Source organism: Pteronotus mesoamericanus, unplaced genomic scaffold (genome assembly GCF_021234165.1).
Source record: "Pteronotus mesoamericanus isolate MK-2021 breed Mesoamerican mustached bat unplaced genomic scaffold, CSHL_Meso_final contig_180, whole genome shotgun sequence".
NCBI lineage: Eukaryota > Metazoa > Chordata > Mammalia > Chiroptera > Mormoopidae > Pteronotus > Pteronotus mesoamericanus.
This window is the reverse complement of record NW_026555076.1, coordinates 9,010,756-9,154,934: the sequence shown is the minus strand read 5'-3', so window position 1 is coordinate 9,154,934 and position 144,179 is coordinate 9,010,756. Positions and strand designations below refer to the sequence as shown.

Below are 144,179 nucleotides of genomic sequence, written 5' to 3'. Positions count from 1 at the left end.
ATGATTGTATTTTCTTTTTAAAACCATCAAAAGATTCTTTGCTTTCTACTATAGCCTTTGAAACTATTTATGTATATTGATATAATTTTTATGTTTGGTATAACTTTTGTCATCTTTCTTTTTACCATTTGTTTCTTGTGTTTTCTTGCTAAATTCTTAATTATCTATTCAGGGGCCAGAAGTAGGTTTACAGTTGTGAGTATGCAAAACAAATTTTATTCTTGCATTATTATTTATTAACTATTGTATTATTTTCCTTACAAACACCTGTATACCTACTTTTGCCCAACCCTGTGTTTTATTCCCAAACACACACCCATCCCCCAGAGCAGCAGAGGGCTTCGTAAATATTTCTAGGTCCTTCCCCCCCTTGCTGGGAAGTTTTCTACATCTTTTTCATAATGGTCTAATCACTCTGTTTTAAATATATATAGGTTGTTTCTTTTCAATCGCCTAAAAATAAAAGGGAAAAAAGAAGTTTTTAATGCCGATACTTAATGTAATTTTATTTCCTACAACACTGTTACTTGTCCCTCCTCTCCAGGGAAACCCTTCTGTGCCAGAGGCCTGGCCTGTGCTCCTGCAGGAAGTCATGATGATTCCCAATATTAAAGAGAACACTCACCATGCTGATAATATAATATCCATAATTTAATGAGTGCTAATTATAACACTGCATAGCTTTAGGTGTATATATATTTTAATTACTACTTCAAAAATATTACTATGTATTCAAGTCAATAGATGATAAAGGCATTGTCTCTAACTTTAAGATTTTAATTAAAGTCCTTTTATCATCTTTGCTATCTTTCATGACATGAATTGATGTTAGAAAGAATCTTTTAAATAATACTTTCCTATGATTAAGAACCCTGTCCAAATTCTTGTGAGATTTTTATACTGTCTTTGATGCAAACTTAATATCATTTTTAAATACAAATGCATGGTCTTATTACTGCTAAAGAATATTGTTAAGATGAAAAGAGAGATACAAGAGATATGACACTGGGAAAAACCCCACATCACAGTCCAATTACACTTAGTCATAACCAGAAAAGAACATAGCTTATAAGAAAAAGAAACAACAAAAAAAACCAACCTGTCACTTCTCTGAATTTTGTCTCTGCATGTCAAGTAAGTGAAAATACATTGCAGGTTGTATTGCCTAACATTCTCACTCCACTTCCAAATGAGTAGGACAATATAAGATATTTTGAATGACTTGTAATAATCACAATGAAAGCAGTTATTAAATAAGTTTCTCCAGAAAAAAAAAATTCTATTCTTGATTACAAGGAATCTACCCAGTTACAACATTTACAACAACCTGAATAGTGACTGCTGGCTACTGCTCTCTGGGTAGGTAAGAAAAACTCAGACCCAGAATAAATGGTTACCCCTATGAGAAAAAAATGGCTGGTCCTTCCAGGATGGAAAAGGCTCAAAGTAGCTGACTTGCCACCAGGTGGCCACTTGGTCTTCTTGAGAAATAGTGCCATCCTGTGGGTTCAGTGTTTGTCTCTGTTAATAATAGATTGGACATTCAGAAAAGGAGTTAGTGAGATTGGTGGTGGTCAGTGAGAGTTCATGCTGTTGGGCCCATTCAGGCCACCCATCTCTCCCACCGTGGCCTTGTCATTTATGTGCCCATTTTACCATCATTTAGTGATTCTGGCTTAGAGTGACCAGCTGTGCAGTCTGTCTAGGATTGAGGAGGCTCCCAGAACACTCCGGACTTTCTATTACTAGCACATTTTTGATGGCCTCAGTGAATGGTATATAATCCAGACCCTTCCATGAACATAATATTCTGATGGGTCTTCTGGCTTCACATAATACATCCATTCCATTGTGCCCACTTCTCTGAACTTTTTAATCCCTTGACCTCCACTGTCTCCCACAAAAATTCTGGCATGTCAATGTTGCTTAGCATTATCTAGGAGCCACTCCAGCACTGAGTTTACACTATGCTTCCTGGGCATCTTATCAGGTGTTATGCCTTGAATACAGAATGACTGCTCCCAAGTCAATAAACCCTTTTTAATCCAGCCTTGTGTTCTGGCCCCTTTGATCAAGCACCCTCAGAATCTACTCCCACAGAAAGGACTTCTATAGCATCTGTTGGTACCTGCTGGCTTATTTTTGCAGCTCTTTTGGTATATATACATTCTTTCTTCTCTCTCTTCAGGCCTGATTATGTTTTTACTTAACCTTGGTAATAGGCTCAACAGGCAGGAGAAGAGATGGTTACGGCTTCTGGAGAGAACAACTATTGCCTTGTGGGAAAGAGGCCTCTGCAGTGTCTCTGCAGAATCCTGGCTCTCAAAGAAGAGAGAGAACCCAGTTCTAGAGACTCAAGGCTCAGAAGAAGCCTTTGCAGGCAAAAGCTTCAGGGGTATCTGGCCAGGTATCCACATCTCATGTGTGAGGTCCCAGCACATGACTTTGACTTTGGAAAGATGTACGTACCTCTTTCTGTTGACCATTCAAACATCAGTGGCGTTCAGCCACGTAGTCCAATCCTATACTTGTTATTGCCGCTCACCCACTGCATGAGATGAGGGCTTCCTAATAACCTACCAGGGAGACTCTCTGGATCTCATATTCAGCTTTAAATGTTAATTGCCTTCAACCTTTTTATCCACCTTCGGGTATTCAGGTAACCCAGTAACATCCATGTAATTCCACTGTCCCTATGTTTGCCATCCCTCTCCCCCAGACCTTTCAAATACATGAATCATTGCACTAACCTGTGCTTTCAGCTCTACTAGCATGCTGGGCCAGCCTGCTACTAGTGAGAATTTTAACAAGCAGATCACCACCTTGTGCTAGAGGCCATTGGCATGCCACCCACCCACCACCAAGTCCTCATTGACAGCTTAGGGGAGAGTGATCCAGCCCCCAAATCTTGTTTGAACTCCTGTTTTCCTGGAGCTCTCTCAGCACTAACTAATACAATTTGGATTTTTGAATAGCAGACATTTAAAGTACAAAGGTTTATTGAAAGGTAGCACCTGTTGAAGAAAAAGGAAGGAAGCAGGTATGGGTAGAGGGAGCTATCAAACAAGAATATCTATCTGACAAACTTCTACCATGCCAACTGAGAACTGAGGAGTAAATGTCACATGTTAGAGAAATCTGCATAGGGTGAAAATAGCTAGATCCTTGTACCACCACCTTGCTCAGTCACTGGCCGAGGTCTACCCAGAGAAGATCATACCCTTGGCTAGAAAATTAAGGTAGACACTGACAAAGCTAACAGTTGTATCAGGTTGTCTTAAGTATGTCTTTTTATTCTGATGCTTTGATATTTAGGGCCTTGCTGACCCAAAGGGCTACACCTCCTAGGGATACCTAATTCCTAGAAACAGTAAATGTGCAAACCAAACAATCCAGATCCCATACCACAACCACCTCCTTTACTGAGCTTTTACTCTGCAGGCCATTATTACTCTTCCCTAATCATCCCAGGGCGAGATACCAGACAATTAGGGATAGTCACTATACCCCATAGCCCACTGAGCTTATTCAAACTAACCAATCCTAAACCTGCTTACCCTGCTTCGCCTGCCTCTTCCCAGGGAAAGCACATAAAGACTCTTGTGCATAGTTCTCTGCCCTCTGCATCCTGGCTCTGCTTGTTGTTGCCTGCCTCTTCCTCTTGGGAATGGTGAATAACAAACTCTTTTCAATGGCAATCATTTCCTGATCCATTGGCCTCCCACACCTAAAGAAAAATAAAATCCACATTTTAAAACACAAGCACTCATACTCTTCCTAGCAGTTGTCTTATGGGGTTATCTGAAGGGTATCTTCTTGTCTCCTACAAGAATGAGTCTTTTAAACAGCTCAAAAAGAGCAGCAAAAACAATGAATTTTTATTCACTATTTCATTCAGTAATTCAAAAATTGAATGAGTGCTCAACCACATGCCAGGTAGGGATGACAGGCTCTGAGAACACAGAGTTCTTTCCCTTATGGCCGTAGGGTGCACCATGGAATAATTGCAAGAAGTGTGCTGAATGCTATGATGAGCCTGATGGTAAAAGCCAACTGGTGGAGTGTCACATTGAAGGGGAAACCAACCTGCCTCAGAGTTAAGAAGCCCTCATGGAGGAAGAAGCATATAGTTAAACCTAAAAGCTTATTCAGATTTGGAAACTAAAAAGAGATTTATTAAAAGAGGCAGGAAAATATGATGCAAGCTGAAGAAACAGACCTAGAAGAGAAAGAGAGGGCAGTATATTCAAGTAAGTAAAGTAAATTCAACAGATAGGGTGCAGAGTGTGAGAAGCAGAGAGGAAAAGGAAGGCAAAGAAGGCAAGATCCAGATGTCGCAGAGCTTTGCTACACATGGTAAGGAGAATGAACTCTATCTTAATGTAAGGGAAGCTAAAGAGTTTTTGAAAGGAAAGATTCAAAACAATTTGTAATAATCATTATTGTAGTTGTAAAGAATGCAGTAGAGTAGAAAAAGATGAGAGGAAGAGAAGTGCAAAGACTGTGGCAGAAATCCAGCTGAGAAACTATAATGGCCTGAAGTCATGTGGTGGCAGTGGGAATAAGGATGAGAAAATAAATGGGATTAATAAATATCTATGCACATAAGACATTGAGGAAAGAGAGCGAGGCAAGGGGGATAGGAAGATTTCTGAGAAACTGGGTGAATGGGGGGTGATTTATGGAGATAGGATAGGAACACTAGAGAAGCAGGTTTAGAATGAAGGAAGAAAATGGAATACAAAAAAAAGATTAGCCTTCAAGAAAAGGAAGAAAACACTCACTGTAACAGAAGCATATGAGCAGATGTGTAAGATTTATATGTATGACGATGGGAAATTAGGAGAGTGTCCATCTAAGGATATTCTTTTTCTTTCTCCAATAGTAGAACTGTAAGTAATCTGTTGAAAGCAAGGACAGGGAATAGGGATAGAAAATAAACACCAGGGAAGGATAAAGAAGATTTGAAATGGTTTTTGTAAACACTAAACTAGACACTGACCAGAGAAACCAATCTGCATTTTTGGGCAGTATGGAAGAGTCAGCTAAGACCAACAGATATAACTTTATCATGGGATCATTAAAATATATATGACTTATAACAGTTGTATATATTCATGCTGTTCTTGCTAATAACCAAATAAAAGGTCACTTAAAGGCTTTTTGTGGATATATTGGATAATTTTAATTGAGTTTATCAGCCAGACCCTTCAGTTTGTGACATGACTTATGGGATTGTGAATAAGTTTGTATCATATGTATTTGCCCTCATCTCTTCTCTGAACGTGGAGGAAAAGTTCAGGAATCAAATGTGTGTATGTATACAGGAAGATAGAAATGACCCTCTGTAGAAGAAAATACCTAATGTGGTGCTAAGGAGATGGATGTGGAGAACTTAGGAGACGGGTGAAGAATACATACTTCTTCCTTTAACAAGACAAAAAGTAACCCATGACAAGATGCTTTTTAGTAGTAGACTCTGGTTAAAAAAAAAAAAATCATGTAGAAAGCACAAGAAAATAACTGTCAGTCAACATGAAAGTAATCACAGGTTGTGATGAGCTGTGGATTTCTTAAACCATGTATGAGCAAATGGTTTAGGAATAAGATTGGTTTGGAGAAGCCAAATCACATGTATGAATCTAGGGAAGAGGGTATTTTAGCAATATGCAAGGTTATTCTCAAATTGGACATGCTCTCCACCTTTCAGCATTGTGACTCTTACACATACATACACACAAACTGGTTGGAGAATTAGTGCTGAAGGTATGGTGACGTTACATTTGTTGTACATGCCACATGCTTTAAACTCATTAGTTGGTTTGATTGAATTTAATTTTCACAAAGTGAGAATGTTATTTTAACTTCATATGTACACACAGGAAAACTGAGGCTTTCAGAAATAAACAACTTTTCTAAACCCTGCTGAATAGTAAATAGAAGAGCCAAGATTTTATTATAGGTATGTTTAACTCCAAAGAGCATACTGTTCCCACTACAACATGCCTTCAGAATAGACAAAAGCCTTTGAAATACAGTGGTATATACTTATTCGCTTATGTCCAACTACATACATATATATATATATATATACACACACAAAATTAAACTTGACTACACTTACAAAATTCAATCATCACCCAATTTTTAAGTGTATATTTACAATAAAAGTAAAACTCGTATGCAAATAACATTTTATATTAAATGGTGAACACATCCATTATCTTTGTTTTTCTACCTTTATAATTACCCTGTGAGAGAGGTCATGACAAATGCATCACCAATCACAGCCATATGACTGTACTGCCCTGAATTTGAGTAATCAAACTCCAGATTCAAAGAAATCACTACTGGCCCACGCCCTCTTAGATCATCTGCTTTTTCATTGTTTGTTTTTTTTTTTTTTGCTGCTTATATTGTCATGATGGACACCATTGAGTAATTCATATTTCTTTCAAAGCTCAGTCTGTTAACAGATAATAGCCTATTTGGAGATATTGTCTTCACTGTGATATCTCCGCATCAATCTAGGCAGACAAAAGAATCATTTTCAATAGCTCATACAATGTACAATTTATCCTTCATCAAAATTGATTTTCTCTTTTCTGTTCCATGAAAACTGTTCCTGTCAGCCCTCCTAGCAATGGTTGCCTTGGTTTTGTGAATATACAACTGGAAGAATAAAATCAAGCCTATGAGAGGAAGGAAGACAATTCTGATATTTTTTGTATATCATTCTATGTTCCTTATTCCTGCAATGGCTGTCCCCTAATGAAAAGAAAAGGTCATGGATTATCCTGCCACTTTCTGAGAATCTTAAGATTAAGAGTCAATATCTGTTGTTGCTGGTAAGGATGCAAAGAGAATGGAATTCTTCTCCACTTGGTGGAATTATAAATTGGTGCAGCCACTATGGAAACAGTATGGAAGTTTCTCAAGCAATTTCACTCTGGGTATTTATCCAAAGACATAAAAACCATTAATTTGAAAGATACATGCATCCCTATGTTTATTGCAGTATTATTTATGATAGCCAAGATATGGAAGCAACCTAGGTCTCCATAGATAGGCAACTGTATAAAGAAGACATGGTACATATGATACGATGGGTTTGCTCAATCATAAAAAAGAATGAAAACTTGCCATTTGCAACAACCTGACTAAAGAGGGTATAATGCTAAGTGAAGTAAGTCAGAGAGAGAAAGGCAAATACCAAGTGATTCCACTTATACATGTAATTTAAAAACAAAATAAATTAACAAACCAAAAAGAAACAAACTCATAGATAACACAGAAAAAATTTATGGTTGTCAGGTGGGAGGGGGTTGGGTGGGTAGTAAAGAAGGTAAAGTGATTACAAGAAGTAAAGAAGTACATATTGGCAGTCATAGAAGTAGTTACAGGACTGTAAAGTACAGCATAGAGAATATAGTCAGTAATATTTTAATAATTATGTGTGGTGTCAGGTGGATACTAGACTTATCAGGGTAATCACTTCTTAAGTTATATAATGTCTAATCACTGTGTTTGTACACCTGAAACTAATAAATATTCTATGCCAACTGTAACTGGAAAGAGAAAAAAAACTTTTTTAAAAGAGTCAACATCTTTTGAACTAGTCCCTGTTAAGAGCAAATCCTTGCCTCACAAACCATAATTTCATGCCCCAGCTCTCTTTCTGTGTTGAGCTTATTACAGGCAAGCAGGAAGTCACTTTCAGACTGAATACCTGCCACTCCCCCATATCACTCCCCTGACTCATTCCCAAGTTCTGTTGTGAATAGTGATCGGGCACTAATACATTCAGGTTTCAGACACAGTATGTTTTGACCTAGACCCTACTCATTAAAAAGGCCTTTGCTGAGCACTCCAGGAAACACAAAGAGGAAAAAGAACACACATACTTGGGGGCAATTGCTGTCAGCAAAAACCAGAAGACAATACCTCACATCCTTGAAAGGATAATTAAAACAAATGTAAATTTTTTAAAGCCATTAATATATTTAAATAATTGGCCAAAAATTATTTTTATTTCATTTATTTAAAATAAAAATCGAGTATACTTGTGAAGGCGGCCATTGAAAGAAATCATCAACAATAAAAAAATATCTAAACTTCATATTAGGAGATGGTTTCAGTATTTTATGATGAATTTATTCAGTGAATATGATTCACCCTTGAAAATGTAGCCATTAAAATTGTTAATAATTGGTGAATCTATATACTATATTTGCAAGTTTTCTGTAAGTTTGAAATATATCAAAATAAAAAGTTATACTTTTTATGCAGCTCTTGGATTCAAATATAGCTACTAGAAATTATACAGCTACTAGAAATAAAAATTAGTAAATAGGGATGTGCTTATGAAATAACAAATACAAACACATAATACAAAGTTATACATTATGACATAACTATGTGAAAAAGATGTGTACATGTGAAAAGTACTTAAAGTTTAAAATGTGTTTAGTTAACTTTGTTCAAGAGTTTTAAAAATGATGTTTCTTTTTACTAGAAAAAAAAAGAGAAAAAGCAACAGAATATCAGGCATGAGATACAGGGTCTGATGAAAATATATATTGGGAAAGCAAGGGAAGAACCCACTCATTCCTATCCCTATTGTTTGGTTTGTACATTACATAAAAAATGTATAATTGAACACTTCTCAGGTTGTAGCCTGGAGTGAATTGATTATTAGTTATCAGAGAATTACAAGAAAAAGTTATAGAATTTTAGAGTTGAGAGCATCCTCTGATGCCCCCTGATTCAGCTTGTTGTTTCTCAGTAGATAAATGAGGCTCTAAGAAGAATAAGTGGGTTTTTTCCCCCACTTAGGCTACCAAATTAGCTGGTGAAAAAGCTGAGACTAGAATTCAGAATTTAACACCCAATATAATTCTATTATACATTTCTATTCTTTATCATTCATTATTGCTCACAAAGTAGTCCCAGCATAACCTTCGAAATTTATCTCCTACTTCTTTCCAACACACTAGGTGGGAGTTGTTTTTCCCTCACATCCACATTTTTCTAGCTGCTATGTTTTCTTGGGCTCAGCCCCTGCCTGCTAACACCCACGCTTACCCTAACCCCACACATCTCTTAATAGTGATTAGTGAGAATACTTTTTTCAAAAGATATACTTGGAAAAAGACAAAGTGATTTTCAGTTTCAACTATTCCTATTGCTTATCTTACAGCTTTGTATATCTATTCAATTCTCTGTATCTCTTCATATGCTATTGGGAAAAATAGTATTTTGTCTCAAAAAAGTGGAGAATTCAAAGGTAGTACTACCCATTAAAATAAGAAGATAATTTTCTGATAGTTCTTGGCTTACTGTGCCAAAGAATGAGGTCTGAGACAATATGATAACACAGGCAAGAGCATCCCAACTTCTTTAAATGAAGGATAAATACCCTACAGTATGTAGTATAGCTGTAGGCTTTCACAAGATACCTGTCACCTGTTATGGTATTGAACCACAATTTACCATAAAAGAAATTCTTCCTGTTTTTGTGAAATTCCCTGTTTCTGATTCTGTTCCACAAGTCACACTATTGGTTCAAGTTGATTCCTTCAGACCTGTTTAACAAGTTAGGTATTATAATCATGTGGGATTTCCTCCTTTGACTTCAGCTCTTTCAAAGATCACATATAATACATGACAGTCATTCATTTGAGTGAAAATCTCAGAGGAGCAGAAAACAAGGACCTTGTCATTATTTAGGATTAAAATGTATAGGTAAGTCCTCTCTTTGCCTCTATAGTTTTAGAAGTTTTATTATATCTTATAGCATATGAGAAATATACAGCAGCTTAAGAAATTTTGGCTGTGTCTAGCAATCTTCTAGTTACTTTTCTGGAAACTTCATTAACACTCTTAGGTACTTTTAGATAATATGCTTGATATTGTTTAAATAAGATTCTTGTCTGCTTGACTGATTTTTTTTTTTTTTTTTTTTTTTTGCAAAATGAAATGACCTAAAAGGATGGCTTGATGTTATGACATATTTTTAAATAAGAAAGTGTTTTTGTTTTCATATGTTTTACCTTTCAAAAAATGATATGTGAATATTAAAAAATAAAATCAGTAGAAAAATTCTTCCATGGTTTCAAAATTTTTTGAGGATTCTGTATTTTTGTTCCTGCTTCAGTATCATTACCAGATATTAAATATGCAATGAATCTTGAAGTTTTCTTTAAGAAAGCAAAGGTGTTACTTTTCTACTTTGTATATACTTATGGTATTGTTTTCAGGTAAATTATTGTTGATACTTAAGAAGGGAAAAGTATTTGTCATTTTTTAGGTAAAAAGTGCTTATTTTTATATACTCACATAAAAAAATAGCATAATCTAGAGTCAGATAATACAGTCTCAAAATATTTATACAATATAATTTGATGTGCTCATGTGTGTATCTATGAGTGCACATACTATTCCTTTTTATTTTCATGACAGAAAAATATGAGACTGATGTGATTTAAAAGAGAGATAAATAAAAGCATGAACAATGTGTTGGTTATGTTACATGTAGTTGAGTTTATTTTAAATGTCCCAAACTTTAGAAAACTCAATCAAAATTCAAATTATTTTAATAATAAACTATATGTACAGGGGATTAAGATAGACAAATTACCACTCAAAGAAGTATTCATAGAAATGTAAAGTACAGCATAGAGAATATAGTCAATAATATTGTAATAACTATATATGGTGCCAGGTGGGTACTAAAATTATCAGGGGGAATGCTTTGTAAATTATGTAAATGTCTAACCAGTATATTGCGTACCTGAAACTAATATTGTACATCAACTATAATTTAAAAATTAATATTAAAAAATACAATAAACTGAATGTAAAATACTGTAGGTTTGAATATATATGAACAAATAACAAAATTTAATAAACAAAAATTAACAATTACCAATACCAATATATATAGAAAATAATAACTATTATTTCATATTCATGCAATGGATATAACAAATACATTAAAATAATTAAAAATCTATGAAGAAACTTATACATTGTGTCTATTCTCATTTTATGTGAAAAACAAATTACAAATTGTATTTACTTATCAACTCTCACTTTGTAAAGCTATGTCTGCTAAAAAGTCTATTGAGGACTAGGCTATAAAACAACAGTCATGTTTGTTGTATTACAGTGATGAGCTTATGAATTATATTTTTTCCTCTATTCACAAACTTTTTATAACGATGTAATACATTTTGATGATCATGATAGAATTTGAAATATTTTGCATTTTGCTGAATATTTTTAATTTTGCAAAGGAATTTCTGATTTTTTAAAAATTGGCCCTCATAAGCAGCTAAATATATATCAAAAGTCATCCAAAAGAAGAAGACATGTAAGTAATGCAAATAAGAAAAATATATATGGTTTCAGAATTCCTTGAATCATTCTAATTTCTAAATTGATCATCTTTGCAGTCAATATGACGCTCAATCAGAACCAAACTCTCCAACTACAAAGAGCTTTCCTTGGAATTTTGATTTCTATGGACCACAATTCAAAATATATTATCTCTTAAAGAGGTTGCATCTATTAACAGTCAATTTACTTTTTCTTTTTATTAACCTAGAATAACATAACTTCCAATTTATGTTATTTGTTGGCTGGTTTTTATCAGAATGAAATGGATGTATACTAAACTGACGAAATTTTGAAAATAACTTATGGATCCTCATTCATCACTGAAAACCCATGACTGGGAAACAATTCCTTCTGCCAACATGAATAAAGAGCAGAATTTTCAGTGGGAAGGGAAGACCACATTCAAATAGCCTAAGGTGTTTAAAAAAAAAAAAAAGAGACACATTTTTGTTCTGACGCTCTTACTTCTAAGCCAAGACATCTGTGCGAGTTTAATATTGCAAGGAATGAATTAATAATACATAAATTTTTCTTCTCTGCTAGAATATTCCCATCAGCAAAAAGAAATGCAATTTAAAAAATCTCTCAAACTTCACTATTTCCCAACTCCTCCACGTGCTCTGAGGGAGCAGGGTATTCAAATGGGGTAGGAGAAATGATATATTTATTTTAGGTAATTCTAGATCATTTTTAAGTAATTTTAGATAAATGTCCAGGTAATTCTGAGATATTTTTGGTTCAGAATGGGCTTTCTTGGATTGTTTGATTACTTTTTATATATAAATTAAACTCCCCGACCTCTAAAAAAGGAAGTTCTATCACAGGGCCCAGGAACTTGGGTGATGGTGTTATCGTGATATAGTCATTATTCCTTTCAAATCTTTGGACATTCCAGATGTCTTCAGGTCCACTAAGAGAGTGTCTCTATTCACTGAATTACATTAAAATATGAGTTGAACCCAGGCCGTGTGGTTCAGTTGGTTGGAGCATCATCCCATACACCAGAGGTTTGATCCCTACAAACTTTGAAAGTCAATTTCAAAACATTTTCAGCTCAATACATACAAAAATTAATTTAAAGTATTTGTTTTCCAAAAAGCATTTTGACAATAAAATATCAAATATCATATTTATACTAAATATTTATTTGTAATTTGCAGAAAGCTAGCAAAATAATCTTAATGCCAGTAAAGGATAAAAATCCCCTTTAGTTAAAAGTAAAGAAATAAAGGAAAGTAAATAAGGGGAAAGAATAAAGGGAAAAGAGAAAGAAAAATTAGTTTTTAAAACTACGTACATAAAGGAAAAAGTGCTATTTAGAGAGAAATGGACAAGGAAGCAAACCCCACACTGAACAGTGTCTTGCTTAGGAGCTACTTTGCACTCAAGGCTCTGTCAATAGTTACCCTTTTTTACAGTAGGACTCAGACCGAAACTAACACTGCCCTCTAGAATACATGCTGCCCACCCCCAACCTTAATCAGCAAGGAGATTGGTAACCTGTGTCAGGACTTTCTCTGTTATGGGTATTGTTATTGAAATACTAGATCCACAGACTTCAACAATGATCGAGTCAACAAAGTATTGATTTTATCACTTGGTGAATTTGGTTAGTCCTAGAGAAATGTACTTAAGATATCAGCATCATGAAGTTCCAGAAGAAATATTTCCATCTGTTGTGTTGTTTTCAAATCACCTAGCTAGGCTCACATTTGTAAGTGATGGCATCATCTACCATAATGCCACTATGCTCATTTGCACACTAAAAAGACTCCATAATCTCAATTATGGAAACCTGAACCCACCTTTTGGACAGCTGTAGTTCCAGCAAAGATAGCTTTCCTTCTAAAAACAAGTGTACCTTTAGTTTATAGAGCAGTAGCCAAAATATACCCTCTAAGTCTTTAAGTGACTCTTTGTAAGTTAGCAGTCTTTAGACATCTTCTATTAATAACTACTCAAGACTGATTCTACAACATAAATTTCCTAACTCCAGTTCTCTTTCCACATCCCCTTAAATATCTTTTACAATGTAAGAATTAAACACTATGCTTAATTTAAAGTCAATTAACCAAATTTTGTTAAATATCAGACCCTTCATTTCAAAAACATGACTGATATTAGAACAAAGGAAATATCAAAAAAGAAATGATCATTATAATTGAAAAAACTTAGCATCTGCCTTATATTTTTGCACAAATATAAAATCAACATTATTAACAAAGAATGTATTACAAAACTGGAGCTATGTTTTCAGTTGAGTAGGGGCCAAATGAATTAAGAGTTGGTACCCTAAAATGACACATAATCCACAATATCTTCCTTCTTTAATAATTGTTCAGTACACTCTTCACTACTAGAACTCAATGAAATCTTTTAAAATCAGGTAATAATTGCTATAAATCAGTTTGAAATAGACTTCAATGCCATACTAACAATGAACTAGAGGAAAAATGCCCATGTGCTTCCATGTATGAAAATGATTTCTTCACGTTTAGAACCAATTAAGCAAAGTGTGAGTAGAGCATCACCAGGGGAGGCATTAATTTTTCTCCCAGCAGTAAAGGGAGATTTGCCCAACTGTGACCACACCCTCTCATGAGGTTGACTATATGACTTAAACCTGTTAAAAAGAGCCTGAGTCCCAGGAAAGGAAAAACTTGACTAGCCTGTGAAACAATTGAGTGTATACTCTTAGCTTCACTGGCAGCAGGTTCTCATCAACCTGCTTCAGCTCCCAACTTAACCATTATATACATATACACATATTGTACATATTATTCATTTGTTCATATTGCTTACAAAATTTGTGAGAATTTGAATCCTTGATTGGCTTTCCCTACAAGTAGCAGATTTCAAAATGTTAACACATCATTACAGGTCTGCTATATGCAGTCATGTAGTTTGTGCAATACACAACAATGGGTAGCTCAGGGGAAGGCTGGAAGCAGATATGGAGCCTATGCTCTGTGCCAAGTTGCCTGTCCCAGAGTGGAGCTAGATGCCACCCAAGGAGCACTCTTTTATAACTGTCTCTGTCTCCCAAAGAAGTTTACTTTTCCTAACCCTCACAAAAGTATTATACAGGCAAGTGTGGGTCCCTCACCACTTGCCCAGCATCTGTATCCTCAGGAAGTATGAAGTAATTTATATCCTCAGGGAAGATACAATTACTTAAATGCTATCCAGGATTAAAAAAATGAACTGGAAAGTTAAGCATTGAATTTTTAAAAATTCATGCAGTGCATTCCAAAGATAAATACACATAAAGTGGTGCATATTTGTAATTCTCTTTTTTGTCCAACTACAGTTGACATACAGTATTATATCAGTTGCAGGTGTACAACATAGTGTTTAGACATTTATATAACTTACAAAATGATCGCCCTGGTAAGTCTGGACCCACCTATCACCATACAGAGTTAACACAATATGATTTAGCATACTTCCTATGCTGTACTTTACAAAGGGTAGGATTCTTATCTTTAATATAAGCCCAGAGTTTTCAGAACACATGATTTAATTAAACAAATATATTCAAGAAGTCTTACAGCTGTGGCACTAATTCTGCCACCATCAAGTCCTATGATCTTAATCCTCTGTGTGTCTTTTCATTTACAATGTATCCCACCAAGTTAATAAACTGAGTTGATATCAACTAAGTTGACATCAAGTTTATCAGCAAAAAAACTTTAGAAATAAATTAAGTACTAGACTGAACCAGTGATTTGCAGAAAATAGATCATTTTCTCCCATCTAAAATTCAAACAGAAAAGCTACTCCATTTTCATCTGATTTCTATTATTGAGCTTCCAAATAAGACCTTATTTGAAGTGCTCTTCAACTTCTAAAAATATTAAACCATTGACTTGGATAGTCTCCACTACTTGCCCAGTGGTAACAATTTAGAGTTAATGAAACTGACAAAAATAGTGTAAGTCCCTTCACTTTGGAACTATTCTCATATTCTTCATAACTCCAATACTCCAATATAAAATCTAGACACACACATATTCAAATATATGTGTTTGTACATTCTGTAGTATAAGATCTGTACAAATATTCTTGAACTTCCCATCTCTTAGTATCAACAGTAATGTAGTAAGTGTGATAGAGATTAATAACAATGACATGAGAATTAACAGAAAATCTTCTCCCATCTGATGGGACATTTGCAGTTTGAGCTTGAGAGACCTGCATTCACATGCCAGCCGTGTCATTTCTAGCTGAGTCACTGAGCCTATATTTCATCATCTGTAAACCCCTCTAATGTATTTTCTCTACTCCCCAACCTGCTCGTTCCACTTCAGGCCAGCTGCTCCCTGCTGTTCCCTCTCCCTGGACTATTCCTGGTATCCTCAAGGTTTGTTCACTCACCTGCTTCTGGTCTTTATTTAAATGTCACCTTCTCTGCATAGCATTTCTTGTCCACTCAGTCTAAATTTTCTGTACCCCATATACTCTCTTTCCCACCTCCCTTCTTTTTTTCTTATTTTTTTGGTCTTATCCCTTTCTGTCTTCTCAATGTACTTTCAAATTAAAATAACATCACCATTAATACTGTTATATTTATCTGTTTCTTTCCATTGTACTCTCAGCACCTATAATATTGCAGGCACCCACCAAATGTCTCTTGAATTAACTGATTTGTTAATGGAAGAAAGGAGACCAGTTCAGAGGCATTTCAAGTAATGTAAGTAAAGTAGTAACTGCCAGAACTAAGAAAGAAATAAAAGGTTTAGAGAAAAAGATTTCAGTGGTAAGATGAGTACTCTTTAGTGACCTCTTGAATGTGGAATTGACCAAGAGAGAGCAGGTGCAGATCATTGCTGGATCTCTGACTTAGGGTACCAGGTAGATGATAGTGACATTCACCATTAGAAGCAGTCCGGGGAAAAAAGAGTGAGAAACATTGATGTGAGGTAGAAACATCAATCAGTTCCCTCTTGTACAAGCTCTAAAGGGGATTGAACCCATACCCTAAGTATATGCCCTGACCAGGAATTGAACCCACAACCATTTGATGTATGGGATGAGACTCCAACCAACTTAGCCACCCAGCCAGGGATGAATTGTGATATTTAAAGAGGTTGTAGAGCATCCATAAGATGCCAATGAATAATTTAAAACGATGTTGTGGAGCTTAAAGACAATGGTCTAGGCTGAAAATCTATCTTAGGAGGTACTATTCTACTGAGTACTTGCTGAAACCATGGCATAGGATGGATTTACCAAAGAAAAACACATAGCAGAAAATGACCGTGGAATAAGTCTTCATTACTATGATACCTAAAATCTTACTTAAATGGGCACAAAATTTCTAAAAGTCTCATATATAGATACTATGTATGTCTCAATTTACAATTACCCTGTCACTGTTTTCCTCAAATTACCAAATGCCTCTATTAATCCACAGCTGTATATTAATTATAACTATGTGCCAGTGACAAAGATTAATAAGTATTCTTACACAAATTGGATACAGTAATATTATGTGTCTTTCAAATTTAAAATTAAATCAACAATTATTTTATTGTACACTTACTATATGGAAGACAAAATCTTAACACTTAATGGATGTTGATTCTCTTGACTTCCCCTAAGGGAGATCAAGAGAGACAGGAGTCCCAAACCTTTCCCATCTCTGTAGTGTAAGGGAAGGAGTACATGTTCTTTGGTCCAAACCAACTGGGTTTCTGTTTCCAGCTCTGTTATTCCTGAGTAATTATGAATTATTTACTCTCTGAGCCTCAGTTTCCCTATATTCCAAACAAGGATCCTAGCACCAACTTTATAAAATGATCATGAAGACTGGCAATATACATGTACGATTCCTTACACTTTAGGTTTCAAGTACAGAATAAGTTTTCCAATCCTCATGTAACTATTCCAAGTCAAAGAAAGAGAGAAAAAGAGAGGAAAGCTGATAAAACATGTCACAACTGAATATTTGTTTTACTGTTTAAATGTAAGCACTAAAAAGCTCACTAATCAGGACCCTGCTTTAACAACAAAGTCTTTTTTAAAAAAGATTTTATTTATATATTTCTAGAAAGAGGAGAAGGAAGTCTTTTTTTAAAAGATTTTATTTATATATTTCTAGAAAGAGGAGAATGGAGGGAGCAAAAAAGGGAGAGAAACATCAATGTGAGAGATAAACGTCCAGTTGCCTCTTGTACGCACCTCCACTGGAGACCAAACACCACAACCCAGGCATGCACCCTGGCAGGGAATGGAACCCACCACCCTTCGCTTTGCAGAATGATGTCCAACCAACCAAACCACATCAGGCAGGGAAGCAAAGTCTTTCCTTGCACAGCTTCTCATTGCATTACAAGTCAAAATTCAGACAGTGTTTGGAAGTATATTTTCTCTAATAGTGTCCAAAGTAAATATTGTCCACAATTGAGTTGGTGTTAGCATAAGCTTTATAATCTGCCACATCGATTCCAACGCAAGTTGCACTAGAAAGAGCAGACATTTCTTCAGCAGTTTCTATAGGGTGGAACAATCCATTCTTATGCAATTAACTATGGCTTGTGAGATTATGATAATTTGGGCTCCACACCCTTTGCTGACTGAGTCATATATCTCATGATGCTTTTCAGTCATTGAGTTTAAGATGTTGTCTATGAACTGAAGCAAAGTTGGCATTAAAGTCAATCCCAGGGGAGGTTCATCCAAGCTAAAGCATATGATGACACTAGCCTTTAGTTTTTGTTTTCTGGGGTTTGGAGCTCCAACTTAATCTTGTTTTTCAGAGTGTCTCTGTCCACATTCATAAATCTTGACATATCCGTTCACCTCTGGAAATATAGTCAATCCCTGGTTGAGAAGGAGGCTCAATCAATTTGAAACTTACTTAAGGTTTTATGTTTAGCCTTGCCTCAAAATTTGTCTCCTTCTGGCTCTCCCACTGCTGGACAGCCACAAACATTCACTGAACTCACATATGCCTAACACCGTGCATTTGAGGTCGCATGTCATTGGCACAGCAACCCCATGAAGTGCCAGATGAGTAAACAGGATCAAAAGTCAACAAATGTCAAAGTGCCAATTTTCTCCAACTTGAAAATTACCACTAGTGGTTCCTAAACACTGACACTAGTGGACCAGTGTCAGTGAACATCAGTTTTCACTAGCATAGCAAAACGAACATATAACGGCAATGGAGTAAAAAGACATCATAAAGCTAAAGCTAAATTATTCATCACCTTTTTTTGTTATCTGAGATTATGTCCTGTCTACTTTCACATATTTAAATGTCTTATTAAATGATAATGTTTGAGCATGGTCCATTTTTAATGTGTTTACTTAACAAAATTGAAAGTTAGCAGTTCTATGCCTACTTCTAGTAACTTTCTGACTTGTTACTGGTTCCAGAGCCACAACATACGACATGCTTTGGGTGCCCTTCTAAAACTGTGTGAGTTGGGTAGAGGCCAGACAGCACCTGGCAACTATGCTGCGAAACCTAAATGTCTGGGAATCGCCGACCTCAGAGCGTTCCCTTCCCGCTTACACCAGAACGTTGAGAAAACAAATGTAACTGTTTATCAGCTCTATTAAGGCATTAAAATCTGAAACATGGCCAGGAATCAACACATGCAGCAAATATTTATAAATATCACAAATACTTATGAACCACTTATATATGCCAGGCTCCCTACAAAGTGTCAAAAACATAAGCATTAATACCGCCTTTCCTCTCAAAATGTTCACAGCCTAGTGGATAACCTATTTAACTAGAAATAGATACTTCACAGCACCTAACATAACCTCATTGATCTTCAAAACAGCCTTGTGAGGCAGGTATTATTATTCTAATACTTAAGAAAACGAAAGTCTCAGGTAAATGACAATAAGATCTCCAAAAAAACAAGGAAGAAAACAGGAATTCATACTCAGCTCTTCTGATTGCCTCCCCAGTAGGAGTGTGTGTGGTGGCAGAGGGGCACTGTAAAAGATAGCATCTGGGCTACATGCTTCATGCAATGGCAGCTACTGGACTGTTATAAATCTATTGGCTTACACTGTAACTGACAAATTCACAAGAAAAAGCTCCCTTCTCCTTCTCAAACAGGGATTGACTATATTTCCAGAGATGAACGGATATGTCAAATTCAAACCCTCTGCTGGCGGTGCAGTTCTCATTTATTTCAAGGGTCTGCTACTCTCCTGCTACTCTACTCTCAGCTCTCAGCTTCTGGCCACATCCCCATTTTTATAATATGGATAATATTACAATGAAAAAATGTTTCTGTTCTGATTCTCTTCACCCCTCTCCTCACTCAAAATGATCTGTCTTCTGTACAGTCCTGGGGATGGTGCCCAGGTGAGGGAGCTTGCTACGGTAAGTGTCCAACATAGGGTCCTGGAAGATGTTATAACAAAACAGAAAAACTGGTTATTATTCTTGAGAATTTCATCAAGTGGCAGAAGGGAAAATAATTGCAAACCAAAGGTCAGATTTCCTTATTTTTCTATCAAACTACCTAAATGTCAACAAAGAACTGAAAAAATTGAAAGAAAAACCGTTAAAGAGAATGTTGTCCAGGTCAGGTTTATGTCCAAAACTAAATTCCTATCAAGAATCACTTGGAAATGGAGACAACTGTACTTGAACAATAAAAAAAAAAAAAAAATTTTTTTTTAAATCACTTGGTTTCCACTAAATAGAACCGGTTCAAGATAAGAGACTTAGTGAGGCAGAAAATGATCATGAGCACTGAAATAATGGCTTCTCTGAGTGAAGTGAGTAGGCTTTGATGTTTTTCTCTTGTTCAAAGGCCAGCACGAGCAACAGTGACCTCAAGATTTCTGAATCCATATGTGGTGTTCTTTGCTGTTGTCGCAGTGGTGATAATCCTGGCAGTGACAGTAGCTCTACTGATCCACTTTTTAGCTTTTGGTAAGTTCCAGAAGATTAAAAGTGCCACTTTTCACTCTAAATAACTAAATATACGTTCAGGCCAAAAGTTTGGTATTCCTTGAAATCTTACCATTTGTGACAAAATGGATGGGCCTGGAAGGTATTACACTAAGTGAAATAAGTTAAAGACAAATACCATATCATTTCCCTCATACTTAGAACCTAAAGAACAAAATAAATAAACAAACAATACAGAAACAGAATCATAGATACAGAGAACAATTTGATAGTCTCCAGATAGGAGGGGGTTGGGGGTCTGAGGAAAAAAAGATAAAGGGATTAAGTACAAATTGGTAGTTACAAAATAGTCATGGGGATGTATGGTGCAGCATAAGGTATACAGTCAATATATTATATAACTATGTGTAGTGCCAGGTGGGTACTTGAAGTATCAGGGAGATCACTTTGTAAATTATATAATGGTCTAACCACTATGCTGTATACCTGAAACTAATGTAAATAAAAAGTTTGCCATTTTTAGTCATCATTTTTATTTCTTAATATAATTATATTTCTTATATATTCCTAAATATAGGTTTCTAAAATACACGTACTCCTAAATACATTTTCCCTCAATCTATATGTTTTCTCTTCTCTCTTTTGGCCTTTTTAGTGTAATAAACATTATTACCCAAGGGAGGAGCATTCTAGCCAAAGGAAAAAATCTCTGTAGTTTTCTGATACTAGAATTTGCCTATTTTGTTTTTCATTAATACTACAATTTCCTTTTCCATGTAATAATCTGATCAGATTATAAAAAGTAAATATTTTTAAAGAACCTTAAGTTTCAACCCTAAAATTTGGATATACCTGAGTACTTGCTAATTCATAATCTGTCTCCTGAAATCGCAGTTTTAGTAGCAGAAGTTATAATAGGAGACGAATTTGCAATTGAGTAAAAGAAAGAGATAAAAGCAAACTTTAAAAAGAAATCTGTTTTTTTAATTTTTTTCCTTATTTTGTTTAACTTTTCATTAGTACATTACAAAAATATAGCAAACATGGACAAGAAACAAATAATATAAAGAATACATATACCCTGCTCATTCATAAATAAGTTTTCTTAGTATCTCAGTGAATATTCTTTCAGATGTTTTAATGTAGAGAAATGTGTCAAATTTCACTGGATAATATATGCTATCATCCACTCTTTTACTTAAAAATACACTTTGAGGTTATTTTTTAATTTCAGCTATAATTCTGTTAAACCCTTTAAAACATGTATGGGGATCTGTGTGTAGGTGTGGGGGGATGCATGAGTGAGGAGAGTGAGTGAGAACATACTTTATTGGATGTACTATTGCAAATGGGCAAAAACGCTTAACTATATGAAGGCTGAAAAACTCCAAATGGTTCAATACAATTACCAATATTAGAAAAAACAAGTAACTAGGATTTTCAGCCAATATAATTAAAAGTTGTGGCTAAATTTTGCTTTTGATTACATTTTGCTATCAAGTCTCCTGGGGTCAAATATGTTTAAGGTGAATTATGGAGGTAGGCAAAAAAACAAAATTTCAGATTGAATTAATGTATTTTCACCCTTAAGGGCACTGTATTGTCAAACTTAAACACAAAGGCAGGAACCTAGGTAACTCCTCTTCAAAGTGTATCCCAGTGACCACTTATGGCCCTAGTGAGACTTGCTCTTCTGCCACAAAAGACTACACTATCCTTCCCCCAGGCTCTCCAACTTCTTCCTGCCATTGAGTGATTTCTCTGCAAAAATTATACATAAATGATCAACAGGAAGTAGAGAGATTTTTTTCCTGAGACAGATTAGGTTCTGTTCACATTCACAATGTCTCTAAGATGTGTAGAGAATGTTTTAGGGATTTTTATTTCCTTCAGACAGCCAAATATGTCATCTGGAAGACACTTTTTGGTGGAAATAATTCACATTGGACCACCCAATTAGATGTTATTAGAAGACTTATTTTCTAGCTTAGTCCAGAAAATTAATGGCAAGTCACTAATTCCTCTAAAAGGAAAATTATTTGAAATAATTTTTAAAACTATTTATAATTACTTTAGGTTATTCCTTGATAACTAATAGCATATTATAGATATTCATTAATATTTTAATATAAAAACCTGCAATTATCAATCTTTCCAAAATATAGAATGAAAAGTATATTTCTGAACAATTTCTCAAGTAATGCTGTTCTAATTTTCATACGTCTTTCACAGTCTTAGTTTTGCCAATCTTTTTTAAAACTGAAAGAGAATAATTTTATTATAGAGACATTTATATTCAATTTAGAGTATTTTTTTTCTTTTAAGGGAAGAATATTTAATCTTATATAATAGCCTCCCATAATCCTGGGAGGATTTAGTTTATCCATAATAAACTAAAGGTTAAAGTACTTAGTAATGCAACACTGATTCTGCTTTTTCTTTGTTTTACAGATAAAAAATCTTACTTTTACCATAGCAGCTTTCAAATCCTAAATGTTAACTATACTGATCAGTTAAATTCACCAGGTACACAGCAATATAGGACTTTGAGTGGAAGAATTGAATCTGTGGTAAGTCAGTATTTGTCTTTGTTCTGTATTCTATCATAAAAAAGATAATAAACCTAATATTTTTGAAAAATTTGCAATTGCTAGATGTTCTGCATATTTTGCTACTGTGAATGGTGAAAGATGTGTTTGCTTGTGCTCCAAGTTAATCTACTAGTATACTGTTCTTATTCTCATTTTCTTAAGTCATGAATGAAAAGCATTAGAAGGGTCATAACTAAATACATATTTCATGTGATTATGACTTTAAAACTGGAAGTCTAAGGTTTGTGCAAATTGGGCATTTATTGTGCTCTCCTTGAGATTGTCTTTTAATATCCTTTTCATTTGGTTTAGTTCTTTTTTCCTTATCCAACTAAACGCACAGGTGGTTGGTGTTTAAAGACATGTTTGCCTTTCAATAATAACATAGTTTGGTCAACATCACACTTTGGCTCAATGATAGACATAGAAACTATGCAAAGCAAGCCTGGACTTTCAACTGAAAGAGGCCCACAGGCTGCCCACCAAAAACCTCACAAGCGGACCCTCAGCATTTGTTTATCACCACTAACCAGGGTCTCGCCTTCAGCCCTGCAGAGTCAGAGTTGACCAGTTTCCAGGTTGCTTACTTACCCTTACCTTTCTTAAGAATCCTAAGAATATATGCCCTGTCTGTCCAGGTGGTTCAGCTGGTTGGAGCATCATCATGTATATCAAGAGGCTGCACTTTTGATCTTTGGTCAGGGCAGAAACTGAGCGGCAGGTTAGATCTCCCAGTCACAGTACATATGGGAGGCAACCAATTGAGGCTCCTCTCTTCTCTCTCTCTCTTGCTCTGAAATCAATTTAAAAAAACCATATGCTTGGGTGAGGAGCATATACTCAGGTGAGGATTTTTAAAAATTATTAAGTATAAAAATTATTAAATATTTCCTAATTCTAGTTTGTTATTCTTATCAAAAATGTTCTTTAAAGTAAATAACAATGCATGTATAAACCTTGTTATCAAAATAAACAAGGTTTATTTTGTTTGTTGTACTGTGTCTTATACTATACAAGAGATAGTTGTACTGTCTCTTGTTATAAAGATAATATACAAATGTAGTAAATTTGGTGTATTTAAGAAATATAAGGAAGGAAGAAATATGCACAAAATCTCAACGCTCATATATCCACTATTAACATTTTGATGTGCCAGGTACCTTTTTATGCAAACTGCATATATCATACATGCCCAGACACATACAATTATCTGTCAATGAAATCAGACTATATATGCTAGTTTGTCTACTTTTCTCCCAAAAATGTTGAGTTAAATATCAATAAATTTAGAAATATACCATTTTAAATAATTAAGCAGTATTATAATATATAGATGTATAATATTTTATATAACCAGTCCTATATTGAGAGAGTTTTAAATTGTCCCCAGCTTTTCACTATTATATTCACTACTCTGATGACCACCCTATTGTTTTGTTTGTTTATATATCATTGTACATTTGCATGATTATATGTTTGGGACATTTTCTCAGAAGCAGAGTTATCAGAGTATGAGATCTATGCTTTCTTCCCCCCTCCTAGAGATTTTTAAATGTTTTCTTTGTTTTTATTGAAGATTTTATTTTAGAACCATTTCAGCTTTATAGAAAAGTTGTAAAGATAATATGGACATGTCTTATACATCACAACCAGCTTCCTCTATTAACATCTTCCATACAATAGTGTATTTGTTAAAATTAATGAACCAGTATTGATACATTATTATTAATCAAATGCTTTATCTTATTCAATTTCCATTGTTTATTTATTTAAAGTACTTTTCTGTTCCTTGATCCCATCCAGGATATCACATTCCATTTATTTGTCTCGTCTCCTCAGGCTCTTGTAAATGATGACAATTCCTGAGATTTTCCTTGCTTTTCATAACTTTGACAGCTTTGAGAAGTACTGACTGGGTGTTTGATAGACTGTCCCATCATCAGGGTTTTTCTGCTGTTTTTCTCATAGTTAGAGCAGGGCTATGAGTTTGGGAGCAGAAGACCACAGAGGAGCAGTGTCATTTTCATTATGTCATATGAAGGGGGTACATATTATTAATATGACTTATCACTGTTGACCTCGATCACCTGGCTGTCAGGTCTCTACCCTAAAGTTACTCTGTCCCTCTTCCACACCATACTCTTCAGAAGAAAGGCACTATGAGTGGCCACACATTAAGAATAAGGGATTAGAGAGTTATGTTTTGAATGTTTGAAAAATATTTAAAATTTACCTCGGCTAGTGTGGCTCAGTGGATTGAGTGCTGGCCTGTGAACCAAAGGGTTGCTGGTTTGATTCCCACTCAGGGCACATGCCTGGGTTGCAGGTCAGGTCCCTGGTGGGTAGGCACACAAGAGGCAACCACACATTGATATTTCTCTCCCTCTCTTCCTCCCTCTCTTCCCCTCTGTCTAAAAATAAATAAATAAAAATCTTTAAAAAAGAAAAAAGAAAAATATTTAAAATTCTTCTCTTGTCTATTTCTATATGTATTTGCTTATTCAAGCACTTTCTTATACCAATATAGTGGATCTGTGGATTCTAAACTTTTATCTTAATATCTAGCTTGCACTCCAGAGGTTCCCCAGTTTACATTCTCACCAGTAGTATACAGTATACATAAGTGTGCTTATTTCTCCACAGCATTAACACTAGGCTTGTGGATGTTTTAATTGTTGCCAATAAGTAAAAAATAATATCTCATCATTTTGATTTGCATTTCTTTGATTGTTAGTAAGATTTAATCAGCCTTCATATCTTAATAGGTCATTTTCATGACTTTATTTTTTTAATTTCTTGGTCATGACTTTGACCATTTTCTTACTGCATGGAGCATTTGTCTTTTTTATATAATTTTTGGGAAAAAGACTTTATTTGAATATTAAAATTTACCTGTCATCCATGTTATATATATATATCCCTAATATGTAATTTAACTTTCAACTTTGTATATAATGTAGGGTTTTTTTATGCCCAATAGATTTAATATTTTTATGTAGCTATAATTATTGATACTTTATGATTTCTTACTTTTGTGCCAATTAAAAATGTCTTTCTGCTCTCCAAATATTCTAACATGTTCACTCACATTTTCTTTTTGTATTTGTATCACTTCAGTTTTTATAATTTTATCTATGGTTCATCTGGAACTTATTTTACAGTAAGGTAGGGATCCAGCTTTTTCCCAGGAAATAACTAGGTGGGGGTACCAAAACTATATGCTAAATAGTGCAATTGATTTATTTGTCATGCTACCTTTATCATATGCTAAATTCTTCCTTTTCTATTTTCTGTACTCTACTTTCTTTGAATGGTTAATCTTGCCTGCATCGGTATCAAACTGTTTAGAGTATTGAGGCTTTAAAATATATTTAAACACCTGGCAGAGCAAGATCTCCCTTGAAATTCTTCTGATCTGTGACTTTCCTAATCTTATTTATCCTTCTGTAAATACACTTTAAACATTTAAAATATTATATGAGTAATACCTGAATATGGTGCTTTATAGTTTATACAGAACTTTCACATATATTATTTAACCTTCAACTCACAACAGCCATTTGAATTAATAAATCATATTTACAGCCAGGTAAACAAAGGTTATGCAATGTCAAAGGCCACTCAACTGGAAAGTGGTAGAACCAGAATTCAAACCCAGGTGTCCTGTCCACAAATCCAAGAATCACACCACTTCCCAATGGTAACATGTGTACCATCATTATCCTTGTCCCATAGACAAAATTGTAATGCTTAATAAGCCGTGAAATAGTCCTTCTATTATATTAAACAACTCACTTCTTTCTGGTTCCCAGTTTACTCATCAGGAAAGTTGTTGGTCTAAATGGTTTTTTTTAGTACTTTATAACTCAAAAAGTCTATAATTTTTGTGATTTCCATGAGAGGTATTCATACTATCCACTCACCTGTTTTTCTTATCCTGCCTCTCTGGCCCCTCCTTCTGTGCGCTTTACAGCTCCCCCTCCCCCACACGGCCTGTAAATGCTGAAATTAGCCCAAGGCTTTGACCTACACCCTCCTCTCCTCTCACACTGTTTTCTATCTCTAGATTCTTTCATCCATGACCTGATTTCAACCAAAATTTATATACTAATGACACTATCTCTAGCCCAGACTTTTCTTTTGTACTTCATACATTTTTACCCAACTGTCAGCTTGATCTCTTTACTGTTTTTAAAAATCTCTAATACATTATGTCCCAAAACCAAATCCATGGTCTTTTCACACCATCCTAGCCTTCTTCCAGCAATCCTAGTCCCATTAATGATAATATTATTTATTCAGTTTTTCAAATAAAAAACCTAGAATTCATCCTTGACATACTACTCTCTGTCATTCCAAATATCAAATTCCTTACCAAGTCCTGTAAGTTTTAACCCCCATATTTGCCTCAGATTCAGTGCTACCACCATGCCCTTCCAAGACATCACCTCTAGAGTATTAAAATAGCACCATAACTAATTTGCATTATTTCTTCTCTAAAACTGATTATCCATATGCATCAAGAGATACTGTTCTCAAATGGCAAATCTGACTACATTTTCCTCTTGTTTAAAACACTTCAGTGACTTTCCATTGTTTATGGTAAAGACCAAATGCTGGATGGTCTGGTCTTTCCTATCATCCTGACCTCTTTGCTCTCTATGCTACATACTTGCACTGGCCTTCTTTTACTCCTTAAACACAACTTGTTTGTTCCCACTGCAGGACTTTGCATGTACCATTCACTCCACCTGCAAGGTTTTCCTTCCTCTTCAGCCAGCTAACTCTACTTCTTCCTGAGGGTATCACCTCCATAAGAATTTCCTCTAGGAAGCTTCTCTAATCTCATGGACTGCATCTAATTCCTCTCCAAAATGCTACACTTACCAAAGTTGTTTTACTTAAGTGCGGATGATAATTTTATTTGTGCCTGTCTTCCCCAGTTAGATGTAAGCTCCATGATGGCAAGGATTGTTTATTTTCTCTCACCATTGCATCCCAGTAATTGATACGGGGAAGGGAAGTGGAGCACAAGAAGTGGTCCATAACTGTTGTTGAATACTGATAAATGAACGAGCCATTTAGAAATAATGGAAGCACCTGTTTGCAAAATGCATGTATCAAAAGCGTAAATGCCGATTGAATGGGTCTCTTCAAATAAAACAACAGATTTCAATCAGGATTCATCCATCCTGATGCCCATCCTGGGCATCTGGTGTGATTAGAATGGCTTCTAGTGAAGACACATACTGTCTGCTATCATCTGTGTGTAATAAATGAAGAAAAAGTCCTGCATCAAACGTTTATATAACCTGCCTAAATCAACCCCACAGGTTTAGAAATGCAATTAAACTAAACTGAGCTGAACTGATACCTCAAGTCCCTATTTCTCACTAATAAGTCCCACGCTGCAAGGTTTGGGAGATACAACTAAGGAGAGGAAGAACTGTAATTACAGACAGGTATTTTCCCCCTGTTTCTTTCTACAGATTACTACAACATTCAAAGAATCGAATTTAAGAAATCAGTTCATCAGAGCTCATGTTATCAAACTGAGGTGAGTGGAACTATATCCAAAAAATGCAAACTTGAATGTCCATTTGACTTTTGTTCACAGCATGGAAAATGAATGAAATGTTCACACAATTCATTGCAATATTTTTAAAATAGTTTCATGGGCAGCTTAAAAAACAATGCCAAAACAAAAATAAAACATGCCCGATAGGACCTATTTACTTACTAATGTAAATAACCATATTTAATTCTTGGTAGGAAAAGAAGGAAAGGAAGGAGAGAGATGTGGGTGAAGGCACAGTCACAGGGCTATCCTGTTGTGTAAATCCGGTGGGTACCCTGCAAATGCAGTCTATGTAAACAGGGCCCTCTGGAGCTGTGCGGTGCTGTGCTCCTGGACACACGCATCCGAGACCAGAAGACCATAACCAACATCAAAGGTGGCTTGGGTATTTGTCTGCCTGGAATGCTATAACAAACATGAAGTTGTGGCAAATCCAAGCATGCCTGTCATGAATTAATAATAGAGGGAGTAGCAGCATGTGTGCTAGCTATTTGCCTTCCCTGCCTTAATTGATTTTGTACCTATTCATATAATGTGATAAAACAAGCAATCACAACTAAAACAGTCACGCTTTACTGACCCTACCACAAATGCCTCAAATATCCACATTGGTCAATCCTGCAAGCAGTTTGCAAAAGCTCTTTGAAAGAAAAAAAGGATTTTTTTCTCAAATACCAACACCACAATAAAATTAATTTTTCTTATTCTCTGTAGAGTTGCCTAATAAATACCCAGGAGAATAGAGCTCTGGTCAGATAAGTTTTGTTGAGGGGTTAGAGAAGTAGAAAGAATCTATGAAAAAAGTAGTTTCCAAAATGCACTTCAGTGTACATTTGCCTTAGTGCCTTCTTGTGAAAATCTCTGTAATAGCCACTAGCTCTCAAAACAGGTAGGACTCAAAGGAGCTATCTGTATTTTCTCTCCTTTTATTCACTTCCCCCTTACTACTTAATCCCCTGCAATCCCAATTCTGAACCCGCCACAAAATGCTAACTGCTCTTGCTAAATTCAACAATGACATCCAAATAACACACTCCAAAGAAATCATTTCAGTCTTCTCTTTAGATTTCTCAGCAGAACATGGCACAGTTAGACTTTCAATCCTCCTTGACATAGTGCCATCCTGTGGTTTCTATAAACCTAAAGACCCCTGATTTTTCTCTTACCTGTCCACTTTATTTTCTTTGCTAGTTCCCATTCTTTCTCTGTATGTTCCTCAACTGTTGTTGAATGTGAAACTGTGCTACAAGCCTCTCATCTTCTCAGTTTCCATTCTTTCCATTCAGTGCCTTCATTACCACCTATATTCTGATTGTTCTTAAAGTTGAATCTCTGGGCTAGAATTTTATTTTCATACACAGCCATCTACTTGATATCATCGTATGTATATCTTGCAGAACACTCAACTTGAATATGTGCAGACCTGAGCCTATCATCTCTCCCTCACCAAATGTTATTCTTTTAGTGTTGCTTACCTCTGTTAATGGCAAAACTTCAACCTGGTTGCTGAAGAAGGAAATATGAGTCATCTTTAATAATTTTCCTGTCTTTCCTCAATCTACATTATACATGTATCAAAGATATATGCATTCTTAATATATATAATATAGATATATGTGTGTATATATGTCTCCTTGAGACATTTTATTTACATATATATGTATAGAAATACTAAACCTTCCTTCATCTGACTTCCTTGTACCATCTTTATGTTCTTTATTCGCTGCTAGACTTCTTTCAGTTCTTCACTTTCCCTAACCCCAAGACCCTCACACAAGCTATTTCCCTGACTGAAATACACACACACACACACACACGCATGCACGCACATGAGCGCGCATATTTTTTCACCTTTCTGTACCTCAAATTCCCTGTTAATAGAGAATTTGAGGTACAGAAAGCCAACAAATCAGGAGATAACTTCCTTTGAAAAGCCAGTTTTTATTCACAACTTCCATGAGGAGGTGACATGTCTCTTTGATAGAGATGTTATGAAGATCAAATAAATTAGTAAGTATGAAACACTTAGTCCTGTTTGAGCATTTATTTACATGTTTGTCATTCACAAAGGGTCCCTCCTCTTTGCATATTCATCTTTTCCATTTTGTCTATTATTCTTTTTCTTATTGATTTGTAGAAGTTCTGTATTTATAGTAGGTACTAATCATCTGTCACTTTCTGAGTTGCAAATATATTCTCCCTGTCTATAGAATATCTTTATATTGTTTATGGAATCTTTTCCTGAAAAATCAGTTGTAAAATGTCTTATTTAAGAAATTCTTTTCTTATGTATGTATGTATGTATCCATGTATGTAAAGATATTTCCCAACATTTCTTGTAAGTTTTAAGTTTTGTTGCACATGTTCAAGTGCTTTGTGTATAGTATGAGACAGAGATTTAATATAATTCTTTCACACAAGTGATTTTTTTTTAGATTTTCATTACCACTTCTGTGATATATTGTTTATGTATGTCTGTAAGTCCTTTTCTGGAAAATCAATTCTGTTCCTTGCACTTAGACTTAATAAGTGTGTCATTCAAATAAAATCTACCATTATAGATTTGTATGTTTCTCCTTATGCAATATATTTTGAGGATATGTTATCAAGTGCCTATATATTTAGAATTGTTGTATCTTCTTCATGAATTATTTATTTTATCTAGGTATTAATTCTTTTTATCATTAATTAATTTTTTTAACCATCATATCTCTTATGTCTGATATAACTGTGGCTACATTGACTTTCTTGTGGTTATTTTTCAGTGTTTACCACTCTTTTATTTTCAACATTTATGTATCTTTACAGGTTAGATAGTTCTCCTACAATAAGAAGACAGCTAGATTACATTTTCTAATGTATTTTGACCACCTTTGCCTTTAACTAGAGAGTCTAGTCAATTTACATTTATTGTAATGAATTTTACATTTGTATTTATTTCTACCATATTATGTTTTCTTTATCTTGCTTTTTCTATTGTTTCCTACTCTCTTGACTTCTTTTGTGTGATTTTTCTTCATTTTCTTCTTTCACTACTTTAGAAGTACTGCATTCTACTTACATTACTTTAGTGAATATACTTAAAATATGAACAGGGAGAGTTGTTTAATCCACTACCCTTTTTCCCAGGGAACTTGGAACTCTTACTCATATTGTTATTCATGGTGTTTTAGTTCCACCTCATTTGTAATGCCAATTAGTCACTATGATTATACTGTCAATGTCTTTTTAGATTACAAGTTAACTATTTTCTTTTTTCCAAATTTTTCCGGTGCTTCTTACCCTCCTTCTGTGTTCAATTTCCTTCTACTGAAGTATTTCCTTTATAAATTCTTGCAGAGAGTACATGAGTAATAAACTAAACCTTTTTTGTTTTGCTTTGATCTGAATAATGTCCTTTTTAGCCTCATGAATAATACCTGAATAATACTTTAGTGTGGATATAAAATTGTAAATTGATAGCTAATTGCCTTCAGCACTTTGAAGATACAATTACATATGCCTTCCATTGTTGCTATTAAGAAATTGCCCCTCAGTCAAAATGTTCTTTGGTAGCTAGTTTCTCTCTATTTTTTGAAATCTTTCCATTTGTTTTTGGAGTTCAGTTTTATTATAATATATTTGTATGTGGGTTTTCTTTTATTTACTTAGTGTCATTGTGATCTGAGGCTTTGTGTCTTCATCAATTCTGGAAAATTCTCATTATCTGTTGTAATATGGCTGCTCCTTTTTTTTTTTGTGCTCTTCTTTAGCACTATGTTAGGAAAGCATTGAGATTTCTCCTGTCTCTGAGCCCATATTTGATTTTTTTTCCATCTCTTTATCTGTGTTAATATTCCACGTGATTTCTTCATCTCTGTCTTTCAGTTAACTAATTTTTCTTCAGCTTTGCCTATTATTCTGTGTAACCCATCCATTGAGTTTCAACAAAAAATACTTTGACTATGTTTTCCTGTCTGCAAGCTCTGTTTGACTCTAGAAAGTCTGTCTAGTCTGTTTTGATAATCTCCTATGAACTGTTTTCATATGTATGATTCCCCCCTTTCATATCATTAACTATTGCAAACATACTTACCTGACTATCTGTTTTTGAGGATGCTCTTCTTGTCCTACAGATTCTAGTTCATGAGGTATTTTTTTTCACCAATGGGTTGCATGCTTATATTTAATCTCACTTTATAACTGGGATTTTACACGCCTAGATTTTATATAACCTTTAGAAAATTGCTTCTATCAGACACTGTAAAAAGATCAGCAGAACATGGACCATTTTTTAGTTAATTATGTTGAAGAGAAAAACACAGGCCCAAAATGGCATCACTCATGCAAAAAACCCATGACACCAAACCTAGATTTAATACCTGATCTAGGCATTGGCTCGGTAGCTCATTTGGTTAGGGCATCATCCCAATATGGCAAGACTGTGGGTTTGATCCTTTGTCAGGGCACATATGACAATTGGCCACTGAACACATAAATAAGTGGAACAACAAACAGATGTTTCACTCTCTCTCTATCTCAAATCAATAAATAATTAAAAACAAAAACAAAAAAACTGATATACTTGCATTTTCAACCTCTCCCAGAAATGTAATCTTAATCAAACAGTCTGGAATTTTCTGGATAAGCACTAGTTAGGTAATCTGTCATGTGGACCAACTCCATTCTCCCCACCATGGAAACAAGAGGCAATCTGCATGATAAAAACCCTAACAATTTCCTCCACCACCCCCCAAAAAGACTTCATGATCTAAAAATAATACTCCTCTCTTGTTAGCAGCTCCCTCCCCGACCTCTCTACCTCTGAAAGCTTTCCATTTTGTACAACCCCTTGGAATGCCCTTCCAGTTGCTATATGGGATGCTGCCTGAATTTTGCTTTTTCTAAACAGTTTGTTAGCTCAAAGTCTCTGGGACCATGCAAATAGTATAAATGCAAACTCAGAACTTTCATATAGCCAGGGTCATAGTTATGAATACTCAAGAGAAACTTTTTTTTCCCATCTAGACCTGGACCTCTGAGACAAACTTATTTACTTTAATTAATTAATTAATTTATTTATTTATTTATTTATTTATCTATTTGTAATGAGATGAGCAGAATTTTTTCTGTCTAATCCATATTTTCACTAAGGATTTAGTTCATTAAAAATTCTGACCTTATTTTGAAACTCATGCTCATCTCCCTATTTTGCACTAACCCAAAGCTTCATATTCAGTGTCTACGTAAATGCTAAAACTCAAGCCTGTTGAACATTCTAGAGTTTACCACATAATATTCATGTTTTTCTTTATTTTTGGTCTTCCAAGATTTCTCATACTTTCATGTGAGCTCACCCTTGTATTTCAAATGGAATTTATTACACTTTTCTAGCATTTCTGGTTGTTTTGGCTAGAAAATTTTTAAAAATTATTTAGACTTTCATGTTGCTAGAAATGGGGGTTATACTTATTTGTTTAGGGTCTGCTCCTCCTTCTAAACTGCAAGAGCCAACTGTGAGTCTTGGTCATAGACAATTTATAAAAATAAAAATAGCACATAGCACTAGAAGGTGCTTATTTAATATTTGCTAAGTAAATACTAAATTAATATCTGGAATGAATACCATGGCATAATGTGATTGGATGAGCGGAGGAGGCCTAGGGTGCATATGAGAGCATCAAGACCAAATTTGCCTAATACAGGTTTTCAAAAAAAAGACATCCAATATTTGGTGGAAGAAGTGATTCACATGGTGATCTACATGGAAGAAGCAGAAATTCTCTCAGTGTTACATAATTATCAAGGCTTGTAGTGAGGAATATCTGTGGTCAATTGAAATGGAGATAAAATCTGAACATATGCCTACAAAAGCTAAAATTTAATTTTGTGGCCAGATAAACAGGTGTAGGAACCAGAAATTTAGCTTGAGCATCTAAGTCAATAAAATTGGAAACTCATTTCTTTATAACTGTTTATTGGGGTGAGGGGTAGTTTGTTTTTTGTTTTGTTTTTGTTTTTTTTGGAAGATTTGTGAAGTTTAATAATAGCTAACACTTATAGTGCATTTACTGTATTCTATACATTATTCTCCAAAATTTTACATATATTAATTTATATAACCTTCATAATAACCTATTTTAATATGAGGAGACTTAGATACAGAAAAATTAAGAAACAAGGAGCTTATCAACTGTCAAGCAGTAAATTTCAGAGTTGGTATTCAAACTCTGACATTCTGACTTCAAAGCCAGGTATAATGCACTATGCACTAAGATCAGATACCTGTGGGATAGTATCATAATATATCATTACATAAGTAAACATGGTTATGTAGACCTGTTTTAAAGTTAAATACCTCAAGTAAATGCTTTTTAATGTTCATTCAAGAGGAGTATATAAATAGAATAGCAGAAAATTATCATAATTATCCATTTTAAAAAATATCTTTATGGTTTTCAGGCAAAGTGGCAGTGGTGTGATAGCAGATACTGTTATGAAATTTAAATTCCCTAGAAATAACAATGGAGAATCAATGAAAAGCAGAATTGAGTCTGTTTTACGTCAAATGCTGAATAATTTTGGAAACTTGGAAATTAACCTTCCGACTGAGATAATAAGCAAGTACCATTTTTATATACCATTTTGTTTCAATATATCCTTCAGTTTAACTAACCCATATTTTAACTTAATAAGAGGCTGACCTTTTTTTCCCCTTGGAATTAAATTTCATTAAAAGAATATATTATAAAGCTACATATAATATGTAGCCCTCTAATATAAAACATTCTAAAGTTTAGAGAATCATTTAGTGTTCATATAGTAAATTTTATTTGCTAAAATGTTTTATTAATATTTCCCTTTCAATATTCTTTATGATGAATGTTGTGAGATTTTGATTTGCAGGTATGTTGCAGGAATGGTAAGTGGCTTCTCAAGGCCAGAGAACAATTTAATTAATGATCACCTCATCCAGAACAAAGCATGCAGCTGTAAGTTGCCAGATAAATATTTGTAGACTAAAGGAAAAAAGTAGGAGATTGAGCAATATCTCTGTATTCTTTTGGAAAATCATGTCCATTTCTGCTTTTCTTGAATCTATGCCCATTTGCTCTTATCCCTATTGCTACTGCTCCAATCCATGCCAACATCATTTCTCATTTGAACTTCTGTACTCGCCTCCACACTACTCTTTGTACATATTTTCTTGGCTCCTTCCAATCTATTTCCCACATATTGACCAAGGAAATATTTTACAGTATAATCTTGCTTAAAATTCTCCTATGGCTTCCCATAAAACACACATGCACGCACGCACGCGCGCTCGTGGGTGCCCTCACACCCCTGTAAGTGGAATACCGTATTTTCTGGTTTGCCCAGGACAGTCTCAGTTCATGTCAGTTGTCCCAAGAACCACAATTAATATTGCTCCCTAAGTGTCTTGGTTTGGACAATAAATAATATGGTCATCCCATCTAAAGCACTGCATGATCTGGTTCATACTTGCGCTCCAGCCTCGTAGTATACCACTCTCTTTCTCATTCACTGTAATCTGGCCATACTGTCATATTTTCCCAACTGCCAAGCTCCTTTCATCTTGCCTCAGGGCCTTTGCATGCATTTTTCCAGCTTGTTATAATACTCCCTAGATCACCCCTGTGCCATCTATCAGGTCTCATCAGAATTGTTACTTTCTAATGTAAGTCTTTTCTAACTTCCATCACTCAATTATTTACCCTTGTCACAGACCCCTTCATTTACCTTCATAACATTTATCACAAAAGAAACTACAAAATTATTTATGGTTTTTTGTATTGTCTTCATACTATTCTACAAGCTTCTTAAAGGCAAGAACCAGTCTGTCTTGCTGATCCAACTATCCTACTACTTAGTATCTAGTATAACAGATACTCCATTAATATTTGTTGCATGAGTAAAAGAAAGGAATTACTTAATGTGTGCAGAGAATGGAAGGACACTCCTCCAACTTTGTCATATACTACTAGCTTAGTAAACTATGATTCCCTCATAATAAGCTCAGGATTAAAGGATATTGGCAGCTCCTACACCAGCCTGGTATTCAACTTGATTGTTTACCAACAGATAGGAAAGCGATTTGAAATCTGCTGTACCAGGACCACAAAGTTGTCTCCACAGCCCTAACCTGGACTCCCAGCTCTGCTGCAGCTCCGTGGCTGGTGTGTCCTTTCTGGCTGGTGTGTCCTTTCTGGCTGGTGTGTCCTTTCTGGCTGGCTGACACTCGGACATTAGCTTATTTAATCCTCTCAACAACCGTATCTTATAGATACTTTCATTGTCTCCACTCAGAAAATCCAGATAATTGCCCAGTGTCACAGTCAGCACATAGAGAAGTCAGGATTTGAAGTCAAGTATCTCTGTTCAGAGAAGGAAAAGCAGTGGTCAGCTCTTTTTATTTCCTGCTGCCAAAAAGATTATTTAGCTCTTCTGTCACTTACAAGGCAGATGTGATAAGCCCTGTGAAACTTCTGTCAATAAATTTACACGTCTGAGAAGTTTAGATTTATAGGAAATAAAAGCTTATTTCTCATTAAAAGATTTCGGTCAGAAAAAGATATGATCTATCACACATTTTTAGAAAAATCAGTCTGATAAAGTAGAGGTGGATGCATGGGAAAGTACAAAGTGGACGCAGGGAACCCAATTTGAAGGTTATTGTAAGGGTATAGGCATCAACTGATGAAAGCATTAACTAAAGTAGTGGTCAAAGGGTGGGGAGGATGGAGCTAATTCAAAGGAGAATTAGAGGCAAGAAGGTACAAAATCTGGAAACCAACAAGATGTGAAAATGACAAGAAAGAAAGTGTCAAAAGACCATTTCAGCTGTCCAGCTACTGGCAGAAGTAGTGTCATTGCTACATGAGAAGCCTAGAAATTTTATTTCAGCAGCCCTCTAAGTGTCCCTGATAATGGGTATCTGAGGGCTACACTTTAGGAAATGAAAATAAAATGATATACAGTCCTTAATGTATTAACCCTACTCTGATTCTTTTTGTCTTTTGATACCAGCACTTACTGACCAAGATGCAGTAAATCTGTTCACGCAAGGTAACTTTTAAAATTATTTTGTAAAGATGGTTTACCAGAATATAAAGAGTAAGTGGTCGAGTTTTTTGTGCTCTTTGCCAAGTCTGTATCTGTTGAGGTGATAATGTTATTCTTAGTTCACTCACAAAAGTTGTTGTAGAGATAAGACATTGCTGGTTCCATTGGCCCATGGAGTGACTGTCAGGTTCTCCTCTCCTTTTAGAAGGGAGAAGAGGTAGCAGTGGCATTCCACCCAATCTGTATTGAGTGTGACCTCATGAAAAATTTCTTGGCAGCTTTGGGAAGCTGTCCCTGCCTGGTCTTATGGTGGCGTTTCTGTAGAGTTATAAATTATGTTTGGTGACATCATTTATATGGCTTCTCCTAACCACCAGAATAGTTTGCTTCATTGTGGATTTAAGTTAATTATAAAGTAGAATTTTTAAAAACCATATAAAGAGTTGTCAGTTTTATGTCAATTACCTAAAGGAAAATCACTACTTTCCAATGCCATTCTGTATGCTCTTTAGGTAGAATAGCAGAAATACAATCACTAGAAAACAGCAATTTTCTTCTCTGCTGATAAAATGTAGTTAGAGGGTATTTTGATATGCCTGGATAGCTGGCCTATTTGAGATACTTAAGTTATATTTCAAGATAATGCTACCTCTATGGGTGTTTTTCAATTTCATTGTACATTTAAATCATGCTTTCTTTTTAATGATAATGTGCTTAAGTAAATTACTAGAGGATTTGGTTGGAGGCTGAAGCAAAGGAAGCTCTGTTTCATGTATATTCTTAATGGAAATCTGGCCCTTCTCTATCTGGGAAATCTGTCAGGGGAAAAAAAAATGCCTTTGGATGGTTGTCATATTGAAGCAGTATCTCTCATTTAGATCTGGCCCAGCAATAGAAATTGTTGGTGGTAATTTGCTGTAATTTCTTAGTGACAGACTAAATAAGGGGAAATAAATCATGGGGGTGGAAGTTGAGAGGAACTGAGTGATTGCCCCACCCAAGCCCACTTCAGTTTTGGCCACTGGAGCTCATGGACTCTCTTAAGATAATTTTTGTTTATTTGTTTCACTTTTTATTTTTAAAATTTTTCAATTATAGTTTACATTCAACATTATTTTGTATTAGTTTAAGACAAAGATGTTTAAATAAACCTGTGTGTGGGGCGGGGGGAGAATGTTTGAGGCCTACTCTCAGCAACCTACAAAGACTAAATTGAAAGGAATTACTTTAGATCCATAGAATATTCTTAGGAATAACAGGATCTTCAGCATTTTCACCACACACACACACACACACACACAAAAGAGTTAACTATGTGAGGTGATGGATGTGTTAATTATCTTGATCTTGGTCATTATTCAACAATTATATGTATATCAACTCATTGTATGCTTTAAGTATACACAATTATATTTATCAATTATTCCTCAATAAAGTAGGGGGGAAACGTAGAATCTGATTTGTTCCCTAGTATGGGTCTAAGAGTCAATATTTCTCTTTTTTTCATCTTTGGGGTAAAACTGACAAATACAACTGTAAGATGAAAGATATAAAGTATACAGTGCCATGCTTTGATATATAGAGAGAGAGAGAGAAAGAGAGAGAGAGAGAGATGTACAGTGAAAAGATCCCCCTAGCTAGTTAATTAACGCATCCATTACCTCACATGTTTAACCCTCCCCTTCCTTTCCTCCCCTTCCTTTTTTTGGTAAGAACATTTAAGATCTATTTTCTTAGCAAATTTCAACTATACAATAGAGTATTATCAACTATAGTCACCATGTTATATATTAGATCCTCAAAACATCTTCACATTATAGCTGAAAGTCTATACCCTTTTACCAAACTTATTTCCCCCACCCTTAGGCCCTGATAACTAATTTCTACTCTCTGTTTCTAAGAGTTTGACTTTTTTTTTTTTAAGATTCCACATGTGATACCATGTAGTAGTTGGATCTTAAGCATTAAGTTGTTTCTGCTGGTTCATTGCACTTAATACAATATGTTCAAGGTTCATCAGTGTTATTGCAAATGATAGGATTTCCTTCTTTTTAAAGTTAAATAATAGTTCTCATTCCACTGTGTGTGTGCGTGTGTGTGTGTGTGTGTGTGTGTGTGTGTGTGTATTACATTTTGTTGATCCATTCATCCACTGACAGACACGTAGGTTGTTTCCATACAGCATCAACACTTGCAATAGCTTCCAGGGATGCCCATACTGCAGGTCAAAGACCACACTGAGTAACAAGGCTACAGAGAAGATGGAAATTTTCTAGTGAACCTGTGGCCTGAGCTGGTGCATCCAACACTGAACTATCTTAATCCCAATTCATGAGGAATTCCAGAAAACTCTGAAGCTGTTCCAAAATTTGAAACCACGTGCCAAATAAGTTCAGAAATGTTCTCTAAAATTCAGTTTATAGACAACAGTAGTCACCTAAGTACTGTAAAAATATAATAAATTGATCATGCTTTTAGAAAAGCTAGCATGTCCAGGGAAAGAATACATAAAAGAACACATAAAAATCATAAATGATGGAGAGACCCTTGCAACATCTCCCAAAAGTAAATGAATCATGATATTCCCAGCACATTAATGCCCTTTTCTCATTAGAATGTGGGGCCCGTCCAGACCTAATGACATTGTCTGAAGAAAGAGTCATCGGAGGCACCAAGGCCGAGGAAGGAGACTGGCCATGGCAAGTTAGTCTACGGTTGAACAACGTTCACCACTGTGGAGGCATCCTGATCAGTAACATATGGGTTCTGACAGCAGCTCACTGCTTCAGAAGGTGAGGCCACAGCTACCTGCCCATCTGGAACAGGAGATGGAACAGAGGAGCCATATGCATAAGGACTCCACCCACACCCCGAGGACTGAACATGATCAGTTCGAGTCGTAAATAATTCAATGCAAAAACATTGAGTACTTTTTCCTCTTCATAATAGCAAAAGCTTCAGCTTACTAATTTATTTCTATTTCTTTATTTCAGGTAATAGTATATCATCATGGTAAATAGCAAAGAGTTGTATGTCAGAATGATCAATTTAAATCTTAGCTTCAAAGTTAGGAAAATTATTGAAACTTCACAAGCCTCTTTTTTACTATTTTTTTCAAATTAGGGGTAAATAAGGATATACTATTATCTATGTCTTGGTGTTATTGGTATAATTAAATACACTAATGCAAAAATGTTAAATGTTAGCACAATGAATTCTTGCAGAAAATTTGCACATTAAATTATGTAAGCCAATCAACAGACTGATGGTTGATCTTAGACTGCTCTATGCCATTAATGTATTCTTTCAAAAATATTAATGAAAATAGTTACCTTCATTGACTACTTACCTTGTTCCAAGCAGTGACATAGTTTACTTGTCTGAATTATTACTTACAATTGTGTGAGAGGGAATCATCTATAATATATTATGCATTAAATAAACTGAGAATGAGAGAGTTTAAGTAACTTGCACTGAATAACACTACTAATATGCGGCATAGCCAAGATTCAAATCTAAATCTAACTGGTTCCCAAACCAAGCTCTTCTTCATTTGCTGGAAAAAAAAAAAAATAAGGAAGGAAGAGGAGTATGGAAGCAAGAAGGTAAGAAGGAAAGAAACAAAAACTATTTTTCAGAATCTTCACTGTAAAGATGCCAATCAAATGAAGTTCAATTTTAAATAATTATATATTTATTTGCTGTCAAATATTTTTTCTTTAGAACTTTTAACTAGTATTTAGTCTTATACATGCCACTGTGCCTTATAAAAGTATATTCTGGATAAACAATTTTTATTTTCTGTATCAATTTCACTACCTATATCTCAACTCCACAAAATTAATAAATTATTATATGGTTAAGTTTTGTTTTTATTCAACTTTAGGAACATGGTGAGTTAACCTTACAATTCACAGATCCTTCTTTTCACCAGTCTATACAAGATCTTTCTCTCTTTCTTTCATTTTATTTTTCTTCTTTTATATGTGGATCCTACTTCTACGACCTTGCCTGCCCCCCTAGACCTCACTCTAATATTTTACATGTGTCTTTAAGTATACAATCACCTACAAAATCTAAAGGGTTTTTATTTTTTGTGTGTGTTTGTTTATGTCTTTAATTTATATAAATATCATTGTATATAATATCTCATATCTTTTCTTACTGTTTTGGCTCAATCCTGGGAATTTTAATCTGGTCCCCCACAGAATCTGCCATATTCCTTTATCCAAGTAGGTTGCTCCAGCTTCCCACTACCACATAGAGTGTGTATACACACACACACTCCCCTTCATATGTGCATCTCTGTAAACCTTCAAGAATTTCTCTGAAATATGTACTCAGAAGTACTTATGTAGTTTGCCAAATACGCTAGAATGCTTTCCAGGAGTATACATCTTCACCAATAACGCAAAAAAGTTTGAATTTTTCTTCTTCACCAACACGATATTATTCTCTTCTTAAATTTTTGTCACTTATGAATATACATTACATGCTTATTATTATTATAATTTCCATTTCTCAGCTTACTAATGGGTTTGAGTATTTTTTCACATATCTGTTAGCTGTTTGGCCTTCCTCTTCTATGAATTGCCTATTAATATATTTTGCCCATTTTATAATGTGTTTTCTGTACATTTGTTATTGATTTATAGATGTTTCTGTATATTACAGAAATTTTTTATATTAAACATTGCAAGTATTTTATCATGGTTTCTCATCCATCTAGTAAACTTGTCTATGACATACTTAATTTTGATTGCATGAGATTCATCCATTTTTAACCTATGGTTTTTGTGTTGGAAATTTGACTAAAATGTTCCAGTTTGCAGGTCACAAAGATAATGCCCTACTTTTTTTATATTAGTGAGTGCTCTCACTCCCACTCTTACTCTCAATCTCTTTCTATCTCTCTCCCTCTTTCTCTCCCCCCACACATATACACATAAACATACACATACTTCACACATACATGCACAAAAATCTTCAATAAGCATCATACTTAATACAGAAAAATCATTCATCAACTAATAAGAGGGGAGCCCCTTATCATCACAACTGTTTGAATGGAGTTTTGGCTAAAGGCAAGAAAAGAAAAAAAAATAAAGATGGGAAGAAATGAGTTAAAACTAAAGTGGACATTATTTCAGATTTCTTAGTTGCTGGGGGAGGTTGTAGAAAAGGGAGACATCAATAAGGGCATTTGTGTTATACTGGTTATCAAAGTATCAGACTATCCTCATTGGAAGAGAACACCACCAAGATTTTCATGAACCTAAGATATGTTTTCTAAAATCTTTCTGTGTTCTCTAGACAAATGATTGCTTATTGTGCCAACGAAGAGTTAAACTCAATTACTAGCTATGTAATACAGAAATGTATATCAAAGAGAGGCTGATCAAGTAGTTCCTAGATGATAGTGGGGGTGACAAACACAAAATCCAAATATTTAAAATGCTCAGATTCCCTATTCAAATCCATGGTTTCATGGGGGTTTTTTGTTTGTTTGTTTGTTTTTAGCAACTCTGATCCTAATAGATGGACTGCTACCTTTGGTATTTCCACAATATTTCCTCAGGAGAGAAGAAGAGTAAATACTATTTTGATCCATAACAATTATAACCCTGGAACTCATGAAAATGATATTGCAGTTGTGAGACTTGACAGACCTATCACCTTTAACAAAAATATCCATATGGTATGTCTCCCAGAAGCTACCCAGAATATTCTACCTGGTTCCACTGCTTATGTAACAGGATGGGGGTCAGAAACATATGGCGGTAAGTATCTCAGGAAAAATAAAACAAAAATAACAAAATATCTGGTACTTGTTATTATATAATTTTTTTAAATTAGGGACCACCTGAAAGATATTCTATAGACATAACCATCCTATATCCTGGTCAGTCTAAACTGTAGTTGTTCCTGAGTTTCCTCAGCAAAGCAAAGCATTGCCCCTAGCAAATACGGAGAATTCTCAAACATATAAGAAAATGTAAAATAGAGTGATGAAGAAACATTAGTTCAATGACCCAGAGACTCCACATGACTCAAATGCCTCCCTTATTTTTAAAAAATAACATTTTTTTAAAAAGAGGATTTGTCTAGGTGTTCTCTGAGGGTTTTAATGCGTTTTAAGGTATTAGCAGCCATTTAAGGTATTCTGGGACGAAATCCTGACTCAGGTAAGGAACTCTATATGTACATAAGCATTGCTCAGATTTGCTTATTGAATGAACAAAATTTAAAAAAATGAGGAAAATAAGGGGAAGCAAATAGAGCTAAGGGGAAAATAAGAATATCAACTATGGAGTGGAAAGATAGCATTAACAATTTCCATGGGTTAGTGGGGACAACTGTAATAGCATAAACAATAAACAATAATTTAAAATTTTTTTCATGGGTTTATACCCATGTTGTAGATGTCTCTCAAGAATAATTCTGATTTAGTTGTCCCCAAAAATATTTTGTTGTGTTCTCATAGCCCAAAGTAATTTGGTGTAGTAGTTAAATGTGTGTGCCCATCACAAAAGTGACAGTGCCATTTTGATGGAACATTAATATAAATCAATAGCTCTTTAACCTTGAATCCAGGTGGGTTTCTCTTTTGTTGCTAGACTGAAGGTTATTAAATATGTAATTATCCAGTTCAAAGTCAATCAGTGGGTAATTTAAATGGTACTAATCAATTTTAAGATAGCAGATTTTTTTATTTATTGTTCTTTTAAGGTCTAAGGGGCATCACAAAGCTAAAACAAAAAATAGGGGAGAGAGAAAGAAACTGATCTGTTTGAAAAGGTTATCTTTCTCCACTTACGGATATCTTTGCTGAGCAGAGACTCCAAAGTACATCTTTAATATCTTTCTTTTTTAAATAAGAAATAATGTTTGGAGTATATTTATCCCTTCCCATGTTCACCATAGAGTCATTAATTTATTTATTCTGAATTCCATTTTCTTTCTGCTTTATAATTAACAGGCAACACAGTTAGTGACCTAGAGCAAGGACGGGTCTACATAATAAGTAATGATGTATGTAATGCACCAATCAGTTATGATGGAGCAGTGTTTCCTGGAATGCTCTGTGCTGGATTACCTCAAGGTGGAGTGGATGCATGCCGGGTAAGTTCAAAAGATAATGTTATCAATGGCTTCATTCAGGTTATAAGTTATTACTAGCATGTGATGTTATGATGGGCATAGAGGTAAATTATAATACACAGTCCTGATCCTCTAAAAATCTATGATTTAGGTTTCAGAAATAAAATTTATTTTATGAAGTTGTTTTGTCATAAAATACTAATTCTGAGAAGCCAAATTGCAGAATGGTTAGTCATTGAAGTTCAAGAACCAGACAGAACTGACTTTGAATTTCTTAACCTCTATAACCATTTTTATCAATGAAATGAGGGAAATGATTATAATAGTATGTACCTTTTTTATGTACTACTAAAGAGTTAATGGAGATTAAATTTGTCAGGCACATACTAAGCAACAAAGAAATGTCTGCTATCTCAGCGATTTTTACTGTTCTTATTAAGCTGGATCATGATCACTGACATTAATAACTTTAACTTCAACTTTTAACTACTATGAGGTTTAAGTAAATTACGCATCTAAAAGTCACAAACAATAGTTGATTTTAAGATATAAATAACACCCAAATATTAGCATCTTGATGAAGAAAATTTACACAAAAAGCTTGAGTTAGTACACCTCTCATCATTGTAAAACAGCACAAATGAGAAAAAAAACTATTTAGATATAGCCTATAATTTTCAACCAAATATAAAATGCAAACAATAAATATGAAATTCTTCCTTTAAAATCATTAAAATAAGATTATAGTATTAAAAAATTTATCTAAACAATTGATGTGGTTACATCTTTTAATAGATTTTTATTCCTATGTCTAAAACCCAACCCCATATACTAATAGCAATAACTACTTAGTATCAGAAATGGCATTTCTGGAATTAAGAAAAATCGATCTGTTTTCTTGAGGAATCTGATACTGTTTTCCTGGGAATCATATGCAGAAAAACCAGGTTTATTTTTTCCTCAACCATTACTGACTTTTATATTTTCTGTTCACATTTTTAAAAAGTAGGTAAGAAAGTAGTTCTTACATAACTTTTGTGAAGACCCTAGTCCATGCATACTTTCCCCAAAATGAAGCATTTTATTGACTGCAAGTTATGTATAGATCAGGGGAACTGTTTTTCAATTTTCAAGATACTGTTAATTACTCATGGCCCTTCACTCCCTTTAAGTGGAGATGACCTTGTGCTGGGGAACGCTTCTTGCTCCCCTACCTGTTCCTTTTTTATTGCTAGCCCTGTAACAACAAATCCTCAACATTCATAGTAGTTTCCAGATAAGCAACACACTTATACACTGACTATTCCAGATCTATGAAGAGCATTAATTAGGACTTAGGGATACACATGAATATAAAAGTGTGTTATTCATGCTTTACTAATGATGCCTTTTACCTTCTGTGTATGCAAATTGGCTCTTCCCCCAAGCCTAGCTGAAGCCATAATTCATCACAAAACCTCCCTGTGTGTCCTACTCCCAGCTTCACTGATTTTCAGCCAAAATAATATAATGCATTCAGTTTATGCCTCAAGAATAGCACTTTGCTTAAGAGCTTATGATGTCCTATTCATTTCTGTTCACTTAAAGAAAACAGATGAACTAGTTTCTATGCATCAGACCATGCACCAACACAAAACTGTGTTCCCTGCACTCAGCAAAACTATGGTCTGGAAGAGAGAACACAGCTCAAATGTCTACATAATCAGGCAGTGAAGCTGGCCAGAGAGAAAGGAAAAATGACATATCTCTTAGTTTAGCATGTCTTGACTACTCTTGTTAAGATATTACACAGAAGAAACTTCCTGTAGAGGGAATAGCAGCAAAAACAATGATTAAAAACGTGCTGAAAACTGGCTAACTGACGCATGGATGCATAATCTGAAGGAGGCAGGTGCCAATCATTTCAATGCAGTACTTGCCATGCAAGCTGGTGATTCACGCACTGACATTCCCTCCCATCTAGACCAGTAATTAAGTAGGTATGGAAAAACTAGCTACTGAAAGCAATCAAATGAATAGGAAATTATTCTAGAAGCAAACTTGGTAATAATAGCTGACTTTTATTAGTACTGACTATATGCCAGGTAGTATGTGTGTTAAACTCATTTAAACACATAAAAAAACATCATTTATAGATAAGGAAACTGAGGCACAGGGAGCTATTAAATAGCTTACTGAAGGCCATATAGCTGGTAGGTGGAGGATTCAAACCCTGGCCTTCTAATTCCAGAACTCATAGACTTACCTCATCGTGCAGCATGTAAGACCTACTAAATTTGTCCCCCCAACTAGAGATCGTATGCAGATATTGGTTGGTTGGTTTATTATAATTGGCTGGTAAATATTTCATGAGGAGTTTTTACTCATTGCCATATAAACATATTTCTGCTCATTCACCAAAAATTATTTTTTAATGGTGCCATGCAGGGAGAGTACTATAAGTAGGAGGATAAGTGAGACTTCTAAAAAGTCATTGATTCAACGAATATTTTCTTAGTATCTCCTATGGACTAGAAGCTTGGGATACAGCAATGTCTGGTATAGGTACACACCTTCCCTGATGGACTTCATAGAATAGCCAGAAAAACAGGCAATGAACAAGTATTATGAAGGCAAAGAGGGTTGCAGAGATGTGCAGCTGCTACAGTGAGGGGAACTGACCCAGCTGGAGTAAGTTCAAACAGGCACACAAATGTGCTTGTGCAAAATAATAAAGAAGCAGTGAAAAAGGTGCACACAAGATATGAGAACACAGGCAATGACAAACTCATCCAGTCCAAAGACAGAGGGGTGACAGTGGGGGCGGGGTGGAAGGTACACGTAGTCAGGGAAGGCTCCCTGAAGGAGGACAGGTTAGTGAGGACTGGAAGTCAGCCAGACAACTGAGGGGGCCTGGGAAATGTACTCTTCATCTTCTCACGCTTGCTGACGGAATAATGTGTGTCCTTGGAAGATTTTGGTAACTTTCATTTGACTTGATACAATAGCTTAACAGGAAATGTCAGACTAACTTTATTTTCATAATGGATATGACTTCTACTGCCATAGAAATAAACTCCTTAATACTTTGAGGTTGTCTTCACACTGAAATAATCAATCATTCTGTTTCCTTCAGGGTGACTCTGGTGGCCCGCTAGTACAAGAGGACTCACGGCGGCTCTGGTTCCTCGTGGGGATAGTGAGCTGGGGGGATCAATGTGGTCTGGCAGATAAACCAGGAGTGTACACTCGAGTGACAGCCTACCGCCACTGGATAACCCAACAAACTGGGGTCTAGTGCAATAAATTCCTTTCTGTTGCAAAGTCTGTATGTAGGTGTGCCCATCCAAAACTCCAAAACTTTACTTTGCAGTTTCACAAATACAGTTTCATCTTTCTTTATTACTATGGATTTTATAGTTTCTCAAGAAAATCATATGAACATTGCATGGAAGTATGGCTGTATGCCAGGGGAAAAATAGAAAATGAATTACAAAGAATTTATTATAGTTGTGATAAGTGCTAGTAGTGAGGAAAACAAGTACCCAAGCAGGATACATCTACACAGTCAGAGGCCTTTTTTCTGAGGAAGTCTCATTGAAGCTAAGAAGTAGGCAAAGTGTCAAAACATGCAAAAAAAAAAAAAATGGTGGAATAACATTCAAGGCAGAAAGAGCAACACTAGGCATGAAGAAATACCATTTATTTGAACTTTCTGCTTATTCAATACTTTATAGGTGATATTAAGTACTAAAATTAAATATATGAAGTCATATTACAGTCCTACAGCAACCTTAATTATCCTCTAAACACTCCCATAGGAACTGATGAATTTCAGTCATTTAAAACAGAAGCTAAAGTATTCACTACTCAGCTAAGACACCCAAAATTATGAATAATTTTCAGGGTGACTTTTATCAAAAATATTCTTCATCTACGTGAAGGAGAGAATTTATTTCCTCCATCAAGAAGTTTATGTAATACACCTACATAACCTTCTGGGGTTACTTACAACTGTTATACAGTGCTTTTTTACAACTAAATAACAGTAATTTTAAAAACTTAAGAACACTGATGGCAGTTATTTTTGAGAGTTTAAGACTCCTCAATATCTAAACCCAAATAATGAATAGAAAGTCAAGAGGGAAAAATGTCAAGGGTTGGTTTGCAAACAGAAAGGTTAAATAGCTTAATTTCAACAAAATTATCTTCGATAAAAGGAAATTTTCTCTCTCCCTCTCTCCTTCTTTCTCTCTTTCCCTCTTACACATACACACACACACAAATTAAATAAAATACATTAAAATTTAATGATACAGCAATTTATATAGTTTGAATCATGAATGTTACTGAATTTTTATGGGATCCTAGCATAGTTAAAGCGTGGTTATGCATGGTCATCTATATGTCAAGGCTGCCTCCTTCTAAAAGCTGACTTATAATACCTCGGTATCGAGCAACTACATGCATTGCAATGAAAACTTTGTGTATTTCCTCATGTAAAACTGTGAGACTTACACCAAAGTAATTTACTTTTAAAGAAGAATACTGAACATTTAACCAACTCTTGGTGAAATGTATAAAGAAATTGTTGGTTTTCCTTCTTTCAAATAAACTCTTAAAAATTACTTCTCTGCCTAAGTATTTATGGAAGTTATGGTTTATGAAGGACAATCCTAAACAATTTATTTAATTGGTTGTCCAATAACAGAACTGCCAGCTAGACTCTAAAGGCTTGGCACTTTCTGCCGCCTTATAATCAAGCTCTATAACTGAAGCAAGCGTCCAGCTGACACTCCCTTGCTGCACCCTGTGAGGACAGCATTAAACTGGTAATTTAGAGTATGCCCCGAGGGGACTGGGTTTTTGTGCCTATGTTGGTGTGTTTGAGAGAGGGGTGTGTGTGTGTGTACATGCTGTCATGCAATCATACATTTGTTTTTGTTTATTTCTATATATTGAAAACTGTATAAAGGAAAGTACTTATTTAGAAGAACGTAGAGCAAATTCAATTATTTACTGAAACTCTAGCAAAAAAACTTTCTAGCACCCTAACTCAGTGCCAGAGTTAGAAATATCAAAGAAAACAAACATATAGAAACATATAGTTCAGCATATAGAAAACAAACGGACTAACCGATGTAAAACATGGCAACAAACTGAATCCTTCTGAGTTTCAAATAGTGAACAAAACTAACAAAACAGTGAGAATTATCCTAGAAAGTTTAGAGCAAAACAATTGACCTTTCCTTGCACTCAGAGGTCTTGATTACAGAGTGTAGATCAATAGTTTAAAAAATTTATTAAGCCCTACTTTTTCCAGCTTTCTTCTACATAATGATGAAACAAAGACAAACAAGACATAGCCCCTGCCATTAAGACACTCAAGAGAATATTGATGTTGACAAGTACATGACATAACGGATGGAACAATAAAGAGTAGGATATTTATTACAGGATAACAAAAGAAGGGGGAGGTCCTAGAAGACTCAGGGAAAATATTTTATAATAATATAAAAAGTGAGTCTTCCTGAGCATCAGCTTGCCATGAACCATGCTAATTACTCTGTGGTTAGAGACAAAGGAGCTACAAACTTCTCAGATTATTCATTTAAATTTTTCATGGGCTCTAATTTACACAATTCAATTCCCATTTTTCAATTTGCTAAACAATAAGTGCTCTCAACAGATCCATAACAGATTTTCTCTTTATGCTTTCCATGGCTACACAATCTAAATCTCAAAACCCAGTCTTTTCCATTTCTAATGAGTCAGCTTGTTTAGTCGCCAATGGAGAAAACAGGTCATTCCTCCCACATATTTCTAGTGACTTATTTATATGAAGAACAGTTGTCCTTTAAGGAAACAGGTGATTTATCATGGGAGATATATAATCAGAAGCTGGGTGATGTCCTCCAGAAATGTTCTGGGAGATTTCCAGAATGGATCAGGCCTAAAAGAGATGAGTTCTATGTCCCTTTTCTCCCTCTGACACACAAATGGTTCTGAGAAGCATAAGAACTCTGTGAGAAAGTAATTTCAGAGAGTTGAAACACTTGTTTGCTTGTTTCATCTGGTGCACAACCATAAAATAAATCATCTAGAGTAAAGAAATCAAACCAAATCCAAGTTAAGTAGAAATTTTATTTTGGAGAAAAAGGCAACTGCATGAAACTGAAGAATTGATTCCAAAGGAAACAGAGGTCACAGGGCATTTTCCAGGGCTATCCCTACATTTAACCTTCCTCCAAACATACAAATTAGACTGAAATTACTAATGCAATAAAAAAAATTTAATATATTAATAAATATTTTTCCCTTAAAAAGTTCATCCATCTAATCATTTATTTTTTCCATCCATCCATTTGTTTATCAATAGTTTTGAGCATTTATAATGTACCAGGCAGTATTCTGGACTAGTCAAAGCAAGTTCTAGGAAAGAAGAAGCCAGACAGAGGAAGGAGCAAGGTTAAAAGTCCTGAGGTGACATGTCTGTTGGTTTGAAGGACAGTTAAGAAGTCAATGTGGCTGGAGCAAAACTAATGAAAGAGAGACAGGTTAGATGAGGTTGAAGAAACAGGCATGTGGGCCATGTGAAGAAGCTTTGATTTTATTCTAAATTTAAGGACAAGATTTTGTGATCAGTTTTCCATTTTCTAAAGATTTATCTGACTACTCTAAAGAGAAAGAACTATAAGAAGACAAATGCAGAAGGGAGATGAGTCAGGAGACACAGTAATCCAGGAAGATAATGGGACTGACAGATTGAGGTGTGAGCAGAAGAGATAGTGAGAATGAGTTGAATTCAGGAAATACCTGTAGGAAGACACAGTGCAAATTTCTGATAGACTAGATATAGGGACTCCTAAGGAAGTCCCTAAAAGGAAGAAACCAAAGTTGACTCAAACTTTGAGCCTGAACAACTGAGAGGAAAATTTTGGAAGAGGTTGGGGTTTAGGAATGGGGAATCGAGTTTCTTTCTGAATCTGTTACATTTGAAATGTACAAGCCAGCAGGTCAGACAAATAATGATAAATACAGATCTTAGGGAAAGGATTGAAGTGGGAAATATTAACTTCGAAGGCATTTACATTTTCAAAGAAGTAGTGGACAGAAGTCATATTGTATCATTAGAAGAGAAAAGTGGGAAATGTAGCTTTTAGAAAGTAATATAAGGAAATATTGTGATGACCCCAAGAAATATCTTGATAGCTTAAGGCACATGAAAAACATGTTTTTAATGTCATGACAAAAAAGAAACTTAAAGAAAAAAGTGTTAAATTTTATTTTATTAAAATTAAGGATTTTTTTTGTCATTCAAAAGGCTCTGTTAAAGGATAAAAAGGCAGAATGAGAGCACAAGAGAAGATATTGGCAATACACATAACTAATAGCTTATATCTACAATACATAGGGAATGACTACAAATCAATAAGGAAAACACATAACTTGATAGAAAACTGGGTAAAAGTGTAAAACAGGTACATCAAAAAAAAGGAGGAGTCCAAGTGACCAATAAATATAAGAAAAGGAGCTCAACCTTATTACAAATAAGGAAAATAAAAAATAAAGTTGAGTAAAAAAGGGAAAAAAAGTGAAAAAACTCATGGACAACAGTGTCATGATTGCAGGGCTGGGGAGGATTGTGGAGATGGAAGAGGATACAGGAGGGATAAATGGTAATGGAAGAAATACAGTAAAAAACAGTGTTAAAATAGATAAATAAATATAGTCACTATAATATACCACATCTACAAACCACCAATGGAAGGTCTGACAATATCAAGAACTGGCAAGATGAGGGAGTGTAAATTGTTTTAATAAACTTGGGGGAAAACTGGCATTATCTAATAAAAAATATCATATGCATATCCAGTGACCTAGCAATTCCATTCCAAGCTATGGTAAAGTACAACATAGGGAATATACTCAATAATATTGTAATAACTAAGTAGGTGTCAAGTGGATGCTAGATTTACCAGGATGATAACTTTACAAAATACATAAATGTCAGCCCTGACTAGTGTGACTCAGTTGGTTGGGCATCATCCCACAATGCAAAAGGTTGCTAGATCAATTCCTGGTCAGGACATATGCCTGGGTTGCAGGTTCAATCCCTGTTTGTGGTGTGTACCAGAGGCAACTGATCAATGTTTCTCCTAACATCAATGCTTCTCTCCCTCTATTTCTCACTCCTTTCTTCCTCTAAAATAAATAAATAAAATATATTTTTTAATAAATGTCTTGTCACTTTGTTGTATACCTGAAACTAATATGATATTGTATGTCAACTGTAACTGAAAAACTAATTTTTAAAAGAACTATATTGTTTAGGAATTCATTTATACTCATGAAAAACTATAAAGAAAACACAGAACTTATTACCAAAAAATACAGGACATTGTTTACCTTTAGGGGCAAAGGGTTAGAATTGTAGTTGGGAAGAAAAAGGCACAGAGCTGCTGTTTTGTTAGCAAACATCTATGGATATTTGCTCCATGGTAAGTCATTAAGCTGTACATTTAAGTTTCATGTGCTTTCCTGAATGGGCATTGTTTTTCACATCTCTGATACAGAACATTTGTGAGCATTCCCAGACAAGGTGAGGGGAACAATAATTCTCAGATCACTCAGGAAAGAACCCTTGAATGAAATATATGAAACTCTTTTTTTTAAAGTATGTATCATAATGGATAGCAGGAAAATCATTTTATTCATATTCATGATCAACATAAATATTTAAATAATTAATTTAAATGTTTATATATCCAGTAGGATTACCTATCAATGTTAACATTGTTAATATACTTAAACATTTCTAGTGTGCATGGTTCTATTCAAATATTAGGTTCTATGTCTTCCATAATTAGTAATTTTCCTAAATTATAAGTTTTAGGGGGTAAAATAAAAAGATACATATAATCCTATTTTGTAACAAGAGACAAGCTCAATTGATTCAGAGAGACTTTTAAACAATTGTGTTTTCAACAACGAAAGTCAAAATGTTTTATATAATGAAATAATGTGTGTGTGTGTTTGTATTTAAATAGAATACTTGGATAGCCCTTAGAAAAATAGTTAGGGAATCAATGTCCCCAAGTTTTCTTTGCTGGTAATTTTCTACCTTTTCATTTTTAGTCCTGCTCTATGAAAGATATATAATTAAGATTAGCATTTTACACGCTTTGTAATTTGCAGTGCTTTCACAGAGAAAGTTCTGAAATAAACATCCTTTAATATTCTAAATATTTTCTTTTTATGACCACAGCAATTAATTTCCTGTTTTAGTTCTTTTATTTATTTTTTTAATTGTTGTTCAAGTACAGTTGTCTCCATTCTCCCCTCACCACTCCACTCCGCCCCACCCACCCCCACCTCCCACCCTCAACCCTACCCTCCCCCTTTGCCTTTGTCCGTGGGTCCCTTATATGTGTGCCTTGACAGCACCCCCCCCTTCTTTCCCCTGTTAGCCCCCTCCTTCCTGCCCTTTGGTTACTGTCAGTTTGTCCTGTTTTAGCTTCACTAGTCAAGAAAAATGGTCAGGGGTTCTTACCAGCTGTTTCTTTATTTGATTTGCAACTGGGAAAGAAACCTATCAAATTTAATGGCCAGCTCTACGACTTTGAGATACTAATACATGTTTAGAAGGGATAAATTCAGTAAATCCTTTGAATATTACTAGACATTTATATATTTCCACTAACAGCAGGAAAGTGTAACAATTTTACTTAAACTTTCTATTTAATCTATTTTTCTGGATAAAATTCATAATTTTTTAAAAGTTTGTTTTATTGCAGGTATCCACAGGAAAGAGTTAACTTTAACATGTCAGATGAATTTTTAGATATCAATAATATTAAGATAAATTTCACAAACAGCAATGCTAGCTATTAGAGTAATTATGTTCCAGTGTTGAATAACACAGGGATACGCAAAAGTAGGTTTACAGTTGTAAGTACACGAAACACAGTTAATTCTTGTATTATTATTTATCAATTATATTATTTATTATTATTAACCTGCTTTTGCACACCCCTGTATTTTCACATTATCATCAGATATCTTTACATATTGTTACTTATATAAAAAGAAGGGATAAGGAAATAACTCACAATATGATCTAATAGTCATTTAGTTGAAGTAGTAGTAATTTCCTTAAATGTTATTTAAACTCTATGCAAAAGTTCAGAGAATTTAATTGATGAGACCAATTTCACACAGTAGGAAGAGACAGAAAACAGCGCAATTGCTAGGTATCTGATTCAGACTGAAGTTACTCATCTCTGCCCACCACCTCACACTTCATTTACAAATTTCTTCCACTCACATTGTTCCATTGAAAGACCATAGTGGGCCATGACCAGTGCTTCCAATTCCTTTTCTGTAAATTTTCAACAATAATATTCCCTACTTTAGAGGATTTTACTTCAGGTAAATGAGAAAATGTATTTTATATAAAATAGACAACATAAAATTTGGTTATTTACAAAAGAAATTTTAAATAGAATGAGCCAACAAAAAAATTTAAATGGAAATTTTTGCTCTGAATATATACAGTCAGATAATTTATTTCACAATCAGCTATGCAGTCTAAAAATATATTTTCATATTACTCTTTAATTTCAATGATAGTAAGCAACATCTCTTTTTCTAAAGATCTAAATCACTCAGGAGAGCTCCAAGATGGTGGAGGAATAAGTGGATACTACTCTATCCTCCTCCCAAACTAATCTGGAATTACAACTAAATTTTAGAGAAATCATCCTGAATAACCAGCTGAACACTAGCTAGAGAGAAGACATACATCACTCAGAAAAGAAGTGCCACTCAGTAGAAAATACAAAATCATCTTGCACTTGGAGGTTCTTATTCTATTAGATAAAGGATCTTGGTTACCTCCAATGTGACTGGGTGGTTTCATAAAGGCTGTCTGTTCTTTTGAATGATTGCATTGAGCTCTGTTTCAGAATTCATGCAAAACAAAACCTGATCAAGTAAAATTAAAGTGTGAAATCTTCAAAGTTCACACTCTCTTGTTAGCAACATTTACATTTTCTCATTAAATTAACATTAAATCTCTCTTCTTACAGATCAAAGTGCTTAAGTTAGTAGAAAAAAATAAGTTCTCATGAAAATGCCTTCTGGATCTCTTTTATAAAAATGAAGCACACCTACAGTATTATAAAGTTAGCTTTTTTACTTTATTACAAAACTCATTTGGATAGAACCCATAAGCAGACAATTTCAATGAATTCTAATATTACTATATTGAAAATGTGGTAGTTAATATTTTCAGGCCTACCTACTATTAAACCTATAAATCATCTAAAACTTCCTCTATCCTATCTGTTAAAACTTGCTCCAGATAAAATAGTTTTATAAGGCTGTCTGTTTTTACTGGCAGTTTTGCTAGGATACATCCACATAGGCTGATTTGCTGGGTTAGTCCAGTGTAAACTGTTCTCAGTCTCTTCATGTGACCGATTTTGACGTGATGTTTCAGCTAATAAAACTTATTTTAATCTTAAACTTATAATAAACATTTCCTCACTAACTGTTCTATATCCTTGTGGGTATTTGTCTTTGAAAAATAGAAACCATGCAAGAAAAAATTATCTATTTTTCTCAGGATTTTTTAGAAAAATAATGTATGATGGTAGACCCAAGCAAAATTCACTGATACCTAATGTTTTTAAATGTAGCCTAACAGTATTCAAATATTTCATCAAGTCAGGCAGCCTGCTTCCCACCATCAGGCAGCCCAGATACAGTTTTTTCTCAGTAAAGACCAGATGACTCATTCATTTCCAACCTACTGCTTTTCCAATGTGTTTACACACATACACAGCTATATCTGTTTAAGATTACTGAGTATTTAACTCCTGACATTGCTTTACAGAGCCCTTATGAATAGCTGCTAATTCTCCTTGGAGAGACCATTTGTTCAGGTGTCGAGTATTCCATATGTCTCACATGTTAAGGAATAAAGTACAAAACTATATAATAAAAATTCTCATTAGCAATGAGTAAAAGAATAAACTAAAATTTCATACAAAAAATAATGTTTTCTTATAGATTAAAAACCTAATCATTGAAATAATAACCTGAAATAATAATAGTAATGATAAAATAAATAATAGTTATAAATAGTTGATACCTATGAAGCATTTTCTAGCCACTAGGCCCCCTATGTAATAAACCCAGGACGGATATTATTATTACAACTATTTTTAAGAGGAAAAATTTAAGGTTCAGAGAAATTAAGTAAATGTCTAAGATCACAGAGCTGGTAAGTTGCAGAGATAGAATTTCCAGGCAGGTTTTCAGATTCTAAAGCCTGTGTACTTATCCTTAAGACACTAATTATTAGTGTAAGTGTAATTTTAGTTTTTCACATATATTATTTTTATTTTCCCAACCCTATGAACTTTCAACCCAAGAATCAGATTCTCTAAATACAATTTCCTCCATATGTGCCCTCCACATTATGGGCAACACCATGTTCTGATAGTTTAGATTTTCAAGGGTTATTATTCATTTACATCTATTATCAGCAAATATGCACTTGCTCTAATTCAAATTGGAACCTGCAGAATAACGACACACAGATGGTTTGGTAAATTTCTTTATGTCTTTCCCCACGCCTTTCTGAACAAATTCTCACTCTTAGTGTGATGATATATGACCTGTACCTCCTTTTGAACCATGCTGCTTCCATTTGTAAGTACTACATAGAATTCTGGCCTATTTTTCTTTCTTTTCCAATCTCAAATACCCCCATAGCATGTGCCCATCAAGCCACTTATACTTATAAGCTTCTCCACCGTAACCACCTGTCTTGCACATCCATACCACAGATGCAACCTCTAAAGGTTTCTTAAACTTCCAACTCTTGGAGGTGGTGGAGGTGTCTGTGCAGGGGCAGGAAGACTGGCTTCACCCAAAACTTGTGCCACACCTTTTCAACAACCATTAAACAAACAATTCTGAGGGGTCCAAAGTCCCAAGAAAGATCTCTTGACTATTTCATTCAGCTTGTACAAATCACCCCTTCCTGAAAATCTCACCAACTTCTCATTTTAATAAAACATTCTATTTTTGGGCTTTGACTCTTCCAATTCCAAGACCTGACAGTGTCAAGGACCTGACATACCCTCTGCACTCCCTCTGGCCACTGCCACCAATATATAACTGACTCCTCTGAAGGAAAGAGAACTAAAGCTTCATACTTATCAATGTGATGAAAACAGATGCTGCAGGAGAACATAAGATGAAGGTGTGAAGGCTACTGGTAAAGGCCTCTGGGCTTTAAGTAGTGTTCTGCTGTAGTTTTTGTACTGTAGCTTTTTCTACACACATGGTTAACTGAATCAAACACTATCTACAATTCCTAAACTCATTTCTAGTTCTAATGCTATCCTAACTTAGTACCATATATACTCATACTCGTCATGGGCCACCTAAAAATTCCTGCCTTTTGTTCCTCTTGTGATGATTTATGCATCTCATAGGGTGATTTCCTTGACATTTCCTTGGTCCTGAACAGGTTTAGGGTGCACACTTTTTCTTTTCAACCTTAAATTTTCTCTCACCTTTTCAGAATCAGAGCAATTTAATGAGAAAAGTATAAATTTGAGTGAATTGTCAAAATCATAAGCAATATAAATAGGATTATAAAAAACCAACACTAGCTCCAAAGATATGTTTATACCATCTACTTGGACCAATTAAAAAATACTTTAAAATTATTCTACAGATTTTAAGGTATATATAATTATATTTTTTTCTGGTAAAGAAATAAATATATCCCAGCTTTATTTGTAGCTCTTAAGAGAACAACAAAAAAACTCTTGTTCATCTAAACTTCTGAAGCTTTTCACAATCCCATCTCTAAAACTTTTCTACTTAGGCTTGTCAAACTTGTTTTATATAAACTGCCTATAACTTCATTTTTTCCCAAACTTGGCTCAGGATACATTGATTGCAACAATGAAATGCCCTTAGTTTTACAGTAACAATTACCAATGGTATGAGATTAAAATGAAGATTCCTTCCCCCCACCCATTAATTCTAGATACCGAGATGTAAATGTGCCCTTTGATTCTTTGTAATTTCATATAAGCTGGGGGATAAATTCTAGTTTAAAGACATGTAATTGTTGGACTCTCCTCAATGGCAAACCTTTTTAAAAATTAGAAAATAAAAATAACTCATAAGAAAGATCTCTCTAGTTAGAGGGATTCTTAAAATCTGCCTCTTCCCAAAAGTGATATTTATTATGCTCCTGTAAAATGTTCTTAAATTTTAAAAGCAAAATTTTTAAAAAATTAAATAACTTCAAAGTAAACCAGATAAAGAGGGCTCTGTAAATGAGGCAAAGAAACTGGACAAATTGGAACTAAAATGAGAATAGTCATCTTGTTAATGTTTGCCTCAAGCCAACTTAAAATTATTCAAATTAAAAGAAAATATTTACTGAAAAGTGAATATATATTTTAAATTACATACATAAGGAAAAGTTTAGTGGAATCCTCCATTTTGGCATATTGGGTTTTAATTGTTCAGGTAAGTTTTTAACATTTAAGAAAACAAGATTTATGTATGTGTATTTATAGGTTAAGTTTCTTATGAAATTCAACAATATTGAATAATATAACCATTGTGATTCAGAAGACAAGAAATATATAGCATTTAACCTTATGATCAACTTATATCACAGCTTTCTTATGAAATTTACATAATCATACAACACATGCACACAAACTTTTCATAAAATTCTTATAGGACTTAAATGTTCAATAAATTAGAATATAGTTGACTTATATCTCTGAATTCCCATCCTGATGCATAACAATAAAAGGCATGTAATGAATGTTTGTTGAATGAATAAATAAGTGAAAGTTTAAAAATTATAATGACATTGGAAGAAAAATTAAATTTTTCCTACAGTAAGTAGATGGAGATTTCAGCCACAGAAAATTTCACCTTATATGCAGCAGTTTTTTATTATGACCTCCAAAATTAAAATACATGTGGAAAAAATCCAGAATGCATTTGTTCTAAACTTTACTAAACTTTCTTTTAAAAACTTTTGTAGCATACAACTTTTGTTATTCAAGGTTATAGTGTCAATGTGTCAGATAGGTACATACAGAGATACACAAACACACAGAGACACAAATACTTACAAACACATACAATTATGAAACTTAAAGGAATCATATATACTCATAAAAACAATCTTATGCACATTAACCAAAAAAAGTTAAAGTCTTCCCAGGTAAGAATAATTAGAGAATTTAATCAATACCAATATATGTATAAGTTTTTATGAGTTAGAAAATTTTTACAAAAATAAAGTATGAATTATCAATGAATATACACATAGATATTCATTAACAAAATCTATAATACTGTTTCTCAAGTTATAAATTTCATGTAGTTTTAAACTAACTTGTTAGTATTCTAAATAAAATTTTTTACATAGAACAAGGTCCTTTAAAACAGCTCCCTTAGGTTTAAAAACAAATAAAATTTCTTCTTTTCTAAGTGCCTATTTAAACATTGAAATATCTTTATGTTTTAGCCTATGTGATTTTATAAAATTTCTCTTCATTTAATGTTTTCTACTTGAAAACTGTGTATGAAAGTATATAACATATTTTGTACTTTTAAGAGATCTATTTTAAATTTTCACATGAAATGTTGAAAGCCACTTTAAATGAATACGCAAAACAAAAACGAAACAAAGTTCCTCTGTTTTTAAAAGAATGAATTGTGTAAGCAATATTATAATAATGGGAAAGAATTAAAAGCTTTTAAAAAATCAGTGACACTACCAATAACCAACAATAATCAAGTTTCTCTTTCTCATATTTTCCTCCAGTTCACATCTAAATATATATTTAAAATTTTACTTGGTTTATAATAATAACTGTTGGTTCATGACTTGGCCCCTGTACACAGAGGGCAAGGAGGGATGAAAGAAAGACCGAAATAATTCCAGATTTGTAGGTGGAAGTTTTAATAAGGGAACTTATGAGGCTTGGTTTGAGCAGCAGCAATATCAGATCTCCACACCCACCTGCCAGAATCTTAAAAGTTTATGTCTTAAGTGAGTTCAGTTACATATTCAACTCAGATGCTCTTTACATACATTGTTCTTCTCAAGTCTGAATCCTTGAAGGTGGCTCCCACTTTGGGAATGGTTGGCAGAACTTACATTCCAAGGACAGGGGAGATGGGGAGGAGCCTCTGCTGGAGTCCAGCTCATGAGTCAACCTGTGGTCCTATCCTCTCAACAACATATAAAATAATTTTGTATCATGCTTTATTCACTTTATATTTTAATGTCATTTTATGCTGCTTCATGATAACTATCAAAAAGCTTTAAGTTTTCATTTAGTGTACATTTCAATGCATCAGTTAATATTCATTTAAAAATTAGTTTTTAAACTTGTCTCACTTCAAGCCAATGGTTGGTTGGTTGATTTTTAACAATAGCTTATAAAGTGTACACTTGGAGTTGTAATAAGCAAATGAAGAAAAATTAAAGTAAAATACAGACCAAGGATTTGAACTGAAAAGCCCAAATTTTTTTCAATCATAGGATTTTGTCCATCATATCCTCAGTTTTTGCATCTACAGATTCAACCAATTCAGAATCGAAAACAATATTTTTGAATGCCTAACCACAGATTCCCAACTGCAAATTGAAAATACATTTAACTCTTCAACAAGGTGGGAATTAGGGGAGTTAAGGGTGCCAACCCCAGAGCAATAGGAAATTCACATAAAACTTTTGGCTCACCAAAACTTAACTACAGTCAGACTTTGGGTCCATGGATTCAGCCACTTATGGCTGGGACACCACATTTGTGAATGCAAAAATACTGTTTTCTGTCTGTGGTTGGTTCAATGTACGGTCGCCAAACATGCAGATACAAAGGGCCAACTGCATCGAAAAAGACCCATGAATATTTGGACCTGCACAGTTCAAACTTGTGTTGTTCAAGGGTCATTTATACTATTTACAGACCCAAGGTTGGTTGATTTCCTGATGCAAAGAGCCAATTACCAACACTACTTAGGGTTGTTAAGCTGGGAAGTGAACCACTGTCACACAGCTCATTGTTTGCTGCACTATGTACTGTTATCATAGGTGCCTTTGTCAAAACTGTACATTCATACAAGCATTCATCAGTGTTGTTTCTGATTCCTCAATTCTATAACTGCCCACATCCAATCAATCCTTAAATGACATTGAGTCTCTTAACTGAGTCTAGAAATCTCATTGCCTTAATTCAAAGCCCTTCCACATGGATGAGTTAAAAAACTTTCTGGCTGTTTCCTTCCAGCTCCACAGTCCAATCTCTTTTTTACATAGCCGGTCAGAATTATTTTAACCACATGTCAACATAATCATATTTAAACCCTTCATTAACACTGAACTTCTCCAATATAAATCCAATAAAATGTTCATCAATGAAGGAAGAAGCAATCCGTATTAGAGTATTTTGTTTCTTGGTCACCAAAGTCCATTCTAAGACAACAATTTAGGAATTTTATTATTTGATCCCTGGTCTTATATAACCTAAACTTTAGTTAGATTTTTGTGGGAGATCCCATGAGTTTGTGAGCCTCAGATGATACAACAGTATACACTGAGAGGCCCACATGGGAAAAGTAAGGATTGACCTAACCTTGAAGGCTAAGTAAGATTTACACAGACAAATGAGAATGAGAGCAAACTAAATATTTTGAAGACAAGCATAAAAGCATAGTGTGGAATGCTCAAATAAATACAATTAAATTGGAATTTTTTTAAGGATGTAAATATATCTGATCAAGGCCTTTTTAATAACTAATACAAGAACTGCCAATATGATTCTTTTTAGTTTTAGTACAAATATTATTTTTCTAATTATCTTTTCTTTCACGTCTTTTGGGAAGAAAGGTGATTGCCTAGGTAGAATGATGATTCTACTTGACCATATAATAAGGTAGAGTCTTTTAATAAAGACTGTTACTCAAGGTAGGCTTTTCTTCCAGCATAACTCAATTCACATAGCAAGTCAGAAATATTTTAACCATGTCAAGCTAAACATTAGGATGTGTCCTATCTAGCCTTCATACCAGTATCTAAATTGGCTGCCAAGAACCACGCTGTTATCTAAAACTTTGGGAAATTACTAGTTAAAGCTTTATATTTTTTAATTAAAAATTAATACACTTTGGATTTCAGAGAATATAAAAGTCTTTAATGAGCACTAGTATTAGGGTCACTGTAAAAATTTCAGGAAGGAATTCATCAAAGGATGATATATGGGTTGAAAGAAACAAGAGCATTATGAGTTGGAGAGCATTCACATCCTAATGGAGGGTTAGAGCTCGGACAGCCATTGGCCTTCCACCAAAAAGTAATGAGACTGCCAACATTTTGGGAAGTGGATTCAAAGGAGTAAGAAGAGCAGTTGCTCACCTCCAGATTCACAAAATACAAAACCTGGGTAAAACCTCACCGTCTTCTCAAACTAGGTGACCCTATTGCTTGCTCACTCACAATCAAAGAGTTTTAAACTTTGCCTCCTCTTGGGTCACGTGATTATTGTTTTACTTATGGAGCAGCACCTATACAGCTCATGTTTTACTAATGTAAAATTAATTAGCAAGTGTTCAGAAAGCACTTTGAAGTTGAAAAGTTGTGTGGCTGCTAAGTATTATCATTATAATATTATCATAAAACACATAAAAGTCACAGGATCTTGTAAGCTAAATAGATGGAGAATGACTGTGCAGCGCAGCACTCGAGGAGAAGATGGCAAGGGAACAGCCTCCGAGGAGGGAGCTGGCATGGACTCCCCTGCAGAACAGGTGGGCCTAAGGGGGGAAGCGGGGGTGCAGGGTGGCCTGCCATTGCTTTTTGGGTCAACTTTCTGAAGGGACTAAATTAACGTAGTTTTATTTGCATTTTAAAGTTCTTAAAAGCAAGGTTACACTCTTAGCTTTTTAATGAAAATTAGAGTAATAAAAATAACAAAGGAAAAACAAGAATGAGAAAGATTGATAAACTTTAATCATCAGAATCTGTTTTGCTTGTGAATTTTTTGTGAAAAATCTCACCATCACAATTAGACCATTCGTGAAAGTATCTGTATAATTGCTGAAATTGCTGAGGTAAAATTGGGGGAATTTACTTTTAAAAAGATAATTTCACTTAGAAAATGTAAAGAGTACAAGATAGTTACATCAATTTCTAATACTGTGTGTTGATATAGAGACAATATTTGTGTTCATAACATGCTATTTTCCTTACAGGAAGTTTAGGCCTTAATATTTATTATTGAAACATTGCAATGCTTTACTGCTATACACTTTTAGTGGCATGATTTAACATTGTAGCTGGAAACAGCTTCCCATTAGCAGTGCCATATAATCAGGTAGGAATTGCCTGAAAGTCAAAGTGTTTCGACTGGTTACATAGCACACAAAGATGTGCAAATAATTTTTATGTTTTGATTCTTAACATAATCAAATTAACTCACAAATATAAATGTTCAGATATACATTACAGTCTTTCCTGGGCCCCAGGAAAATGCAGGTCTTGATAAACCTTTTGAGCCCAAAACATCTTTTTAATAAAAATTTTAAACAACTTTTCTGATTCTGAAATCTTGCCAACAACTAACCTCTAGGTAGAGTATAATATTGAGCAGAATGTAGCTTCCTGATAAACAGCTTGAATAATCAGTCATTTTACACATTCACATTAATATTTAGCTTCATCAGCTCTAAGAGAACCTCTGAAATCTTTTTCCATCAAATTAAGTTCCTATTAGCCCTTTTGATTTAATTAACAAAAATGCTAGTAAAATATTTAATCTTGGCTTCCAAGTAAATATGTTCTCTGTCCTTCATACTAACTTGCTATGCTCCTTTTGCTCCATGAACAATATATGAGAAATCAGACCCTGGTTTCATCCTTTAAAGGAATTAATAATTTTTAAGTACAACTTACTATCAGAACCACTGTTTCTGAAATTCCTAAAAATCATTGATATCCTTATTATCTTATCATTATTTTACATAAGTAGCTACAGGATATATTTGGTAAAAATATATAACACTTTGGGAAATTACGGGAAGTTGCTGAGATCAAAACAAGTTTTTCTATTCCTCCCTTAAACTCCCTCCCAAGATCCAATTTTTGTTGAATAAGTAGTCTATTTTTCCAGCAACATTCTACATAATAATACTTTCAGAAAAATAGAATTTGTATACCTGCAATTGTTTTTAAAGAACATTTTAAAGAAAACAATCTAAGTAGTGACCAAGTTAATTTTCCTTTAAAACTAGAAATATAGACACATACATATACACAGAGGAAAATTTCAGATCAATTAAACACTTTGCAAGTAGGATGAATATATATATCTTAGGAAACTCAGGTGAGAGTGACAGAAATAAACAGTTCATCGGCCTTTAAAATTAATTTCTATTACCATAACTTTACATTTATGAATTAAGATGGAAAAATCACTGCAGTGATCTTAGATTTTGCTAAAAGATAAGTGAGAGTTACAAGTTAGAGTGGCTTATATGATTTAATTTTAGACAAGAGGTGGGGGGGATAGCTGGGGAAAGAAGGGGAAGGGGCAAGTCAAGGTATATGAGTAGAGGACTCATGGTTATGGACAATGGCGGGGGGGACTGACTGCGGGAGTGGGGGGATGGGGCAGGGGAGAGCAACAGGGAAAAGGGTGGGACAACTGTAACTGAATAACAATAAAAAAATAGTGAAAACGTAGCCATCGCCTTCAAAAAAAAACAATGAGAAACAAACCCTAATCTTTGTTCTAACCCAAACCCTAAATATAATAATAATAACCAGAGGAGAAATAGCTACCTAGAATCCATATGTTATGGTCCCTAGATTTGAAATGCCCTGAAGTGAAAATATTGTTTTACAATTTTCTTTAAAATTAGAAAACTAGAATCGTGATTTTCAAAGTTCCTTCCACTTCCAAAATGTTGTGCATCTCTTATTCTACTTATATTACGATATAGACAAATAAGAAGGGAAAATAATAAAGTTTATCTATGTGTCTATAAGTGAATTATTGTGAAATTTGCCAACATTCAATTTTTTGATATACAAATTCGATGTTTTTATATCATTTAATATATTAGAAGGACATGGTTGAGAAGAAGAGAAAAATATATTCTAAATATTTGCTACATCTGGTTTCACACTCCATTTATTACTTTTTTTTTTTTTTAGGTTTATCTCATGGTACACTGTGTTGAGTAAAATACATAGACATATATCTATGAGTACAGAAAAGTTGCGTTAGAATAATTTATTCATTTATAGGAAATTAAGTTATCAGAGTTTTATAGTATCATTTAGTCAGTTATCTTTCAAAAAAATCTAAACACTATTTTAGACTCAATAAATGAGTTGGTCAGATTGGGGAAAAGTGTTCTCTAAATTTTTACATAGTAAGATGTCCTTTAGGGTTTTTTATTTTACTTTATTATAGACCCAAAAATTTCGTGGGCATCGTATCTCTATAGAAATATTAAGATATTCATTTTATGTGCAGTGTGTAACACTGATGAAAGAGATCAAAGATTTAACAAAATGGAAAAACATACTATATTAATGGATTGAAAGACAGCATAGCAAAGATTTCAATTACCTCCAAGTTGATATAGTTTTACTGCAAAATCTAAGCAAGATTTTTATTTATATAAAGACATGATTATCCAAAGTTTAGGGGGAGAATCATAGGAACTAATATAGCTAAAAAAATTTTGACAAAGAAGATAAAGTGGGAGAAATCAGTCTACCTGATTTTAAGAATTATTATACAGCTACAATAATGGAGATGGTGTGGTACTGGTGAGTTACTTTGATCAGTGAAATAGACGAGAACCAAGAAACAGATTCAAATATAACCAACTGATTTTTGACAAACATACAAAAGCAATTCAATGGAGGAAAGATCGTCTTTTAAGCAAGTAGTACTAGAGCAAGAAGACAGTCAAAGGAACAAAAATAACCTCTACTTAAAAGTCTTTTGCCTCATATAAAAAAATTAATTTTCATTGTTTCTTGCCCTTTTGGCTAAGATCAAAGTTAAAAATTAATTAAAAAATAATAATTTTAAGTGGATAGTGGAATAAAATGTACAAAATTTTAAGGAAAATAATATAGGAGAAAATCTTTGCCATTGATCTAGAGCTAGGCATAGCTCTTAGATTCAATACCAAAATCATGATCCATAAGATCTATATGAGAAATAAGACTTCAAAATTTAAAACTTTTTCTCTGTAAACCAGTTAAGAAAATGAATAGACAATCTACAGGCTGAGGGAAAATGTCTGCAAAACACAAATCCCACAAAGGACTAGGATCCAGGATATATAAAGAACTCTCAAAACTCAACACTAAAAAAAGAACAATTCAATTAGGAAAAAAAAAGCAAAAGACACATATATTTCAGAGAATATACAAATGGCAAATAAGTATATATAAAGATATTCAACATCATGAAAAGTAAAACCACGGGATATTTCCCCATAGCTATCAGACTATTTAAAATAATAAATTGTTATAGCAAAAAATGTAGGCAAGGATACAGAGGATTTGGGTCCCTTATGCACATTGATAGGAACATAAAATGTTACAGCCACTCTGAAAAACTATTTGGGAGTTTCTTAAAAACTAAACATGAAACTACCATATGACTGAGCAAACTACGCTTCTGAACATTTATCCCAAAGAAATGAAGATTTATTTTCACACAGAAACTTGTACATAAATGCTTATAGCAGCTTTATTACTAATAGCCAAAAAGTGGAAACAATCCACATGTTACTCATTGAACAAATGATTAAACAAAATGTGGCATATCTATAATATGAATTATTTCTCAAAAATGTCTAATATTTTTAAAGAACTATTAATATATAGAACCACTTGAATGAATTGTCAGAGAATTTTGATAAGTGAAAGTGAGTAAAACTCAAAAGATTGCATATTGTACGGTTCTGTTTATATAAATTCTTGAAATGACAAAATTATAGAAAAGGAGAACCAGGGTTAAGGAGAAAGAGCGGCCTGGAGCCAAATAGGTATGGTCATAAAAAGGCAGCACGAGGGACCCTTGTGGTGATGGAAATATTAGGTCCCTTGGCTGTTTCAATGTAAATATCCTGATTGTGATATTGTACTATTACTTTACAAGTTGTTGCCACTGGGGGAGACTGGGTAAAAGTGTACAAGGGATTTCTCTAGAGATTATTTCTTACACTACAAGTGAATCTATAATTGTCACAAAATGAAATATTAAAATTTTTTGAAAAAAATAAAACAAATGTCTTCTATTAGGTAGGACATTCTATAGGACAACTGATCCAGTATTTTCAAGTTGGTGTCATGAAAAATAAAAAAAAGAGTGTGAATATAAAAGCTGTTCTAGATTAACAGAGATATAAGAGGTATAATAACCAAGTGTAATGGAGAGATTTTTATTTGATTTTTGTTCAACAATAAAAACTTTATAAAAGACATTTTAAAAATAAGTAGAAATATCTGAATATGAACCTGGTATTGTAGAATATTAAGGAATTATTAGTAATTTCATTAGGTATGACAATGGTCACATTTTTTAAATGTCCTTACTTTTTATAGGAAAATATTTAGGGGTGAATGTCATGACACAGTATTTTTCTGTAACTATTCTAAAATAGCTAGGAAAATACATAAAGTAAATGTTGCGAAATGTTGCGAAATGTTCATAGCTCTTACATCTATGTGATAGTAATATGCAGGTTCACTAAACTATTTTTCCTACTTTCATGTATACTTTTAATTTTCCATGATAAAATAAAACTTCCTTTTATCCTATTTTCTTTACCATGGATAGTCTTACTTCTTCACTCCCCTTTTCAGCAAGCTCTTTGAAAAAGGGGTCAATGGTCACTTTGTCTCCAGTTCCTGTACTACTCACTTTCATATCACCTCTAACCAGTCTCCACTCCGAACATGTCTTTCATCAAGGTCACCAATTACCTCTATAATGCTAATCCAATAGTCCATTTTCTGTGTTCATTTGTTCATCTTATGTGAGCCATTTGCAACTTCTGACACAGCTGATTCCCTTCCTCATCCTTGAGACACTTACATTGGCTTCCAGGACACCACTTTCCCTTGGTTTTCTTCCTACTCTCACTAGTTGTTTCCTGTCTCCTTTGTTGGGTCTTCCTCTTCTCCATAATCTCTTCCTATGGGAGTGCCCCACTGATCATATCTTGGTCTTCTTTATCTGCATTTATTCTCTTGGTAATCTCATCTAGTACCAGAGCCTGATCTACATGTTGATGAGTACCAAACTTATATCACTGACCCAGACCCCTATGCCAAATTCTGGACTTGTATATACAACCTGCATCTCTCTTTGGACGCCTAGTGAACATTCACAACACAAAATGAACAAAACTGAATGCATAATCATCACCCTATAAGCTTGCTATATATATCCTTCCCATCTCAGTTGATGGCAGCTCCATCCTTCAAATCCTAAAGCTAAAGAACTGGAGGAAACCATCCTTGACTCCTCTTTTCCATTCACATTCAACAACAATCCATCATGAACTCATATCAACACTATACTCAAAATGCATGCAAGCTGCAATCCTTTTCACCACCTCTACCACTTTGGTTCAAGCCAACATCATTTTGTGCTTGGATTATTGTAATCTTTCCTATGTTATTGCTCTGCTTCTACCCTTATTCTCTGTAATTCATTCTCCACAAAGTAATTAAGAAATTAGGCCAGATCATCATAGTCTTCTGTCCAAACACCTCTTGATACTCCCATTTCACTCAGAAAAAAAGCCAATTTAATTACAATGATGCATATGGTTTTACATTATCTGGGCCTTGGTAACTTGCATAGTCTCTTACCACACTTCCCCTCGTTCACAGCTACAGCCACAATGCTCACCTAACATATTGAGCATGCCCTTCCTAAAGAGCCTTTGTCAAGTTGTTCCCTCTGCAAGGAATATTCCAGAAACCCCTATGGCTTATCCCCTCACTTGTTTCAAGTCTGCTTGGATTTGACTTTTTCAGTAAACCTAATCTGACTATTCTATTTAATGTTGCAGCCTAACACCAACCCCGTCTTACACACACTTCCACTTTTCAGATCTTTACTTAGCTCTATTTTTTCCTACAGAACTTAATATTGTTTCAACAGTTATGAATTTTAGTAATTGTGCCCTTTGTTGTCTATCCTCCTTCAGTAAAATGTAAGCTCCATAAGGAAAGAGGTTTTTTTTTCCTAAAACTGTGCTTACCAAATGGTAAGCCATCTAAAATATTTGCTGAATAAGTGAATTCTGATTTTATCATTACCGTCATTATTCATATGTGCTAAAAAATAAGCAGACTAATTATTATATTCATTAATTCTACAGGTTATTTTCCAAGCTTAGTAGTCTACTAAATCCGTAATTAATGAAATATAATATACTTTTATACTTAACATCAAATTCATATTTATTTCTGAGAGAGTTCTATATCTTACTCATATTAACACTTGCTTACCTGTCCTTTATGCTCAGAAGAACAGAGTCAAACACAAGAATGAAACTCACAAGGTGTGGAAAGATTACTCTGGGTATTGTAGTAACGGTGATTGCTGCAGTAATCATCGGACTCATTGTTCATTTCATCTTTTATGGTGAGTACTCATGATATCTGGCTTTCCAGTCACATGGACTTAATTTCCCATAGATGGAAAATTAGGAACTTTGAGAATGGGGGAAGGAAAGGAATCAGACAACATTATTTGGAAGAGAGAATTTCTTATGGTTAATAACACTTACTACAGTCTTTGTTCTTTAGTGAACTTTGGCCTAGGGCATTCTGAACCCAGAGATTTTGTATGTTCTTTTTTTAAATTCCCAGTAAAGATTTTGCTGCTGGAAGTACATTAATAAATAAAGTAGTCACAGTCTTTTACTGTTGAACTTTTAACTTTCTGAAGAGATGATGAGTTAACAAATCTCAAAGCCTACAATCTAGGATTCTAAACTAAGATTTCTTATTCCAAAACATACAATTATTCTCTAAACAATCTTTTTCTCATAAAACTCTTGAAAAGATATTTCCTATTAATGGGAGATTTTTATAAAGTACAAATTTTTCTATATATTTTTCATAAAAATAGAAACAATTATGGTATCCTTAAGCTTGATTTTTCTTAAAAATAGCTCTTGTGTGCCAAATTCTGTGTTCTATGCTTATTATTTTCTTTCACCAACTCTTTCCTAACTTTTTCAAGGATGGTGACTTTTTTATTTTAAAAAATCTGCATTCCCACAAGAGAATTACTTTGCTGAATAAGAAAATAAAAATAAAAAAGTACTGTAAACATACTAATGCTTTAAAACAAACTTGTACTTAATTAATTACATCTACCTGTATTTGAACATTAGTAACACATGTATGTATAAGAATCAGTTTATTAAGTCTAGAAGAACAATGCCTGGTGTGTATATAAATATTTTCCCCTAGAACCAACTCTGCTACCACCATGTCCCCATCCTATATAATTCAGGGCCCACAAGTTAGGAACTACTACTTTAAAACACAGTACTTCTGAATAAAATACATTTGGAAAAGAGACTGTCTGGCTAAATAAACATTTATTTCAGTTTAAAGGGAAAAAAGATTTACAAACAGAGAAAGCGTTGTACACAGTGGAGTAAAGAGGCCATCTCCCCAAGAACTAGGCATTTACTATTGTTTCAGCCTCATTTTCCATGCACACACTTCCAATAGACACAGAATGATGACTTGTGCAAACACAGTCATTAGGTAGATTGTAATGCCAGCTGCTACCCTGACAGATCAAGAACCTTAGTCATAGCATGTGCCCATAAACCTTTGAATAAAAGATGCTCACTCAAAACATAGACACAGAACCTGCTGCCGTTCATTAAGAGTATAAAGTGCCAGGAATTGGAGATAAGAAAAAGATATTTGAAGAGGTTATCTTTAGAAATAGGTAAGCTGTAATTTCTGATACTGCCACAACCACCCTGATATGTGAAGAGGGATTTCCCCTTCATATCAAGGCTGAGAGATGGCTTTGAATGAGAGACCAATATGATCCTTACAGATTCAGGAACACCATAGACTGAAGTCAGACTCACACCTGGAATATCTAAAGGACGAGGAAGTTGGAACTTGTTTGGTGGAGGGAAGAGGAAGTGCTACCTTTGGTCACTTTGAACAACCAGTCTTTGAGACAAATAATGCGTAGTTTCCTATGAAATGGACATAGGTCACCCAGGGGGGGAAAAAAAGCCCCCATCATCCTAGGTCCTGTCTAAGAGGCCACTTAGAGTGATAATCAGATTTCAGGTTAAAAAAAGGGAAATATCTTCAGTTGCCTAAATGCTGAGGAAAAGATAAACAAACTGGAATAGTTACATTTATCCATGTAAGGGAACTGCGGTTGACACATCTCCAAACAATGAGTGGGAGGGGAATTTCAAAGTTGAGTAAAACCAGATGGGCCTGAGTTTTGGACAGGTACTAAGTTCCTAGAACACCAAAGCTAGAAGTCAAATTCTCAGTCATTCAGGTAACAACGCAGTGGGTCCAGACCCAGTGAATGAAGTGGAAAGTGTGGAATAGCAGGCCTCATATGGAAAAATGTGAGGGAGAACTTTCAACTTTCTATCAAGTTCAAATGCTGATTATTATACAGACCTGAATATTTTAGCTTCTAAATTGAGAGGATATTTTGATTAATAGTTACCATATAACTTTATTACTGACAAACTTAAAAAATTGGTTTATGGTTACATCTTATAAAATATACTTGTTTGAAATACCAGTTTATATGTATTTGTGCATATGCATATAATTACCACTTTTATTTTATTCTATAGAAATTCTACACAGATAGTTTTAGTGGGCCTAGAAGAAACTATTCATGTAAGAATGATTATGGGTTCCAACATATTTAAGATCTTACTCTTGGATTTAGTCATAATATTACCTATTTCCCAGAAATTATAAACTTTAATGAGTTATAAACATTTCTGAAAAGGAGAAAAATACAAAATTAAATACTTCTGCATCAGAACAATGAGTAAGTTTTGTTAATAATATTTCTCAAGTAATAGTAAACCTGTAGAAGCAATAATGGAATTATTTGAGACTACCTAAAGTACTTTGAAAGGGCTTCCCAAATCCTACATTTTATTTCTTTTTTCTTTTTAAAAGTCATTAAATGGTTTTTCTCAAGGCTGTGTAGCTAATGCTACTATATCTTACCTGAATTTAAAAAATTAAATAAATCAGAAAGGTTTTTAAATAACCTATATATTTATCACTAAACAAACTAAATCTCAATCTGACTAACTGAACTGTATACTTTGTATCCAGATGCTTTGGCATGTACAAAGGCAGCTTTATGATGTTCCCCATTTGAATGAAATTTTCAGTATCATTTTAGATTTTCTAGCTCGCTATTCCAGACTCCAAAGCTGGGAGCAAGCAACCATCTCCTCATAATAACTACTGTTTACCTTGGGAACAGTAATTACTTAAAACAAGACAGCTGAACAAACCAATGCACAGCACAAATACTCCAAGATACCTCCTTTTATGTTGCACATGACTCTATATAATGGTAATATTTTCTATTTAGTTAACATTTTAAGAGATACATAGATGATAGATGGATATATAGATAAATAAAATTGGAAAAAGAATAAGAGTATCTGAAACTACATACAGATTCAACTCAACAAGCATTCACAGGTGACTACTATGTACTTAATGGCAGGTACTAGGTTTGGCACTGTAATGGGGAGATAGCAGTAATAGAGGAAAGCTTCTAGTGCATCACATGAGTCCTTGCACTAAAACTGCTTAGACTCTAAAGCAAAGTCAACATATTTTCTCTGTAAAAGACCAGATGTTGTATGATTTTCCACTTGATAAGCCATTACAGTCTCTACCACAACTCCTTGAGTCTACTGTTGTAGTGTTAAAGTAGCCAATATATAAAAAAATGAATGTAGCTGTTTTCCAATAAAACTTTATTGAGACTGAAACTTTAATTTTATATAATTTTTACATGTCACAAAGTATTCTTCTTTTGACTTTCTTTAACTTCTAAAAAAATATAAAAAACATTCTTCGCTCACAGGCCATCTGAATCCAGGCTACAGGCTAGATTTCACAGTTTGTTGACCCCTGATCTAGAGCAGTGAATTTTAACCCTGGCTGCACTTTAGAATCACCTGGAAAGCTTTTTTTTTTTTTTTTAATATGTGTTCACAAGTCCCCTCTTAAAGATACTGTCTAGAGTGGAAATTGTCATTTTAAAAGACCCAGGTAGTTCTAATGTGCAGCAAAGGTAGAGAACCACTAACCTAGAGGAAGACAGGTACACATAAGATTCTGCTACAAATTCGTTCAGAGGTCACTGACCCAAGTTCAGTATGTCACTTCAGGATGGCAAGGACCCAGGCTCCTTCCATCTCTCTGCTTCACCAGGACCTACTTTGCCCAGAGCATCTCATTGTCCAAAGGGACCATGCCAGTTCTGGCCGTCATGTCCGCATTCCAGCTGGCAAGAGAAAGAGGTAGGGAAGGAAGGAAGAGAGCATGCCCTCTCTCAATAAGAAAACATCTCAGAAGTTTGCACATAGAGAAGTTTGCTCATTTTATTTGTTAAACCTAAAAGCACTAGAATCACTCCTAGATGTAACAGTGGCAGGAAAGTGTAGTTTTTTTTTATTTTTGGATAATACCTTCTCAGTTAAAAGTCACAAACTGTTTCATTATAGGAAAAGGGAAGAAAGGAGATCAGAGATCAGTAAATAACAGGGTTCCCCCTGCTGCCCTCTCAGGAGGTTAAAATGCTGTTTCAGTAGGCTAGACTGTGAGTGACTGGTGAGATGAGATTGCCAGTAAAGCTTCTGTATATGCATGCAGAAAATTCATCTTTCTTCCTGATTTTCTCCCTACTACTGTTTCATGATAATATCGCCAAATCTCCCTATGCTAACTTAATAAAGTGTTAGCCCTCAAAATAGTAACTTCACTTGGAAGGAATAGAAAAATGAAAGGTAAAAACATCAGAGTACAGGCAGAAGTAATTCCTTCTAAAATTCAAACTCATTTGCTCTGTGTTCTTGCTTTCAAGGGCCAAAATGATAAAGATGTGAGGCTCTTTTCATGGAGTGTATTTTCATGCCAAGTTTGTTAACTCTAATAGATTCTGTAAAAGATACCTCTTTGACTCTGGAAGAATGTCTGGGAAACCCTGGCCTTGAGAACTACTTTCAGCAAGTCTTAAATTAATGGACAGGAGAAGCCAAGGATCAAACTGAACATCTTTAAGGTGATTCATCTTTCAAGACAATAGCAGCCAAGAATGGGAGCGATAGGTGGCCATCAGATTGTTTTGAGCAAACAAGTCACCGTATGTGAAAAACAGCTAGGTGGGAGACCATACAGGGAGACATGCACAGTTATCAGTTAATTATAAACTCACAGTGTATATATCATGCTGATGACACACGAAAAAATTATATTCTCATAGGACAAATGGTGCTGTAAAAGAAAATTCAACATAAATCCACCTCCTTGAACATTTTTAGATTTATTTTCAATAATTTTTTTAAAAAATATAAAAAGGAGTAGTGGAGGAATCTGGCAGATAACACCTGACCAAGTGAATAAAGTTAGCATCAGCTATAATGGGACAAATTGATATCAGGTACCTAATATTTGCCAAAGGACACAAAACTGCTGTAATATTATTGGCCAGAAAGACAAGTATATCATAACAAACATCATTTTTATTCAAATAAGCACCCATTTTCTGTAATAGTGCAGAAAACTAACTACTTTTCATTTAAGTAGTTAAAATCTGTAGCATTTTAGAGAGCTCATCCATTCTAATTATTCTTCTTTTTCAGAAATCTGTGAGTTATTCTGGGCCTGAATGCCATCCTGTTGAGATGTGCATTCTGTTAATTCTGCTCTATATAGAGCTGATGAAACATTTAGATGGTACCTGGCACTGCATTCTCCTTCACTGACACCCCAGGACCCCCACCTGATCCCACATAGAAATCTTGGATAGCAATACTTTTTTCCAAGTTGATCTCACAAAGGAAATATTTTCAGTAGTTATGGAGAATTGCTCATGGTGGGGATTGCTCAAGGCATACCAGAAATTTGAATGGAGAAAAGGCTCTAGGATTTGGGGAGAAGTGTACTAAAAAGTTAATCTTGACTGTCACACTTAGAGATTTTTTTTTTTTAAAGCAATTAAAAACACACTTATTAAGCAGAAGTACTGGAGGTACAGATACAAATGTTTGCATGTTCTAAAAGGATGGCACATTAGAAAAAAAGGAAGGCACAACCCTAAGCCAGGACGTGACATTTACCTGAGAACCTTCTGTTTCGTCCTCTTCGCTTTCTCCTCTGGGCTTTTTCCTCCAGTGAGGTTATGTGCAGAAATCACAGCTGCATCTTGAGAATATGCCTTTAAAGGCTTTGGCACAGACCCTTTACCTGCTACCACAACAGGCAGAAGGGCCTCGAAATGCAGGAGGGTTCACCCTTCCCTGCACTTTGTCACAAGAGATTCAGGAACAACAAGCTCCTCCGTGGAGGCCAAACTTTGAGTTTCTCCATTCCTGTCTTCGCACAAAGGCCAAAAAATTCTGCTACAGCATGAATAACGTGATTGCACTGACTTGCCCTTACCAAACCCATGCAGAGTGATCCCGTTACCTCCCTTTGGAACAAAGCCTGAACTCAACCCTCATAAATATACTCAGGAGTCTTCATACTTAACCCTGGCCTCACCTTAGAATCACCTGGAGCATTTAATTAAAATAACATAAATAACATTGATATTCTGACCCAGACCAATAGACTCTGTGGTGTGGGAGAGGGCACAGGTGTTGATCATTCTTAAAATCCACATGTGATCCCATTTTGGGAGACTGGGCTGAGAACCACCTATTGAGATAAGTTTTGCTTCTTATGCATTAAATTAATATGTATAAAAATCACTTTGATGGAATGTTAACTAGGTTTACTGTGGTGATCAGTTCACAATATATACATATATCAAATCAATATGTTGTATACCTGAAACTAACATAATGTTATGTGTCAATTATATATCAATTTTTAAAAATCACTTGAATATCAAAAAATAAAAAAAATTAAAATAGAGAGGAGAATTAATCAGGATCTAGTCCCCCCTAAACTCAAAGCCCTAGCCCAGAATATGACCCAGATTATTTGAAAATATGACTCTTCTAGAAAGAAAATAAAAAACAATGAAAATGGTACATAGAAGAGATCCTAGATCATAAATATTTTTCTCTGCTCAAAGTCTAGGTTACATTTGAAGAAGAGGAACTAATCCTTTATTAAGATAGTCTGTTAGTTCCTCTGAGAGCAACAATACCTTTCACTCAGTTTACCACTATATCTTCTAATTAAGGGCTCAATGCTCTAAGGATAACAGCTACAAATTGGCTTTCCTCTTCAGTGTTTGAAGTTTATTTAGTAGTCCAATAAATTGACATAACCTAATACTGCTTCAATGCCCTAGAATCTCAATCTTGATATTCTAATAGAAATATAAGAAAGCATACAATATATGAATAAATATGTACAGCAAAATGTTCCTTGGAAATTTTTTTCCATCTTGACTGAGATATCATTGACATATAACATTATATAAGTTGAATGTATATGAGTTCATTTGATATCTATATATGTTGCAAAATGGTTACCACCATACAATTATATATTATTTCAGATGTTTCTTTGTTAATGTATAAAAACACAACTGCTTTCTCTTTGTTGATTTTCTATCCTGCAGCTTTATTGAACTCAGTTCTAAAGTTTTTGCAGAGTCTATAGGATTTTCTGTATATAATATTATATAATCCATTTTACTTCTTCCATTCCAATTTGGATGACTTTTATTTTTTTCTCTTGTCTGATTGTTCTGGCTAGGACTTCCAGAACTACATTAAATAGAAGTGGTGTGAATGGGCATTCTTGTCTTATTCCTTGTTTCCCCACTGAGTTTGATGTTAGCTATGAGTTTGTTATATATGGCCTTTGTTATGTTGAGGTATGTTCTTTCTAAACCCAATGGGTTTAGCAATTTTACAATGTGAAAGACTATTGCATTTTGTTAAATGTTTTTTCTACATCTATTGAGATGATCATATGACTTTTTTTAATTTTTCACTCAATCTGGTATATCATATTTATTGATTGGTATATATCGAACCAACCTTACATCCCAGGAATAAATCTGACTTGATCAATGTGTATGATCATTTTAATGTATTGTTAAATTCAGTTTGCTAGTATTTTATGGAGGATTTTTGTACCTATATTCATAGGGAATATTTGTGGTTTTCTTGTAGTGTCCTTATCTGGCTTTGGTATGAGGGTAATGCTAGCCTCATAAAATGAGTTTAGAAGTGTTCCCTCCTCTTCTATTTTAGACAATTCTGAGAAGAATTAACATTAAATCTTCTGTAAACACTTGGTAGAATTCACCAGTGAACCCATGTGGTCCTTGGCTTTTCTGGGTTGGGAGGTTTTTCATTACTAATGCAATCTTCTTATTCATTATTGGTCTGTTCATATTTTCTATTATTTGCAATTAAGTCTTAGAAGGTTGTACATTTCTCAGAATTTATCCAGTTTTTCTTTGTTACTGTTTTTGAGCTTAAAGTCTATTTTGTGTAAGAACAGGTACCCCATTTTTGGGTATTATTGTTTTTGTCATCTTTGAAAATTTAATCCCCCCAAAATAATTCTGCCTTGTTTTACTTTCCTTTTTTTTTTTTTTTTTTGATTATTTGTAAGTGGGCAAGAGAGAATTTCTTCAAATAATTAACTTCACTGACATGAAGAATTTTATCAGAATGTTACAAAATGCTTTAACTCTTCTATCCCTTTCTGTCTTCTGTCTCCTTTCTTTCTCTCCTTTTCCCTCTCCTCTCCTGTCCTCTGCCCTCCCCTCCTCCCTTTCTCTCTCTCCCGCTCTCCTCACCCAGGTCTATAAAGTAAAGGGGTTCAATGGGACCTGAGAAAATTTACCAAAATTTTTAATTTCTACTATATTTGGTGAACTAAAATAGTACAGTCCAAATAGCCAAAGCAATCCTAAAAACCAAACAACAAAGCCAGAGGTATCACCTTCCCTGACTTCAAATTATACTACAAAGTGATGATAATTAAAACAACATGATTTGACAGAAAAACAGACACAACAATGGAACAGAAATGAGAACCCAGAAGTAAACCCACATGTATATGGCAAATAATTTTTGACAGAGGAGCCAAAAACATACAATGGAGAAGAGAAAGCCTATTCAATAAATGGTGCTGGGAAAACTGGAAAACCACATGAAAAAGAATGAAACTAGCCTTCTGTTTGTCCCCATATCGAAAATTTATTCAAAATAGATCAAAGACCTAAATATGAGACCTGAAACAATAAATCACATACAAGAAAACATAGGTACTAAACTTATGGACCTTGGTTGTAGAAAACATTTTATGAATTTGACCCCAAAGGTGAAGGAAGTAAAGACAAAAATAAATGAATGAGACTATACCAAACTAAAAGCCTTCGACACAGCAAAAGAAACCATCAACAAAACAAAAAGGAAACCAACTCAATGGGAGAAGACATTTGCAAACAACAGCTCCAACAAGGGGTTAATATCCAAAATATATAAAAAACTCATACAACTCAACACCAAGCAAACAAATAGTCCAGTTAAAAATGGGCAGAGGATCTGAACAGACACTTCTCCCAAGAAGATAAACAAATGAATGCTCAACTTCACTAGCTATTAGTAAAATATAAATTAAAGCTACAATGAAATACCACTTCATACTTGTTAGGAAGGCTATATTATCAATAAGACAAGTAAGAACATGTGTTGGAGTGGTTGTGGAGAAAAGGAAACCTTCATTCACTGCTGGTGGAAATATAAACTAGTACAGCCACTATGGAAAACAGTATGGAGGTTCCTCAAAAAATTAAGAATAGAGTTACCATATGACCCAGCAAACCCTCTTCTGTGTATCTACCCAAAAAATTTGAAAACATTTATTCGCAAAGACATATGGGCTCCTATGTTCATTGCAGCAATATTCATGGTGGCTAATACATGGAAACAACCTAAGAGTCCTTCAAGAGATGAACTGGATATAGATGATGTGTTACATATATACAATGGAATACTACTCAGCCATAAGAAAAGATAAAATACTGTTATTTGCAACAGCATAGAAGGACTTCGAGAATATCACCTAAGTGGAATAAATCAGACAGAAAAAGTTAAGAATCATAAGACTTCACTCTTATGTGGGATATAAAACTGAAAGCAACAAATGAACAAACAAGAAAAACAAAAACTCATAGAGACAGAAAAGAGTATGGTGGTTACCAGAGGGAAGGGTTGTAGAGAGTAATAAAGGGAAAAGAGGATCAACTACATGGTAATAGAAGATGATTTGACTTTGGATGGTGGGCACACAATGCAAAATGGAGATTCTGTATCATAGAAATGTACACTTGAAGTCTACATAATGTTATTAACCAATTTCTCCCTAACAAATTTAATAAAAATAAAAAATTATCATTTTGCAATAAATTTTTATAACAAGCTTTTTATAAAATAAATAAAATAAAATAGCATAGTCAAGCCTCCCTTGAACTTTATCCTTTGCTTTACTTTTTGAATGTTGTAGATTTCATCTTTGTTTTGTTTACTTAGTTTGCAGTACTTACAAATTACATGTTATTTTACTTTCTTCTGTATAGTTTTCCTTTACTAGGTACTTCATAAATTATTAAATCTGGGATTCCACTGATTTTCCTAAGTGTTATCTGTGATGATCACAAAAATTAAGATAATTATTTATACTTTAATATAATTTCATCTCATAATAACTTGTCTCCAGAATGCACAAACTTGAAAGCTGGCACATTGAACTATTACATTAAAAATTCCGATGACATTCTTGCATGAAGTTATAACTTAATAAACATCCCTTTGTCAGTTATTTAAACAATGACCAGCAATCAAGAGTATTTAAGTGTCAAGTTACCTGAAATTTTATCAGAGTATTGTATTTCACGTGATTTTCTTAAGAATAAAAGTAGTTACACATTGACCAAAGTAAAAACTATTTTTTTCTTTTCTCTCCCCAGGTAAGACACATTTCTATTATCACATCAGCTTTAAAGTCAATAACATTGACTATGACAGCAAGTTTGAAAAACCATATTCACAAGAATATATGGACCTAAATGAAAAGATAGTGTCTTTGGTAAGTTAAAATGTTTTTCTATAAATTGTCTTTTTAAATGCTATTCTCCCTAAAAGTGCTAGAACCCTAGCAATCACTGCCCAACTTAGAATTTAATAATTTATAAATTCACACTATTTCTAAATTAGGAGAGTCAGTCCTTTCTGAAAGTCAGTTTCTGTCTTGATTCAAATGTTTCCCACACCCATAAAAGACGTGTATTCAGTTTCTTGGAAAGTTATTTTTCCCCTACATATAAGTTTTAATATACATGGAAATAGTTTTAGTAAAAGGTAGGGGCCCAAATTTATTTTATTTTAGGTATAGATAGCCAGCTGTGCTGGCATTACTTATTAAACAATCCAATCCATCTCAATGATTTTAAATGCTATCCCTGTTACATCCTAAATCACCATATATTCTAGGATCTATTTTTTGGATTCTATTGTACATTGGGTTCCACATTAGTTGTGTAGTATTTGTTTCCCATACCTCCATTTTGAACAGTCTTTCATCCTTTTATTTACAAGTATGATGCTTTTAAATAATAGATAACTAAGGGTTTTTTTTAATGTAACGATATTCTTTCATGAAAACAAATTAGTCTATTCACATTAACTGTAACAAGTATTAACTTGATTTTATTTCTCTAGTTTGCTTTAAGTAAATTTTTTTTTTGCTTCCTTTTTCTTATTATTGCTGATTTAAATTCTTTTCCATTATATTTTTTTCTCTTGAAAATGTCAGTACACTTAATTAACAGTTAACTTATCCTTCCTGGAACTCAAAATTACATCAGTATTTTCCTGCTATTATTCAAAACATTATTTTTCTTACCTAACCCTCCTCCCAAAAAAGGGGGGCCTTCAACATACTTTCATTTCTGTCTTCTCCTCCCTTTTCCATTCCCCACTCCTGATAAGACTTTTTAACACTTTCATTTCCTATACCTTCTCTACCCTCCCTTCTTCTTCCTAATAACCATGTTTTGCTGAGATAGTACTTCAAGTTCTAAACTATTATTAGGATGTTTCTTAAAGTATGTTGCTTCCACTTTAAGCATTGAAATTATACATTCATTGTACTAAACATATACACACACATCCCAAGTTTTATTGGCCACCATATACTCCCTCTCTTCTTAATCTTCTCCTCTACTGAGATCTCAATTCAGGTTTATGAGGTCTGTCCACGAATTGCTAGCTATCTATCCATGTAATATGAAAAATAGAGACATTTATTGAAGAAGATTCAAGAAACATCGTACATAGGACAATGACACCTTAGTCCCCTTCAAAGGAGGCAACTTGGGACCTCACACTGTTCTTCCAACTGCAGCACGATGCTCCTTCTGCTCTGGTAGCAGAAGCCATGGAACAAATTTTACCATGGCTCGCTTTATGCCAAGATCCTTCATAAAAATCTTGGACACAGTAGTTTTTGGAATCCCCAGAGCAGTTTCCGGTTCTTGCACTTTCAGTCACAGACCTTTGTTGATTGCAGCTCATACCCGTTAAACATTTCAGGTGTCCTGCTTGTTGCAGGCCTTCCAGAATATGGATCACTTTTACCAGATTCTTGACCATCTTTGAAGCGTTTGTGCCACACTTTTATTTGTACTGCACTCATTGCATTGTCCCCAAAAGCTTTCTGAATCATCCAAATACTTTCCATGGAGGAATGTTCAAGCTTAACGCAAAATTTGGTGCACATTCATTGCTCTAGTGGCTCAGTGATTTTGAATGTGATGGCAACACAGTACACATCCTCACTCAATGGCATCGACAATGAAGTTGTATAATGAAGCTGTCTTTGTTCACACATGCACATTTCAGTCCATTCTCCTTGGATGCCACGTTAAATCAATGTCACACAAACTATCCTCAATATATTAACAGTGGCTGGACTATTCCAGACAGACCTCATACATATTACTTGACTAGTGTCTGTAGTCATGTTTTTCTCAGTTGTGATATGTGAATGATATATTACTAAATCCTTGCATATTCACAAATATCTCTTTTCCTCTGATTTGTGATTATATATTGACTGGGAATAGGATGGTTGAATTGTAAATTTCTTATCTCGGAGTATGAGGACATTATTTCACTGGTTTCCAACTTCAAATGTTGCAAATGAAATTTCTTATTTTTTCTATAAATATATTTTTCTATATAGAAGTTTGCACAAATTTTCCTTTGTATCTAAAGTTCAAGAATATTACCTAGATACATCAAACATGCCTGAAAGTCAGTATACCCCTATGAATCTACAGATTTTGATCTTTATTTAATTCAGAACCATTTTCTTCCTCTATTATAATTATTATATGTCATCCATCTCTTTTTTTCTTTTTTTACACCCCTATTATTTATAGCCATTTCAGGAATCATGCTCTACATGAGTTGTTTGTTTTCATTCATTTTCTTTTTTAAATTTTACTAATTTGAGGTTATTTAAATTTGGATCTCAAGAATAATAATTATTTTTTTTAATTGATTAATAAATTTTTTAACTTGAAAGTTGTATTTTCTTAGTACTACATAGTCTTTTTTTAACTTTTTATATTTAAATTATGTTTATTCTATTACAGTTGTCTTAATTTTTCCCCCTTTGCCCTCCTCCACCCACTCCACCCTCACCGCCCACTCCCACAGTCAGTTCCCACTCTGTTGTCCATGTCCACGGATCATTCACACATGTTCTTTGTTTAGTCCCTTCTCCTTCTTTCCACCATTGTCCTCCTTCCCCATCCTCTCTGGTCATTTTCAGTCTGCTTCATGTTTCCATGCCTGTGGTTGATTTTGTTCATTATTTTATTTTGTTGAATAGATTCCACTCATAGGTGAGATCATATGGTACCTGTATTTCACTGACTGGCTTATTTCACTTACCATATTTTGTGTGTGTGTGTGTGTTTTTTGCTATGCATGAGGGTTCTTATGTGTACTTTTTTCCCATTGTTGTTTAGGTTGCAATCTGTTTCCTCCTGTTCTGTTTTGATAAGCACCTAATCTGTTGTATTTCCTTTCTCTGGCTGCTGGGCTCCTTTTTTTTGCATTAGCATATTTCCTTGTTGGCATATTGAGGCCACTGTTTTGTTGGCTACAAGTTGGAAGGTAAGATGTTCTTATATCCTATAGGCTAAGGGTTGGGCATCAGTCATTCTCCAGACCAAGCTTCCAAGATGGAAGTCTTCCAGCTCCCAATTTTCTGCCTACCACACTAGCTTAGCCCCAAGAGCAAGGAGTCTTAAGTCCCCTTTGCAGCTCCTTTTTGGTATATTGGGGCTATGGAAGCCAACTCCCATGGTCCAGTGTCAACTTGATCCCTGGGCACCCACAAACTTCTGTTGGCAAAGCTCTTCTGAGGGCCTATTGTGATCCTATCTTGGTACAGGGCTCTCAGGTTGTTCTCTAGGTTCTTCCCTGACCCATGGAAAAGACGGGTCCTCATCACTTCCCTGCTTCCAGAACTTCCATTAAACGCAAACCCACTCAACCCCAGGAGAGGCAGATATATTGGAACTGGGAATGAAAGAGAAATATGGCATATTTTAGTTATTATCTAGTTAGAATTCCTCCCTTCACTGTGTTTAAGAATAACACCCAGACCCTTACCATGGCCACCAAAGTTCTCTTTGTTGTCAAAGTTTTCAACAAAGTACCTACATGGACAACCTCAACTTATACACTCTCTCTCTCTTGCTCACTTACGTCACAATACCTTGTTTCTATCCCTCAGTTACACCAATTTCTTTCTTACTTGAGGTCTGATGTTCCTTCCATCTAGAATACACTTCTACCATTTTCATCTCTCAGGTCTCACTCAAATGTCACCTCTTCAGGGACCTGATTTGGTCATTCAAATATTGTCCCCTGAATGACTATATCACATTACTTTATTTTACATTTTTATATCATCTAACACTCTCTCAGATTATGATACTTACGTATATATTCTTTGATCTGCTTATTATCTGTTTCCTCTTTTGAATCTCTAAGAAAGAATGGATCTAATTCATAGTTTTATTTAAATAAACATTTATTGAATAAATGAACACATTCTAATTGCTTTGGAGCAGGAGGAAAAATAAAAGTTAAATCTTTGCAATTCTAATGAGTCAATTTTTGAAGGTCTGTGTTTGCCAAAGTAAAAGTCATGGGCATTGCAATTTGATATCTGGTACTCTGTGAAGGTCCCACAGTGGGAAATCATCCATTAAGTAGAGATCAGAAGCAGTTGAGAAAATGATTCTTTCATAAAATTTACTTGACAGATATCTATATATCCCACTTTAAAACTGTCAGCAGCATATAATTAAAATAGAAGTCAAAATGACTTGCAGTCCAGACACTTAAAAAAAAAAAAAAAAAAAAAACTCGTTTTGAGAACATTTCTGTCAAGTTTTATGTCATCAATGTTCAATAAAAGGCTGAATATGGGAGAAAATCTATTAGTTGGTCTTTTGAATCCACCTCTTCAAAATGAATATTCTGATGTATCATGCTACTTTTAGAAACAAATACTTTTGTCTCACTGTGCCACATAACTTTTTAATTTAAAAACACTAGTGAACAAACTGAGTCAGTATAAAGGTAATTTTCAAAAAGGCACATATTTAACACATTACATATTTTTCCTAAATGAGTCATGATCTAGGGACATTTTAATACTATGTATTTGATGGTATTAAGGAATTAGTTAATTCCTGAGATGTAGGTAGTAGTAAAATGAAACTGTTTTGACCATTTATTAATAACTGGGAAGCTGAACAATGGGAACATGTGTTTTGTTACACTATTCTTTCTGCTTTCATGTATGTTTGAAGTTCTCCACAATGAAAACTTAAAATAAAAAAAGAAAACATAATCATCATGCATTTTACTTTTTAACAGGTAAATGAAACATTTCATGGATCCAAACTGAGAAGACAGTATGTCAAATGCCATGTTGTCCAAGTAAGGTATATAAAATAGCCTGAGGCACAGAGAAGAAATTTCTGTCCTTCGCTTTCATATATCATACTCAACATAATATCTTTGCTTGGTATACAATTGAAAAGTTGAAAGAACTTTCAATTTGGGGCTTCAAAACGACTAGCATTAAATTGGGGGGCGAGGGGATGGTATTCAAGGTCTATTGAGAAATTATTAAACCAGAATCAAGAGTTCCAGTTGATTGTGAGCTTCAGATAAAGGTTAAATGGGTTTACTTTTTACTTTAAAGCACAAAGTAAAAAAGCCAATCTAAAATCAGGAGATGATTTCAAAATAAAGAAAGAATAGGTAAGATAAGAGAACCGCATACAGAATGTCTGACCCAGGAGCGGCCAACTAGTAGCTAATGGGCCAAATCTAGCTTAGAGTGTGGATTAAATGTAAAGTTAGGAAATTTCACATTAAACCAAAGAACTTTCAGAATGTTGAAAATTCAAAAGATGTGACAACACGGAGCCCACATTCCCACATGGTAACAATATACTGAGGTTGGGGCTTTGCAGTTTGCAGCAGTCCCAAATATTCCTGCAAGGTATGCATATGGCTTTTACATTACCTTTCTGCCCCTCTAAAAATCCAGTTCTCCATCTATTTTCTAGCACTGAAGATGTTTATCCAAGCACTGGGAGAAGCAGATAACTTGCTACAGATAGGAAAAGCATAATAGCTATAAGCACAAATAGAAATGTTAATGTGCTTTGAAATCTACCTCTTCTTAAAGCTAGAACTTGCGCTATTTAACTCTCTATGTTCTCTCTATGTTTATTTTTAAATAATTCATATTCTGAACTTTTTATATATTAACACATTTAACCTGATAACAACCCGCTATGATTTAAGTATTAGTTTCCCATAATACAGATAAAGAAACTGAAGGAAAGATAACTTAGGTGACTTGCCAAGGTCACACATTTAATAAATAATGAAGGTGTAGTTTGAACTCAGGCAGTTATTTCTAGCTTATTTCATCAACTTGTCACTCTTACCCCATTACAATCCATTCCCCCCAAAGCAGTTAAAGTGAATTGGAAGAGCATATAACTTCTCTACTTAATATTATTTGATCATTTCCCACTTATTCCAAACTCCTTATATAGTCCACATGGCCCTACCTGATCTGGCCGTCTCTCTCTGACCTCATGTCATACCCTTGCCCTCACTTGTGACTTTATATCCAGACTCATCCGCTATTATTTGTCCAATAAACATGCAAAATTGCATCTGCCCAAGGAAAACTAAACTCATGTTTTCATGACAGGAGGTGGCTTTACAACTTGGACTAAGGGTCCCACCAAGGTTAGCCATTCACTTTCCCACAGAAACTGAGAGAGGGGCAACCTCCTTTGATGGTTTTATGTCAAAGAGATGGCTTTTCTGTCCGTGAGAAAGATATTTCTAGGGTTAATATACAAGAGCTTTTTAAAAGATTTACATATAATTCAAAGGGGCAGAGGAAGAATTTACAATGACAAGTTTTCTAAAGTAAATAATTTTTAAAAAGGGATTCAGGGGCCTAGAGTCAGGGAGAAGCCTGTCAAACATTTAACAAAGCCAAGGAGAATGTTACAGCTATGTTGGTCAAGGTTTTTAAATTTGATGTTCCTTCTCTCTGGAACATCCCTCCTTCAGATCTTAGTATGACTCACACCTTGTCTTGAGGCTCTTCAAAGAGGCTTCCTATAATGTTCTTACTTCCACCCTTCAAATCATTGCTCTACTCTCTTCATAGAATTTATTGTAATGGTTATTTTACTCCTTTGTTTTCTTGTTTATGTCTCTCCTACTAGCATAATAGGAAGGATCTTGTGATCTTATATGAGCTGATATAGCTCTGGTACCTAGAACTATTTCTGGCATATTGTCTAGACTAATTAAGGCACATTTGTTAAAAGAATGAATGAATGAATTGAAAGATCAGGAATGTAGAGGAAAACAGACATTTGTCATACAAAACTAAAAAATATTTTATGAGTCAAGAGAAGATAAAATTAAAATAATTTTTAGTTCATGTTTTCAGTAGGAAACAGGATCCTATTACCCTACTAATGCCAGGTTAAGATTCCATATATTTATATTAAGTTTGGTTTTATAGTTATTTGACACAGGAAAAAAAGTCAAAGTGACATCCCTGGTTTGAAAAAAATCTTTAAAATAAACAAAGTAATATAATATGTCCTTGTCTATTGCATAAGAAATAAAGGATTTGTTCCTATAGATCAGGCAAGAAAAAATTAGCATTGCACCTGCATAAAAGCATAAGAAGTGAGAATACTTAATAAATTTGCATATAGTAACTAAATGCTTAATATTGTATAAAGGAAATAAAAATAATTCAAGTATAGCACTCAAAATAAGAATATACATACACATACCCTAAAACATAAATAATAAGGAGTGACATAAAAATTAGCTAACCCTTTGATTTAGAATTACCCTGGAAAAAAAATTAAAATAATAAGGCTTCATAATCATTTATAATCTTGGATCTTGGCCATGGTTTCTGTTTTTGTTCATGAGTGTTGTGCAGGTTTGGAAGTGTATGTTTTTAGGAGTTTTCTTTAGTCTCATAAAGCTTTGTGGTAGTTGTGGATTTTCAAACACGCAAATGCAAAGGAACACCTAGAGAGGCAAGGAGGCACAGAAACAGAATAGAGCAGAAGAGAGGTTGCATCGAGTCAGTGGCAGTTACTCCTTTGAAAAACTATCGTTTGTTTATTTGTTTTTACTTTGCTTATTTTCTATATTTGCATCTTCAAGTCAGAATTACAAATTTAATAAATCTAATCTAATGTTTTTGCTCAGTCATGATTTCCAACAGGTGAAAAGGAATTGGCCCGCTCTTGAAAATTTTGCCTTCACTTAAAAAAAAAGGATAAATGATTCTCTCACTTTATGTGTTACATTTCATTTTGTTATTTGCTATCAGCACTTTATACAGAGTCCATACTGTATTTATCATGCATAGATACATCTATCATACATAGATACATCCAAATTCTGCACAGTACTCTAATATTTTTAAATACCTCCATATACATTATCTTATATGGTGTTTATAATAACCCAGTAAATAACATTACCATTCCCATTATAGAGATGAGGAAATTTAAGTATAAAGAATGCCAACAGCTTGCTCCTTGTTATGATTTCAAGGAGGTGGCAAACAGTGAATCTAGAAAACAAACTCACTTCCCCTGAGTCTAAATCACAACCCATTTACTACTCACCATGTCCAGAAAGTGCCATTTTCATGCCCTTGGGAAAAAAGTTAAATAGTTGCTAGGAGCTCTGCTTAGCAAAGTATAGAATGACTCTATTAAGAATAATAGAGGCTCCGTAATAAAAGCCTAATTGATTTGTCTGTTTCTATTCTGCAGCCGAGCCAAAGGGAAAGTGGTAATACATGCTGTGCTGAAGTTTATGTCCTACCTTAAATGTAAAGCAGCAAAATTTTGGGATAGGATAGAAACCATTTTACATCAGAAGTTAAATGGTGAAACTGGGTCTTTACATATAGATTCATCTTCGTTTACATTTTCAGGTAAACATTTTTCTATATGGTATAGAATGATTTTCAACTTTTAATTTGAATATGGTCTTTTGTTATGCAATTGAAAACCACACCTCTCTTTAAAAATACTTCATATACAGTACTTGTACTTTTAAAGTATCCAGGGTTCATTTTAATCAATTTTTTCATATAATATCATCTTTGTATTATTGGAATTAAACCTAACTTAATGATAGTTTTTAAAAAGGTAATCAGTTTCCCAATAACATTTTTTTGCCACACAAAGGCAGCCTTTCATTCTTTAACTACTATGGCTTGTTCTGTAGGTTATGATTTCTCCCTCTCTTCTTTTGGATGTCTCAAGAATATAGACTCCTATATTCCAGAGTTGAGTCTGAATCTCTCTAACATCAAACTTACTTCGTGATAGACCTTTAATGGACTTTGTCTCTCTCACTCTTACATACAATCTAATTCTTATTCTTGGTCACCTAACACTATTGTAAAAGGCATCTTATAAAAAGTAGGGAAAAATGTCCCACCATTCCCAGGAAATGAGAGTCTCTCTAACCTTGATTAAAAAAACAGGCAACACTTGGCACAGCTGAGCTAGGCTATCAATTCTCTGGTACAACAAATTTGACTAAGGGCAGAAAAATATTGTTACCCCTACAGGAAAAACTAAAAGGACTAAATGTTCATGGGGGGGGGGGGGTGGAAATATTCTAGGCCAAGGGTTCATTTGCATGGAACATCAAAAGACTCAAAAAGCAAAACCTGAACATGCTTCTCCTGGCTAAGAAGCCATCAGGTGGTTGAAATGTAACTCTGCTCACATTATTTGATGCTTTCTCTTACTAACTTCCTTCTCACACAGCTTATTCTATGTGTCGTGACCGCAAAAGAATACAGAGAAATAAAACAGCTCTCCAATTTATAGAGAAGCTGCCAGCAAAGATATATTTTGGGAAACTCATTTGCTAAAACCATGAACTCACAAGTTAAGAAACAGCATTATATTCCCGATATTCCTCCAAGCTTTAAAAACATTATGTAGGATACCAGGAAAACAGACTTTCTGTGTGTCTTTTCCAGACATATGATTTTTCTCAGTAGTTTTATCTATTATAATTCTATCCTACAATTTTATGGAGAGCAGTGACTGTTAAGTGTAATACACTTAAATGTGGATGGTGCTTTGATATTGTTTTAGCCTGTACCTGTTGCTTAGAAACTCCCTCTCTTCTCTCACCTCCCATCAGAATGTAGGTGTCTCCTGAAACTGACTGGGGGTTCACAGGAGCAGAATCAAACCCAGCAGCCAAATGGGCCAGTCCTCTAACACTACAATGAAATAAGTTGACACAAAGCTCACATTCAAGGCAACAAGACAGCTCCTACTGAAAGGGAATGTGAATCTTCATTGGTCACGACAGAAATGTGTCTCTGGCTTAGGGATCTATGAAAAACTTGTTTAGATAGTCAAGGGTGCTGTCACAGCATCTTAGCCTGACCTCCTTATGTTGCCTGGATAGGTCAGTTACTTAGAGTCTGCCTCTGAGTGTGTCAAGGTTGTGGGTTTCATTTTCATACAAGCTGCTTAATATAGAAGGAAAAGTCAAAACTTCCTACACTAACCAGTGATATTAGTTACAATGAAGGGTTGAATACAGCACCAGTGTTTCTATATCATTAGGCCAAATAGAGGGGATAAGAAACAGTGGATAAGGTCAGGAGTCCTGCTAGGAGATTTAAATCCCAGGTCCGCTACATGTTAGCTGTGTGACTTTGGAAAAATTACTTAAGCCCTGGCCAGCATGGCTCAGTTGGTTGGAGTGTCCTCTCATAGACAGAATTGCTGGTTAGGGCACATACTCAGGTTGCAGGTTTGATCCCTGATTGGGGCACATACAAGAAGGCAAGCAGTTGATGTTTCTCTCTTGAATCATTTCTCTCATATCATTTCTCTCTCTCTCCCCACCTGCCTCCCCCACCGAAAGGAATGGAAAAAATATCCTCAGGTGAGGATAAAAAAAAAGAAAAATTACTTAACAATTCTGTGCTTCAGTCTAACCATCTCATCATGAGAATGATGATAATAAAAATACTGCAAATGTTTGTTCTGTTTAAAAGATCTAATGTACTTTTTAAAGAACAAGACTGCTACAGAGTATGTATTAATTGTTGGGTTTTTATCTAGAGAAAAAGAGGCACTCAAAATATGTCATATGGGTTGAGGTTTGAAAGTCACCTCTCCTGATAGATAAATAGATAGATAGATAGATAGATGATAGATAGATAGATAGATAGACAGATGATATATAGATAGATAAGAAAGAAAGAGAGAGAGAGAGAGAGAGAGAGAGAGAGAGATCTGATGTTACTATTATTAGCAGCCCTGTCCCTACTCAGGCCACAGTGGGTAAGGGCAAAGAAACTGGAAGCATTTCTAATAGAGAATGACCTCCTAAAACTCTAGCGTAACAGTAGTTAACTCCATATCCCCACCTCTAAACTTCCAACAAACACAAATTATTTTATCTTATAAAGCTTTACTTCTTCATCTTTAAAAAGGAGATTATGGTTCATATACTTCATTGTGTTCATTCTGAGAAAAAAAAAATGAGCACATACATCTAAAGCCCTTAGTGCAGTGCTTGCATAGAGTGAGTACTTAGCAAATAACTTTCTTCCATATATGCACTTTAAAACAGAATATTATCCCAGCCATCATGGTTATTCTTCTGATAATTATATACTTGGATATTCACTACACAGCCAACTAAATCCTAGGGAGTATACCTATGTGCTTTTTATGTATAGCTTCAAAGCAGGGCAATAGTACATTGAAAAAGATTTTACAAGCCTCAGGGGGGATCAAGAAAATCAGTGGCAGTTGAACCAAGGGATAGAAATCAATGTTTTTATAAAATTAAAAAGTTAATCAACTAAAGTGTCCATTATTAACTTTTCAGTACTTAATAAGTAAGTCTACCCCTAAGAAAATTGCTTTATGTAATTCTTAGTTATAATACCAAATCACTACCAGGCAAATTTTAGAATCATCTATTATTGGCTTAATTTATTTATCACTTATTAAAAAAATATTGACAGAATACTGAGTGTGGTAAAGGAAATTTGAATGAAATATTACCTTATTAGTTATTTTTTATTTATGCTAATTTTAAATTCATTTACTTTTTCTACACACATACCAAATTATACTGGAGTGAGTATCTAAAAAGAGTATTACTTGGCGATTTTTAAAAAATTTGCCATGGATCATCATGACTACAAAGCAAAATCTCACAGGACTTTCAGTTAGAATTTGTATTCTTTATGAGGACCACACATGTTAAGTTATTTATCTCATATGAGTAGCAAAATCATATTGAAAATAGGTTACTGGTTTTTGGTCCAGATCGAATCCATAAAAATGCATTATTCATTGCACTGTGGACATTTGAAAGACCTTAGAACTGGAAAAGACATTAGAAATCTCTAATTTGGTTGTCTTATTTAGAGATAAATAATGAGGAGACTCAAGACTTGAAACCATGTCTTGTGATCCCCAGTGCTCTGTGCATTCTCTACACTAATTTATGAGTCAGTTAAAACTGAGAGCTGCACTAAAAATCTAATTGAGCTGCAGATTTAAAATCCTTAGAGGAAAAATAATCCGCCTTCTTTTTCCAAATATGTAGTCAGTCATTCTAAATCCAAATCTTCACACACTGTCTTCAGTTTTAAATCAATGAAGATATAATATAAATCCATATCTAGCTTAAAGAATTGCTGAGAGTAAAATCAAATATTATAAAATATGAATTTTAATAAACAACTATGAGGTACTTTGTACAAACACTTTGCTAAGCACTATGGGGAATTCAGAGACAACAAGTATTGTCCCTCTCAGCAAAAATCATACACACACTTGAGCTCACACTGAGTTAGTGTATATGAGACAAAAGAAACAATTAGTATCATTACTTCAGGAATATATTTTAAGTTTATCCAGTATAAGCAGTGTGATGTGGATTGGACCTAATGGTGTAATCAGCTGGTAAAACCAAACAGTGACTGCAAGCTGCTAGAAGAGAATAGATGAAAACTGGTTTCTGTCAACATGTCCAAAGCCCTATGTTTTTCAGTCCACTTGCCTCTATGCCCTGGTCACCAGCCTTGGCCAACAATTCCAGCAGAGGTTATATTCCTTTGACACAGCTCTCACAGAAGCCCATTTTTTCTTTCACAGTACTTTCTTGGGTTTTGATTATATATTCACTATGGTGATTATTTGATAACTGATTCTCTCTCCCATCAGATCATAACTTCCATAAGAGCAGAGACTATGACCATTTTTGCTCACCATTATATTTTTAGAGCCTAGCACAGGTTCTAGCACATAGCAGTTAATGGTTGTTGGATGAATTAATGAATTCCATAAAATCAAAGCTGTAACTGAAAGCCAGAAAAAGTTTTCTATATAGATATATAATAGATATTCCTTTATATTATATATATTTATATTCATTTATATAATATTCCTTTATATATAAATATTTTTATTTATATTCCTTTATATTATATATTTCTTTATATTATATATATTTATATATATATGAGAGTATAAGATCTATATAATCACCCTTCTCAGCTGAGGTTCTGCAAAAAAATTAATCCCTAAAAAAAATGGTATGCATGACTGTTTTCAGTTCTTCCAAGGTTGATACATAGTACTATTCCAAAGGCATAAAAGAGAAGTTCATTAATTTCATAAAAATAAAATTACCCTAGAGCTTAATTCTCTTTCAGAATCCCAACTGATGGAGCTGATGGCAAGTGTGCCTCATGTATACTACTAGTAGACATTGCTACCCCAGATTTAGTATGTAAAGAGCTTCACCTATCATGACCCATGAGCATAATGTGTAATTACATTTTCTAATCATCCTGAATTCCATGAAAATGACAATGCTACTATGTTCCAGGGTACTAATAATCAGTGAGAGATAAATGTTTTCTCCATCAATTCTAAACTCTCTGGATCAGAAGATTTTCAAATTGACTAGTTAGCATAAACTTAGAAAAACCTTTGATAGTGTAGTTTTCCCAGCCCACAAAACAACAGTTTCCTGAAAAATTTCTCTAAAAGAGAATTTCTCAACCTAATACTATTGATGTCATAAGGAAACTTTTTATGCATCTCCGAACCCCTAAGTTTATATTCCCATGTGTTTAAATAATGTCACAGTCCTTTAAAATAGAGATGATAAAATCTCAATAGTTAAAATTAATTAACACAATTTTCCTTTATAACTGCTTACATGATCTCATTATTTTATAGCTTAACAATCAAACCAGAACATATATATGACACTTAATGTTTATGTAATTCAAAATTTAATGCAAAAAAAAAAGGAAAAAAAACAAGTTATGCAACGCAACTGATATCTCACCAAACAAGCTGACCTCATGGCATGATGTATTTGACTATCACTGCCATAAACTCTCCGGCCAAAAGCTAAGAAAAAAATGTAACACTAGACTAGATATATCAACTACACAAAGGAAAAGATGACCACATGGTGGCTCTCTTCTGGAAGCTCCGGAAGGAAAAATCCAAGTCATTCCTTATAAAAGTAAAGAAATACCTCACAAGCTAAAGTGAGGTTTCTAAATGAAACGCCTTGTAAAGTTGAATGCTCATAACTTTAATGGGCATATTTAAGGGTATGACTAATTTGTTTTAAATAATAACCATTTCCTTAAAAATGCCTGTGAATACTGGTACACTTAACCATCTATTAAATAGGTATGAAAAATATTTTAAATACTTACACTAAATTATAATTAAAGTAAAAATTTGAAAAACGTTGAATAGAAAGACTAATAACATAGAATTTCATATACAGATGACTGTCCTGACCCACTAATAAGAGTTATACAGGAAGAGTAAAGCTCTGGCCTAGCACTCATTTGTGAGTAGCTGGTCAATACTGACATATGGATGATTGGTAGAACACACCTTTTTCATGTGCCTTGATCCTGAAACAATGTATGGCTTCATTTGTACTTTGCTTTAAGCAATTGACTAACCAATCATTCTTTGATAAATCCTAGAGGACATTTTTTAAAATGTTTTTTATTGATGTTCAATTACAGTTGTCCCCATTTTTCCCCCATTACTCTCTCGTGTCCATCCCACCCGACCTCCCACATTTAATCCTCCCTACCCCCATCCATTGTCCTTGTCCATGGGTCCTTTTTACGTGTTCCTTGACTTGCCCCTTCCCCTTCTTTCCCTCCCCTCTGGTCACTGTCAGCATGTTCTTTATTTCTGTGTCGTTGGTTTTATTTTGCTTGTTTGCTTGTTTTGTTGATTAGGTTCCACTTATAGGTGAAATCACATGGTATTTGTCTTTCCCCACCAAGCTTACTTTACTTAGCATAATGCTTTCCAGTTCCATCCATGCTATTGCAAAGGGTAGGAGTTCCTTCTTTCTTTCTGCTGTATTTCATTGCATGAATGTACCAAATTGTGTAAATTTATCATCAGTAAATTTACTGATGGGCACTTAGGCTGTTTCCAGCACTTGGCTATTTTAAATAATGCTGCTACGAACATTGAGGTGCATGGGTTCTTTTGAATTGGTGTTTCAGGAGTTTTAGGATATAATCCAAGTATGGAATTGCCAGGTCAAAAGGCAGTTTCACTTTTAGTTTGTTGAGGAAATCCAATACTGCAAAGCATATTATTGTCCAGAGTGTCCATTCTTAACCAAGAACCAATCTTCAGCTCTATAAATCTGTTTTATGAGCAAAATGTTTCTTAAAATATTCTAGGTAGTATAAAAACTTGACCATTGACAATTCATTATAAATAACTCTAAATAGACAAATTTTTTAATAAAATATAAAAATTCTCTTTAAAATTATATTTCTACATAAATCTTTCTCACACTTACCAACTACTTTCCTGATACTACCATGGACATCCATCAATATATAGTTGATAATGTAGTGCCCTTAGGGCACTTGGGAAAATATAGGGTTATTGGTGCCTTCACCAAATGACCCCAGTATTTGGGATTTTGAACTCTTATTCTTTATATTTTATTTCTTTCTCATACTTCAGTGTCAAGCAGAGTTCTTGCTGTCACTTCTATTTTTCCCTATCTTCAAATTCATTCTAAATATTTTATAATAACATATAAGAAATTAGAAAAGCAAACAGTCTTTAAATGAGCATGTGTTGAGCCTCCTTATTTAATTATATATGTTTTAGTGAGTTGATATCTATCTATCGATTGGCTCCTCAGATACCCTTGTTTCCTGATTCTTGACTTTATTCCAGAGAAAATGTTGTGCAGTCTTCTGAGAGAGGTGGAGCACTATTCCTGTTGGTATTTCAAAATATCTTTCAATAAAGCCAGGAATTCATTTAAAGTCATATTTTTAAGTGTTTTTCAAATGCAACCTTGAGTCAGAGTTTGAATTATATGTTCTTGAACCAAACAGCTATATATTAGACACTGTTCAGATACTTTAAGAGAGTTTAATATTAATAGATAGTCATTGCATTAAAGGACTCACTATCAATAAGGCACACAAGACATATAGTCACAAAAATATCCTGGAACCAAGAATGGTTTTCCAAGCTAATTATTTTTATATTCTAATCTGCATGAAAGCAAAAACCATTATAATTTTATAATACTTATTTTTGATAGTCAGACATTGATTTTAAATTATTAATACTACAACACTCCATACAGTGGGCCAATTCAGTTAACCGCCCGCATTACTTGGTTTCATTCATTTGGAGTGACTCAGTTCTAAATACACAAAAAGTCTCTGAGACTTCAGACCAAAATAGACAGTCTATTAATAGACCAGACTTCAGCAGATTTTATTCAGGGGAGTTCTAAATTGATCTTGCCAATTTAAATCCAGTATACCTAGAGTAAGTCCTGAACTCCTGCCATATGCTCTCTACATCACATCCTTTCCTTGACACTTTTGACTGAATTCCCAGTCTTGTTCTCCATTTTAGATAGTTACCTTTATTTTAACTATTTGTGATTTTGTATTTGCATTTTTTGCTAAAACCGAAGTTCTCAGAAACTTAACCCTTAGGGCTGGGTTCTTAATAGCTAGGCTAACTCTTGCTACCTTCCCAGAAAATGCTTGGGTTCTTGTACCCATGAGATTGAACACCTGGATCTCAGATACTACTGTTCTGATTGATGTATAGCATCATCAATCTGAGGTTCAGATACATCTGTGTGATGATTAATTTTATGTGTCAACTTGGCCAGGGCACAGGATGCCCAGTTATCTAGTTAAACATTATTGCTGGTGTGTCCCTATGAGGACGTTTTCAGAAATCATTAGCATTTGAACTGGTGAAGTAAGGAAAACTGTTTTCCCTGCTCTAGGTATCCAATCCACTGAGGCCCTGAATAGAACAAAAAGACAGAGGAAGGGTGACTCCTTTTCTCTGGCTGACTGATTGAGATGGAACATTGGTCTTCTCTTGCCTTTGGACTGAGATTTACACCACTGGAAGTTCAGTTCTCAAGACTGTGGACTTGGACTGGAATTATACCACTGGCATTTCTGGGACTCCGGCTCACAGATGGTAGATTATCGGACTTCTCAACTCCGTAATTGCCCGTGAGCCAACTCCTCATAATAAATGAATTAAGAAATAGGCTCTGTTTCTCTAAAGAACACTGCCTAACACAACCTGCCAGAGTTCATTGCCAATCAATATTGAGCTCAATTAAGTTCAAATTTGCTATGGGCTCTTAGAAACCCCACTTGACTCACATACTCCTAAGAGGCCATCTATACATAAAGCAAGACCAACTTCCCTATCTTCTTTCAAATATGTCCTAGCTTTTTTTCATTTCCCAGAAACCTAATCTTTGGACGCCATAGCATTCCTTATCTCTAACTTGACTGAATTATAACATAATTAAAATTAAGAGTGATAAATTTTAGGTTAAAAAGTTTATACTCTGGTAGAAAGAAAGATTATGACTATCTGGTAGAAATAAAAGTTAAGAGCTATTAAATCATGAAATACATAGCCCAAATTGGCTTTCTAAAATTTTATCTGATAATATTGTGTTAAATGAACAGAGGGTAGAGTCTTTTACCAGAAAAATCAGTTAGAAAGGAATTACATTGGTCCAAACATAAAGAAATGAAAACCTGAACTATAGTGAAAATAATATTAGAAATAATGGACATATGTCAAAGATAATATACTTATAGAACTGACAGAACTTAACAATTATTTGTGAGGCACAGCAGTGAGAAGAACTGAATACAACATCCAAATTTTAAGTCTAAGTGATTAGTGGGATGAAAACTTCATAGAGAAATAAGAGGCAATGGAGGAATGAATTATAGGTGATAGGCTTAAATTTTGAGTATTAGAATATTTATCTCCAGGGAGTTATTTATCAAGCATTTGAAGATAAAGTATTGGTCCTCCAGAGGAAGCTTGGGACTAAAATCATAAAAACACATATGATAGTCATTCCCAGAAGGTGAGAATGAAGTCCTACAGAAGGATAAAATTGCCAAAAAATATAGAAAGATGGGAAAAAGGAGAGTCAAAATGATGAAAGAACCAAATGCTGGCAAGGATGTGAAGAAACAGTCATACAATGCCCATGGAAATGTAAAATGGTACATTCACTCTGGAAAACTGTTAAGTAGATTCTTAAAAAATTAAACAGTCAACTACCATACAACCCAGCAATTTAATGGCTTTCAGAAATCTGAAAATCTTTTTGATTCTGAAAATATCATTATGGAGTTACTCCTACTAAAACATAATAATGATTTTATTTTAGTGCACTGAAATCTTTTGATACTCATAAACACTTTAGATAAGATTGTGAGGGTACTAAAATTATTAGAAAAAAAAAAGCACTGTGATTCTTCTTTCATATGACTATTTCTTTCCTCCTTCTCTTCATACAATAAATATTAAATACTACCATATAATAAATGCCCATTTTAACTTTCCCTTTAAAGTGATTTCTTTTTCTAAGATACACACTCAAGGGCTTTCAAAAAAAAGTCAGTAAGGACAAGAAAAAGCATTCAAAATATTAATAGCTCTATGTTAGGAAGCAATATCTTTACCAAGTCTGTCAACTCTGGCCAGATAGAACTTTAAACTTAAGACTTCAGAAATTTCTTCCAAACTAGCTTTTCCAATCTTTGCACACTGTACATTCTGTATCTCTTATTTACAATTTCTGAGAAAATACAGAAGAATCCTATGTGTTCTGAGTAAGGGAAGAATAGTTGTGGTTTGTGTTTAATGATAGCTTACTTGTGCAACCTCAAAAACCATGTAATTATAATGAATTTACTCATAAGTATTGCATAAAATAAGTCTATAAATTAAGTTATAGTTGTAATTGGGTCTATTAACCATTGCCTAAATATTTTTATTTTTGTGTAGTTTTTCAAATAAATATAGTTTCCAGAAGAAATCTTTTTTTTTTAAACTATAGGAAAGATACATTTATTTATTTTTTGATCTTTAAAATCCAATGTTATTCTTTTTTAAAACTGTGGAGGATTTTTATAAAAATCTAAACCTAAAAGAGGATATGCCGGAAAGCAAGGTGTTAACAGACTGAGAAAAATGCTTCCAAAAATTCAACATTTTTCAAAAGTTTTTTTAAACCATTAGATCTGCAGGTCTACAACCCCACAAATCTTAACTGACATTCCCCTTCCCTCTGAGATTCTTGAAATTCTAACAGTAGCTACTATTTGAACTTGAGTGTCACGCATTGTGTTGGCCATAGTAATTAAATGCAAGAGGTACCACCTCATCTTACAGACGAGAAAACCAATAATGACAGGTTTCTTAAACAGCTAGTAAGTGGGAAAAACGGACTTTGAACCAAAGCTGGGCATATATATTCTAGGCCACTCTTTGTAAGACCTTCAGGTAATTCAAGAGGCAATCATCAACGGTAAAACCTCCACCAAACCTTCTAGGGCACAGTAGAAAAGCAGAATCTTAAAGTCACAGCAACAGGAGATCAGAATACACCGAAAAGGGCATAGGAAGGGCGGGTTATAACACAAAGCCGGGAAGCACACGAATTCCCGGCAAGGTTGATGGCAGGGGTGAGCGAGCGGAAAATTAACTCCGCCTCGCCACCCTCGAACACTTAACTTCAACTTGTTCCATCATAGTCTCTCCCAGCTAAACATCCAGCCCCTGCCCACCCTCTTCCCCCTTCCCTCCCTGACACAGCCTGTGGCCTAGATGCGAAAGCACGGGGGAACTGACTCCAAGGCCGAAGGCCCAGGCCGCTAGGATACACGTTAAGACGTTGCCCCACGTCCTGGAGCAGATTGGCCGCCTGCTGACGATAAGAAAGTTCTTTATCTAGGTCCAGGCCCAAACGACAGGATGGGCTATTTTCCAGCTGTTCTCGAGTAAAATACCACCGTTTGTTGTTGTTCTTCCTCTCTTCCTCCATAGTGCTTCAACCAGAAGGCAGCGGCGAAGGCTGCAAGCGCTGCCTAGCGTCACTTCTAGGAAAGATACATTTAAAACAAGCACCTTGAAATAAGTTCCAGAGAAAACTTACGTTGTTCACAATAAACAAATGAATATTACCAGGTGATGGTTATTTTGTATAAAAATCTACTAAATTCAGATTGACATGAAGCTAAGGCATTTACTGAGGAGAGGTAAGAAGGAAAACTTCTTGGAGCAGCTAACTTTTAAGATGAATCTTAAAGAAAGCAATGGGCGTGAACTGAAAGGAATCACAAAGTGTTCTTTGCCGGATGAAACAGCAGAGCTGCGTCATCATATGCAGACCTTCACAAGGTACCTAGAGAGCCAAGCTAGAAACTTCTCAAACTGAAAGTGCTAATTCTAAATATTAACTTTCTGTCCAACGTGTTTTCAGAAGGGCCCCTAAGAAATATAAGGACAGCTTTTCAAAAGAATAAGACAGGTTACTGCTTACATTGTCTACTGCTCACTATATCAACATAGCTGTCTAAATATGCTCCTCAGTACATCTTGCCCTCTCTGCATCACAGTAATCTCTTGTGCTGCTTCCAAAGCTTAAGATCAACAAATGACTAAGTCATAGGAAAAGCATATATTTTACCAAATACAAATAAATATTTCTGATTTTTTGTATTTCTTAAAATCTACAGAAAAATAAAAAAAAAAGTTGGAGCACAGTTCTAGCTTAAAAAAAACTACCTGAATATACAGCTGGTTATTAAGTTTAATCAACATATAATTTTAATTAATTAAATCTTAATTTTTTTTATTTTATCTTCAAAGTCAAAATGTCAAATGTATTGAAGATATATACTGTGAAAAACATATCTACATTACTCTGAGGAATGAAAACTGATACTCAATATCTAAACATAGATAAACTTTTCAGTCTAACTAGCTTAAAGAAAATCATGTACTGTTAAATATGCAGCCGGTGACTAATTAAAGGCTGTAGTGAGTAAAGCATTCAGGTTTTGATCAGCCTCAATCTAGGTCCACCCCTTATTCCTTTGCCCTTTTAATGCAGACCAGTCCCTCTTTTTTTTTAGTTAAAATCTTATGAATGAATTTCCATAATGGAAAATAATCATTTCTGTGTCATAAAACAATTTTATCATAGTTACCTTGCTTAGTAAATATAGTTTTAAAGTTGTCAGGAATCTACCACATGAACATTTAAAAATACCCCATAAAATATATTTCCTAAGAGAATTCAGCTGATATTCTCCATATTTTTAATGTTAGAATCCTAGAAAAACTATCTGAAAATTAGGAATAATGAAGTAGTGTAGTATGTAGACTCATGAAAAGTAATAAACTCACCTGAGTTAAAACCCACAGTATATGTAAAATTTATATTATAAACATACTGCTACTGTAAAACTCTTCCTTATAGTTTAGAATCACACAGTTTAGTTGATTATTATGTTTCAGGCTTCTTTTTTCAAGGAATACAATAGTCACTGGATAACAGACTTTTAGGCAGCTCTCACTCTTTTGAATACACAAAAGATGCATTTCTCGCTTCCTAACCCCAGAAAGACACCAAATATGAAACAATTAGAGATCCAAAAGCCCATTCAGAGAGTATTTAAGCATATTTTCTAATCTAATCTTCAACAGTAAGTGAATTATGCTTATTTTCTCCCCAGTAAACTTAATTTCTTGATTAATTTTGTTATCAGCTGTTCTTATTCCCCAGTCACTGCTATATATTAAGTGACTTTTCTTGGTATATCTACTTTTCTACACACACATATGTCACAATATTTATCACATAATATTATATTGTCTACTTAGTTGTTTATGTCTTCCACTAAGTTCAACTTCATCAAGGACAGGGGCCATGTCTATTCTACTTTGGCCCATGGGAGAAGACCTATACACATTTGCTGGGCTGTTTATAAAATTGCTTTGTCCTGAAATTAACAGCTGAAGGAGACAGCCACAGACAGTGGATTCCTGGAAGTCTCAAACAGACTGCCTAAGGTCGGACAGGGTCAACATCTGACATCATCAGAGGCAGATACAGAAAGTAAAAACAGCAGTCTCCCCATAGAAGTTCATACCACAAAGTTAGGAAATCAAGACAGATCAACTTAAGAAGTAGAAGCAAAAGAGAAGAGTCTCACAAATAATTGGAAGACAAAGAAATATGCCCCACTTGAAGGGAAAGGAGGAATCCCCAGAAAGAGAACTAAATGAAAAAGAGGCAAGTAAACTATCAGCTATAGAGTTCCAAACAATGGTTCTAACGAAGCTCAATGAGCTCAGTGAGCTCAGACAGAATTATCAAAAACTACAGGGAAACTACGAGGAACTTACTGCAAATTATATCAGCATGAAAACGGACATAGAAACTACCAATAAGAGACAAGAGGAAATGAAGAATACAATTTCTGAATTGAAGAACACAGTAGAAGGAATCAAAAGCAGGCTAGGTGAAGCAGAAGATTGAATCAGTAAGCTGGAGGACAAGGTAGAAAAAAGCTCCCAGAAAGAACAAGAAAATGAAAAAAGACTCAAAAAGAATACAGAGGCGTTTAGGGAAATACAGGACAACCTGAAACATAAGAATATCTGTATAAGAGGGATACCGAAGGAGAAGAGGAGCAGGAAGAGATAGTGAACCTGTTTGAAAAAGTATTGATGGAAAACTTCCCTAATTGGAGGAGAGAAAAAGTCACACAAGTTCAGGAAGCACAGAGGGTCCCATTCAAGAGGAACCCAATGAGGCCCACTCCAAGACACATCATCATTAAAATGGCAAATATCAAAGACAAACAGAAAATCCTAAAGGAAGCAAGAGAGAAATAGGTAGTAACATATAAGGGAGCCCTGATATGGCTAGCATCACACTTCTCAACAGAAACACTTCAAGCCAGAAAGGAATGGCAAGAAATATTCCAAGAAATGAAAAACAAAGGCCTGCAACCAAGACTGCTCTACCCAGCAAGACTCTCAGTTAAAATGGCTTCCCAGACAAAAGAAGGCTACAAGAATACACCTCCACCAAACCAGCACTGCAAAATATGCTAAAGAGACTGCTATAAGATGAAGAAAAAGTTTCTATGAATACCCAGTTTCTTTCAGAGTTGCCAATACTTGATATTACCAATATTTTTAACACTCATTAATCTGATTGTGACAGTGATGTTATTTTAATTGTTCCTTTACTATTTGTTGAAACTAAACCTGTTTTAGTATATTTCTTGCCTATTTCTATTATTTTTTTAAAAAGCTTTAAATGTCTTTTTGGTACTCTTTATCCATTTATTGATTAAAGGTTTGTAGAACTTTTTTCCCCTAAAAAAAACCAAACCTATTAATCATGTTTTAGATGTGTTGCAAATACTTTTCTATTCTATTCCTTGTCCTTTCACTTTTTTATATGTATATTTCTATATAGTTAAATGTTTAGTATAGTCATATTGTCAATATTTACATTATAGCTTTGAATATTTTACTTCAGGTCATGAAAAATATTAGTTCTATTTTCTTCTAAAACTCCTTATATTCTACATATTGATTTTTAACTCACCTGAATATTTCTTGTATAAGGTGTGAAATAGGGCTCTATATTTGTTTTATTTCAAGTAATAATGGCCCATGCACCTTATTTGTTGAATAAGCTTTATTTTACCCATTAATTTAAAATATCAACCTAATCATATATTATATTCTTAGACAGATATATACGTTTGTCTCTAGAATGTTCTTTATATTTTGTCACTTCCTTTATATTGTACTTTGTAAACAGAGTATCTTCAGATACAGCATTGACTCATTGATTTAGCGGTAAATCCATAGGAGTTCCAGCCTTTGAGTGTGAGCCAAGGGACTTAAAAGGAGGGAAACACAGTGACTCAGACCAAAGGAGTTATGGTTTAAATCATTTCCTCATTCATTGTACTTGTCTGTCTTCCACCTGCGCAAACAATAGTTATTCTATTAAACTCTAGGATAATATATACAACTATTACAAGTAAATTATAGCCCTGGCAGGTGTGGCTCACTGGTTGGAGCATAGTTGTGCAGCCAAAGGGTTGCAGGTTCAATTCCCGGTTGGGGCACATACTTAGGTTGCAAGTTCATCCCCAGAATCATGATTCTCAGTCTCAGCATGGAGCCCCAGCCTGGGTGTGTATGGAGGCAACAGATGGATGCTTCTCTCTCATCGATGTTTCTCTCTCTCCTTTCCTCTCTCCCTTCTCTCTCTCTCTCTTAAAAAAAAAAAATGAAAATGTCCTCATGTGAAGATTTTTTAAAAAAGTAAATTGTAAGTCAGAAATATTTCTTTCCTTCAGCAAGTCATGCATCAACAAAGAAAATCTCAAAGAGGAAAGTTCTAAAAACATGGGAGAGTTCCTAAATAATTAGTTCTTAAGGTATAGGAATTAACATTTTTTCCATTCAAATTAAACAAATTTATTTCCCAAATATTAATGTGATTTGATATATTTTACCAACCACAAAAAGGTCAAAATTAAACTCTAAAGGTAACATGTTGAACAAAAATTAGCCTCTGGAAGGCAGTGATGAGGGATTAGATGAAAATATGCCACCTTCCTATTTTAGTAGGTGTGGCACATATGTCCTCATAGTCCATCTGACTGCTGAATTGCTCCTGATTTTTTTGTTCAGACAGGTTGACTTTCTGGTAAAGGATTCTTTTGTCTCCCTGGTTTGTTGTGCAAGCTAATGTAAGAGTATGTAACTGTAATTAGCATATGGAACTGGATACTCCCTCCTGGATTTATAGAAACCCAAGAGCATAACAAAATTAACCATTGGCACTTATAGTATTTAATTTATAGAGCAACCAAAGATCCTTTCTTGAAAAGAAACATAAGTAGAAATGGCTAGTGGACTTAAGTTCTCTGAACCTGAAATTTGAAATTTATCAGGATTCATTTGTTCACTCTTTCCTCACATACCTCCCTCATAAATTGAACAAGTTTACAATTTTGCAGGGATGTGGAATTTTGCAATTTTGCAGAATTGTCTGGAGTAAATCTCACCCTGTGATGTTCTCTAGATGCTAGAAACAAGTCGATAATGTTAAAGTCTGCTTTATTACTAAAGCAAAAAAAAAAATATTATCCAAAATTAATGCCATACTTAATTAAATGTCCTGAATAATTAAAAAATCACACAAAGGGAATTAGTTTTAAAAGGATCAAAATTCATAAAAATTATTTAGTATGGGTAACTAGAGAGCCTTTTTAGAACAGAAAAATGAACGCTAAGATTTTGTTACTCTCTATACTAATCTATAAATATAAAAATTATATAGTCAAGGTTGAATAAATGCATAAAATGCATAATAACTTATTCTCAACAGCAAAGTAATTAATATTAAAATAATGTGTTTATAAATGTAAATATTTCCATTTTCTTTTCCCTTGACTTTTAGACATGGAAATACCGACAGCAGAAAATCTTCTCCATAACTGTAAGTTCATCATCAAAGAGTCATTTTCCAGTGAATCTTAATTCCTTGGATCACAAAAAGACCTCCACTTGAGAGTCAATGTGGTATTCATAAATGTGCGATGGGAAGCCTGGTTTTAGAAACTTGTGTGACGGTGACTGTAGTTGGCCTCAAAATAACTGATAACATAGATTTAAAATGAGGACTACATTATCACCTGCCATAATGCAGAGGGGATCTAGGGATACACAGTGATAATGAAGAATTAGATTCTAAAACCAGCTTCACATCAGTTTTGAGCCCCAGATCTGTCATTTCCCACTGGATCAATTTATACAAGTTCTTTAACCTCTCAAACCTTAAGTTCCAAGTTGTTATGGACAAAAAAGAATGTAGCACAAGTAAAGTACTTACAAGAATTCAAATACTCCTCCCTTTTCCACCTGGATACCTGTGTGAAGCCAGTTTTTCTTTAATACTTTTTCCAAAACAACTTATCACAATAGGTTGAAACAAGAAGCAGATATAAGAATTCAGTCATGTTTAATTAAGACAGACTTACAAAACAAAACAATACTACTATTTTTCTCTAAATTATATTGTTTTGAAAATAATTTTTCAAAATAAAAATGTCTAATTTATGCTAAAAAGAAAAAAATATACAGTTTATAATAAGCACTCAATAGATGTCAGCTATTTGATTTTCTATATTGCCTATGAAAACTTCAGATTTAGGAATTCACTATGGAATTCTGATCCTACACACCAAGCTTAGTGAGCTGAAAAGTTAGCTGCCTTGCATGCAAGCAGCTTCCTGGCCCGCCAAGACATCTGCTTCTGTTCTCCCAGCAGCTGCCCTGGGATATGTGATCCCCAGGGTTGCTACAACCTGATGTAGGCTCTCAGAAAACACTGTTTTCTTCCAGGGAGCAAGACTGAATGGGATAGCTTGGATTAGAAGAATCTCCCTCCAGAGCCAGGTGACACTGACCCTGGTGGCTCTTAATTCTCCTTGAGTCACAGCATCATTATTTCTGAGCAACCTGGGCAAAACTTAAACACAAAGCTGTATTAGATTAGTTTTCTCTTTGATATATTTTTGACTAAACAATCCTCAAGCAACTTAATAAGATATCTTAAAGTCACTTATTCCAATTAAAATTTTAGTACTGATGTGATCAAAATCTACAATTAGGAATTTGTCAGGTTGGTGGAGGAGAGGTAGTCAAGAAATGACAAAAAGCAGTGGTAAGAAAAAGATCAGCCAATTTGTCTATTCCCCAGCTGGACCACTTAGCAACCATCCAGGTCAGTATTCTGAATGTGACTTGGCCAGAGATTTTGATTGTACCTTAAATAAAAGGGAAGAAGGGAGACATAGGCAAGCAAAACCAAACAGGGTTAAAGAAAAAATAGAGTTTTGGTACATGACATAAAGTATTTAAGTGCAGCAATAAGTGATGAAGTACAAGTCAGAAGGATAGGGAGCCTGTAAGAACTTGATAAATTCTCTGATGTTCCTAAAAGTATCGGCCAAAGAATCTTCATTATATTCCAAAATCCTTCAAAAGTACCATATGACCTCTTTTGACATAACAAAAGCTCCAAGTAGCTTCGTAAAATTTCAGCAAGGTAATAACAAGGTAATACTGCACAGGTAGCAACTGAAAGCTTAACAGAGAACTCTAATGGCAGTTGATGCATAATTATAAATTAGATTAAAATTCCTGAGTAAGAGCAAAAACAGGGAAGTTAAGAATGGCCCAGGGCAGGTTCTCCTAGCTCACAGAGAATTATCTTTGTTTTTATATCCCTTTGAAGGAAGTTGAGTAAAAGCCAACTTCCTTTAGGAGTGTTCCAAACAGAAGGGAAGATAGGGAGGGACCATTATACCTTTGGGTTCTGGATTGTTTGTTTTATCCTCTGTAGGTGCCATGATTAGGGAGTAGAAGGAAAGAGGAAAGGAAAAGGGAGTTACATTCAATGAGTCAATGTGAGAGCTCTCCCATCAAAAATAGCAATCACAAAGGCTGTTTCAGCTAAGTGATTTTTATGGAGAGGATAACAACTGAGGTTCAGGTTGCATCACAGAGGACAATCTAGAATCAGAAGCAACATACAAACTTGAAGACTTCAGAGGGCTAGTGAAGGTCCTTTAAAAAGTCTTCATGTCCTTCCACTTTGCTTCTAATTTCTTTCAACCCTCAGGAAAGAATATCTCAAGATACATCTTGTCACATAGAATTAAAAACATCTCTGTAAAGCAATTGACCATCTAACCCTTCCAATTAATTAAAACCCCATTCTTGATACAAATTCCTTTCTCTAAGTTTCTCAGCCTTAATACTATTGACATTTTGGGCCAGGTAATTGTTTCAGGGGCAGTCCTATGTATTACAGAATTTTCAGCAGCATCTGCAGCCACTACTCACTGGATACCAATATCACGGTTATTATAACAAAAATGTCTCCAGTTATTGCCAAATTTCTCCTGTGGATGGAGAGTGGTGTGCAAAAGTGACCTTGATTAAGTGCCACTATTTTAATCTATGCTCACTGCATTATGGCAAGTTTTCTGCACTCTCTAAATGTTTAGGAACATAACACATTGCAGAAAAAGGTTTTGCAGTCAAATATATTTATTTCAAGATGTCTCTTGGATTAATAGACTATATAGACTTCATTTCTACAAACATTTGTTGAACTCCTTTTATGCAATAGATTCTCTGGGGTAGCTCCTGGAGATACATTTTTTTTTTAAGATATGGTTCCTGCCTTCTTAAAATATTTATCAATGAACCTGATAATATTTGGTAAAAGATACCATTAATTGTTAAGGTATAAGCTCAGTGCTTTATTTGGAATAACATGAAATAGTCAAAAGAAACAGAATGAGTCATATAATAGTGAAGGCTTACTATTACTGCAGGTTTTCTTTAAAGAATTAAGGGTCAAGCAGTTTCTTTGGATTTATTGACATGAAAACAGTTTTGATTTAGATAAGCTTTCAGAAATGGTTGACTATCTTTGTGTGTTATTCCCTTTACCCAGGTGTTGTGCGTTGTAACTTGAGTATGAATACATTTCAGTCTATTCTGTCTCTCATAAATATCTCATTCATGTTCACATTCATTCACAATTTCTTATGAATGTTTCATAGCAATCATTACTTTAAACAACTGCTCATGCAATTAAAAAGCACACATTTCTGGATGCAACTCTGTAATTGGTTATACAATTATTATCTTCCAAACGTAAACATTTAATTTCACCTACCTCTTACAACAAGCAAGTCCACACAGACAAATAAAGAGCGTTATGTGAGTGATGAGGATGGGGGAGGAAAATGTCAATTTATATTGAATTCTCAGAAAATCTCATGTCAGTAGTAAATTAGTCCCAACTTCTCCCAAACTGTGTGAGCTTTTCCTCAATTAATAGTTAACAGTTAAATGTATTATGGGGAATTTGTTTACTATAGCAGTATATGCATAAGCAATATTAATATCATGATATGCTAATGAACTCTATTTTGAGCAGGTTGTGGACAACGCACAATAACTCCCTCTGGCAACAAGGTAGCAGGGGGCGTGAACGCTGAGGAGGGAGAATGGCCCTGGCAAGCTAGCCTTCAACAGAACAGTGTCCACCGATGCGGAGCCACTCTGATTAGTAACAGCTGGCTTGTCACTGCTGCTCACTGTTTCATAAAGTAAGTTCTGAACCACATAAAGCCTCAAAGCATGCAAGTACTTAAAGTTTGATGCATACAAGAATATGGCACACAGCAATACTTCCAACCATTCAATATTGCAGAGGATAGCATTAAAACTACTCAATGAATTATTAGTTTTAGAAAAAGATATATTCAAGGTAATGCAGATTTGTCAGCAGTGGCATTATTAACATTTAAACCAAATAATTCTTTGCTGTGGGGGGATATCCTGTGCATTAGAATGTAGTTTACACCATTCCTGGCCTCTGCCCACCAAATGCCAATAGCAATCCCCCAGGATTGACAAGCAAAAATGTCTCCAGACGTTACTGAATGTGTCCTGGAGGATAAAATGGCCCTCAGCTGAGAATCACTAAGCCAGATTCACTTAATTAATTTTATAAAGAAACTATAAATCCCAAATTGAACATAGGTCCTGTATTTCTCACTGTTATTGCATTGGGTCTTATCTAATCAAGTACTTGAATTCATCCTGTGTCCTCTCCTTATATATATTATAGATCTATTTGAAATTCAATAATTATTTCTTTAAATATATTATTGCACCAAAAGTTTGTCTTTTTTCCTAAAAGTTTTTTTATTCTTTTGTCTGATGATTTGTTTCAATAATTTCTATTGGTTTTTATATACCATTTATTGGTTTTATATTTTTAAACAAAAATCCCTCTTAAACTTGGAGTCTGAAAATGTTCCAGAACATTAATTTTCAGGACTTAATGTATAAACTCTCAATTAACAAATAATAACAAAAGTGAGAAATATCTTTATATTTATAGTTTTAATAATCATAAAATAGGATTTAGATATTTCCTTAATTTCTATGTTTACTGTGTCCCATATCCTTACCCACTTTTTATTTAATCTTTCTATTGTGTGTTGCCAGTTATCTTTCTTGTCTTTTCTGGGGAAAAAGAGAGGAAAATGTAGTTTTAATGGATTATCTTTTATAATATACCTTAATGAGTTATTCAAAATCTATCCATGCTTTTAGTTTTATTTTTCTTCATACATATAGCTTTACTTTTGTATGCTTATATGCATTATAAGAATTCAAAACTTACCCATTTTTAAAAGCATAAGAAATTAATTCCTACAGATCCAATTTTTAATAAATATGTCTATTTTCTTTAGTGCCAATGACCCCAGAAAATGGAATGTTAGTTTTGGGCTTCTTTTAAGTCATCCACAAACACAACGAGGTATCAAAAATATTATAATTCATGAACACTACCGTTACCCTGCACATGATAATGACATCGCTGTTGTGAATCTGTCTTCACCAGTATTATATACAAGCAACATTCGAAGAGTATGTCTTCCAGAAGCTAATCATACATTCCCACCCAACTCAGATGTGGTGGTCACTGGATGGGGATCATTAAAGTCTGACGGTGAGTTCCCAACCTTCCTCCATTACCTGGTTTGAGTTTTAGGAGTTATAAAACAATACCCAGAATCACAACTAAACCTGACAAATACTTTTTCTGGATGATTTTTTAAAGGATGATGTGCAATATTGAAAATTATCCTCAACAACATTCATTTAAAAACTACAATTTCATAGAACTCTTTACCATAATTTCCCTTAACAATAGCAGTTTTTAGAGAAATGTATTACTTGAATAAGTAATTCATTTTTCCTTATTTCATTAATTTGTTCATTTATTTAAAAAACTTATATTGATTTCCACCTTTGTTCCAAGTACTATTCTAGGTGGTTTAGATAAATAAATAAAATGAGCAAGTATTCCTGCCCTCATAAAGCTTATATTCCTAGCAAAGAAAAGTAGATAGTAATCATGAAATATAATCAGTAAATAGATTATACAGCATGTTTTGTGCCCGTAAGTACTACAGACAAAATAAGGACAACAGAAGGCCAAGCATTTTTGATGGGGTGAAATGAGTAGGCAACACCTGTGACAAGGCAATACCTGAATAAAGATCATTTAAACATGTGCATCCTGATGACCCTAATAATGTAAAAATTTAGTGGCTAGTTATATTCATAAATGCATTTGAAAATAGAAGGAAATAAACCTAAAATTAATTCCAAGATTCAGAATTATGGAAAAAACAGAAAATCTAAAAATGATCATAAAGTGTATATTTCTGCAATATGGATGTTTTATTTTGTTTTCTAAGACATACATTTCATAAACATAAAATTCCAAAACAATTCAAAAGGCAACTATTTCATCGTATATGGATGGGCGCTCTACTTCAAAATATGATCATTTTTAACAATAGTATTCCATGTTCCTAACATTATTTCTTTGTTACTTCAGAGACAAATAAAAGCTACATTAAAATAAAGGTTTTACATTCATTTGGAAATTGTATATAGTGTTAGATACTAATAACCTAGCCAGAGAGATTAATATTGACTTTAGCAATAATTATCTAATCTCTTCTTCTTTAGGATCAATTTCTAATATCCTCCAAAAAGGAGCAATGAAGATTATAGATAATAAGACCTGCAACAAGGAAGAGATATATAGTGGTGTGATAAAACCTAGCATGTTGTGTGCTGGCTTTCTGAACGGGAAGGTGGATGCCTGCCAAGTAAGTCTGCTTATTCCATTTTCAGGAAGATTTTTTTCCTCATAGTTTTTAATTTCCAATTAACCAGTTCCATTTTCTCAAAAGATTGACAATTATTAAAAGCTTAAGTATATTTTACAGCCAAAGTATTTACTTAAAATTATAGTGCTTTGATGGGTCCCCTTAAAGTACTGAAGTGCTAAAACCACCCTTACTATTATGAGAAGCTGTGAGTAGGAGTAGGGAAGGGACTCAGTTTGGAATACAGTAAAGAGATGAAATGGAATATTGATGGCTTTACTTCAGTTCTTCTTTCACTGAGAAACATTCAACTGAGTCCAACACCAAATCATGGAACTTTCTTAATTAATGTGGCTCCAACACCCTACATATTTTATTTATTTAAAAACACTTAGCATGTTCATGTGTCAGCCACTGTCTAAGATCTTTACAAATATTAATTTATTCAAGTTATGATAGTTCTGTGACGTATGGTTGTACTATTATAAACCTTCTCATTTAAAGAGACCGACACAAAGAGAGCAATTTGCATAAACTCACTCAGGCATTAAATGGCACAACTGAAATTTAAACCCAAGAAACAGAGCTCTATAGCCTATACTCTGAATGCTGCACGAAGCTTCCTTTCTTTAGGCTTTATATGCTTCAAACACTCCTGATGCTATTTATAAGCAATTGTCATAGAGCTAACAAAAGAACTAGTGCAGTTATCTAGGCAGGCCAAACCAGTGATAAATTCAGAAGATCCTTATTTTATTAATTCATTCTTTCATGAGTACATGAAAACAACCAGCAGTTGTTTGTTGACTACTATGTGCCAGACCATGTGCTAGGTGCAAGAAAGTTAAAAGTGAATAGAGCATTATTTCTAATCTCCAGGAGCCAGAAGACATGCAAACAAGCACTTGCAATACATAATTATCATCTGTAATTACAGATTTCGAGCTTTCCAACTGTTCCACTAAACCTATTCTTTCAAGTCATGACAAGCGTGAATCCCTATTTCTCTCCATTTCCTTTCAGCCCCATGACCCTCTTCTAACTTTATGCATTCTAGAATGCATGTTTCATTATTTCAACCATTCTCTTGACACCGCCCTGAATGACTTCACCATCTTTTACTTCCCCCACACCCATCCTAATAATCTCCAACCACTGAGCAGTCTCTCTACTTTATTTGCTTTTATATGTGAGCTACTTAGAACAGCCAGAAAAAAATCTTGTAGCCTTGTAAATTCATGTCATATAATCACACTGAGTCTTTAATACACTAGAATTCTTTCATGCATCTTTCATGATGCTATGTCAACCTACCACACCCTTATATTCCTTAACTTATGAGATTTCCTCCTACTAACTAGAAAAAAAGTGAAAGTGATCACATGAGAACTCCTTTAATTTTTTGTTTTACCTGATAGATTTACATTTGTACTTATCTTCACTTTCTAGGCTCATTATAAACAAGTTTCTCCTACTATTCAAAGCAAATCTCTTACCTGTGTTCTTCATCCACTCTCTTTCCATCTACACATATATTTGAACTTCCTATTAATTTGAACTTTCGTCCATATTTTCTAAATTGTCCCACTCAAATGGACTCTTCCACATACTCTGCAAACATTATTAGATCTCTCTCTAGATTTATCCTACTCTTTCTTTTTCCCTTCTTTGTCAAATCTCTAAAGAACAGTTTACTATTATGCTTCCATATTCTCAATCTACTCATTCTCTGACCCGCTGCTTGCAGACTTTCGCCCTTCCAGTCCACTGAAAGTACCCTAGCCAAGATTACTGACTGTCTACTTGCCAAATCCAATATATGCAGCATGGAAGACAGACTGAAACCAAGTGAGCTAGAGATAGTGTGGTCTATCAAAATAGTTTGTCAGAGAAAAGTAATGAGGGCTTCAACTAAGACACAGCAGGATAAAGAGATGATGAGACAGTAACAGCTGAGTAACAAGATGATGGGATGAATTAGATGTGAGGAAGAAGGAAAAAGGGAAATTCAATGTTAACTCTCACATTTCTCCCCGAACAATTGGAGAGAAGGTGTACAGGAGAAAGAAGTTTGAAGAGAGTGAAAGTTCAGTTTAGGGTGTGCTAAATTTGAGGTGTCTGAGGATTATCCAGGCAGATATGTCTACTATATCATTGTAAATAAAAACCTTGAGGTCAGGAAAGAGTTCTGGCTGGAGATATATATATGAAAAAGCCTTTGCCCTCTGGGTAGTATCTAAATTCATAAGCATAAATACAATTGCTTAGGTAAAGTGTGTAAAATAAGAAGTACCTAAGTAACAAAACTTGGTTATACATACTTTTAATGTGCTAACAGTAAAGGATAAAAAATTCAGAAAAACAAGAAGAAACTGGCTTCACAGAAGTGCAGGAATCAGAAAAAGGGGAATAATTTACAGTGACACACGCCGTAGGAAAGTCAAGTAAGACAAGCCCTGGGAGAACCATCAAATTCAAAAATTGTTTATCAGTAAAGTTGGAGAAGACGCATTTGGTGGAAAGGAAAGATGTTTAGAAGGGTGTTAATGTGGATGAGAATATGAAAATTTTGATATAAACTATCACCTTAAATCACTTTGCTATGAAAGGAAGATACTTAAGGCAATAGAGGAGGTGTTAAGATCCAAAAGGGTTGTCATTTTTCAGATGAACAAGACAAAAATAGTTATTATTTTTTTTTAAAAAAAAAAGCATGTATATGCTTGGAGAGGATAGAAAGTGGAGGAAATGAAGGCATATAAAACAAGTTTCTTGATCCACAGGATAAAGGGATTAATCTTGGAAAGAACTAAATGCATCTATTGCTCTAAAGAGGACAGTAGATACACATGTGGGCTGAGAATTCAAAAGGGGCAAACCAAGAAATGGAAAGATTCCTACCTGTCATTCTCCACTTACTGTATGAATTTGAAACTAAGACATTAGGTTCAGAGTCAGGGAATCAGACTCTGGGAATCAGGGAATTTTTAAAAATTGTGAAATGAGTCTTGTGCCCTGCTGGTAGGAATGTAAAATGGCAGAGCCTCCATGAAAGACAGCATGGTGGTTCCTCAAAATAAATTAAAAATAGACTATCATATGATTCAAAAATTCCATTTCTCAGTATATGACCAAAATAATTGAATGCAGAAACACAAATAGGTAATTGCACATCCATGTTCACAACAACATTATTCACAACAGCTAGAAGATGGAAGCAACTCAAATGTCCATTGATGGATAAATGCATGAACAAAACATTGTATGTATATGTATATAAACATATACATATATGTATTTATACTATGGTATATATTCATATAATGGAATGTTACTTAACCTTAAAAAGGAAGGAAATTCTGACATGTATTTTTAACACAAATGAAACTTGAAGAACTTATGCTAAGTGAAATAAACCAGTCACAAAAGAACAGATACTGTGTGACTCCACTCATGAGAGGTAGTTGGACTAGTCAAACTCACAGAGATAGAAAGTAGAATGGCAGTTGCCAGGGGCTAGAGAAAGGGAACAGTAGCAAGTTATATGGTATAATAGGTATATAGTTTCAGTTTTGCAAGATGGAAAACCTGGAGATGGATGTTGACAATGACCATACAGCACTACCAATGTACTTAATGCCATAGAACTGTTAAAATGGTCAATTTTATGTTATGTATATTTTATACACTTAAAAAATAAATAATGATTTTTTAAATTGTGAAATGAGAAAAGTTTGGATTGGCTGCTCTTAAAAATGAGAAAGAAATATGGTTAGGGATACATAACTGTTAGGGAAGGTGTTGGTTTGAGGATGTGAATTTGTAACACAGCTTTCTTTCACAGATTATGGTTTGTCCCAGGTTATGGTGGGAAGGTAAGAAGCTGAGAATTCTGTTGAAAGTGCATTGGTATGGTTAAATTAAAAATATAGTCACATGAATAAAAATGAAAAATTAGAAATACATAAGTTAATACACTAGAAGAAAAGGTAGGAGGCAAAGATTGGCATTCTTAATGAGGTTGAAGAGCAGGTGTAGAGTGAAAAGTAGTGGAACGAGAACACTGAAGCTACATGCAGCCATAATGTTCAAAAATGGCATTTCAGAGGTGGAACAGTTCCAGATGGTGAAGTTTTCCCTTTTCCTGCTTTCCACCCCTGCCCAGGAATGACACGGGGTATTTCATAAGCATGTGTAGATGATCAGAATTAAGGAAACCAAAAGACTGTTGTTTCATCCAATAGAGGTTGAAATTTTCCAGGATGGACATGAAGGATTAAAGCAAAGAAAAATTCAAATATCCATGTGTTCAATCATTCCAGAAAAATGACGTAAATATAAGTAGATAAAAACCATAAGGAGTTACCAGATAGTTTAATCAAATTACACAGTTCTGAAAATTGGAGGGATGTTTACACAAGAATGGAACAGCAATAGTCCAGTGCTGGTGGCAAACAAATAAAAATACCTTCCTTTGATACCTTCCTTTTTCTCAGTATCTGCCTAAAAATGGGAAAGTTTTGGAACATAATCAAAGAATTCCTCAGCATACGGACAATTACATAAGCAACAATACCTTTAATATCTCCTTTAAGTAATAATTGAATTGAAATTTTTCGTACTTGTTTTCCATTTTATATTTTATATTCAAAGATATATATTGATATCTTTGATTTAAATAAATGATTATAGAACACAAAAATATTCAAGACTACAATCATTTAATATTGAAATACTTGGGGTTTTTTTCCTTCTTCCTTCTCTCCCTATCTTTACTACAGAAAAGAAAAACAAGCAGTATTCATCTTTAATAATAGCAATTTTATAAATTCTTTTTCTTTCCAGGGTGATTCTGGTGGACCTCTGGTTAGTGCAGATCAGAAAGGCACTTGGTTCCTTGCTGGTATTGTAAGCTGGGGAGATGAATGTGCTCTTCCAAACAAGCCCGGTGTCTACACTCGAGTGACATACTATCGAGACTGGATCATGTCCAAAACTGGCCTCTAATGCAGAAGTTTTTTGCAGATTAAAGCTTGAAGATTACATGCTTTTAAATATGTTTGTAATTTCAAACTACACTTAACTAAGAATCACTTTGTGAACACTTATTGTTGCATATTTAAACATACTCAATTTTAGACCTATGAAAGCTTCTCGTGCATTAGATTTTGATAAAGGTTTAGTGAAAGCAATGGTACATACCATTTTCTCCTTTACCCCTTTCCAGACCAAAGACAATTATATGAATAAATATAGATTACAGTTTGCTAAGAAGGTCTTAATTGCTAATTTGCAGATCAAGTTCCCTTGAGAAATCATAAAATAAGTGTTCACAATAAACTTCTTTCTGGGTATATAATCTGACAGGCACATGGATTCCATACCACCAACATATTGGCAGGTTGTAGCCTAGTGAATTAAAGTAATACTGCCTATAAAAATTTCCCAGGATCCCTGGCTGGTACGGCTCAGTGGGTTCAGTGCTGGCTTGTGAACCAAAGTGTTGCTGGTTTGATTCTCGGTCTAGGGAACATGCCTGGGTTGTGGGCCAGGTCCCCAGTTGGGGGTGCTCAAGAGGCAATCACACACTGATGTTTCTCTTCCTCTCTTTCTCCTTCCCATCCCCTCTCTCTACAAATAAATAGATAATCTTTAAAAAAAAAATCCCAAGAAAATCTGTCTACCTGTTTTCTTTCTAGTCTTTGTGCCCCTGCTAACCCCTTTTCTAGCTATGGTTTCTTCACCCTGAGTGATGCAAAACAGCGTGGTAATCCCATGGAGTGCATTGAACAGATCTTGATGCTTGTCAGTTTGTCCTTATTTTTCTTTCATATGAAAGCAAGGCCAGAAGATGGCTCTCACATATGCACACAAAATAATAAAATTATTCTCAGACACTATGTAATCTTGAATAAACTATGCAAATAATGCCAGATTCCATATCTCCAAATTCTTAAAATTTATAAATAATACAAATTATCAACCAGAATAAATAATATGGAAGTTGTGCTTCTACTTTCCTTTTGCCCACCCAGAATCATCCTAGCTCTCTTCTGAATTAATACCATGTTTTTCAAAATTATACTACTTCATAACAAATATTTTAATGTTTATTGCCTTAATTATAGATTTTGCATAAAGCAATGTTATATTATGCATATTCTGGTATCTTGGGGGAAAAGTATGGTGGAGTAATGATTTAAGCCACCAGTTCTCTTCTTTACCTAATTTCTTTGTGTATAGAAATTATATAAAATTCTTAAGGAAAAAAGTACAAGTACTTAGGTTTTATTTTTGAAAACAATTTGACACAAAGACAAGTATGTTAGACACTCGCATTTATGAAGTATGCCACTTCCAAATAGGGCTGGTTTAAGAGAACCAACCTGCACAATGATATATTGTATAATGATAGACTGCCTTCTCCTCTCTATAGAGAGACAAAAGAGTAGTTAAAGTCAGTTGTAATGGTGCCTCCTCCTCCCTGGGCAACAGTGTCATAAATACTGGATCTCTTCAGATTCAGGAATTTCTGCTATAAATAGTAACTGGGAAGATCTCATAATGAGCAGGGCATCCTTTGTTGAGTTATAGCTGTTCAAATTGTTGAAACTTCACGGGAAGAGACCAAGGGGATCTCTCATGCTACCATTCCTCTCTGAATAGCTTTTAAATTTGTCTCTTGTTTCCATAGCAATTTTATGTGAACACTTCCTTGTAATTAATAGTCCACATTTTCTTCCTCAAATTCTTCCAATTAAACCTTAAAATGCTCCCCTTTTCCTCAAATCATAATTATAACAAACACTATGATTTTTTTTAAATCCTCACTCAAGGATATGTTTATTGATTTTAGAGAGAGAGGAAGGGAGAGAGAAAAACATCGATGTGAGAGAAAACCATCTATCTGTTGCCTCCCGTATGTGCCCCTGCAACCTAGGTTTGAACCCTGACCAGGAATTGAACCCACAACCTTTTGGTGAATAGGATGACACTTCAACCAACTGAGCCATTCAGCCAGAGCCAGACACTATTGTTCTTAATTAAACAAAGTAATTCATGTTTTGAAAATGAGAGCTACTGGGCTCTCTTGATACTGTGCTATCTTTTCTTCCTTTTAGAAACAAAATTTTCTCCCAAATTCTTTTCATCCATGTACTTCTCCTTTGGAAGACCTGTATTCTTCTATTCTTTCAGTCTTATTAGTAAAGAGGTGTAAAAAAAAAAAAAAAAAAAAAAAACTATTTCTTCCTCCTCTGGATCACTTCCAAACCACCATTTCTCTTGCAATTCAGAAAGAGCTGACCAGGTAGGTACATAAAGAGGATGGCGATGATAGTACAAAAAGAAGCAAAGATATCATGCTTGAGCATCAACTCAGGTCATGAGAGAGAGGCTCATCCCTAGAGCTGCCTGGGTTCCTGTGGGCTTTCTATGCCTTGTGTATCATAAAAGAGACCTCTGTTACCTAAGAGTCTCCTTTTCTTGCTACCAAAAAAACCTAGATACCATGACCTTTCATTCACTAAGGACCCAGACATCTGGCTCAGTCTTTCTCTTTACCCCACTCCTACAAGAAAGGTAAGGTAGCATAGAAGGTAAGGACAGCAGCTCTGGAGGCAGATGCATGTGATGCAATTCCCAACTCATGTGTAACTGGTGCCCTGTTTTTCACTTTATTCAACCATAAAATAAAGATAACAATAGTACTGACCTCTAGGGTTGTTGTAAGGATTGAATATGTTTATATATGTAACATGCTTAGAAAAATGCCCAAAACATAGTTATTACCCAATAAGTGTTAAATATTGCTAATAGTATCATTGCCAGAATCAGTGAGCACCTTCAAAATCCACATGCTTGACCCATCCAATAGTCTAAATCCAAGGTTCTTTGAGTTCCTTAGATGCACCAAACTTCACTCACCCTATACTCCTAACCACTTCCCTAGGCACGCCCTGTATTTTCTTGTTAGAACAGCTTCACATCCAGAATATTAAATTCAAATTTCTATCTATGTTGTCCTAGGTTTATAATCTCTTCCTCCATTATAGTTTCTTTTCATTCCATCAGGATCCTCCTTTCCCAACACCCCTCTTCTACTTGAGTTTACCACCACCTCCAACACTTTCATATATCCACTTCCTTTCTTGTCAACCCTAAACTCCTTAATAGTCTTACTGAATCATCAGCTTCCCTAACAGTTCTGCTCCCTTGTCTTTCTACAATATTTGCTCTGGTCCCTTGAGCTGATTCCATCTCAAAATCTCTACACATCCTCAAGATTTATATATCTATTTGTAAAATCATTTTTTCTGTGTTATATGTCCATCTCCTCAAATTTCATATATTCTTCCAATGGCTATTCTCATCAAAGCACTAAAGCTAAGGCAAGTTCTCTTATCGACAGCCTAAGAATCTCACTGTAAGAAGAAACGACCTCTCCTCTTCCTCTCTGCCATTCACTTGGCAGCCACAAAGCAGCAACCATGCGTAAATGCATCTCCATTCACATTGACCAGGCTGGTGTCCAGACCGGCAATGCCTGCTTGGACCTCTACAGTCTATAACATGGTACCTGGCTGGATGGCCAGATGCCAAGAGACAAAACCACTGAGTAGGGAGATGACTTCTTCAATGACCTCTTCACTGAGACAGGCACTAGCAATCATGTGCCTAAGGCAGTATTTGTAGACCTGGAACTCACAGTCATTAATGAAGTTCAAGCTGGTACCCACCACCAGCTCATCTACCCTGAGCAGCTGATTATAGGCAAGGAATATGTTGCCAATAACTATGCCCATGGGCAATACACCATTGGCAAGGAGATCATTGACCTCATCCTGGACTTAAATCAGAAAATGGCTGACCAGTGCATAGGCCTTCAGGACATTTTGGTTTTCCACAGCTTTGGTGGGGGAACTGGTTCTGTGTTCACCTCCCTGTTCATTTAATGTCTCTGTCAGTTATGGCAAGAAGTCCAAGCTGGCATTCTCCATTAACCCAGCCCCTCCAGGTTTCCACAGCTGTAGTTGAGCTCCACAACTCCATCCTCACCACCCATACCACCTTGGAGCACTTTGATTGTGCCTTCATGATTGACAATGACGTAATCTATGACATCTGTCATAGAAACCTTGATATTGAGCTCCCAGCCTACACTAATCTGAACAGGTTAACAGGTCAAATTGTGTCCGCATCACTGCTTCCTTCATGTTTGATGGAGCCCTGAATGTTGGTCTGACCAATTCCCAGATCAACCTGGTGCCCTATACCCACATACACTTCCCTCAGGGCCATATTCCCACATGTGCCCCTGCCGTCTCTGCTGAGAAAGCCTACCGTGAACACTTTCTGCAGCAGAGATCACCAATGCATGCTTTGAGCCAGCCGGCCAGATGGTGAAATGTGACCCTCACCATGATAAATACAAGGTCTGTCTGTAAAATGTCCAGCCATTATTAATGTAACAGGAACATTTTACATGACATCAATGTAACCTGGCAGTCAAGAAGAGTGGACTAGAATGCACATGCGTGAACAATGATGGTTTCACTGTACTAGTCAGTGGTAGTGGTAGACACCATGGAGTGAACATGTGCACTGTGTACCATCGCATTAAAATGACTGAATAGAGCAATGAATCTGAATCAAATTTTGCATTAAGCTTGAACATTTCTCCATGAAAACTGTTCAGGTGATTCAGAAGGCCACAGTTCTGGGCAGCTAGTGATTGGCAGCTTCATCATCACAATGCACCCACTCATATATCATGTCTCCTGCAGAGTTTTTAGAAAAACATCAAATCACCCAAGTGACTCAGCCTCCCTACGGCCCAGATTTGGCGCCCTGTGTCTTATGGCTTTCCCCAAAACTAAAATCACCTTTGAAAGAGAAGAGATTTCAGACCATCAATGAGCTCAGGAAAGTCTGATGGGTCAGCTAATGGTGACTGGAAGAATAATTTGAGATCCCAAGATGCCTACTTTGAAGGGAACTGAGACATCATTGTCCTATGTACAAAGTTTCTTGTATCTTCTTCAGTAAATGTCTCTATTTTTCATAGTACATTGCTGTATACTTTCTGGACAGACATATATATCAGGTATTTAGTAACTATTAAATGAGCCAATATAAAACAGACAACAGTGTCGTGATTGCAGGGGGTTGGAATATAAGGGGATTAAATGGTAATGAAAAATAGAATAAAAAATAAAATAAAATAACAGAAAAAATACAAATAAGTGAACCAACCAAATTTAAGTCAAAAGAGCCACCTCTACTCTTAATATTCTTCTAGCTTTGGCTGCCAAAGAAGCAAACTAGTTGACATATGACAAATCAAGCTGGTGATTTAATAAATTTCAATATAAGTCATACCAGTATTGGTAAATAGCATCATCAAACCCATAAAAATTAAACTAGCAATACAGAGAAAGTTTCTAAATGGCCCCAAAGTAAAATGATCAGATAACATACAAAGGAATATAAGCAAATATTCATATTATATAGAAACACAGTAATATGGTTATAGCATCGATCCATAGTTACTATATCTAGTTACTATATGCAATAATGTACAATAATGGCAGGTATAATATTTTAAGTGGAACCTAATCAACAAAACAAACAAATCAGCAAAATAGAATTAGAGACATGGAAATAACGAGCAAACTGACAGTGGAGGGGGGGGATAACTGGGCACAGAAGGGGGAGGGGCAAGTCAAGGAACATGAATAGAGGACTCCTGGGCAGGGACAATGGCTGGGGGTTGGTGGGGGGGGGGCCGCGGAGGGGGGGGGGATTGACTGTGGGAGAGCCAGGGGAGGGAGCCGGGACAAGGGAGAGCAACAGGGAAAGAGGCAGAACAACTACAACTGAACAACAATAAAAAAGCAAAGCAATAATTTTTTTAAATAATCATTTTTATTTTAACTTGAGTGTGGATAATCTGGCCATTAGCATTGATAAATGTGAATGCAGCCCAATTTGTACTAGATCAAATTGATTCTGTTAAGGTATTAATTTGGTGTTTTGTTAGGATGCTTTTAAATTAACATATTTGTCTAGTGTTTGAATGCACAGCTGTGTCTGATTTAAAGAGAAAACAAATATTTTTGAGAAATGTATTAATTTTTAAAACAATTTAACTACCTCAAGTTTTTTATCTTTCTCTTCATTTTCATTTTGCATCTGTTGGATGAAACACAAACACTTTTTAAAGAATCTCTTCATTAAGGTTATTTGAGTAATATCCTGAGTGAATTTTAAATTCAAAATTAAGCTTCAAGTGTCCTTCTTCACTCAGGAAAAATGTTGTGAAAACCAGGCCATCTGCTGAGGTACTACAATTACATTTGTCCCTCAAAACGTATTTGGCATGCTGTTTTAGTACTCTGTTGGATTATAAGCCCGCAAAACAAGTTCACCTTGATCTTTCACATTAAATATAAAGTATCTTCAGGACAAAATGTGACATAAATCTAAACTGGTGACAGAAATAAAATGGGTTCAATTATAATAAAACACCAGAAGTGCCAGAAACACAAATCTTGAAGCTCTATCAGTTGGGAAATATGGCAAACAGTGTCTCTCCTGAACAGAATCAAAATCACTGTTCATCCATCAACAGCAGCAACCCACTGATGCAGGACAACCTCCCCACCCTGACTTTATCTGGAAAGATCCGCGTGACAGTAACTTTCTTCTTATTTCTACTCTCCACGACTTTCAATGCTTCCTTTTTGTTGAAACTTAAGAAGTGGGCTCAGAAGAAAGAGAAAGGGAAAAAGCTCTCGAGAATGAAAGTGCTTTTAAAACATCTGACGTTAGCCAACCTGTTGGAGACTTTGATTGTCATGCCACTGGACGGAATGTGGAACATTACAGTACAGTGGTATGGGGGAGAGCTCCTCTGCAAAGTGCTCAGCTATCTGAAGCTTTTCTCCATGTATGCCCCAGCCTTCATGATGGTGGTGATCAGCCTGGACCGCTCCTTGGCCATCACAAGACCCCTAGCTGTGAGCAATAGCAAGCTGGGACAGTCTTTGATTGGCTTGGCGTGGCTCCTCAGTAGTCTCTTTGCTGGACCACAGGTAAACCATTATCATGAACTTGTCGATCTATGGCAATCACAGATTTCCTATCTAAACTTGAGAGTTGTATTGTTGTGTGTGAAAGGCAGTGCTGTATTATTCTTATGCTTGGGCTCTGGAAGTCAGAGAGTAGACTTTAATCCTGGCACTGTTGCTTCAGCAAATTTCTTAACCTCTCTGGATTTTAGTTCCTTTATTAATGGAAGAGAGGTAATGCTTACTTTATGCAGCTTTCGTAATGACTAATGTATTAAAGTGTCTAGAAAGGTCTCTAATATAAGTAAATATTCCCCCCAATTTCAGCCATTCTCAAACAATCTTATTCCCATCTTCGTCTTCCATCTATTTCTCTTTTTGTTCTGGTTGACATGGTAAATTGACAGAATATTTAGGAACTATGGAATTTGCACAGACAAGAAGTATTTATAACATCTTATTTGAGTCTTCTTGAGTGGAAACATTAAGAATTCTTTTACTGTAGTTCAGAAAGAACCATTCTCAGTTGGTATGTTCTTAAGTTTGCAGGTAAGTGGGATTGAATAAAGAGGAAAAGTGGGAAATCTTGGACTTTTGGAAATTTGAGTATTTCCTTGAGGTTGACTTGAGCTTTTCTGGAAGTGAGACTATAACAAGCTGTTAGTAAAACTCTAATGCTGTTGGTGTAGGCACAAGCTGTCTCCTACAGGAAGCAGATAGGTATCTCTCCAGATTGTTTTCAACAGAGACTTTCTGGCTTATTGACATATGGAATCTGACTGTATCAGCAGTCACACTGCCAAAGAAAAGGACACACTTTTGCAAACAGAAAGACCCTTTAATAACACATGAACAATTCTCTGTATGCTTCTAAATGCACAAGTATGTGTAAAAAAGTCAGAGTTGACCAAGATCCTCCAAAAACTTGCCACTACAGATAGAAATTTATCTAGACATTCTAAACAGACAAGATGGTAAAATGGATGAAGCAAGGAAGGAAGGAAGGAAGGAAGAAATAAGATTTTTAAATGCCATGCAGGACTTATTAAATAAGTAATATGACACTGGAAAGCTAAATAACTAAATTTTCCTCACTTAACTAATTTTTTTTGGATATTAGATAAATTTAATTAGTGTGTTTTATGACAGGAGAAATGGAAAAAACAAAAATGTTTTGATTTCCCTGGAGAAAATTGTACAATTATTCTCACAGTGACTGAATATACAAAATAAGGATTAGCAAATATGTCAGTTGAAATGAAGTTATTTAGCTATGGCTTATGTCATGAAGTCTTTCATTTTGTTTCATTAAAGTATGAGTGCTGCATATTGATGGTTTTCTTGGAGAAAATAAACACGAAATAGGTTCCTGAAGCTGAGTCTTGTACTGATGAAATGAAGAAACTGCCCTCAAAGAAAATGTAATTCAGTTATGAAGACAAAACTTATAAAAAACTAATATAACTATATACTAAATTGTTTTAAACCTATTACAAAAGTAAGAAAAGGGAGAAATGAGTAGGAGTGAAGGAAGATTTTAGGGTAAAAGAATAAACTGAGTTTTTAAAGAAGAATGGTATTTGGATAAAAAATATAAGTCAAGGATCACATATTTTTCAGCAAAGGTTGAAAGTGTGATTTTCATAGGTGATATATTTGGGTGAAATGAAAAACTGAGAGTTAGGAGGACTAGCAAGAAATTAGATTTGGTCCCTTTTCTTTGATCTCATAGTGTTTTGTCATAAAGTAATGTGATTATAGTTTTTTGTCTATATTTACCTTTAAGGTATATTCTCCTAAATAGCAAAAGCTGTTGTGTTCAACTTTATTTCATATTCCCACTACCTAATAAGATATCTACCAAAAATAGAATTTTAAAATATTTGGATCAGAGGGGGTATTTTTTAAGATCAAATAAATCTTTTACCTTTTACTTAAAAAAAAAAGTTTAGATAAATTAATCAATGAATGGAGGTGCAGTGGATTTATATTACCAAAAACATTGATAGCTAAGGGAAATTCTGAAATTAATGTGGGAACCATATAGCTTTTCTGAGTCTTATACAAAGAGTAAGAGGATTTTTTTCCAGTTCTATTGAGAAAGAATTGATACACATTACTTGATGAGTTTAAGATGTACAACATGATGGTTTGACTTATAAATATTGTAATATGATATTGGAAATATGAAGTTTTTATTTCCTTTTCTTGCTTATAAAATTGTTTAGCTCTGGCTGGTGTGCCTCGGTTAGTTGGGCATTGTCCTGCAAACCAAAGGGCCACAAGGTACAGGAGGCAACCATTCAGTGTTTCTCTCTCACATCAATGATTCTCTCCCTCTCCTTTCCTTTTCCTCTAATAAAAAACTATATTTTTATGATACAAAATTTGCATATAGATACTAAAATGTTTTACTTTTCTTTAATCCTATTATTTTAATCTTATTTGTAAGATTATTTCTTAATCTTATTATTTTATTTAATCTTATTTGAAAGGGAAAGAAAAGCAGGCTTTGAAAACAGCTAAAAATACTTGCCTTAGAACATGATATGGCAATATAAGGTCTTTATTTAAGTACAGTTATTTGCAAAGTAGTTGGTAACTTGGAATACTGATATAGATGAAAGTTAAAACAGAAGTAGTGCCCTTCTTCTTTCATAAAAAGCCATATAAAATGATTTTCCCTTTCCTTAAGTGGGAGCTTCTTCATTTTAATGTCTGTATAAATTCAAATGCAAAAGTCTGTCATGTGATAGTCACACTCTCCTTTATGAACACAGTCAACACACCCTCACAGGGGATCCAGTTATGCACAAGCAGCTTCTGTTCGTCTGCCCTCTGCCTGTGTCCAGCCAGTTACCGAGGACAGGAGGACCTCACTTTGCACATTGCTGTGGTAACAGACCCATGCAAAGCATGGACACATTTCTAGTCTGCACAAGTTTCAGGTGACAAAGTACTGTGCTAAGTGAAGCCCACCTGTATTTAATGTGTCACTTTCTTCCTTTTCCTCAATTATAAAACAAACGTTACAATAACAGTCTTCTCCCAGGTGTCTTCTTATGCCTTCAACATATTCTTTACATTGAAATACCTGAATGAAAGTGTACAAACACTCAGAACTCCTTAAAACATAATGTTAAATTGATTTCCAGGAAAACTATATACTATTTTTCCTGATACTCAGGGTAGAAAGCGCCAGTCTTTTTGAACTCTGTTACCGAACAAATGGACCCGTGGGGGACGGTGCCCAGATGCTATTACCGAAACAATGACCTCCCCTTCCCTGGGGTCCCTCGGTTGTAGGTCCTTTGCCCGCCGCCCTTGGAGTTATGGCTCTGAATGGCAGTTTGGTGAAAAGGAAAGGAATTATTTATTCAAAAGTTATACAGGTTTGATTAATGGCTAAATGTCGCCCTTAAACCTCAAAATCCCTTTAAAACAATCACCAGCACACACACTGTCCTGCCACCCCCCCTTTGCCCAGTCAGGCCAGTCAGGGGTACCGTCCTTCAGAAGGAAAAGAAGAGAAGTCCGGGGCTGGTCTAGGCAGGCGTCTCACAATTCTCAGCGCCATCCGCTGCATCACCGAGATCTCCAGCTCTTAATCCATAACCATGTGGCACCTTCTTGTGGCCCACTAGCAAGAGTCCTTTCTCCCCTCTTTCTTCCCACGTGGTCTTCACACTGTTCCCCAGAGTCTGTGTCCCTTTGTCTCTCCCACAGGCCCCTGTCTCTCCTTCCTCTCCCAGTTACATTCTGTATTAAGACTTAAATCTTCCTGATTAGCTTTGGTGATATGCAAAATAACCCTTTTTTCATACCAGGAATGAAGCTATCCTGTTATTGACATGCAAAATGACTCTCAATGGCCCTGCTCAAGGCTCCCTCGCCCCATGGCGGCCCGCCCTGGGGTGAAGAATATATTTTTTCTTGGACACCCCATTTTCTGGACCCTGTTACAAATATCCTTTGGCGGGGCGCGGGGGTGCGGGGCGGGGGGTGCCCTGGATGTGCCCCGTTACCTCTCTTGAATATAAATACACAAAAGAGTATCTTTTTCCCATTTTTCATTACTAGTATTTTAACTAATTTTAACATTTTTGTATTTTTATCAATATTCTAAACATAGCCTTTGATATTTATTTATATGATACTGTTCTAGTACTTTGAGTGATTTAACTTATCATAGCTTAATAAACGTACCACTATACCTTAAAAAAAGACATATGTTGTGAAATGATTACCACAATAGGTGCAGCTAATCTGTCATCTCATATAAATACAGTAAGAAAAAAGAAAAAACAAATTATCTTTGAGATGAGAACTCTTAGGATTTACTCTCTTAACAACTTTTCCTATATGTCATACAGCAGTGTAAACTATAGTCAGCATGTTATCCATTACTAAAATGATTTTTAACAAAAATATTTTAAGAAAATTTATGGAGAGAGGAGAGAGACAAAGAATTCAGATCATCTGTCGAGGTGATTAGGTTGGGGATGAAGGTGGTATCAGAGGGAATTGATAGTAATTACTAGGGACATTTCAAACAAAAAGCAAAGTTGGCAACAAATGGGCTTTAGTAATGGGTTAATAATAGAGGGTAGTAAAATAAAGCTCCAACATTTTTAGCCTAGAAGTTTTTAGTAAAACCATTGAAACAGACAGGTAGGTTGAGGTACGTTACTCTCTTCATCTGCCTGTTTATTTGAAAAGAGGGGAAAGCAGGCTTTAAAAAGAGCTAAAAACATTTGTGTTAGTCATAATATTGGCAATATTTGTATAAGTACAGCTATTTGGAAAGTAGTTGGTAGTTTGGGATACCGATAGAGGTGAAAGTTGAAACAGAAGTAGAAATAAGTCCATTTATGATGGTAACTGCAACACAAACCCATAATTTCACTGTCTTTTAAAAGGACTCTCCCAGAGGCTGTAAATAAAAGATTGATTTATTAACTCAATTATTTTCATCTGAGTATAGCACAGCAATAATAGGAAGAAAAGAAAATGCCAAATACTTATCTATCTTGATGTATTGTAATAAAAAGAACATATAACATTAAATTGTTTAGCAATTTCAAGTAATAAATAGGCTGACCTCAAATACATTACTCTCCCTGAGAGTAATTTATGCAAACATGGGCCGCAGAAAATAATGGTACTTAATTTTTTTGTAAAACAAATAACCTGTCTTTACTTTCAGCAGCTCTTTAAATTTGTATTTTATGAAGTTTCCTGAAAAACTTAAAACACATAATCATATTTTATTTCTACATTAACTCTGCAAAGTGCATTAGAACCATGTTATTATCCCGATTTCATGCACAAGAGGATGTCCAAGGAGAACCTTTGAAAATAATAATATTCAAAACTTTTTTGGTGGTAACTCAAAGTAAGAAATACATACTATGTAGAGACATGATTTGTCTGTCTGTCTGTCTGCCTGTCTTTCTCCCACATACCTATAACTGACAAAAGGTTTAATAAAATAAATATCTACTCTGTTCCATTTTATTTTTTATTGTTGATTATGACTAACTAATAGGCACAACCTGCAGTTTGAAAACCACTGGTTTAAAGGGATTCATTGGTTTCCCAGTGTCACTTGGCCTGTTGTCATTTTATTGAGACCAGTTTTTCTTTTTATTATAGTTCTCTGCTATCTCTCTGGATAAAAGAGGGTTCCACCCTGTGACCAATGTTACATATATTTGATGTGGAAGACAAGAAATAGAGAGGGTTTTTCATTTCTAGACGGTGACACATGACCTCAGGCTTCACCAAGCTCTACAGACAAGCCCATTGACAGAGACACATCCTATCATGACTAATTTACATGGAATGGATTACTTGAATCTTCATCCCTTGGTGCATATATTAATTTTCTGTTACTTGAATAATTCATTACCATGTTAAAAAGATCCAAGAGGTTTGTTGTCAAACTTTAGGCCTGGCAATCTGAGAAGGTAGGGCATTTTGCTACAGAGCAGAAAAATCAAATTTCAAACTGGCCCCTTTGGTTTTCCACTTTTCTGATTACTAACTTCAGAAACTAAATCCTATGATGATTTGGGGATATATTTCCATAAATTTCAGCACAGTATACTATAGGAACTTCCAAACTTTTTACTAGTCATGGAATTTTTAAAAATTCTAGGTGGAGCCCCAATAAGTGAAACAGATATAAGTGGATCTGCTCTGGTTGAATGGGGATAAGGGAGGCCCCATTCTCCCTTAGTATTCACTAACCCCAGTCATAGCGTCTCTGAAGACCTCCCATATCCCTGCAACAAAGGACAGCAGGCAGTGGGATAGTAGAAATGGCATGGGTATCATGTTTAAACAAAATTGGCTTCAAATCTCAATACTATCTCTTACCAGCTATGTAATTTTGTGTAAATTACTTAACTAAGTGTAAATGCAACTGCAAAGAGTAAATTATAAAGAATAAGATATATAAAATCATGTAATACAAGACTTTATAAACACTCAACTAATGTTCATTCATTTCTTTCCTGTCTCCCTTTCTTCTTACATCAAATCAGGAGAGAAAAATAATAGGGAAATATGGGTATTAAAATGGGCAGTTCTTTGAAAAACAGCAGAAAGAATTGGTTATATAAAGGTTTGTTATTTCAAATTGCTCAAAATTATAACTCTTATTCTGACTGATAAGTAAATTTGGCCAATCTATTCACTCCCTAGTCACCAAACTACCCTACTCATTCTGAAAAGGTATATGTACCAGAGCATAATAAATAAAATCTGGGGGCATCATTTCTAAAAGTAGGAGGAGGATTAAAAGGAGGAAGGGAGGGAGAGAAGCTGGGAGAGAGCGAGAAAAGAGAAAAAAAAATAAAGGCGGGGGGGAAGCAACAAACATGACGTGAAAGAAGGTCTAATTTAACAGCATCTGTGGTTAGGCTGGTAAGTACTTGTTGAGGAGAAAAGATTTCCTGAATTAGGTGTATCTATATATAATTAAAATTTACATCATTTCCAATGACAGTCATTTAAAGCCACAAGAATTCCAGAGTAGCAGATTATTTGCAGAAAGAACCATACCACTGGCTCATACCACTGCTTAATGTGAAACATTACATATTGATAGTATTTAAATTCTATAGGCCTACAGGCAAGTATATGAGCCATTTTGTAATCTTTGGTGTAAAGATGTATGGTCTGAAGGTATGTGGAGACTTGTGTTGACACAGAGAATTTACAGGGCTAGAACGCACTTCCAAACTTGACCAGCAGTTTAAATTCAATAACTACTCATCGCACACATACAGTATGACGAGAACTCTACTGGAACACAGTAATAACATACTAATAGTAGAAATAACAACAACAATGATGATAAATAATAGTTATGGAGGACATAAATATTAGGCAGGAATTATGCTAAATGCTTTTATGTGCATTACTTTAAGTGAGGTTCCCAACAAACCTATAAATTAGATATAATTATTGTCTTTATTTTATTCATGAAGAAACTAAGGATAAGAATGTTATATAACATGCCCAATAGTACCATCTATAAGTGGAGGTGTCAGTGCATCCAATTAACTCCATACTCAGAGCTTTTAACTGCTACATTATACCACACTATGAAATATTGTCTATTTCCTTTTTTTCCTGTAGGAGGCTAGAGAAAGAAAAGACAGGAAAATTTTAAGGTGAGAATAGATGGTTAAGAGATTCCAGAAAAATGTGTGGCATATATTTACAAATATATAAATTATAAATAAATATATATGGATGCATATTTATAAGCTTTGTGCCTCAAACATTGTATTATAATAACAGTTATAATTTATATAGTGTTTGTGCCAGGCACTATTCTAAGGGCTTTCTAAGTACTAATTCTTTTAGTTGTTAGGACAGCCCCTAGGTATCTACTATTAACATCTCCATTTTATAGACGAGGAAATTGAAGCACATTTCCTGAAGATAATTACCTTTGGAAAAGATTAGGTAATGGTGTGATTAGTGTGGAGTAAGGTGAAGGTTAAAATAATTCGAAAGAGAAATGAGCATCTGCGATTGACTGTAAAGAAGGAAAACAGATTGCTCTTGTTTATGACAAAATAAAGCAAACACCGATGAAACTGGGCCAGGGATGAGAGAGGAGAAACATAAAGAAATTAAAGAAAAATAATCCAAGGGCAAAAGAACCACTGAAAGTAAAATGATCCCTTTAATAATCATCAAAGTGAACATGGCCTTGGAGCATAACATAAACTGAACCAAGCCTAAAAAAAATTAGTTTATGGGCAAGTAACATTCTGATTTTCCATACCACTTTACTATACCTTTTTTTTTAAACGTATCAGGCTGTCTTATACTACAGGTGTCACGTACATGCTATTATCTTCCCTACCAAATATATAACACCATGATAGTAAAATACATCTGGTTTATCTTTTAATACAGATAAGCACCTAATATAGTTTTTGATCAAGGAGTTGCTTTAAAAAGAAGCATTCGTAAAATTTACAAAAAAGATAACTAAAATTCAAATCATACTACTATATTTCAAAGTCACTATTACTGAAAACTTCATCATTATAACTTAAAATATAAAATATTAGAGTGAAAATATGACCCAGTGCTGAGCATAAAGTCAAGCGAAGATTTTAAGAAAATAAAGAGTCTCAGATTCTGGGAAAAGTAACCCTCCCAGACACTTCACATCACATCTGTACAATCAAATTAAAAACTGAACTTTATACAAGGTAGCTTCAAAAAAAGAATGTAAAACTGAAAGGTCCTTTTGTATTGAGGAAAAAACTGTATCATAAAATAGAATTGGCTGACTGCATATTTGAGTTAATCTTGATTTTAAAATTAATGATATGATCATTGGGCGCCCTCTAGTGGAATAATTTTAAAATTCTTTTTGCCCTCAAAACTGAAAATCAGCATTTTAATTGCAAATAAAAGAAACAAGATTGTATTCTATATTATACTTACTTATATTTATGTTATATTTATATTTTACTAAAATGTTCCTACTGTAAAATTAAAGGAAGGAGATATAGTATTTTGTAAAGAGCATATTCTAACCTTGACTGGTGTGGCTCAGTTGGTTGGGCATCATGCTTCATATCAAGAGGTCACAGGTTTGTGTCCTGATTCACAGTCAGTGCACATGTTTGGGTTGCAGGTTCAGTCCCTAGTGGGGGCATGTGTGAGAGGCAATCGGTCTATGTTTCTCACATAAATAATTCTCTCCCTCTCTTTTTCCATCCCTTTCACTCTCTCTAAAAATAAATAAAATAAAAATAAAAAGCATATTCTACTCTGGCGCCATCACCTCAGAAATGAAAGAACTACCTGGCCTGTTAAATTAATTGCATTAGTTAAATGTACTAATTTAATCAAAAACTTAAAAAACGCTGTCCCTCATTTATGCCTTAAAATAAACCTTGGCAATAAGAGCGAAAATAAACAAGTGAATCTATATCAAACTAAAAGCTACTGTACAGCAAAGGAAACTATCAACAATATTAAAAGACAATCTACCAACTAGAAAAAAAAATTGTAAATCATGTATCTGACAAAGGGTCAGAAATGACTGTATTAATATCCAAAACACAGTCATTCTCCACAGCCCTATATCTGGCAGTGGTCCCATAAGGTTATAATGCAGCTGAAAAATTCATTATCAGCTAGTGAATGTTGTAGCTCTCCTATCACAATGCATTTCACAAATGCTTACCGCTGTGTTCCAGTTGCTGATAGTATTCAGTGCAGTAACATGCCGTATGGGTTTATGTCCTAGGAACTATAGAGGAACAAAATTTGTCACCCTAAAATCTATCATTTTGGCATAAGAATTATTTTAGTCTGGTTAATTTTAAGAAACAGCAGATATGGGAGAAGCTCTGAAAAAAAGCAAGTAGAAGTTTCCCTTTATAAAAATCATTTACATTTGTAAGGGAAATCTCCATTTGTGAGGAGGAGTATTTTTAAAGCAAATCACAGGCATCTCAGGTTACATCTTTAACAGATAAGTATTTCTTAAAAATTCTGCTGAAGTACGCATAACATAAAATTGACCATATTATTCAATTTTAAGTGTACAATTCAGTGTCATTAAGTACATTGACATTGTTGTGCAACCTTCACTACCATCCATCCATCTCCAGAATAGTGTCACCATCTAAAACTGCAACTCTGTATCCATTAACAGTAACTCCTATTCTCCCTTCACCACAGCCCTGTTACTACTCTTTTTTTTTTTTACTTACTGCATTTATAAAGTTACCTACCTATTCTAGAGACCTCATATGAGTGCAATCGTATGATATTTGTCCCTTTGTGTCTTCCTATTTCATTTAGCCTAGTGTTTTCAAAGTTCATCCATGCGGTAGCATATATCAGAATTTCATTTCTTTTTTAAATCCTTTTTTTCTCAATTACAGTTGACATACAATATTATATTAGTTCCAGGTGTATAGCTCAGTGATTAGACATTCTGTAACTTACTAAGTGATCATTCCAATAAATTTTGTACCCATCTGACACCATACATAGTTATTGGAATATTATTGACTATATTCCCTATTCTGTACTTTACATCCCCATGAGGACTCTGTAACTACCAACTGTACTTCTAAATCCCTCCAACTTTTTCACCATCCCTCCAATGCCCCTCCCACCTGGAAGCCATTAAAATGTTCTCTGTATCTATGAGTCTATTCTATTCTTCTTGTTCACTTATTTTGATTTTTATATTCAATTGTTGATAAGTATGTATTTATTGCCATTTTATTGTTCATAATTTTTTTCTTCTACTTCTTAAAGAAAACCTTTTAACATTCCATGTAATACTGGTATGGTGGTTATGACCACCCTTAGCTTTTTCTTGTAGTCTGGGTATGAACTTATTTAGCTTTTTCTTGTGGTCTGGGAAGCTCTTTCTCTGCCCTTCAATTTTAAATGAGAGCTTTCCTGGGTAAAGTAATCTTTGTTGTAGGTCCTTTGCATCACTTTGAATATTTCTTGCCATTCCCTTCTGGCCTGTAAATTTTCTGTTGAGAAATCAGCTGACAGTCTTATGGGAGCTCCCTTGTAGGTAAATAACTGATTTTTTTTTTTTTTTTTTTGCTGCTTTTAAGATTCTTTCTTTGTCATTCAGCCCATTCTGTATCTCTATACCTTCAACCAGTCTCAATGTGGCGTCTTCTTTAAATCTCTAGTTATAGAACTTCCATTCAGCTGGGTTTTAGGTGGTTCTGAATGATGTTATATAATTTAGTTGTATTTTTGATGTCATTGTGGAAGGGCTGAAGTACCACATTTCCCTATGTTACCATCGTGACCCGTAATGATGTATTTCTTGGAACAAATCCCCATCGTTAGGTAGAAATGACTGTAAATAAAGAACACATACAACTCAATAGCAAAAAACCCCAAACAATTCAATTAAAAAATGGGCAAAGGATTTGAATAGTTATTTTTCAAAAAAAGATGCACAATTACGAATAGATACATGAAAAGGTGCTCAGTATTACAGATGATCAGAAAAATGCAAACCAAAACCACAGTGCAATATCACCTCACGACCTGTAAGAACAACTATTAGCAAAAAGACAAGAAACAGCAAGTGTTGATGAGGTTGTGGACCAAAGGAAACCCTGTGCACTGCTGGTGGGTATGTAAATTGATACAGATACTATATGTTGGGAAACACTCCATCTGGTTTCAGGAAATGTAGCCCTGCCAACAGGAGAGAGGGCCCGAAGGCTGAAGCTAATCAAGGAGGCCTTCTGAAAATAGGCCACTGAGGAGACAAAACCTGTCCCCCTGGCAGGGGTGCAGCCCCTGCCTCCCTCACATCACCCTGCTTGGCCCTGGAGGATGGCTGGTTAGTCAATGATGGGTATGACCCTATCAATGGCAGAGGCAACCTTAGACAGGCACAGCCGCAATGGGCATAAGGGAAAATACTTGGGGGACACAGAGAAGGGGCAAAATGACCCTCACCCCTCGGCTTTGTTATGGCCGGGGTCCTCATTCTGTCTGAAAGAAGTCTCCTTATTTCCTGGCTGCCTTGCCCTTCCCCCTGCCTGGCTCAGGTTTGAAACAATACTAGAGACAGCCCTAAACTGGATCTGGCAGTTCCCAGGGGAAATCAAGCCTAGAAGTAAATTCTTTAAAGCATGTTCTGTTTTTCCCTCAAAAGCTATGATAAGCAGCCCATGCTGGGAAGGAAATGTACATTATTCACACACCCTGACCCTAAAACCTTCGGGGCCCTGTGTTTTTGCTCTCATGTTTACTCATCCCATCTCGGACCCATGTAAAAGGACCCGTGTAAGTCAGTGTGTTCCTGCCATTTGTTTTCTTCAAAGCATCATCTATTCTCTGTAAATATTAACATACTGATGTAATGAGATCACCTGTGCATTCCTATTACCTAGCCCCATTGATAACCCGTTCAATAAAAGCCTTTGGACGCAGGGGCTCAGGACCTTCTCCACTAGAGAGAAGAGCCATTTCCCCTCTCCTGGCAGACAGAGAAGTGTCTGGTATGGCTCATTTCATTGCACTCCATCCGGACAACCCCCAGGACAGGCTCTGCGGGATTCAGAGCCCCGCTCTCTCCTCAGCTGGCCCAAGAACTGGGACCTGCAGAGTCCTTCCCTCAACTATAAAAAACAGTGTAAAGTGTCCTCAAAAAATTAAAAATAAACCAACTATATGATCTAGCAATTCCATTTCAGGGTATTTATCTGGAGAAAACAAAAACACTAAATCAAAAATATATCTGCACTTCTATATTCACTGTAGCATTAGTTACAATAGCCAAGATATGGAAATTACCTGTGTCCATTGATAGATGAATAGATAAAAAATTGTGATCATATAAATACACAGACACACACACACACACAATGTAAGATTATTCAATCATAAAAAAGAAGGAAATTTGCCATTTCTCACAACATGGATGGACCTTGAGGGCACCATGCTAACTGAAACAAGTCAGATAAAGAAAGATAAATATGGTGTGATATTGTTTATATGTACATTATTTTTAAATAAATAAATGAAAATTTAAAAACCCAGCTCATAGATACAAAGAAAAGATTGGTGGTTGTCAGAGCCAGAGCAGAGATGGGGGCTTGTGGCAGCAGGGGCGTGAAGGAGATCAAACCATACAGACTTCCAATTATAAATGGCATGGGGTTATAATGCACAGCGCGGTGACTATATTGTACTTAAAAGTTGCTAAACATGTTGCTGAGAGTTTTCACAATAAAAAGAAAATTTGTAACTATGTATGGTGACAGATGTTAACTAGACTTACTACGGTTCTCATTTCAAATAGACAGGGGTTGACAAGTAGGTTTACAGTTGTGAGTACATGAAATATAGAGTTTATTCTTGTATTATATATTAATTATTGTATTATCTTCCATAAGGACAACTGTAAGCTTATGTTTGCCCACTTCTATATACAAATACCTAATCATTATGTTGTACACCGAAAATGAATATAACGTTATCTGTCAATTATACCTCAATTTTTAAAAAGAAGAAATAAAACTATACAGAAAAAAAAAATCCTATAACACTTTTGTTTGAATTTATTTATCAGTTTTAAAGTGCTTGGGCATAGCCCTGACCAGTGTGGCTCGGTTGGTTGGGCAACATCACACGAAACAAAAGGTCACCAGTTTGGTTCCCCAGACAGGGCACATGCCTGAGTTGGGGGTATGACAGAGGCAACCAATCAATGTTTCTCTTTCACACCGACATTTCTCTCCCTCTCTTTCTTCCTCCCTTCATCTCTCTCTAAAAATAAATAAAATCTTTAAAAAATAATGAAGTGCTTTGGCACTCTTTCCAATTTATCCATGTTTCGTGGTAAATTAGTGTTTCTCAGGAGAAAAGCTTGGAAATCACTTGGTAAGGAGTGTGCTTGATGAATGGGAAAAGAATGAATAAATGTCCACTGCAATTTGTTTTTGAAAACTACTTGCAACATTTCTTTAATAGTTGATTCAATTTGTGCTTTAAAAAATATAATTTCGTACTTACAGAAGTTTGCGAGAATCATGCAAAGATTTCTGGAATGGTTTTCCTTCAGATTTCCCAAATACACATAGATGATTTCAGTGTTTTTTAATACAAATGATGCATCAATGAATAACCTGTGAAAACGTGTTTTTATATAATGGAAGTAGGGGTATATGTTCAGAGTAAATTCTTGGATGGAGAATTGCTGGATCAAAGGTAAATGCATATATATTATGCCACTTATTGCCAAATGCCCCTCCGTTATGGTCATAGCAATTTGCATCCTGACTAACGATGTATTGGAGTCCCTGTTTTCCCACAGCCTTGCTATGAGACTATATTGCTATTCTTTTTAATTTTTTCTCACCTTGATAGTGAAAAATGGCATTTCAGTGTAGCCTTAATTGACATATCTCTTGTTATGAGTGAGGTTGAACATCTTTTCATATGCTTAACTGGCATATCTTTTTTGTGAACTGTCTGTTCCTGTCTTTTTACCACTTTATTGGGGGTTTTGTCTCAAAAATAAGATTTAAATATGCACCTTGGGGAACCATTTAAAATACCAGACACAGTTTAGGTGCTGCAGATGGAATGATAAACAAAATTACTCACAAAGTTTACTCAGCATAATTGCACCTGAAACTGAAATACACACCAGGTTTATATCCTTGGTTGAGTTTGAAATAATTTCAAAAAATCCAAAATCCTGTAGCTCCATTCACATTACCTAAACATATTTTAAGTAAAGATCCACTTGTAACTTTTCATACAAATTCCAAAAGGAAAACATCATGGAACCTAGCAATTGCGTTGGCGACAACATGTTAGAAGGCTGGCAGAATGCAGAAGAGAAAACTTTCAAGAAAACATGTAAATCCTGTTCGAAATAAAGTAATATGACTTTTTAATTTTTTTATTTTCTTCTACAGTTATATATCTTCAGAATGATTCATTTAGCTGATGGCTCTGGACAATCAAGCGGTTTCTCTCAATGCGTAACGCACTGCAGTTTTCCGCAATGGTGGCACCAAGCTTTTTACAACTTTTTCACCTTCAGCTGCCTCTTCATCATCCCTCTTCTCATCATGTTGATCTGCAATGCAAAAATCATCTTCACCCTGACACGGGTCCTTCATCAGGATCCCCACCGTACGCATTCCTTAGATTTGGTGCTAATTGTGGGTAAACAGCTTTTAAGCAGCAATACCCAGAGTGGCATTTACTATGTGCCAGATACTGTTCTAAGCAGTTTACATGTATTAACTCATTTAACATTCATAATCACCCCAGGAGGTGATACTTTTATAACCTCCAATTTACAGAAGAGGTTATATATCCCAATGTCCTAAATGTGCACATGGGATTAAAGAAGAAAGGGCCATCACCCCATACACCCAGCATAGGCATCGACAAAGTGTTCCTGCTGGGCCATCGCAGCCCTGTGTCAACGCCTGATTTCTAGCCTGTAGCGAAGTATAATTTATTAAGTATAGCTAATATATTTGTTAAAATTACACTGCTCTGTTTCACATTAAATCCCCTATATCCACACAAATTAACTACTTCCATTTATATGTGTATGTGTTGGATATGCAGAATATTGTTGAAAGTATAATTGACTGTTTCATGTGAAACTTCATGAATGTACTTGTGGTGTTTTTGCTTCAATAACCTGCTGCATTCTCAAAAACTAAAATTAAAGAATTTATAAAGTAAGCATGGTTATGTTGGCATGACAACCCAGATGCAGAGAATTGAATTCCACTCAACCTAAGTCTGCTCTCTTAAATTTACATTTTAAGAATCTGAGTACCCCCATATTTCAAATCCAAATTAGTTTGGTAAAAACTATCCATTATATGATACAGTGGAAAACTTGAAATAAAAACATGCTTTTCCAACAAATTATAATTATTAAAAACATAGGAAATTTGTTTCCATTACATTCATTAGGTTGAATTAGTGATTCCCTCTTCCTCTTTGTCCATTTTAGTTTTGTAACAAAACTGGTCTTTAAACACCTACTCTTTTTTCTTTCTAATAGAACTACAACTGAATCAATCCAAGAACAATATACCAAGAGCCCGGCTGAAGACTCTAAAGATGACAGTGGCATTCGCAACTTCATTTACCATCTGCTGGACTCCCTACTATGTCCTAGGAATTTGGTATTGGTTTGATCCTGAAATGTTAAACATGGTGTCAGACCCAGTGAATCATTTCTTCTTTCTGTTTGCTTTTTTAAATCCATGCTTTGATCCACTTATATATGGATATTTCTCTCAGTAATTATTAGACAACATAGGAAGTCATAAAGAAGAGTAAGGTAGTGCATTTTCCCATTTGAGAATGATAAACAGGTTGCAGCATGCATACTTCTAAACAAAGCAGAATTTACAGTTATGTTGTCATTCTTTTTTTTTTCAATTATTATGTCATCAGAGACTCATTTACAAGGGGGAAAAAAAACTTCAGGAAAAATCTTGAAATATTTTCCCTTAATCGCAAACTGCTGAATTAATCTCTGCTTTTTCTGAGCTGCTGTAACACTTATATGGGTTCCCCATCACTTTCTTCTCGTATAATAATGTATGAATATTTAAAATAGCCATGGCCTAAGGCAAAGAGATGCCAAAGAGGCTGAGAAACCACAACACAGTCTTAACCTCATCAATCTATGGAGAACTTTTCTCCAAAAGGGCTTAGAGCAATTCTGATCTTATGCTACAATAATACATGGAGCACAGAGACAGTATTTCCCATCCCCATTAAATCAATTTTCCTTCCTATGGTTAAAGAATGCAATGAATCTAATTTTTTCTTTGGCGTCAAAAACATTCTAATGTTTGGAGTATTCCTCAACTACGCACCATCCACGCTATCAACCTGACAACACTTCTAAGTAGTTCTTCACTTCATTCTTTATATTGTATGTGAAGTGCTTCTACATAAAGGAGAATCTTAAAGGGGCACCGATTTGAACAGGAGTTAGAACATTCTTCTAGGCTGTCTGTGGTAATTAAGTATAGTAATAATAACATTGTTTTAAAATACAATCAAGAAAAGACCTAGACTAGTTATATTTTAAATATAATATACCCTGTTCTTTTATCATATAGAATTTGTGTTTCTCATGTCTATTATTTATTTCTTTTTTTATACCCTCTGTTCTAAGATAAGGGATTTTTTTCTATCTTCTGATTTAAATAAGAAATCAAGCAAATGCACAAGCAGAAGATTATTTGATATGTAAAAGAAACTCTGAAAACCACACAGTTCCAGTATGTACAAATCAAAGAAGACAGCAGAGTATTAGAAAAAAGCAAAAGAAAAACTCTGTAAATGGGTCACTACTCCTACTGATACTCACATTAAGTGGTATGGTTTACAAAATATGTCAGCACAAAACTTCTTTTAGTTCAGGCCTCTGTCTACCCATTCCATGGAAAAAAAGAGAGTATAAAAATAATGGGACTATAATATCCATTAAATGAGAAGATTATATAAGGAACTTAAAAGAAATCCAACCATTATTTAACTTATTTTTTAATAAGTAAAATACCATTATATTCATCTGAGATATGTATGCCACACAAAAGATGAAATGTAATTTCCAAATATTCCAGAACATGTGGACTTGTGGAAAGTGAACTGTTAATTAGACTCATGATAGGTCTTTCCTTTCCTTGTTCTTCTCTTTTCATACTTTGTTTGTTTGTTTGTTTGTTTGTTTGTTTTTAGTGTTGTTGTTTGTGTTGGATTTTTTTTCCCCACATCCTACTTTATCTTCCAATTCTGTCTCTATTGGTCCTATTCTGTTAGCAGTGAGCTCCTTCCTTCTGCATTTTTATTCATTCCTCCTTTTTTACTAAACTCATACCTTTAATCAACCAATCCATGCTCCAAATTTACAGTTGAATTGGGCATGGCTCAAAATTTGAAACATACTGAAATGCTCAATTTTAACTTTAAAAGCATGTATATTGATACCAAGATTTTACAGTTCTGCTAGATAACACAAGAATATATAGTCACAACAAAACCAATCTTCTACAAATCTCTATTATAATATACTTATTCCTAAACTGATAACAATTCTTCTGGGTCTAAAGGCAAAAATAATACACATACACAAAATATAACCCAAGGGCTTTATTAAAATATGTGTTTATGAACATATGTCAGTTTGGCTCTTATACTTTCAAGATATGTTTCTATTTAGATATGTTCTCAGGCATTTTTTGATATTAACTAAAGGGGTGTTCAAAATCTTGATGCAGAGGGTCTTTGGCCTATAGTCCATGCAAAAACAGTATTTAAAAACTGTAATGCATCTGCTTTTTTATTTTTTGAAAGATTTTATTTATTTATTTTTAGATAGCGAGGAAAGGAGGGAGATAAGAGGGAGAGAAACATCACTGTGTGGTTGCTTCTTGCACACTCCCTACTGGGGATCTGGCCTGCAACCCAGGGATGTGCCCTGACCAGAAATCTAACCAGTGACCATTTGGTTTGCAGGCCTGCACTCAATCCACTGAGCCACACCAGCCAGGGCTATTTGTAGTATATTATGCTTTAAAAATACTATCCTGAGGGGGGTTTATAGGCCAAACCAGATGGCAAAGGAGCTCATATCACAAAAAAATGCTTAAGAATCTATGATTCTTATATATTTATAAGAAAGTTTATTACAATAAAAATGTATCAGAATATTTTCATTTGTTTATATACATGTATAATAATGTTAATATGGAAACTGTATTGTTTCAGTTTTATTACTCACCATTTTCAAACTTGGAACCCTCTTAAGGCTCAATATGTAATGCAAACCATAACAGAAATAAGTATACTACATGAATACGATGGTCCATAAATTCTAATGTGGGTATAGATATAAACTAAAACTCATAGTCCAAAAGGTAAATGTAGCTTTTAAATTAAAGAAACACCATTCAACAAAGGATATTTAATACTTGATATTATAGTCAATTACTCTATTCCCAATCACAATAAAAGAGGGAATCCAATATATCAGTTTTGGTTGTCTCCTCTTTTATTTAGCATATAAATCTGGTTTAAAATTTGGTTTCCTACTGCAACTCAGTTTAGTAAAGAAATTACATGAACTAATAACAATAAATTGAACAAAGATTGCACTAATTCAATTTTGGCCTAAGAAACAGAGATATAATAGCTAAAAAAATACCATGGGGGACAGAGA

The 144,179-nt window shown here is 34.7% G+C and overlaps 3 protein-coding genes and 1 pseudogene across 3 annotated transcripts; all 4 read left to right on the top strand.

Moving 5' to 3' along the window:
• Positions 1–20,187: 20,187 nt before the first annotated feature.
• On the top strand, positions 20,188–47,900 carry LOC129065492 (transmembrane protease serine 11D-like; the record flags this gene model as incomplete). Its single annotated transcript, XM_054566734.1, has 9 exons — positions 20,188–20,311; positions 22,742–22,860; positions 28,371–28,438; positions 34,901–35,058; positions 37,487–37,525; positions 40,137–40,314; positions 43,043–43,302; positions 44,502–44,644; positions 47,739–47,900. Coding segments are annotated over 9 exons (1,251 nt in total), but the record flags the coding sequence as incomplete, so codon positions are not given.
• A 15,519-nt stretch (positions 47,901–63,419) lies between these two features.
• LOC129065491 (transmembrane protease serine 11C-like) lies at positions 63,420–117,854 on the top strand. Its single transcript, XM_054566733.1, has 10 exons — positions 63,420–63,475; positions 70,241–70,356; positions 80,929–81,047; positions 85,925–85,992; positions 89,404–89,567; positions 106,529–106,567; positions 110,087–110,258; positions 111,414–111,673; positions 112,705–112,847; positions 117,693–117,854. The coding sequence occupies exons 1-10, from the start codon at positions 63,420–63,422 to the stop codon at positions 117,852–117,854; spliced, it is 1,299 nt and encodes a 432-aa protein (XP_054422708.1).
• A 3,482-nt stretch (positions 117,855–121,336) lies between these two features.
• On the top strand, positions 121,337–122,293 carry LOC129065513 (tubulin alpha-1A chain-like; annotated as a pseudogene).
• Positions 122,294–124,423: 2,130 nt separating this feature from the next.
• On the top strand, positions 124,424–141,138 carry GNRHR (gonadotropin releasing hormone receptor). Its single transcript, XM_054566732.1, has 3 exons — positions 124,424–124,942; positions 140,016–140,107; positions 141,003–141,138. The coding sequence occupies exons 1-3, from the start codon at positions 124,424–124,426 to the stop codon at positions 141,136–141,138; spliced, it is 747 nt and encodes a 248-aa protein (XP_054422707.1).
• The last annotated feature ends 3,041 nt before the right edge of the window (positions 141,139–144,179 follow it).

Excerpts from the sequence above, each read along its gene's own strand:
- LOC129065491 (XM_054566733.1), top strand. The coding sequence starts at position 63,420 with ATGGCAAGGGAACAGCCTCCGAGGAGGGAGCTGGCATGGACTCCCCTG. Across the intron at positions 63,476-70,240 it reads TGGACTCCCCTGCAGAACAG|AACAGAGTCAAACACAAGAA; the intron begins GTGGGCCTAAGG and ends TATGCTCAGAAG. Across the intron at positions 110,259-111,413 it reads GCTGCTCACTGTTTCATAAA|TGCCAATGACCCCAGAAAAT; the intron begins GTAAGTTCTGAA and ends TATTTTCTTTAG.
- GNRHR (XM_054566732.1), top strand. The coding sequence starts at position 124,424 with ATGGCAAACAGTGTCTCTCCTGAACAGAATCAAAATCACTGTTCATCC. Across the intron at positions 124,943-140,015 it reads GTCTCTTTGCTGGACCACAG|CTGCCTCTTCATCATCCCTC; the intron begins GTAAACCATTAT and ends TTTCACCTTCAG. Across the intron at positions 140,108-141,002 it reads CCTTCATCAGGATCCCCACC|AACTACAACTGAATCAATCC; the intron begins GTACGCATTCCT and ends TCTTTCTAATAG.